The 144,179-nt window shown below is 38.7% G+C and overlaps 3 protein-coding genes across 3 annotated transcripts; 1 reads left to right on the top strand and 2 right to left on the bottom strand.

Annotated features, from left to right (window-relative positions):
• Positions 1 to 37,441: 37,441 nt before the first annotated feature.
• Positions 37,442 to 47,797, top strand: LOC119690456 (pickpocket protein 28). Its single transcript, XM_048623114.1, has 12 exons — positions 37,442 to 37,538; positions 38,116 to 38,265; positions 38,831 to 38,960; positions 40,013 to 40,113; positions 40,234 to 40,360; positions 41,963 to 42,111; positions 42,461 to 42,575; positions 43,663 to 43,802; positions 45,936 to 46,066; positions 46,605 to 46,664; positions 46,908 to 47,091; positions 47,620 to 47,797. The coding sequence occupies exons 1-12, from the start codon at positions 37,510 to 37,512 to the stop codon at positions 47,795 to 47,797; spliced, it is 1,494 nt and encodes a 497-aa protein (XP_048479071.1). The 5' UTR covers positions 37,442 to 37,509.
• A 3,479-nt stretch (positions 47,798 to 51,276) lies between these two features.
• Positions 51,277 to 116,728, bottom strand: LOC105390810 (pickpocket protein 28-like). The gene is made up of 10 exons (XM_048623113.1): positions 116,691 to 116,728; positions 116,336 to 116,482; positions 102,247 to 102,361; positions 84,990 to 85,079; positions 84,581 to 84,720; positions 62,465 to 62,595; positions 58,303 to 58,362; positions 57,873 to 58,056; positions 57,260 to 57,433; positions 51,277 to 52,701 (listed from the first exon to the last, which is right to left on the bottom strand). The coding sequence occupies exons 1-10, from the start codon at positions 116,726 to 116,728 to the stop codon at positions 52,650 to 52,652; spliced, it is 1,131 nt and encodes a 376-aa protein (XP_048479070.1). The 3' UTR covers positions 51,277 to 52,649.
• Positions 116,729 to 125,363: 8,635 nt separating this feature from the next.
• LOC125488975 lies at positions 125,364 to 129,043 on the bottom strand. The gene is made up of 5 exons (XM_048623112.1): positions 129,018 to 129,043; positions 128,402 to 128,531; positions 127,884 to 127,978; positions 127,577 to 127,767; positions 125,364 to 125,602 (listed from the first exon to the last, which is right to left on the bottom strand). Exons 1-5 carry the CDS (start codon positions 129,041 to 129,043, stop codon positions 125,364 to 125,366), a joined length of 681 nt encoding a protein of 226 aa, XP_048479069.1.
• Positions 129,044 to 144,179: the final 15,136 nt, after the last annotated feature.

Here is a 144,179-nt window from a genome sequence, read left to right as displayed (position 1 = left end):
TTGAAAAGCTGCACTTACAGGAAATATAGTTGTAATTTGGTTAGTATAATTATGTATGTATTATACTAGGGTCTGTTTCACAATGTCTGGATAACGGCTACCCGTGGATAACGGCTACCCGTGGGATAAAATACATGCTGTCACTGTCTAAAACATAATTTTAGAGAGTGGCATCACGGTTTATCCATCAAGTAGCCATTATCCTCTGATGATTTTCATGCAAAAATAATATTAAATTACGAGGGGCGCTATAATATGCTTCGAATTTACCTCAAACCTGTCTAAGGTCCGGGTGTCTAGAGGGTCTCCCACGCTACACTTACTTTATCTGCTAGTCGTGTCCACCAGAGAACCAATCTAAGCCAACGGCATCGGTTATTTGCGAGCAATGAAGTTCCAATGACATACTATGGAACGGCAAAGACAACTGCAACTTTTTCATTGCTTGCGGTTGTTTTTTTAACCCTCTTTTCTATAAAATTTTAATACACGCAGGTACAGACCCCAACAAAATCGTTTAAAAGTTCAGAAAAATAGGGGCGAGTACAGTCGATGAAAGAAATTCATTAGCTTGCGCCCACTGGGGCGTGAAGTATTCCCGTTAACATTCGTAAATTGCACCCCACTCCGACGCCCCTCAGACAAGTTTAAAAAAACTAAATGGATTTTCGGTATTCGGCTTTCTTTGTCTTTGAACGTAGGTATTTATCGCCGTGAACATAATAAATCGCTTCGAAGTAAAATAAAGGTGTTTGAAGGCTCTGTTTTTTATATTTTCACGTGTATTCGCGGTTTTAATACAGTGTTTAAATACAGATATTTGTTCTCAGGTCTTGGATGTGCCCGTAAAATGGCAATAGGCCCGCCCCCTATTACATTGGGACTAACATAACACTCTGGCGAAAAGTGGGTGCAGCAATGCACCTCTGCCTACCCCGCAAGGGAGTACATTAGTACAAGGCGTGAGTGCGTGTGTGCGTGTGTGTATTCGCGGTTTTGCTGTATTCAATCAGGAAGAGGGAATACTTAATTCGTTCAAGATTAATTGACAGGATCATCAGAGAACTATCCTCCAGCGCCGAAGATAGGTATAGACTTTTTCGAATGAGCAACAAAAATTTGAGCATCCGCATTCCTAGTCCAATCCCTATTGGTCGTGTAAGTAAGGCTTTCATCAGGCCAGTGGGCTGAAGAGCATCCCACATTATGTGGCCTACGCTTATGAATTTAAGTACCTAAATAAATTTAAGTTTCCAAGAATAGTCTTTAGTCTTGTAACATTTTCAGGTTTTAACTTACTTTCTCACAATTTAATAAGCGTGAGAAGTCTGGATCCATTTAGCTGCGGCCGCCATCTTCTCAATAATGGTAATTTCTGTACTAACCTCAAACGACATTTCACGTTTCTCGGCGGAAAACTATAGAAGAGCTCGCGCGAAACTCGATCTTATTGCTTACACAGTAGGGTCTCGAGAATCCGCAAATGATGATTGGCAGTTATACTTTCTTGCCTCATTCTATATTCACCGACCGAAGCAAATAATTCCCGTCCGTGATCAGAGGGAGCGTTGTCTCGTTATCTTTTTCAATTCGACACAGAAGTCGAAATAAAATTTATTATATCTTTACATTAAAAAGGATCACGAGTCTGAAAGTTGGAAATTTACTTGCCACAGTGGCCTTGTACGGAATAAAAAAATGTTTCTACTGAAAGCGAAAATTATTTTTAAGACAACTCTGTGTCGGTATAACTAAGTTGTGTGTGTGTGTGTTTGTGTGTCGGATTTTATGTTTCCCGCAGCGGCAGTTTCATTTCTCAACCGTAAATGCTGTTTTGTTATGACTTTTTTTTAGTTCACTCTTAGACAGACTTCAGTCTTACACAGTGGCTGACATAGTATCCCTGACTTCAGTTGAATTGTAAAATCTATTACATAACTTACTGATTTATTTTTACGGTAAAAATAATCAGTACTTAATCAACGTAAAATCAATTGAACCACTAATATCGACGTTATATAGGAGGTTGCAAAAAGGGTATACTAAGCCGAAAGGGGGTGACTCAGGGGGTCATCCTTTTAGAGATTTGAAAATTCACGAAAAAAATATTTCCTTTTCCATAGAAACTTGTAGAACAAAAAGTTGTTCAGACTCTTTTTGCAACACCCTGTAAATCGGACATATAATAAAAACCCCTCATTAATTAAATTGCTAACGCAGAAAACTGTAGCATTCTGCAGGATGATCCACGGCATCAGTTCTGCTGTATGGCTGGTCCACGTTTATAAACGATTCTAAGTAATCTTAATTCATTTGAATAAATATGTTAGTTACCAATATCATGGTATAAATTCTAGATTTTGTCGTACTTAAATAGAGAAAAATTATTGAAAAAAAATTGTGTTGTTGTAAAAATAAAAAGTTTGCAGGCAGGTAGTTTTTATTCAAAATAACTCTCTTCAGTTAAAAACCACAATAAACTAATTGCCAATAAAATGTCCTTCCAGCTAAATATCAAAAGTGGACGTACAAGACAAGGTGCCGATAGTTATTTGTTATACATTCGCAAGCGATGAAAACGTTTCATACATAGTGACATAGCAACTTAACTAGTGAATGGAACATTTTCTTTGCTCGCGAGTTAAATAAAATATTTAATAGTTTATGCTTTGCAACCAGACCAGCCCCGAGACTAAGCTGCCCCATCAACTAAATTACAAATTTAATCATGAACAACGTTAATGAAGACAATATAATTTATCTTGAGACATCTTCCTGTTTTCGTCCATTGACTGATTTTATATTTACGACCAACTTTAACTACCGAAGAAAAGTAGGCAGTAAAAGTTGATGCCGGGTTTATATGTGTCAGGATACGGGACTTTTCCGTAGCTTTACTTAATTGAGTGAATGCCGTAAAGGGGTAGACAAAGATACCCTTTTCCATTTTTTTTAATAGTATTTAGTAGTTTTTACGGTGCTTTACTTATCAAGTTATAGCATGTTAAACAATTAAACATATATACCATACTCTAACTTTCAGTTAATTTTAATATTTGTTTCAGTATATAAATAAAAACTATGTAAATTCCTATTTATATAAACATCGGATTACATAATTTACAAATAAATTTTATTCTTCATGGTACTAACACCAAAGAAAATATAAACTTTATAATATTGGAAGGGTAACTCTCCCAAGTCGTAAAACTGAAGAAATATTGTTGGTTCGTTCTTGTTGGGAACATAAGGTACCTACATTTTAGTTCGTGAATATTTAATCTCAATAAGTATACTAACTTCCAGTTTTTATAACTTTTTAAAGGTTTTTTTTATAAGTATTTCACGATGCTCATATGTTACAGAAATAACACATATTCTGAACGAAAATAGGTACCTATAGCCCATTTCAACTTCAAGTTTTTTTTATTCATATCTGTATTAAGAACTAAAACATTTTACAAGTTACTGCGACTTTGAATCTACCAGTATCGCTTTCACTGGAAACGAATATCAAATAGGGCTGGTTTTATTTTAGTTCCCTTTCAGATGCTAAACGCGGTATTGCGGCAGCGTTTGCTCAAAATTATGTAGTTATATTGCACGTTTTTGCTTGTCTCCTAACTTATAGATGAATTTTTGTGTCGTGTACAATTTTTTATCATACTTAATAATATGATGATGATAACTAAGAAAATGATTTATGGTAGAAAACGAATGCTGATTACAGAAGTAAATATCAACAACACATATTGTTATGTTGTAAGGGTGTAGTCATGTTGGCATCACTTTCTATTAGATTTTATATGTCCTTCGGGGTACCTCTTTAAATGATTGTAATTTGATAAGCGTGAGAAGTCTGAAGTGACAAACGTTCATCCCATTAAAATAAAATACTTCAGCTGGAATTTATTTATTCTTTTAATTTTCAGCTGAAAAGAGCGATGCCGAGAGTGGTTATTTCAGTGTTTGCCGGTTTTATTTGCTTACAACGAACACCAATTATGCTTTATTGGATGAGAACTCAGGGGGCTTATTCTGGGAAAGGTGCCTCAGAAAAGGTGCAAATCTTAAGGGAGACGCTTAGCTACACGATCTACAGCTCATAATACACTCACAAGCAATGAAAAAATTCCACTTAAAAAATGCCGAATTCAAATGGGCCCCAATTTTTGAAAACATTGAATTTAAAATTGAACACCAAATTTAGGTTTTTAGTTGGCAATATTCAGCTGCGCTGCTAATTTATGCGATCAGGCGAAAAAGAGTTGCATCGATGCTATTCAGATTGCGCGGCAGTACCAACTCCATCCTGAAGGTAATTGCAGATCGGACTGACGGTCCAATATTGGAGCACTGGGTGCGAATAGTGACGGGAATAGGCTAAGTAAAAATATGTAAATAATGTTTTATAGGATAAGTATTATTAGCTGTAAGTAACTAACATAGAATAAGCAACATTGTTACTAACAAATTATGGCTCTTGTTGGCTGAAATAAATGGATTAATAAATGGAAGAGATCGCTTTTAGCGATAAGACCGCCATTTGTGCATCTCTGTTATTTAAGGTACATTTAAGTTTTTTTATGGTGTGCAAATAAAGATTATTGTATTGTATTGTAAATGTACTTCAATATTGCAGAAGTCGTCATTAAGTAGCTCGTCATTAATTCATACTCCTCTATAGCTACATAGCTGGTGATTTCCAGAATAGTCCCTGCACTCGGCTCTGGGAGGGTTAATTGTGATTTTTATGCTTCATCTGGTCGCCTAATGGGCTTTCTTTGTACACTACTCCACTGCTTTATGAAACTTGGATATTTTATTCATTTATACTACACCACTATAAGAGTATTCAACAAGTGTTCATTTGATAATAATGTTTTATTTATTAATAAATCAAGATACGAGGACGCGTACTGAAAAAAAAAATATACCGACGAATTGAGAACCTTTTTTCGAAGTCGGTTAAAAATAAACTGACATCATTAACATAAAAAACATATTTACTCGAATTTTTCGCACTTTCACGTGCAAAATAAAATATAGTTATTTTATCTATAATATTTGTAAAGCTTACCTCTAATTATTAACACCTTAAGCGGCTAACCTGAACTATGAAGTTAGGTTAGGTTCTTTTTAATCTTAACCTATGCTATACATTTAATAAGGCCGTAGGGTTCTTCAAAAGCAGTTTAGCCGGCAAGGCGTCTATAATAACATGTGTACGGTTCGTTTACCGCGGGAGCCTGCGCAGTGCAGTGTGAAATTGAAATTTTCAGAAATAAAGCGATGGAACCGGATTTTCATTTTCATAGATGTCGTAAATTTTGCTACGCCGGCGTCACGCCTTATTTGGCTGGTAGCTACTTCGCATCGTGAGTGATACCTTTCGTGGGTAATGGGCTATTGGTAGGTATAGACGAAGTGGTTTTTATTTTCTTTTAAGTTTAGTGTAGGTAGGTTTTAAAAACTGTGATCGTGAAAAGGAGTGATATAAATTTCTGTGTAAATAATTGGCATTATTGGAGTAAGCTTTTTTATTTATTTGAGATGAGATTCGAGGCCGAATGATATTATTCCTTTGTTATTATTTTTTACCTACTAACGTTTTTTAATTTATTTATTAAATTGAAAATCTAAAACTATAGTAGTTAAACCATTGGGATTGACGCATCAGAAACATTACCAAGTTATAAATACAATAAGTACCAGTAAATGAAGTGATTCTCCCGAGTCCGGAATGCTATAATTTAGATAAACGCTCTCATCTCCAGACTGGGCCCAAGAGGCTCCTCTATACTGACGAAAAACTTACGAACGAGACCTGTCGTGCAATCGACTCGTTTAATACAACGAGATACAGTCGTGGCTCACGCAGCAGCGAACTGAAACATAGTTTTTCGTCTTATGGAGTGACCCCCCAGCCCTCTACTCTACCCTTTGAAGAGCACTCGACGTCACTAAATCGAAAGTCGTTACTCACACTACACCCGTATATACGTTACTATATTATATTTCTTCTATATCTACCGTATCATACGATTTATCCATCGTTTCTCTGCGTCTCCCCCTTTAGTGCAGCTTTTTTGTCTCTCTCCGCTTTATTTTACTGAACCTTAAGTATTTTTTTTGTTTAAAAGAGGTCCTTACATTGTCTTTTATCATTTAGCAGTGGGGTGATTGTGAGAAATGGATAGAAATACTGTAAAAGAGCGCGTATGTTACGGGATCAATCAACAAACCCAGCATAAGGCCATAACATAGGTATGATTTTGACGAAGCCTTACAAAAACCTAACATTTAATTCATATTTTTAACATAGTAATGCTTTCCCAACGTAACATTAATTGCCGAGCTATCATAGCAGACTCTGAGGCACTCATGCAACTTATTTTGCCTTTTATTTGGTAGGTCAAAAATAATAATTCTAATGTTATTTTTGACTTCCTACCAAGGTATGAAGGCCTACCTATACAAGGTATAGAATATAGGGTATGGTTCATACCTACCTACTCTCTTATCATATCTGATTATGTGCTTATTCTAACAAAGAAACTACATGATTAGATGTATGTGTGATTCAAGACATGTTCCCCAAGTTGGAGGTTACGTGTTCCAAGTAATTAATTAGATAAATATTTGGGCTCTCTGACGAGGTAACTAGGCTAACTAACTTCGTATGTTTTACTTTTTCCTTTATAAGTCTTATCTTTAATAAAATAAGTACAATTATACAATAAATATACACGTACGGTGAAGGAAAACATCATGCGGAAACGAGCAAATCTAGATTCCAGATGTGTGCCCTAAGTGCAGTATACAAAATACAAACGTACTGCGAAAAGTGGGTGGCTCGCTTTTGAATCACCTTTCACTTCCCTTCTGGGATTACAGTCGTGAGCCTATGCATAAATACGAAAAATATAAACGTACCTTAAATTAAATCGGCTGTGCCATTTCAAAGCACAGTAACAGACAAGAAACAAAATTTTCAGCAGAGCCAAAAAACGTTTTTGTCCCTTCATTTCAATGCTTCTGACGAGAAAGGTTTCTATGGCTTTTATAAAGAAGACAAAATTTCCTTATGTTCTACTTTTAATTTATTTATTTATTTATTTATTCTTCATTGCACAATATACAAAAGTAATTATGTACAATTAGGTGGACTTAATGCTAAAAGCATTTTCTACCAGTCAACCTACAGGAGGTACAGGGAGTAAATTGTATGGGAGTGCAAAAAAAAAAAGAACTTATTTAAGACAATTTCAGCGAAGAAAACTAAATATGTACTACTTAAATATAATTCAACTCTCTAGGTCTCATTGGTTCAAAGATACAGGTTCTGAAATATCTGATATTTTTTTCGAAAAAAGTGTTAGTAATAATGTATGCCATTTGTGACTTACTAAAATTAACGGGGAAAAATTGACGTTTGCTGACCATTTCAAAACCTAGTATGAGCCATTGACCATTTTAAAACACAGTAAGTCATTTTCACTTACTATGTTTTAAAATGGTTGGTGGCTCTTACTATGTTTTAAAATGGTTTTCGTGGCATTTTTGATATCGCAGGGTGGAGTAACTAGGTTTTTAATATTTTTATTTTCGTTTCTGAGCGGTTTTTTGATATTCTGACAATGCAGTTTTGTGCGCAACCGCCTAAAATAATGTATAAATCAAAGACCCGTTTTTTTTTAAGTTGGCGCTTACTGTGTTTTGAAATGGCACACCCGAAATACTTCGAGTTCTACTCTTGAAAATAATTTCAGAACGATTCTTAAAATCCGCTTTTTTGCCCTTGCAATATCGGGACTATTCGGGACTTAACACATCACTCTGCCTCAAATTGCAACAAGCGTCCTCACATCGCTTTCAACTCAACATCGGACGAAATGAAGAGAGAGAAATCCTCACACACACGCCCAATCGCCAACGACGCCGGAACGGGTGAAAATTCAAATTTCGTACCGCAAAACAAATGAAAGAAAAACAAAAAACGGCCGAACATAGCCCGCGGGTTTTTACACCGCGGCCCGCCGCCTAAACAGCTTGTTGATTTATGATCGCGGCGCCGTACGGAAAAAACAATCGGTAGAGCCATATTTATTATAAAATTATACTTACCATCTACCAAGACTTTGTAGTATGAGAAAAAAAAATATGATGCATTTTTTACCGTGTAAACTTCATTAAGTATTATGTAGCTGTATACTATTCAATTTCAAATTATTCTGTTAACTATTTATATCAGTTATGGAATGTGTCTATCATAGGTATCATAATATTGAATACCTGTAGGAAGGTACATCACATGAAGGTTTTTCGATAGGTTCCAACAAAGCCAATTCATCAATCATACAAAAAAATACGTGTATATAGTTTATTATTTTATAATCCTTTATTTCAGGCACCAGTGGCCCATATTATAAACTAAACACAATACATTTTAAAATACAAAAATAATAAATAACATAATATTATACTTAATTATATCAAAGAAAACTAACTTAAACTCTAGCACTAGTAACATTTAAAAAGCGTACCATTCGTATAGATAAAATTATGCTTGTGGGAACTATCATATTTCGAAATAAAACAGAGAAACCAAGAAGGTATCATTTAGGAAGGAACCAATAGCTTTATGACAGGAGTGCGACACAAAAATGAAGAAAAAGCACCCAGTAGAAGAATTTAATTAAAACAGCCGTAAAAGCGAACATTTTACAGCTTTTAGCCACAGTTCTGTTGTATTATTATTATTATCATCTGCTTTTTAACTTCAGCGTTATTCAAATCTCTGCATCTATTCGAAAAAATATTTTGTCGATGTATGTTTGTCTGTCATTTCAAATTTTTTGATAGTAGGTAATAACTACCTACCTATTTTCTTTTGTTTCGCGTTTTGGTAATGTATTTTTCAGTTTCCAGTTTAATTAGTTTATTTATTTGTAACTGTACATAATTCACAGCATATTTAGTTATTTTCGATATGCGGAATTGCGGATAATGTAAACTATTACTTTGAATACCATGCAATAACATTAAATAAACAAATATTTTTATGTTTAAAACTACTATTCAGTGTTTTTGTTTCATAGCGAGTTTCTCATGTAACTTTAGTATTATTACAACCTATGCAGACAAAACCGGTGGAGAAGCGTTGAAAAAAGAAAAACAATAAAACATAAGGCGTTAATTTTCCGTGCCTCCACAGACAATAGGCTCGCAAATACGCTTGTTTTGCAAAGATTTACATCTTCCATTCATGTTGGAAACACAATGTCCCACAACATTTTTATTTAAGCATCTTTACCGTCATCGTCGGTAAATTTCCAAACAATTCCAAGTTGGTAGATTAACCTTTACCTTAAGTTTATGTATTTAATGAACTGAGATTTAAAGCTGATTATTTATAATATCTTTATAGACTTTTCTTATTTTAGACCTCGTTTAATTTTACTTCGTTTGTAAGCGTCAATTAAGTATTTTTTATGTCTGCGATCTAGAGCTGATTTTTCAATAGTCAGCTAAGTGTTATCTGATGAATAAAATTGTAGCTATCACTGTCTTATACAAAGACTCAGTCACGACAGTACCTATTCTCTATTCTATTCTATTCTCTGTGGGGGTGTAAGTACCTGCACCTGGCTCGAATGGAACCTTTGTGCATATCCCCAAGGTCTAAACTGCCTTCCTAAGCTTGGACCATTTCCCCACCACGCTGGTCCACTGCGGGTTGGTGGGTTCACATATCTAGATTTGCTAGATCTAGATATGCAGGTTTCCTCACGATGTTTTCCTTCACCGTAAGAGCGATGGTATACATTGTACTTAAGTTAAAAGAACTCATTGGTACATGTCAGCGCCGGGATTGAACCCGCATCTCTGGCGTGAGAAGCGGGCGCTTACCCGACTGAGCTACCACCGCTCTTCACGACAGTACCTATCAGAATTATTCCTCAGATAATTTTTATCCGACTATAAAAAATTAGCCCTTAATTAACAAAAAAAGATAAGCAAATACTTACTGTAAGTCATTAAAAAAAAGTTACAGAATCGTATTGTATCATGCTGTAGAATCACTACCAGAGTCACCAACTTTTGGCGTACAAATTACAGGGTATTATACATCTGGTCATTCGCTCCCGCTATAAATACTCTTTATGAAGCACAACAAAGTTATAAAACCCACACCTCGGCGTATCGGCCGAGGCTCTTCTAAGCCTAGACATTGATTAATGGCCGTAAGCTCGCATTGTTTCCCCACATCAAAATGAAAAGGGACCTTTTCAATATTTTTCTTCATTGTGGTAAATATATTTTTCTCGTGGATGATGGGGTAGGAACAAAGAGTTGAAATATCTTCTGTGTTTTCGTAATAATCATTCAAAGTTTAAGATACCGCTCGAGCGTGTAATTAATAAGTGTATTCTTGTCTGACTGAAAATATAAAATATAAGTATATTATTGACTAACTGAAAATATAAGATTGAATTCATGAGTTCTTCAATCAGTAAAAGACTTAAAAAAATAAGCTCTATGTACTTAAGTGAAACACATTAAGGTCAAATATTCTAACTCTAGAGGTACCCACTCCATTATCACAACTATCAGAATAGTATCAGTCCGAACAATTGAACATCGCGAACTGTGCAGCATCAACTCCAACCTAACATACAGCTTAAAGTTTCACCACTTTACCCTTTCTACTGTATCCCTCAAATATGAACCTTACTTCGTGAAAATAAGGGGTTATAGACTGAAGGGTAAGGTTGTTATTTGATGCAGACGGCAAAATGTAAATGTAGAGATTGTTGCGGCTGGCTGGTGGCAAATGATGGCCAACTAAGACCGAGAATGGGCAACTAGGTGCGACTTAAAAAACGCTGAGTGTAAATTCAGCTGCCGTTTTCAGGTTACTATTTCAGGAGAGCGAGGGCAGCGAAAATACGGTTTATATTTCAATATTAGTTTATGTTATATTCAATTCTGCAACAGGCGGTTTTCATACTGTCATGCATCACGCTGCATATTGCGAGAATGCGTGTCCGAACTTTGCTTATAAGTTTGTATAGAAACACGCACAGACTGTACATGTTTCTATACTATGTTCTATGTGTTGGACTGTGCCACGCATCACACGCATCTACGTTTGTTCCTGCGTTCATACGCAGACGCAACACGCAGCGTGATGTGTGAAAACCAACATTTTCAGTTATTATACAAAGGAAATGTAAAGGATGTTTTAATTTTAATTGTTACTGGTAGCTTAGCCAAAAATGCAGACCTATATGTAATATGAATTATGTATTTCAATTCGGTATTGTCATAGTACGTACATTTAAACACAGTCTAAACAAAATCGCACACAAAACCAGTTTTATTTTGTTTAGAGGCCAGCTGTAAGATTTAAGATTTGAAATATATGTCGACAAGCGACGTCGCAGCGCGGACGTAAAAGTTAAAATAAGTTAAAAATAGCTTTTTCAAGAATTCAGACGTCGCATGAAGCTATTTTAAAACTTGAAGCTTCAAAACTATTTTATGTTTTAAGTAAAACCTTCAGATTTATAAATTACTAGCTTTTTCGACGATCGAATAGTGCAGTGGTATACCGAAGGTCCCGGGTTCAATTCCAGGCCGAGGTAGATATTTGTTTAAGGCTTGATAGATTATACATAATATTACAAAATGGCTAGGTAATATTTTATAATCTATCAACAGTTTATAGTTATTGAAATTAATTCAATACTATCCTATATTAAATAGAATTTGTAAATAATAATTTTTGTTTTATAATAATTACGATGTGACAAAAATTTATCTGTAAAAATTGATGAAATTTTAATATTGACTACAAAATATTATGTAAGTATTAATATGTTCCTCGATTTTAATTGAGTTTCGCTACATTTTAATGAATGAGTCTTCCTGGAAATTTGGTCGTGCACGAACAACAAATTTCCAGGAATAATCATATTCAAAGAAAAATGATTACTTAAATCTTGCTATCCACAAGTCGCCTGCAAAGAAATACTTATACATATTTTATTGAAAGAAAACCGTAATTTCCAAGTGGGTATGGGCCGCCCGCTCGTGGCCTTTGCCTTCTGTTTTCAATTACGAATTTTTAATTTTATATTCCTTTGTACAATCAATTGATTTTTTCTTTTCTTTCTTTTATTTTAAGTATGTATATCAGTAAATTTTGAGAACACAACTTAACTCAATGATTAACTCTTTACCTACTTACTTCAATTAAAATTAAAGTATTTCATGTACTATCTCATAATATATTGTAGTAATAAAGAATAAATAAATGTTTCTTGTATATTTAGTATAATTTAACTGAATCAAACTTTTAATGAGCACATTACAGAAAAACAATCTACTTAGACCTAAATAAAATCCACACATCGTTGACATAGAAATCCATCACATTACCCGTTAGACTTTACCTTTACATTACCTACTTATATTGTAATAAACTAGCTCTTCCTCAGCTTTGGTCTAAGTTATCCAGCAGCCATGACGTCACAGATATTCTGGAGTATATTTCCCTGAGGGCCACACAAGATGCGAGATAGAGACCTTGACCTAGTAACAAGACTAGTCTGTTACAAATGTATGAACTCAATTGCGCTTTACTCGTAACTTATGTAGGTACTCAAGGGACAAAGGGTGTACCGAAGGTAATTTTGAGTAAAATTAGCTGTTTTAGGGGACCAAATATTTCATAATTAAAATAAGTATAATTTAGTGTACCTACTTTAGTTAATTGTATATTAATTTACCAGTGGTCGTGTCAGTTATGCATATAGGTAGTTGCCAATGTAACTTATTTGCTATTTACGTAACGTTACTGCATAGTTTTAAAAATCAAAGCTACACAAACACACACACACACTCACGCCTTGTACTACTGTACTCCCTTGCGGGGTAGGCAAAGGTGCATTGCTGCACCCACTTTTCGCCAGTGTTATGTTTAGTCCCAATGTAATAGGGGGCGAGCCTATTGCCATTTTACGGGCACATCCGAGACCCGAGAACAAATATCTGTGTTTATACAAATATCTGCCACAGCCGGGAATCGAACCCGGGACCTTCGGCTCAGTAGTCAGGGTCACTATAACCACTACGCCATTCGGCCGTCAGCTACATAGAATACATTTCCCTTATCCGTTGAACAATTTGCGGGCGGCTATAAAGTGAACTTTGCAATGACTGTGACTACTGTAAGTTACATTATGACTAAAGTGGGTCAAGCAGTGGAGTATCTGCTGGAACCACGTAAACTGGATAAACGGCCACAGTAACTTGTGTTAATGTAACTTGTGCAGTGAAACACCATACCGCAACACAGATGTATTGAATAATGGATTTTATGCGCGGGTGGTAGAGTGGTTTATAGCATACTCTCTGCGGTCCATCTTCTTCTCATGTATCGCAACTACTTATACTTCAACAAACCTACATATTCAACAAACCTATTGATAGTATTTCTAAAAATTTAGTTGTAAGTTTTCCTACAGGTAATAATAATATGTCGGTAGGTCTACACTCAAACGAAAACCTGGAGAACAAGATATTATATGAAATTGAACAGAGATACAACGAATTTGAACAAAAGCAGCCTGAATACCATCTAGAATTAGCAGAAGAGAACGTACTCACGATCACACACTCTACGAATTCAAGAAGTGTGTTCTCTTGGCAATCCCGCTCTTCAGTGATGATAAGTCATGCAACCCAACGATAAGAACTTAGCCAAGTTCCGCCTCACAAAGACAATAGTTCAGACCTTATCACCAGCAAAGCTTTGTTCCCTTAATTAAGTTTGCAAATTGTTGTTCTTTTCATGGTTTTGTTTTCAGCCTCTCATGCCGTGATTCAGATTGCCGAACAATCTGCGGGTTAAAAGCTCGGATACCCTGAAATTGTACTTTTGGGTCTTTTTCAGCATTTTATCTACGAAGGTACTTAATTGCTAAGTCTTTGCTATTATTGATTGAGTCATAAAAAAAGCTTTTTTCGAACCCGCAACCCGAATAAATTGCAACACAATTTAATCTCAGATTATTTTTTTGGAAACAATTAATGAACATGCTTCTAGCATGCATCTAGGAAGCAGTCTGAAATTAGTCTTAATAATTAATTAACTCCCAGTTTCAGTTTACAGCTTCTGAAATATGGTACTAGTCTGAACCGATGACGTTTTCAGTTCGTTACAGCATTTGGCCGTCGTGGGACGCCCGGCTAGTACACAACTTGGACAAACTTGATCTAGATTTTGAATTAATATAAACTGACCTGGAATTTCTAGGGAATTCACGTTTGCTTTGACTGTGGGGAAAATTGAATGTTTCGACGTTAGTTAATAAATTGAAGTAGGTTTTCAGAAGTATGTCTCTGTAAGTATAATAATATATAATATACATATATTATGTAAAACTATTTGTATACGTAGGTAATAAAACACGCTTACGGCTATAAGTTAGTATTCGACATGCAATTTTACATAGTACCTAATATAAGAAAACAATATTCCCTACAAAATCCGAGAATACACCCTACCTTTATCATTAACAACTAGAGATGTTGCAACAATCTCGAGTGGCTTAAACAATAATATTAAAATAATTATGTAGGTGCCTATGCGAGGGTAAGGAAGATTTAAATCATAATACCTACTTACCTACTTTCTAGAACTTCACTAGATTTGAAAAAGGAATTTTAAATTATTCATGTATTAACCTATGTAGATTCACAAAGCGATACCGTGCCGACGACCACATACCTAAATATTATCCAGCTAATAATTAAAAACTTTATTTAATAGGTACTTTATTGCATTAATACTTAATTATAGCTACACATTCGTACCTACATAAAATCAGTAGTTCCCAACCATCGACTTTTGCCCTTGGCCGATGGCCGTCCCATCTCTAGCGCCAACAGTTTATGAAACCGTAACTTCATTATTCCGAGGACCATGCCAGGTGTGCGGACCCTTATAACCTTTGTGCTAATGACAAATGCTTAACCACTAGATTTATATGGGTTCCGTCCATTATTGCGACTAAGTAGGCACTTTGCTGTTGTTTTACTCTCGTGTAATTAGGTAAGATATGCTGGATTACTGAACGGGCCGCGTGCCCAGAGTGGCTCTACAGATTAAGAGATGGTAAATTTTGTAACTGTAAGCTAGGCGGTAGATTGTGAAGGTTTATGTTTTGTTAAGTTCCGTAAAGAAAATTATAGTAATGTTACTCTTTGGACTTTTAACTTTAGCACTGACACACTAAAGAAGAATAACTCATAAAACTCCATATTTTGTTCGTATTCCTTATCCAACCACGTGCCTGAGGGCGTCCCACGCTACGTAGCAATACCGGTCTAACGCGATGATTGAGCGATCGCCGTGTGACGACGTTGATTAATTACAGCAGAGACAGGAAGCAGAAGAATGATTCTCACCCTCTCTACGATTACTTATTGATATACAATGCAATGGTTATTAAACTACAGGGTGTTGCAAAAAGGGTATACCTACTAAGCTGAAAGCTACATGTGCAGCATGGTATATCTAAGCCCGAAACTGAAATCAGAATTTCAAAATTCGCAAAAAAAAAAATTCATTCCCCATAGTAAAAAGTCACGTGACCAACTAAGTTTCTATGAAAAATGAATATTTTTTTTCGAGAATTTTGAAATTCTGATTTCAGTTTCGGGCTTAGATATACCATGCTGCACATGTAGCTTTCGGCTTAGTATACCCTTTTTGCAACACCCTGTATATTTTGTACGGTATCTCGAGCATCGCTGTTACTTTGCGACCTTTCTAAAATAGTAGAGTAAGTACTTACTAGTTTTGTAATAATATCGAATGTGTCTTTAAGTAGATGTGAAAAATACATACTTAAGAACTTAATTAGAAAATTGTTCCTTCAATGGTCTATTTAATTTACGAGAATTACCTTAACTAGTAAATTGCAATGTTATTTCCATTACAAAAACCTATGTATTTTTCTGACAGAATTATCATTTTACTACCTTGGCTTTCGGGCGATCACTACATAAAATACATATAACATACAATACTAAATGCCTAATTTATTAAAAATAAAAAGCGAACATTTCACTCTTATCCACGGCGTGAATTTTCCCCAGAAACGCAATTCCCCAGTAATTCTAAGACACTAGCATAAACTCTTGTTTCATTTTAAAGTGTTTCTGTTGTATATTCGAGGTGCGCCGTAAATCTATTGAGTGCACTGTGTTGTAGACAGATAATACCAGTGCGCACAAATGCTCTTATATTTCTGCTTTCAAACTCAACCAATAGATTAGCTAAAGCTTTTAGCGACAGATGCCTGTTAAATTGCTAGGTTTAGTAATAGGTTTCGATTAAAATAAAATAGAGAGCAATGTCACTGGAACTTTTTCATTGCCCGTAAGTGTACTTTGTACTGAAATTATTGATGCAAAAAGACGTGTTTCTTTGTTCTTCAATTTCATCAATCTCAGCGTGATGTTTCGGTACGATTTTATTCCATAGCAGGCAAAACCCCATTTCAAAACCACTAACCAACTTCATACACCGAATAAATATTACTTGCAAGCGGCTCCAAACGCCTTAACTTCTAGTTTTCCCGGTAAGGGCGCTTCCTCATCAGGATTCAGTCTGCGTCCGCGTTATTGGCAGCGGAATCTTAAGGGCGCGTCACATTGCACGATATTCAAGACATGTCATTATTGCCTCGCTCGGCGGTGTGTACGCAGCCTAAGGGCCGTTCCTTGCCGGTTATTGTGCGCGGGGCTTTAGTCCACTCTGTAAATTATGAGGTGAAGATACGCTGCGTGGAATATTAACCATGTTGAGATGTTGGCTTGTTTACAGGTACAGTGGGGACCAGTTGTGTGACAGTTTCATCTTCATGATAATTCATACTAGTTGATGGTGTTGCTTGTACTAGTTGATGTTTGTAATCCTAACTTCGCTAATATCGTTTCCGCCAGAAACGGCAATGCTAATTAATTATTATATCTCTTAATGGATTCAATAGTTAAATAACTTTTCCTAGAAGATGCCTGAATTATGCGATTTAATTTTAATTTGATTGTAATTCATGTACTATGGATGGACCTTGTCTGAAAATTTATATTGTATATATATTATTATAATGGCTGGTCGCTAACTGCTTTCTAAATTAATAATTATGCTGCATATCTTTCAAATATTTTTTTAATCTGTTCGAAAAAAAACAGTACCTACAATGTAAAGTGTAGGAATTGATTATGAGGTGCTTTTTGCCATAGTATTGAAATCGGGGATTTTCCTCGGATTTCAAGTTAAATTCAACGTTATTTGCTTTTAAACTTCACAAAACTTTAACAATGCAAGCAAATAGAGTTTTTGTGAAGAAAATCGCACTCGGCACTGAGTTACGCTGTGCTACCAGTGCGTATAAACACGAATGTTTTAGATAAAATATCCTCACTTATAATATTATAAATGCGAAAGTAACTGTGTCTGTCTGTCTGTCTGTCTGTCTGTCTGTCTGTCTGTCTGTTACTCTTTCACGCCAAAACTACTGAACGGATTTGAATGAAATTTGGTATACATACGGTCTAGATCCTGGGAAAGAACATAGGCTACTTTTTATCCCGGAATTCCCACGGGAAAACTTTTTAAGGCGAAGCGAAGCACGCGGGGACAGCTAGTATATAATAAACATTTCAAGTTAGCCAGTAAAATGTACTTACCTGTGTTATACGGACAATTTTTTTTGTTAATGATCGATATTAATGTAAATTTGTGAATTAATAATGTAACAAGTAGGTGTACAACGAAGCTTTCCTTTTTGTGCTCTGCATCCTTAACACTGTAAGTATGTAATGTAGAGTTAAAAAAAGGCTTAAAAATTATTTCACCGACCTTGCAAGCATTTTTTAAAATAGTTACACGTTATTTTACTTACTTCTATGGTAGTTATCTTTCCAACGTCACCAGACTTGCGAGTCTAACGATCGTCGCCCCACAAATCTGTTCTACGTTGTTCTATACAGCGTGTTGCAAAATTGGTATACTAAGCCGAAACCTACATGTGCAGCATGTTATATCTAAGCCCGAAACTGAAATGAGAATTTGGAAATTCGCGAAAAAAAAATTTTTTTTTCCATACTAAAAGTCACGTGACCAACAAAGTTTCTATGGAAAATGAATTTTTTTTTTCGCGAATTTTCAAATTCTGATTTCAGTTTCAGGCTTAGATATAACATGCTGCACATGTAGGTTTCGGCTTAGTATACCCTTTTTGCAACACCCTGTATAAACAGACAAAAGTAGATGAACTCTTTCATCCCAACCTCACCAGTAGAACAAAGTTAAAAAACAAACAAATGCCTAACAACACAACATTGAAGTTCAAACCACGTTCCGTGGTACCACAGCCTGTGCGAAAACAGGCAGGAAAGATTCCAAGTCGATAAGACGAGACGATAGCAGCTGGGGAACTCGCAAACTTCGCCTATGACTATGTGACTTTCTTATTCTCTGACCCAACTACTTTGTAAGAGACGTTCTCTTTAATAATTTATGAACCTTTTATCGCGGACTGAGAATTAGACCTTGAGGGGAGCCGGCATTATGTTCTGCAAGAATGTTCTCTTCTGTGTTTTGTTACTTACCAAAAAAGTAAAGGGTGATATGGTGCTTTGAAAGTCTTGCAGAAACTTAATAAGATGTTTAATGTTTTAAATTGTAGTTTCTAGTCTAGTTTTACTTTTGAATAAAATCACCTGAAAATAGTCCTGATAAGCTGACAGTTTAGCCAATCACACCGCAGCATTTTATACTTAACATAACATTCCCAACTGCGAAGCCGGCAGGAGAATCAAAGGTTCAAAATGGCGGGTCAAGGGTGAAAATCCGACCGCAGACAAAAACTATTAACAGCTCTGTCCTCACTGCAGACTGATAAATAAATACCTACAGGCTCCCAAGACCCACTTTGCGTGCAATTCGTGGCAACTGAACCTTTTACATATTTGAATAAAGTTAACGGCCAACAAGGAATATCTGCATTTTTAATACAGTTCTTTGTTGGAGACGTAATAACATTTGAATCCTGAAGCTTGAATAAACGTTCACATGATGATTGCGTTTTTCCACTTGCAACAATATTACTTCCAACACAATTCGGTGTCTGCCAACCAACGGCCTTACCATAATACAATTACATCCTTGCTGTTTTGCATCCATTGAGCGTCAGCTTGAATGTTTAACGAAGCGTGTAATGCGTGGCGCGTAGTGGATGGCGAAGTGGCAGTTCGGTCGCTCGCCGCTAGATGTCGTGGTGCGCCGATGCGGTGCGGCACAAACTCCCAGATAATGGATATTGCTTTTCTTGGCGAGTTTCAAAGCAGCCTACTTCGGTGCCCCTCTTAATCCGCTTAGGGTACGCTATATTGTACTTTAGTGCAAACATTTCGAACACTGAAATTCTTAGAGCTCCGTAGAAAGTCTTTGGACAAACAGCTTTTCCTAATTGTAAGTAAGTTAAATAGAGAAAGTAGGGTTTGTAGTGAGACTATGTATGTTTGTAGATAACTATCTTGAACCGTTTTGTTTCAGCTTACCAGTCGCTTCGAGCTAATGAAAACTCTGAAAGCTTCAGTTTGTTTAACTTTAAAAGTAACTTTTTTTACTGAAGTTTACATTATATTAAGTGCAAATATATTCTATAGGTAAGCTGTAGTTTGTCGAGCAAAATGAAATAGCTTACAATGACATGATGATCATAACATCATCTCTGCATGAGAGACCTATAATAGGTGTCTCCCAAGGAACACTACAATAATTAAATGGACAAACTAGAATCAAACCTCACATTTGACACATGTTCAAAATGTTTACAATAAGCTGACCCTTTAGCTATTATTCTGAACAACTTTTCATATTTTCGAATATAATATTTACTTCTCTATAGAAATTTTTTTGGTCACGCACGCGTAATTAACTAGCTCGAAAAGTTTTTAAAAGTGCCGCTAGATGGCGCTGCTCGGCGGCGGCGGCGGCGGCGGTAGACCTAGTGCGGGCGCCGACACGCCAATTACCGCCGGCCCTCATCCGCAAAATGTTGTTAATGTCGCACTGATTGCACTCCGCACGCCACTTCATTACTCTCCGCTTCTGGAGAGAGATGCGGGACTTGCGATGTATTTGCACTGAGTACCTATAATTTTATTGTACTGCACAGTAAATTTATAACACCACATTTTGAAAGGTGTAAAAATAAAGTAGTCGGTTCAGTACGATTATTACAGGTTTGATAGATTAACGAAAACTATAAAAGTTTCAGTTTTTTCGCATACAAAGTGACGCCGCTAGCGGAAATTATCATTGAACTTTTGACAGATAATGTATGCAGGTGACAGAAGAAAACCAAAACTTTTTTCGTTTATGTAAATTGCAAATCCCGTACTAGAGTACCAGTTTGTTTTTTTAAATGAATTGGTTACTACTAATGCATAAAAATAATAAACCAACTTTATTAACATAATATAATTTGTGCAACAGCCTTATGGTGAATCAATATTCTACTATACAGAATGCTGCCAGTGTCTATATGTAGAGAAGTATATACTCGGAGTACTTTGGTTCCCAGACAAACGATTAGCTTTTGTATTCTTTATTAAAATAACAATATAAGTTCTTGTTCTCACTGTTAGCGTAATTTAATTCTTGTAATTGCTAATTGCGTTGTTTTATGAAATGTGTAAATTAGACTTACCATAACTGTTTTTCTTTTTGTAATAATTTACTACCATATGCGAAAACTATTAAATGGCTCTTAGATGCATCATATAAATGTAAACTAGTTTAAGATAGCTGTTAGTTTTCCGAATACGATAAAATAAAATAAAATAAAATAAATATTATTTTTTCGATATTTACCTACTTACTTTAAAAATTGTCGATTAATATATATATATAATACACAATCTGTAGTTTTGGTTCTATCAATATTTGTTTATAAGTATTTATGAATATTGTTATGCTCATGGTGATACGAGACATCTACACATTATACACAACTTTCAATAAAAATCTCCAACAAAATCAAACAAATCGACTATAGGGTCATACCACCATAGGTACAGATTTTAACTTTTCACAGTAAATGGCAACTGCCTAGCTACCCAATTTTGGTCTAAGGTAAAAAAAACACTTATCCTTTCATAATAAAAAAATGAGTCAGATGTACGTTTTCCATTCACCATCCCTTTCTTTCTACAAACTCTTTCATCTTTGTCAGTAAATTACACATGATAAAATTCATCAAAAGGGTGGGTTATTCTGCTTCTGAAAGCTGTCACATCCAGTGAAAAGTATTGCCGATGTTGTTTGTAGTCCAAAACTGGAAAAGAAAAATGTTATGTATTTTTTCTGGTTATTATTCATTGGTTGTATGCCTACTTAGGTAGGTACTTAGCTATGAAAGACATAAATTGTATTGTAGATTACTTATTTATTTTTTACAAGATAGATATTTAAAAAAAACTTTACTATGCAGGTTAAATTAAAAAGTTACTTTTATAGCAAACTGTATTTAAACACTTACCTACTTCTATTCTTTGCATTTGATAAGAGAATACTATTAGAATTTTAGGAATTTGTAAGTGAAGAAATTAGTGATCCTCTTTATTTAATTTGAACATTACATCAAATAACACTACTGTACCCAATAGTGCATTACAACTAACATTAACTACAAAATATACACACACACACACACGCACTCACGCCTTGTACTAATGTACTCCCTTGCGGGGTAGGCAGAGGTGCATTGCTGCACCCACTTTTCGCCAGAGTTATGTTAGTCCCAATGTAATAGGGGGCGGGCCTATTGCCATTTTACGGGCACATCCAAGACCCGAGAACAAATATCTGTGTTTAAACAAATATCTGCCCCAGCCGGGAATCGAACCCGGGACCATCGGCTCAGTAGTCAGGGTCACTAACCACTACGCCATTCGGTCGTCGGTATTTTTAACAAGATAGATATTTAAAAAAAACTTTACTATGCAGGTTAAATTAAAAAGTTACTTTTATAGCATACTGTATTTAAACACTTACCTACTTCTATTCTTTACATTTGATAAGATAATACTTTTAGAATTTTAGGAATTTGTAAGTGAATAAATTAGTGATCCTCTTTATTTAATTTGAACATTACATCAAATAACACTACTGTACCCAATAGTGCATTACAACTAACATTAACTACAAAATATACACAAACTATTTACATACATGAGTAAAGCAAGTGCAAAAAAAGTAAAAAAAACGTACGATGACCGACCCGCTCACCCTATGTCCCGTTTAGTCATCAACACACGGCCTCGTGCAATCACTTAACTTAAGGATGGGCTGGAATAAATTGCTTCTTCGCAATAAGCCCGCCTTTGTGTACTTCTTACTTTTTCTGTATTCATGTTTTGTGTACAGGTACAATAAAGTGTCTATAAATAAATCACTGGACACTCATTCCGCCAGGTACTAGTCCATTAAATCAGAAACTTTATTGTGTGCTTAATTAAATACGCACACTCCGCCATTTAGTAGAAACTCTAGAAAGATATATCAGAGCCTCGACACACATATCAGCGTAATCGCAGGTATAGACATTTTGGAACCTAATTTTAAAATTATACGTGGAACAAAATTTACTGATGTGATATTTTAAACAAAAATCAAAATTCCATCTATCAGCTCTCTTATTACCTACTTTAGTTGGTAATATATAATAATTATATACCTAGTTTATTTCATTAAACATTAATCCTATCACTAATGCGTGCGTAATTCAACTGATTTAGCCACTATCTAGGGTTCTCCAGTTACTAAGTCTTGACAAGGGTCTGGTAATTTCATGTGAAACCTAGACTTAGTCTCCATTACAGATTGTGAATATGTAAAAATAACTGTTAACGAGTAGGTACGTACTTAAGTTAACACTTCGTGCAACCCGAGGTTTTGATGAAATATTTAAGTTTGTTATTCAGGTTTTCCATGTTTTCAAAGAGTTTTTTACTTTTATACATATAATGTTTCAGTTTCTTAAAAATACATGTGGCTTTCTTTATACGTTATGTTATTTATAAATAATGAATGGAAAAGAAACTAATTATATCCTAAAATTAATGTAAATGCGGAATTTTATAAATATGAATGATTTTTACATTCTTTGAGCATTCCTCCACTTATTTGGTCTTCATGAAATTTGGTCCGTAGCACCCTAGATTAACATACCATACGTTACTTTATATCCCAAAATTCCCACAAGAAAGCTTAGTAATAAGTAGGTTCAGTTATTTAATAATTAACTTATGCAGCAATATACATATATATATATTAGGGAAGGAAATATTACGAAATAATATTGGAGAGCATACTGCTTACTTCTAGGCCGATCCGCGGGTAGGTCCCGTCCTCACCGAGGCATCCTGACTAATATTATTCGTATTAATTTTAACTTTTGCATGGGTTGACTGGTAGAAAAAGGTTTTATCATTGAAGTCCACCCTACCCTTTTTACACTTATTTATAAAGTGCAATAAATGATTGAAATAAATAAGACAAAACACGTTATAACAACACTCCAAATACCCAACGATATCCTAATCTACCTATGCCTATTTGTAAATGGTGTTTGTTGATGGATTGTAATTTATTGTTGGTAAGTACAGTTTTTTAGACGTTAATGTACAGTAGGAGTAATACAATTGTATTTATGGACTTTAAGATATGTAGGTACTCTTTTAATTCGTAAATTACCACGTAATATTTTGACAAGATATAGGATGTTATGGTTTCAGATTTGCCACAATACGTATAACGAAGGACAATTATTAAAAAGTTCACTGACAAAATGTCAATACCGAAATAACCCCAAATCCTTTGATCCAAATATTTAGGTTTTTGTTGGAAATATTCTGATGCGCTCGTAAATGTGCTTCAACCATGCAGACGGAGTCATTAACCTAGTCTTTTCCGTATAAGAATAATGTGGTGATATTTTCAATGGAACTTTTTCATTGCTCGTGACTCTTGTGAGTGTATGACGTCTGCCCAAAGAGGAAAGGCCCGAAGGAGAAGGTTTTATTAAAATAATAAATCTGACGTCAGCAGCACTCGGCCAGAGACAGACGCGCTCCATTTGTATAAAATACAAATGTTTCTTTACAATTACCTACAAGAGATTTCAGTTAATGCTCCGACATTCAGGCCGTGCTTTTACTCATAAATAGTAAAAATGTAATAGATGGCTTTGTACTTAAGCTTGTTGCTTGGCAAAAAAAATGTCATTATGATTTTTTATGTAGGTATAGTTAAAGTAGTAAATGCAAAGATCTAACTATAAGTAATAAAAAATGTTGTGCGGTATGCATATTGAGTACTATTAAAAATCTAATAATGGATTGTTACATAAGGGAGCTTATTTTGCTCCAATGCCAAAGCATTAAATTCATTAATAACTCGCAGGTATTTACCAACTCAACGCCATAACGTGGTGAACGCTGTAAGTGGCTGAAACTATATTAGCAAAGTCCCAAAGAACTATTAAAGTAAGTTGTTATTAACATCAATCAGTCGTACGACTATTTAGTACGGAACAACTGCTTGATAAAGGCCGTTTATTTCCTAATTAGCGAAGTTTCCGCGCGCCGCCGCACCGGGCGCGGCGCTAGTGTGCTCGTGTGACTCGCTCGAGTGCCTACTTCATAATAATTAACATCGTTAGTGGAAGCCGATGGAGACTGAACACCCTGTAGCTCTGTGTTCAACTTTTAACTATTCCAAATTTGAAGTTCAGTTTTTAATTGCCGAATTCATTTTGAAATGCTCAAGTTGCTTCGTGTCGTAAGTAGAGCAGGCTGATGTTGCAAATACAGGGTTCAAAATTTGTATGAGTTATTCAGAATTCAGTACTTCCTCAGTCACCCCTTTTGGCTTACTATGCCATTTTTGCAACACCCTGCATAGATTCTGGGTTTTCAAAATTACCTACCATAATTATGTATAGTAATCTACACCTGTCTAATTGGTTTTAATTGTAAATATTTGAGTAAATTGTATTATATTAGTGTAATGTAAAATTTGCATGCAAAAGTTACTTTGCAAAACATGTGAAACCAAGCTTGTGTAACATCTTTATACCATGTTTTTTCGCAAATAAAGATTTATCTTATCTTATCCTGATATCCTCAGGAACTTATTACGGTAGATGTGGACGACCGAATGGCGTAGTGGTTAGTGACCCTGACTACTGAGCCGAAGGTCCCGGGTTCGATTCCCGGCTGGGGCTGATATTTGTTTAAACACAGATATTTGTACTCGGGTCTTGGGTGTTGATATTTATATTTAGTATCTATCTATCTATGTATTTGTGTAGATATATCAGCTGTCCGACACCCATAACACAGGTTCTGCCTAGCTTGGGGTCGGATGGCCGTGTGTGAGATGTCCCCACATATTTATTTATTATTTATTTATTTAGATGTAACATTAGAAATGTTACAATTAATAATACCAAATAAACCGAGAACTATAATTACCTCAAGCTGAACTTTACAGAAACTCTAGATAAAATCATGAATTTGATTCAGCGCGAGCAGAATAATTGCTTACAATGCTCTCAATTAGGAACATAATTGGAGAGCCCTCATTAAGCTCTCACTGTTAAAGCGCATTTCACTTGAAATCATTTCATATGTAATCACAGGCCTTGATTAAGGGTTATTTAGACATTTGCGTCCTTTGCCTTGATTTTGAATGGAGCAGAAAACAACTTAGGGCTGTTTTTTCAATAGTCAGATAAGTGCTATCTGGGGAATAAAATTGCCACTATCACTGCCTTAAACAATTTTTGTTTTAGGCAGTTTCAGACACGACAGCATCAGAATTATTCCACAGATAACATTTATCTAGCTATTGAAAAATCAGCCCTTAGTAAATTATAGGTTTTTTAGCTTTAATTAGGCTGCGGTCCCAGTAGACAAACTGCTCTCTCGTTACTAGGACTGAACCATACGTCCTCTCCCAAGTAGCACCAAAACACTCTGTCCACGGTCTTCCTCATGTAGCAAACACCAGCCATATGTCTAGAGTCAGCCGCGTTTTGAATTCAAAATAACTATTTCCTGCTATTTTTCTTTTAAAATCAAGAACTTATCAGCTTTAGACTAGCAGAAATTGGCCGTATAGAATACGTGAATAGGAAATTAGTATATTTTCTAAAAACGAAGACAAACCAACGAAACCACCAAAATATTACTACCTACTCATAAAAATATTTTACTCAACAAACATCTAATTAATCGGCCCTCAATAACAATCCATCCGTGAATGCTGATAAGGGCCGGAATCGCTTGTGGCTTGTCTTACGTAAGAGATGGAAAAAGGATCCTTGTCCAAGCAATTTCATATCTGATCAAAGCAGATTGTAACGTAATAACAGCGTAAATATGAAGGAACAATGGGCCGTAAGTTAGTTTCTTACGGCAGTGAAATTCGCTTGTCATAAAATGCCTCTGCCGATTCTTCTTCGGGATCAAATTCGATAAAGTCGGCAATCAATCGAAGGGGCGTATTTAATACTGTTAAGGTATTTGATTTTTTCCTTTCGAGTATGGTATTCAATCTAATATTTAGACAGTATAAATAACATAATACTATCTCAATCACAAGCTTATAATGCTTTGCACAGAATGATTTAAGAACTTAGCTTACCATTTATGCAACATCCAACACATACCGCAAAATATATTAGGAACGAACGATATATATAACGAATCAAAGTAGTTATTACATATTATTAATAATAAAAGAATAATATGGAAAATAAATTGCAAGTAACTACATCGCCGAGGGCGCGGTGAGCCGCCATTATATCTACAACGAGCTACTTCAAGGCATTTATTACTTTGAATGAAGGAACTTTTACTATCCACGCCACCGCACCACCATAGCATGAGAAAAGGGTGATTAAAATATATTTATGGTGAGAATAGAATTAGTTAGTAATCGAAAACTTCGAAACGATTTGTAGCTACAACGAGCTAAGCCGCGGTTTAAAATGAATTATATCAATAAAAACGTCGGTTGACAGGAAAACGCACCAAGGCTGATTGCTCAATAGCCAGTTAAAGCCCGGAGAAAAATCTGGGGAATAATTTTGATGCTATCGCGTCTAAATTATTTGTACCTATATAATTAGACAGTGACAATAACAAATGACAATAACAATTTTTAAAAAACAAAAATACAGTAACAATTTTATCCGTCAGATAACATTCACAAATTGCATTATACGTAAGCACTGTTTTGGTATGTGAAATCGAAAATGGGATTGGGATTTCGGATTTTTATATCTATGAAATATTAGAAATAAATATCATCTATAATCAGTAGATACAGCATCCAAGAGCAAAATAACCACAAGTTGACTTCGCAACATCCTGTATACCGCGCAGAGTGCGGTGCTAGTACTATAGCTCGTACACTATTGCCATCAGGGGCCATTCCATTCTGCTTTATTTGAGTTTGCGCTGCAGCCAGTAACATATTGGGCCTCGGCTTTTCTCATTTCATTTAGTTGTGTAGAACATTATAACGGAATAGCGTCGCGTTATTGGCGTTGCTTTTATTTGTTACCATGCATTAGCAATGGGGACTCGTTATTTGTTAGTTTTTGCATCTATTTTATTTGATCGTGTATATTACACCTCAGTATTATAAAATACATTTATAAAATTATTGTTTTTTTTGTTATAATGGGGTTATAGTTATATGGCTACGAAATGTATTGACTTTTGAAATAGATATGATTGACAGGCAAAACCACACGTTATGAGAAAAATAAAAAATCATGTAACTGGTAATAAAAATAAAATATTCAACGTGTTTTTAATTTTAAATTAAATTTTGAGACATAGTAGGTAATGTAAAACACAGAATACGTTTATATACAAAAACACATTTGTTATCATCAACTTAAGATAATCTTAGAAAGTAAAGTTATGCTCTTGCGTATTACTACAAACACGTTCCATGTTTAAATTGAGTTTATTACAGAACACATTATTTTACAGTAAGTTGAGGGCGTTAATGTAAAAAAATAAATGCACTTATCGTTTCCTCTGGAGTCAACAAACACACTTCGAGGGCGCGTCGAGCTGACAGTTTACACTAAGTTGGCCACAGCCTGAACTGTAAACTCGTTTAGTGCAAATAGTTTACGTTGAATTGCTCCCAGGACAAGTCCTGTGACTTGCAATTTTATACTACCAACGCGATAAGCGAGGGCTCAACAGTACCCAACCTTGATTCTGAGAAATAATATAACGTTAGTGTTACTTAAATTGTAAATAATGGTCAATATTATGTAATGTTTTTATATAAATATTTAAGGTAGGGGTTTATATACCTAACATAATATATAACAGCATAGTTCTCAAACCTTTAGTTAAAAATAAATATTTAGAGCAATTTTACAATTTTTCAGGTTTCAGTAAACAACTAAACAGTCGAAAGCATCGCAGCTTTGGTATGCTACGAAACTGCTACGCGCTACGATTTGTAGCTACGACGTGCTACGCCGCCGCCGTAGTCCTGAGACATTTTTGGTACAAATGTACAAAACAGGGTGTATTATAATAATGGTAACATCCGATTTCTTGCATACATCGTAGAAATAGATAATATTGAGTTGGTATATTTTCAGTTTTATTGCAATTTATTGTTACATGTGTATCCGGCCATTCAATTCATTTACAGATTGTGATCAGTGAATGGAATGGATGGATTAAAAGTAGTCAAGTAAAGTAGTAAGGTTTTAAATTCCATCCTGGTAACGGAAAACTAGAAACTAGTCATTACAAATGACATACACTAACACACACATAAACATCTGTATTTCTCCCAACTGTGGTCCAGGACAGCGGCGCGGCCACACAATCGCGTTCTGATTCAATGGCGATGGCATTCAGGATACTTTGTGCTGGCGCTGCGGCGGCGGCGGCGGGCGCAGTCAACGGGGCATGGCCACTCGGCTACTCCGGATGTGCGACAGCAAGAAGTCATAGTTAAGGCAATAAACGATTTTTTGAATTTATCGCATGAGTTTAGTTATAATGAAAGTTGATTAAAATTGTTATCCTACTAATATTATAAATGCGAAAGTTCAGAGTATGTGTGTATGTTTGCTACTTCTTCACGTCAAAACGACTGAACCGATTTTAATGAAATTTGGTATGAAGTTAGCTGATACCCTGGATTAAAACATAGGCTACTTTTTATTGTGGAATTCCCACGAGAAAACTTTTTAAGACGAAGCGAAGCTCGCGGGACCAGCTAGTTAAAAATAAATTTCGAGCCGCTCTAGGGTTGTACAGCCATCGACGGCCATGCGGCACCCCATAAACCTACGAGTGCAACAACTACCATTTATAACAGATGCTGTGGCCAATGATGATGATTAAAATTAATGATCATGTACGTACTCACTTCAATGATCATTCTCGATCTTTTTAAGTTTTACAGCTTTTGGTTAGTGATATTGCAGCTCGGTCTATTTCACTCTTGAAAGGTCAACCATCCTACTGTTAATTTTTATTTGATATCCATTATGATTGGATTCATACGAAAAGCTTATAAATAGCAAAATTCAAAGCTAAAACCTAAAAGTAAACACAGAAGCCATGTTCTGAAAAATGTTATTAGCTTGTGCGGCCATACTTCATATTATTATATGTACTTATGCAACCATACCAGTTACTACCTCTAGTGCAACGCGTTTGAGGTGAGATTTGATGTTAAACTTTGCAGTCGCATGTCCATTGAATAGTCTTTCCGTACAGAATTGATTTACGTTTATCGCAGTCACAATGTATCGGAGGCTATATAGCAACTCTGATTGCGTTCATTAAGCATTTTTATATCAGTCATTTCGTGATTTATAGTAATTATTTATTTTCCATTCTCACAACTGTAATACATACGAATATTTGATTCGAACTTACATGGAGGCAATTTATCATAATGTGGCAGGAGATCCAATCGTACGGTCATGTGCAGAGAAACCTGACCCCCCTAGTAACAATGCTTCTGAGAGGGGTCAGATTTCTCTGCCTTCTACTGTACCACAACCCAGGTTGCGGCGTACGTGAATAAAGTCAGCTCCATCAGTAATACACTCACGTGGAAATAAAAAGTGCCAGTGTGATAAGCAACAAGTTAATCCTAAGCTCAAAATGCTATCTTAATGACGTCTGCAATGTTGAAGAATACATTTCAAAGCTCACCATAAAAATGCAAACATAAACAATTTGTTAAACGTTCATATGATTTTTTTTTAAACATTGGCTATAAAATGTTGGCATTTTGTATTGGAACTGTTTCTCTGAGTTCGTGAGTGTATAACTGCACGAAGTACCTACCAGTCATTAACCAACGGAACATTCTCGAAACACCTACGTTCATGAGAACGAGTAACGATGAATGTAACGATAGAATTGTTGACAGACAAACGACGAGCGACACTTGATAGTTGATAGCCTCTTGCTATGCCAAGTGGATTGCCACAAACGACGCAAAACAGATCTTAAAATACGGATGAAGACAGTGAATATACAACGGCATTTGTTACGATGTTGATCGTAAAATGACTCAACTAGACTTGACGTTTGTGTGAGTTTTGTCAACTTTAGCGGCCCTATCATGCCACTTATCATAACTATTGAAAACATTTTATGACCACTGCTTTTTTATTGTGTTCTAGATTGTACCCACATATAATTAATATTACTAGGATATTTGATTATATTATTATGATATTTAAAGATTATTGCATAATAAAATCAAATAAATTGCGAAAACTGGAATCGTTTGAAGAAAACTATTTGGTTGGATATAATTTAAGACATGTTCGGATTGTACAGCTTAACTAACATTTAGGTGAGTGTACAATAAAATTAAGTAAAAAATTTATAAATATAAGCAAATTCAAATTCAATACAAGTAGAACGTTAGTCAGCGCAACTGATTGATTTTTCTTTCCTATATCTTTATTTTATTTCTTCTTTCAACCACACTCTGGTATGTAAAATCCCGGAATGACCCCAGGTCTAATAATGAACCCCAGTGTTGTTCCAAACGGGTGCTGACAATTTAATATTGATTGCCACCACGACAGCGCTTTGTGTATAGTAGTATATTAAAATATGTTTGCTGGATTTACAATTAGGTATAAGCACATTTGGGTTTGAGGGAAACCGCGGAAAGCAGATTGTAGTTAAATCAATTAAGATAACAAACCAACTCGTTTGGTAATTCATTACCAAGGCTACTATACTAAAGTTATTTAAGACAAGTGGCGCCCCCACGAACAGAGAAACACATGCGTCGACCAAGGTGTAGTGAAGTTGAGTGAACTAATCCAATTAGGATGAACTACGAACGAATACGATCGCGGTGGGGGCCATGTTTGTTTTGTACCTTACTGTGTGGATTACGAGCAACAAACTTCACTTGTTTGAATGCCTATTAGCTCGGGTCAAGAAACTCGTTAAGATATTAATAAAGAACCTTTAATAATTAATAAGAAGTCGAGAGTAATCAAATAAGTACAAGTATATATCGTAAATACTTATTCCTATAACAAAATTTGCTGCTTAGCTTGATGACAAATCTGTATATTTTTTACTTGGAGTGAGAGAAACATACTAGCCTCAATGAAACCAATTCAAACTAATTTTATTTACGACTTTCATGTAGTGGCAGCAGCAACGGCATCGGCTTTATAAATCCATAAAGAAAATTGAACTTTGTGCAGTGATAAAGGGTGCCTATCGCTTTGAAGTTGGCAAAGATATAAATCGGCCGGAATCCGTAGGAATCAAAGCAACTGGCAAGATTAGCCCCCCCTCCCCCCCCCCCTGCTTCCGGTTCCGACGGTTAGACGTCAAATTTAGCGAAAAAAAACTTCGAAGGGGGACTTTTGGGATCTGGGGCGCTACGGTAGGTAGTTATACTGTAGTTGCGTGTTTTTAATAGCTTTAAAAGTGAAATGGATTCATCTATAGGGTGACGCAAAAGTTGTATAAAGCTGCGTACACACCGGGCCAACGAACGCCCAACGAACGCCAACGGTTGTCCCAACGATGGATATTTATCATACATAATACAGGGCAGATTGCTCAGATTTTTACTTTCTTACTCAGATCGTCATTCTGTAATTCACGGAGCAAACAAAATTTTACCAATAATAAATTATTTAAGTAAATCCCTAATGTTAATGTAATTAATATAAAAATATTGTTTTTTTTTGTAAATAATCAAAATTACCTACCTATGTAACCTTAGGTAACAGCCTCAGTCAAATATAGCTTCGCTCGGTTGACGAAATTGTTGTTTAATAAGTTTACTGGCCACTTCACAGTTGAAAGCCTTAGTTTGTAGTTTAATTTTGGAACTGGCTCGGTGGTTGTCCGGCGTAGAGCCTGCATCCAACGGCGTGAATAATTCATATGTGTACCTTGGAATAACTCTAGAGGGGACATAATGCCTAAAGTAATACTCTAATGGAGTAGTATTTTTTTGCAGTTATAGAGTTATTTTCAGTGTGTAATGTTCTAAAGACACGCATTATTGAGTGACTTGTTATAATTTCTTTGTAAATTTATTCAAATTTTTCTAATTACAAAGTATATATTTACAACATTGCAGTTCATTGTAAATTATATAAAATAGAATAAAGATGACAACACGTTATTCAATTAAGGGCGGATTCGGCCAACGTCGAGTAACTTTTTACTCACGAGTAAAGTACCAGTTACTCGCGAGTAAGCAGATTTTGCATTCTACCAAACCTGAAACCAAGATAACTAGCTTATCCCAAGAATAAAATGTTATACCGCCAAAATTGACCGTGTAACGAGCTTATCCGAGAGTAATTTTGTAATGGCGGCAGCACATCAGCTGATTAGAAAACCGTCATAATGACATATAAACACATCTGTCAAAACATAAACAAAAGTACGTTAAAAGGCAAAGTCTCAGAATAACAACAGCGAATAAAATATTAAAACATAAACAATTTCATACTTTTATAATCCATTCAAACTAAGTTGGCATATCATTTCTATTGCATGCTTTGAAACGCAACTATTTTTATTTTAGTTGCATTACAGTTTCGTTCCTCGTTCATTCAATTTAATCATGGTATAACTTGGTAGAATGCAAATGTACTTATCCTAGATATTTACTCGCGTATAATTTTAATTCCGGTATAGTTATTCTCGTGTAACGTGATGTTTGGACGAATTCACCCTAAGTAATAATTATTTTTTTATAAATTTATGGTTACACTTACAACTTAAAATATTTTATTGATAGCCTCTTCTATTGATTTGAAAGTGAATATACACGCTGGTAAATATCACAATGTCGAAAACTGAAATGGCCCGAAATACCTGATACCAAAATACGTCATGACCGACATCCAAATAGACGAACATAAAAAACTCACGCTTGTAATAATGAACTCGTTCGCTTGGCTATTTTAGCCACTAGCATATAGTTAGTTCAATGAAGGATCTGTATGTCCTGGAGTAAACATCCACGCTGAGTTACTTCACCCTTTTGGTCCGCTTCAACACACAACCTGCTAAGTACAAACCTGTCTTTATCATAGCTACTATTTAGATATAAGTACAACTATGTATATCTGTCATTGTGATTTGTTGTGTATGTAAGAAAGTGGATCAAATAAACGCTTTATCTATCTATCTATATGTATACAGGGTGTTAAATAAGAGAATATTATACGGAAAGGGGGTGACGTACTATTGTTCTACGATTTTTCTTTCACTAAAAATATGAAACAATATCTTGGTAACATAACATTAATTTTCAATCAATATCTACTGTAATACATAGTAAGCCTGTATTAGCTGTGGCGTAATGCGGCCGATCCATCACTGAAGTCGGGATCTGTGAGGGTTACTCTATCTGTACAATAAACCACTAAATTTAATACAACGAGAGTCGTGGTTAGCGCAGTGTAGCTTTCCAAAACTACACTCGCGAGTAATGAAAAAGATTCAGACACAAAATAATTTAATTTAAAATTTGAACACAATATTTTCATTTTAGTTGGTAATATTCTGTTCTGATAACAATGTCCAATGTCCAATGGCCTTACTAAGCTAGCCATTTCCGATTAGAAGTGTTATGTAACTTTTTCATTGCTTACGAGTGTAAATATTTCGCTAGCTAGAGAGGCCTCCGGGACCGCAGCCGGCTCGACTTGATCATATCGCCTGCATCGAGCTAAACGACAGTTTGATCACACGACGCCGGCGAGCATTAATGCTGTTGTCTCGGGACATATATCTAGATTTAATATATTTGTGTAAGTGGCCCTAAATGTATAAATTTAACTGCTTAGGTGCAATTGCATTTAGTCGCCTGTCAAACATCTGTCAGTTAGCTCGTACAAAATGAATCCACCTTTACTTACGTACTTGATAGTAAATCCATAAATGAATCAGATTTTTTTTTATATCACATTAAATAGATAGGTTGCTTATAGCAACATTTTATCGATTCTGGACAAAAAGTTCATCCCTTTAACAATAACGGAAATGGCTTTTATCTGCGGCATTCGACTTTTGTCAGTTTAATGAGTATGTATTGTCGAAGTTTCGTTTCGAAATGGCCCTTGGAATAAGGAACAGCGACTGTTGGAACTTGGTAATGTGTTTCCAGCTTATCTGCCAGATACATTATCTCGTAATTTTGTGCATATTACTATTGTTTACCAAAACACAAACTGCCCCACTTTATAGGAACTGTATGTACTTGTTAAAATACCACAGAATCTGTAATAATATTTCCTGTAGATTAATTTACTAATTACTAAGTATAGAATAAATGAAAATAGATAGTATACATACGAGTACTTATAAACTCTAACCTTAATGAGAATTTAGATACCTTCCAAGCCTTTGATCGTTGAAATAGCTAACAGTTGTAACATCATATAACATTTATTGTCGCATGTCGTATCCATAACATACACACATAATATAACCCCAATTCCGGTAATAAAATGAGAAGTCGCGTCCGATTGCAGTATTGTCGGCGGAATCAGAGGTTCCTAATCACCCCTGTTGTGGACTGTACGCGTGATTTGAAACCCTGGCCCGTGGGAACGTATTCACTGAATTTAGTAGCATTCTGTACCAAGCCTTTCAGCTGAAAAGGAGGGGTTTTTATACTGTGTACCTCTATTTTTAATAGCGTTTTTGTTTTGTTATAAGTAGAAAATCTTCTATAGCAGTTTGGCAATTTAGTATTTACTTTGTAATGTGAATAAATGGAATAATAATAAGATAATATTTTTACGTTTTTTCTTGAAAATATGAAATTGATTGTCAATATTCTTGGCTGAGGATGCCTCAAAAAAAAATTACTGTTCAATAATCCTATTAAAAATGTTCATCCTCAGCACTGAATCAGTCGGGGAACATAAATGAAAATAATTAGATTGTCTTATTTCCCTAACTAACGGGTCCGGTGATCCTTTCGCTAATCAGCTTAGCCCGGCCGCATGGATTTGTGAAACAGGAAAATTTAAATCTTCTTTCTGTGACAGTCGCCTAATTATGCCAGCTAACGCAATCTGGGCCCAACTAAGTGTAACACACCTGTTTAATTGGGTTGTGTTTGTAAAGACCATTTGGCAAGGTTGGCCCTTGGATCTCTTTTGAAAGAAAAGACCTTGGGTCTTTTTAGCTGACAATAAGCGGTATTTTTCCTCAATGTTGTGTGATCCACGAGGCAAGCTGATGTGTTAATGTGAACGGTATGGAGGGAACAGGATTGTGTGATTTAATATGCCTTTTTAGGGCACATCTGGATTAGGTACAGAGGGTTCACAGTCCCTATATATTTCAGTTCAGAACAAATGAGTTATAAACAATACAGCATGGAATTTTATCACCGAAGCGTCGACGAACGATCCGATGGTGGCTCAATGTATTAAACCGACCTTAAAAATGTTTGTTGACAATTTCAAACTGATTTTAACATAATATAGGTATAATTTAACATAATATAATATGGGCCATAATATATAGGTATAATTTTATAATAATTATTATGTTCTCCATTCGTGACGTACACTAAGGTGGAATTTCACCAAACGCTAAACGTATTTAGTAGTCTGTCAAACGTCTGTCAGTTAGTACAAAATGTATTTAAAATTTGACTTAAATAAAATTTTAAATACATTTAGCGTTTGGTAAAAGTGGCCCTAATGATATCAACAGTCACTGACTTTGGAGTTTGGACATACTGTAATGTGTTTCTATAACAATTAACTATAAATAACATTTTGTATATTGTTTTGAGCCCTATGCAAAATATTGCGTTTCAAAATATTGATATTACACTGACGAGCAATGAAAAGGTTCCACTGATGATTTTGATACAAACAAGTTTACGTGTTTAGTTGATAACATTCCGACGCGCTGTATTAAATATAATTTAATTGCAGACGGCATCATTAGACCTGGTTTCTCATGATTCTGTTAGTTACAGTCTCAATAACGGATTTGCTTAAGCTATTATTTTCCGTTTAGGGGAAAGTGGGGTATTTTGGTGAAATTGACAATGGAAATTTTTCATTGCTCTTGAGTGTATTCTGGAGGTGTTGCAAGTTTGTGGCAATAAATATGGACTTTTAACATTATAAATACGATGCCATGCCAGGTGAGGGTGAGCGCATTTGTCACTTTTTGGGAGAGGGCGTTTTGGCGCTTTTTGGGTGAGGCCCATGTCTAGCAATGTGTGTCGAGCAATGGGCTGTGATTAATAACAACAATACGAAACTTTCAGTTAGTTTCATTTTCTCCATAGTCGGTTATCTAACCGACCAGGCTTGGTTTGTCAATTATACGTCATCTCCATATAAAATTCTTGACAGATGTGTCAAAAGTCAACCACTAATACCTGGTTATGCTCTAACCGACTATGGAGAAATTGGCACTTATCCTTTTAATAGGCTACTCACTTTTTTCATTAGTTTTCACCCTTAAATCAATGGGTCAAAGTTCAAATTAATGTGTTCAAATAAAGTATGTATTTACGGTAGGTAAAGTGAAATATAACCCTACTCCAACTAATTGTAGTAGGATTCATTACTTAGCGACTTTCATATCTAGATCACCATTATTAAATTAACCTCATGTGTAATTTGCGCTAACTGAACTATTACCCTTATTAAATTATATTTTAGTATGTGCATTCGTATTTATAAATGTACCTATGTGTTTTCGTAATACTATCATCATTCCCCTTTTAGCCATAAAGAAAGGTGCATTTGTTTTGTGTTTTTAACAACATTATTGTAAATTTTTTGGAATTAAAATAACATAATGAGAACCGACCAAGTTGGAGCGGCAGAGTAAGTTTAACTTTACATTTTTTTAAATAGGTATTTATGCAAATATGTGCAAGGATGTGTGTGGTATTCAGAGAAGACTTGCAAGCGAGTCACCCGCTTTTCGCTGTACATTTTGTACTCAAGTGATAGGTCGCGAGCCGTATCGCCGTTTCTGAATGAGTACAATGCACTTAGGCACATATCTAGAATCTAGATGTGCACTGTGAAGGTTTCCTCATGATGTTTTTGATTCACCGTAAGAGCAATGGTATACTCATTGGTACATGGCAGCGCTGGGATTCGAACCCGCATCTCTAGCGGGAGAAGCGGGCGCTAACCCGACTGAGCTACCACGGCTCCTACAAAATGTATAATGTTATTTTAAATAGATTGCATTCTTTTATGTCCTTCCTTCTGAGGGAACATAAAAATATTGTTTGAACATTGAAAAACATGACACCACCGATCACTGTTACGATCCTCATAAGAGGTGCGGGCCTACTTAATCATAAATGCAGGCTACATGTGAGCCTAGTTATGATAGTAGTCGTCAAAACTATTCTGTTATGTTAATTTTTACTATGAATTATTTAAATAGATTGCAACAAGTCACTGCTAAATGCCGGACGGGGAGGAAACGGCGCCGGCGAAATGTGAATATTTCTGAAGTGTGTTCTGATTTCTCCCAGAACACTTCTCTCCATGGCCTCAAGTACATCAATGAGAAAGGTCTAAGCATCGTTGAGAGGTAAGTGTGATGGGCCCTTATTTTTACAATTTATTTTAATTGGCGAACCAAATACTTGCGATTAAGTATCTACTTGTGCCATGAAGTTGGATTTTGAATTATACACGTGATATTAATGACTAAAAACGTGTAAAGCTTATCTTGAAAAGTATTTTTAACATAAACTTAAAACCACCGTTCGTAGGTTAAAATCAAACAAACAGCAAGATACAAAATTTTCAGCCACTAATAGACATAGCTAAACTCTAATACAACCTGCCTGTCTAAGGTCATCTACCTAGCGGACTGTAGGGTGACCCACGCTACATCTGCGTGTTTGTGCTCTCCAGGACCAAAAAAAATAAAAATAATATATTGAAGTTCATTGAACCGCTTTCGCTGACGACCCATTGGTGAACCAGACAAAATACATTTTTGATTGTCCCTTTTCTCGGGACGTGAGGGGTTAAAAGCATATCAGAATATGTACTACCAACTAAAAACGTAAAAAAATTGTAAGTATAAAAAGATGCGTAATTTTGTGCTGACTCGTGAGTGTATAAATTTACTTACGATTTATTTGCAGAATATTCTGGTTGGTGACGATCGCGGTGAGCGTGGCGTGCTGCTCGTACCTGATCCGGAACGTGTTCGCCAAGTGGTGGGACAGCCCCGTCATCGTGGCCTTCAACAAGGAGATGGTGCACGTGGGCTCGGTACGTATGTTCACACAGAGGCATTCTGTTAAGAAGGGTACTGACCAACCATGGAAGTAGAAAAAAAGGAATCTCGAAAACTTAAAAATGGAGCACAGCAATGGCGGCGACATGAGAGTGTGTGGGTGCGTAGGTGCGACGTGATTGGCGCGCGGCGGCTGACTGACTTACTTTGAGTGTGAATGTGTGTGTGTCGGGCTCGTCGCAACAATAAAATCGACTTACTTTGGGTGCTTCATTTTTAAGTTTTCGAGATTCCTTCCATCTTTTTTTCTACTTCCATGTGACCAACGTTACGGACTGTAATGTAACATTCCCAGCGAGCATGTTACGCAACGCTGTGTTCTAAAATCTCGCTGGTTTCCCCGCAACACTACGTACTGACTGCACGAATGCTCGCTGTGTAACATGTAACGTTGGTCAGTACCCACCATCATACACTCCGAGCAATGAAAAAGAACAGTGATAATAGCACCAAATGACTCCTCAGCGAAAAATTCTAGCTTAATGACGTCTCCTACAATATTGAATTAGCTAATACTATAATAATTTAAAATTATTATTTTTAAAATTTGGCGCCATTTGGTGTCGGTGTTTTGTTCGTGAGAGTACTATACACTCACGTGAGTGTATTTTTACTATTGTACCGACCCTCCAAGTGACCTATCCAACTGTACTATAAATACGTCCGGGGCACCCGGACAGCGACTGTGGCTCACTTGCGAGTCACCTATGACCACCCCTTCGGGCTTACAGGTGTGAGCTAGGGCTAACTAATCCTAATCCTAACTATATTATTATTATTAATATTATAAATGCGAAAGTAACTGTGTCTGTCTTTCTGTCTATCTGTCTGTCTATCTGTCTGTTACTCTTTCACGCCAGAAAGACTAAACGGATTTGAATGAAATTTGATATATATACGGTCTAGACCCTGGGAAAGAACATAGGCTACTTTTTATCCCGGAATTCCCACGGGAAAACTTTTTAAGGGGAAGTGAAGCGCGCGGAAACAGCTAGTAATATATATATCTATATTATTGTTGTTACAGGTACCATTCCCATCGATAACTATTTGCCCGAACTGGTCAATATTGAAAGAGCAGTATAATTATACTGACGTAGCTATGAAGTTGACTAACCCATACAGTAAGTAAGTACTCGTATCAACAAAACGGTAAATCAATAATTACGGTGAATAACATTACCTATGGGAATATTTAATGATGCGGTAATTTATACGTATTTATTGATGATATTTTCCTGATTTCAGATCAAATATAAGCACAGCAGAAAGAGAAGAATTTGAAGATATATCCATGATATGTGATACAACGTATTTTATGCTAGATTTTAGCGTCCGCAAGGGCAATGCTACTGTGGTTCATAATATTATCAAAGTAAGCTTATAAAACGTCGTTGAAAATATTTCTGTAGAGAGTTGATGGGTGAATGATTCTGATAAATATAAAGTGTTCCTACAACAAACATAAATTGAAAATGAAAAATTTCTTTATTATACAATTGTTACAAATTTTATGATGCACTGCTTCTACATTAGGTTGCCCTGTGTCGTAGAAGACAGGCTCCTCATTAATGTGACAACTATTAAGTAGGGTAACGTAACGTACCTTGGGACGCTTGTACCTCGGGACATTGATTGTATTTTAAAAACCGGCTAAATAAACACATTAAAATTCTACCCTAGGCATAGTATTTTACTCGCTTGGCAAAACTAGTGAGTCTCGTGATCATAACAGCATCGAGGGTGTGGTGAAGACAATATGAAGTTTTTTGGAGTCAAAAGTAGCTTTTGTATAGTTTTTTGTGTTGCTTTATCTCATTGAGGCATGCTCAAAATAAAGTCATGGATGTCACGTATAACTTTTCAGTTATTTAATTTTATGACATGGCAATTATCTGAACGATTCCTAAATTAAAAATAAAGATATTTAAATTTTGTTTAAATATTGCTTTTTTGTACCTTGGGACACGATTAAATTTGTACCTTGGGACACTGTTTCCTATGGCTTTGTACTATGGAAAATGCAAACATCTAAATAACGCCTTATATCTCTGTTCTTATTAGTGCCAGAGTGAAACTAGACAGAAGAAAGATGCAGTTAATCAATAAGAACAGAGATATAAGGCGTTATTTAAAAGTTTGCATTTTCCATAGTACAAAGCTATAGGAAACAGTGTCCCAAGGTACAAACGTGTAACGTACCTTGGGTCAAATCATGCATTTTTACTTTTATCTTAATTTAATAAAAACTGGCCACACTAAAGCTTTAGCACAAATACTAGTGATAATAGATTATATATCCTACCGAATAAAGAAAATTTCACATTAATATCTTAGTTGTACGCTGCGATACCTTCATTCAAAGTTGGGGTAGTCGAAAATGTCCCTAGGTACGTTACGTTACCCTATAACAAAGAGAAGAAAAAAAAACTTGATATGAACTTAAGTTAGTTTACAACTATTCATGCATGTGTAGTGAGTAGTGAGTTAAGTGTGTATGTGTGTGTGTGTGTGTGTTTGTGTGTGTGTGTGTGTGTGTGTGTGTGAGAGAGAGAATGTATGTGTGTGTATATGTGTGTTTGTGTGTGTGGAAAATTGACAACACTTAAGAAGACATCAGCGTAGCGTAGAACATAATTGGGTATTATACCTATCTGAAAGCATGTCCTACTGTGATTGTTCCTTATAAAACAGTTCATCATCACCTAATTAAATTGCACTACTGCTGACAGCAAAAATATTATTTTTCCAAAATAACAGAGCTATGTATGTCTATATACCTATTCCAATAGTTTGCATTTATGACGTAACTATTAACACTTCTAGTCCACCAACCCTCATCGTCCACTAACCCGCACTAGGCCAGCGTGGACTATGCCTAAAACCCTTCCTTTCATTGGAAGGAGACCCGTGCCCCAGCAGTGGAGACGTAATTGGTCGTGATGGAAACAACACTTATTCAAGACATTTTCCGCAGTATTCTCCTAAGCTATGGGGCACAGTATTCGAACAGGAGTCCACCCTGCAAGGCTCCGGGAACTACGGGTTTGAGGAAGTGCTGACTGAAGAAGGCGTCTGCTTCACGTTCAATACACTGTCGCAAGATGAAATATTGAAAAACACAAGGTAGGTCTGTACTTATTTGGAATTATTTTATATTATATTTGGATTGGAATTAATGGAATTATTTTATATTATTTATATTATAATATATATTGAGTTATTATTAATATTATTAAATTTATTGCACAACGTAAATTGGCGAACTTAATGCTAGTAGCATTCTCTATCAAATTCTGATGTTGAAAAAGTTATTGGTAGTGCTTAATAACTGTGCAAAGAATTAAGAGATGGTACAGTTTTTGGAGTGATTCTGGGGCAACTGCAATCAATGCATCGCGTTCTTGGGCGCTTTTATATCTTTTATAAAATAAATATTACAATATTGTTTCATATACCTCTGTCTAAATTTCAGTATACAAACACAGTACAATTACCTGAACTCCACTGAGCACAGCCGCGGCTGGACTATGGAGGAGGGGTACGAGGGGGGGCTGTTCTTCAACGAGACCTACCCACAGCGCGCCGCGGTATGTAGCCTACCATACTGCATTCGTTCATTCATGGCATAAAAGGTAAACAATGTTTGTAGGTATTTTTAATCACAATATTATTGAACAAATAAACTAGTCACCAATTTTGTTATTCGATAAGTAGGTATTTCATTGGTTAGAAATAAATTCTCATAAAAATACACACTAAGATGATTTTCCTTTTGTGCCAAGTTTGAATGAATGCTGTACACAGTAAACTCAAATTCAGATCTACTTTCAATATTAATTCAATTCAATTCAATTCAATTCATTTTATTGCAGATATAAAATCCATAAAAAAGAGTTAGTAACAATGTTAACTTACGCTAATGTTAGTACCTTATGCTAAACACAATAATGATAAATAATAAATAAAAAGTGTAAGTACACAGGTATTAATATCATTGGTATTTTTTTCAACAAGTGGCATTTTGCACCATCCACCCCTACATTAACCTAAGTCACTAACACGTCTTGTTAAACTGAATACAATTACTTAAATACTTTTAAAAAGATAAGTATGCTTTTTATAAACAAACATTATTATAATGTACAGTAATCACAGCTTTAAAATGTTAATCACATTAATTTTAGATACCATAATATCGTTTGTTACAGAAAACGGGAAAATACAACTTAATGATATTTCTACAATCGTCTGTAAAGGATCACGATGAAACATGCAACCCCGTTGGCAGTGGTTTTAAGGTAATAAAATATATTAATATCAATTTCAGTGCTAACCAATTCATACACAGGACCAACAATTTCTATTTTACTGTATCAATATCATTTACAAATTGGTCGAGTTTTGAATTATTTTGGCGTTTACATACAAGATTCGAGGTTTTTGTGGGTCCGTCCGTCAGTTGTGCGTGCTTCGTTTATTTGTATCTATTTGTTATTAATATCAAAGAGCTAAAAGTTTATTATCGATGTAGATAAACGTCACTATATTGCAATTCGCCATAAATACGGTTCTGTGATTGCTGGAACGAAACGAGTTTATCGACGTCGATCACAAACCCGTGACCGGCCGCTACTGCATACCGATGTTCTATCTCTCTTCTCCTTCACTCGATAGATCTTCCTGCACAACCCGGCGGACCTGCCTCACTCGTCCGTTCACTCGTACGCCGCACTGCCCCGCCAGCTGTCCAGCCTGGCGCTCACCTTCCACTCGCTCTCCACGTCCCACAACCTCCGGAAGTACCACCCTGAAGTGTGAGTATTTACATACATCATGGAAATAAACCACGAAAACGGTGTTCGCAGATATTTGATTGTTCATCAGAGCGTCTAGTACGGGCTTGCAATATATGTCAACGTTGATAGAAATCGTAAGCACGCCAAACTATTAGTTTCCAAGTTAATTGGTAGTATGAGTTACATTTTTTTATTATAGTTCATGCGATATAGTTTATGCTACAACTCGATTGTGCGAACTTCACTCTAGATACTTTACCTCTTTCTAGCGCTTGTAAAAAGAAAGGGCAAACACACATGTCATTTTGGCGTCTTGATTTTCGTATATTATATGTCAATGACTCTAACCAAAATATATATATGTCAATCAATGTCAATGACTCTAACAAAAACAAACTGAAATTTGGTTTACAAGCTTTTATTTATAAAAATTATAAAATTAAGAATGATCCTCACAAGTGCATCGCAATTCGAAGTACCTAATTGTAGATTTTATGGAAAGGTAAGTACCTACCTACCTATATACTTATTATGTTTACGATAACTTAAGGTAAAATTGTAGGAATAAATAATATTTTACTAGACCTAATCTATTCGTACTATTTACAGGAATGGGGACCTAAACAAGCCTGCCGATGGACCCCACGGCAGGTTAACTGCCATAAATAAATGTCCGTACATGGTGTAGAATCTCCTACGACCTATTCTGCACATGTGGGGAGCCCAAGACGCTCTGTCGTTGGACGAAGCCCAAGATGCCCTGTCGTCGGAAGAAGCCCAATACTTGTTGCCCCACTGAGACCAAGGCAGAGTCCTAGGACAACCCGTCGACGCGTGATTCGTCCGAGGCAGTCAACGCAGCGACGCTATCGTCCTCTCGTGGGGATTTAGGCCATTTATGTAATGGATAACTATATAAGTAATAAATGATTATTTTTAAACATTTATTTTTCATTTCTAAGGGTGCTTACGTAAAGAATCGGGTTCCCTGTATCTACCCGTACCGGTAACTTGATTAGGTATCGCTCACTGAGAAATTTAAAACCGTGAAATGCTCTAGCGCACTCGCTGAAAGATAAACAGCAGGTTACCGGTACGGGTAGATACAGGTAACCAGTATCTCTATGTAAGCACCCTAATGGTGATATACATTGGTTCAGTGCACGGACGCAGTAAGGCAGATTTCACGACACAGTCGCATTGGACTTGGTTGAAAATAGCGTCCAAGCGGGATCAGTACCAACATAGTACTCTACTGGGTCCAGTCACTGAACCAATATAAACTATCTCTAATAACAAGCACTATTCCTGCCATCATTACTCCGCATTCTTAAGTTTGTGTTAGTTCCTAGTGGTTAATAGGGTTTCCTCTGCCTCTGCAGCCATTCGCCACGCAAAATATGATCGCTGATAGTCACAAATTAAATTCTAACTAGATCCTAACCAACAACAAAAACGCTTCTCACCTACAAATTTTCAGTGAGAGCAACAACTATGAAAGTTTTCGAATTCGTTGAAGCTGACTACCTAAGATCTGTCAAACATGTAACTCGTACTACCAAAAAGCTATAATTTACACGTAAACTTATTTCGTTTTTTAAAACTACGATTTGAAATAACTCATACTACCAATTTTAGTTTATGATAGTTTCCGCTAGAGGCGCTGCTTGTAAATGTATGGAAGAAAACTGAAACTATAAACGTTGTGTCAACTATCAACAACCTATACTAGACGTACTGTGCAGCGATCACAGCATTCGATACTATTTTCGAATCAACACAAACGTAATGGAAAAAACAAATGTCACTTTTGGAACTGACAAATTTGCCTTACATTTTGACAGTGACAGTTAACGATACTGTTCTTTTTCCATATATTTGTGTAGTTTCGGAAATAGTATCCTGTGATCGCTGCACAGATATTTGGCAGAACTAACGGTACAATCTGCAGTGACGCATTCAGACGCTATCAGCTTCCAAGGTCATTGGTCCTTCTGGATGGAGGGTGTACTACGCCACGCCTGCGCCTTCATAATCCTCCTCTAGAGAACTCGTACCCCACTCATTCCTCTCATATTCCACTCACACTGTATCGGCTTATGTCCAGTACACGGTGACTGTTCAATTGATGATGTGTTGTTATGATTGCAGGCGTCAGTGCTACTTCCAAAACGAGCGATTTTTGAGGTACTTCCACATTTACACACAAAACAACTGCATGCTGGAGTGTCGCGCCAACTACACCTTCCACCGCTGCGGGTGTGTGCCGTTCTACCTGCCGTGTACGTTACGCCTAAACACTCACGGGCAATGAAAAAGTTCCACTTACAAAATGTCCACACGGTCCACCACACCAAAAGACCCATTTTTTTAAATTACAATTGATAATTTTGCAATTTGTGCAATAAAGGATTAAATAAATAAATAAATAATTTGATCAAAATATTTACGTTTTTAGTTGTCAATATTCTGATGCGCTGTTAAATGTTCGTCAAGATTGCAGATAGCGTTATTAGCTAGTATTTTCCGTTTAGGAAAAATTTTGGTGCTATTGACACTGGAACTTTCTCCTTGCACGTGAGTGTACGGTCAGGTGCAAAGAAACCTGACCCTCCTCTCATACTAACAATGTTTCTGAGGGGGGTCAGGTTTATCTGCCCCTTACTGTACATTATTCGTTGAGTACTATTTACTTCGAACCATACCTCTAAGTAGGAGGTGTTAAGAATTATCTTACTAGATTATTTTTATGACGAAATGCTTCCAATAAATCGAAAAACAGCGCATATTTTAATGTACTGCTTTGTAATTTATTTTTAGATAAAAACAGCGACAGCATATGTACTGCGTCAGATTCATTTTGCATCACCGAAGCAATACGTAAGTTTTGAAACCCTTTATATTACATATTATAATGTCACATCATTAAAATCGAGCCTACTTCGATCGAACGAATCATCCTTTAACCCTCATTAATACTGATACCTAAGCGATATCGCCATCTCGCGCTGTACCGATATCGAATCAGAATCATCAATTTCCCTTACTGACTCTGAATCGCTACAGCACCAGACAGCGATATCACTGAGGTCTCATTTGAGGCCCCAATTCCATGATTCCCAGAGCACCTGGGAGAGAGAGAGATGCGAGCTAGCCTCGGCCTCGAGAGCGAGGCGTGCCGCTGCCTGCCCGCCTGCAACAGCGTCACCTACGAGGCGGAAATACTCAAGACTGAGTACAACATCAAGAACTACGTTAAAAACTATGACAGACTACACAATGAGTCATTCAGCGAGGAATATGATAGGTGAGTTTATGAAACATACCTCAGAGATTAAGAGAAAATTGAATCGATATTACCAAATAATGTCCATACTGCTATACATACCCTGATATGCCGGATATATATAATGGTTGGTTCACTTGCAAAAAACCTCTGAGGTGCGAGGGCTAAATGTGCTTCTAACAATCAGGAGAGTTTTTTTATGTGTTGAAAGAAGTTGTACTACTAAATAGCAGTTAGATTCTGAGGGAAAACATCGTGACAATACTTACACATCTAGACGTGTGCACCTACCAACCCACAGTCGAAATGGTCTAGGATTTTAAGGCAGTTTAGATCATACGTAGCAGAATAGTTAGAGTCTGGCTCCTGAAAGCGTGTTCTGAAGAAAGCACAGATAATTCAAAAATATCATATATTGTATCACTGTCTATTGAACTTGAATGACGTTTGACAATGACGTCTCGTTAGTTGCACATTTTGACCACCGGAACAGATAAGATTGTGGCACTGTACCTATGTTTAAATAAATATCTTTCCTATCCCCTACAGCTTAGAGTTCTCAGCCATAGAGGTGTACTACAAGCAGGAGCGGTTCCCGTCGATCCGGCGCTCGGAGCTGTTCGGCGTGACGGACGTGGTGGCCAACTGCGGCGGGCTGCTCGGCCTCTTCCTCGGCTTCTCCTTCCTCAGCATCGTGGAGATCGTTTACTTCACCACTTTGAGGTGAGTTTTTAGTTTGAACCGATGGACAGGTAATAGGGAATATGCATGTAATTTTTTAATATTATTGTACGATACAAGCGCTTTATTATAGTAAAATAAATTCAACGCCTAAAAAGTAATTGAAGGTATTTTAAAGAAAGTTATAAATATATAACCGACACGACCACTTTAAACGCTCAAAACTTTGTGTGACGTCATACTCTCGTTTCACGGCTCAGAATAGTGAGTTTTTCTAGTATCGTCGACGCTCAGTTCTATGGGCATAGATTATTTTGAGATTTCATATCCACTCCACACACTCTGTCACATTCACTATAAGAAAATTCGTCACGTTTCAAAGATTTGAATTTACCGCCGTTTCTTTATAATTTTCAAAAATATTTACTTGCTTAACAAATAATTATGATCAAAAATATTGATGGAGGCATAATTTTGAAATAGAATCACATGCATATTCCCTAATTGACGCTCTCTCCGATGCAGATATGCGTGCCTGTTTCCTAAAATCTACCACCCTCTAGGTAGGTATAGTGACAAAAGATAGAGAAAGCAACTTTAGGACGTCTGAAGAATCCCGAGGTCGTCCGGCGGTATTGAAACAACGGTGTCCCAGTTATGAATGAATAATATATTTGATTGACACAGCTTATATACATACGGTAGAAACCTGACTATTCCAAGTATGAATTACACCCTCTGTAGAGGTCTATAGCCCTAAATATGCCATAGATATGTCACTAAATACCTAACACAGACAATAGATATCAATACCAATTAGTTACATGTAAACCTAAAAGAGGTCGTTGCCAGCGCCTCTGATAGCGATTGAACAACGTCATTTATTCATGCGTCGGTTCAAAGGTCTGGACGGCGTCCAACGATTGCTATTCTGTCCCCACTCTATAACCTTTACCCTTCCTTTACCTTAATAATTTCCTTCAGCCTGCTAGACCGATGACCTTCGGCGGATAGCCATTACTAGCAGGGTGACTCCACAGTGTCGTGGTGCACCGTGCAGAACACTATGTCGAGTGTCCAGGGTGCTACGTTAATCCTTTAAGGCATTCGAATGAAGACAAGCGGTATACCTATTTTGTTTTACCTAACCCATATATGCCCAGAGGGTCGCTAACGACCCACTTGAGCTTTTGCATATTTGCACTTAGAATCTGAATCTTAATCATATCCCAAAGTAAAACAACTTCATATAAAAACTAGTTATGGGCATATATGGGCTAAGTATATCATTATAGTTTTTACAGAATGACCATTTCTGTAAACTCTCTAGGTAGGTATTTAACACACATGCTAAGTAAGAAACAAATGTATTGGTGTCACCACTTTCTAATAAGTTTTACCATCGTAGAATGTTATGGTCGGTGAGTTTTGGTCAATAAACTTTACTTATTTATTTTACAGAATCTGCTGCAAGCTTCGAAGAGGGAGACAAAGTATTAAAGAAAATTGATATAACTGTCATTTCAAATTGTTTAGTCTACAATACGTGGGTAATAGGTAATTAATCAACTGTCTTATCTATAAAGGGTGTTATACTTACGTAATTGATTGTTCTTTTTGTTATTTAATAAATGATGATACACTTTTAAAATTGATGATACCCATAATTTATATTAAACATCCTAAACACATCGTTATTCTAATACAAAACGGTGACAAAACGGCAGTGTACCTTGTAGATGTAGATACCTGACTAGCACAGTGTAGGTGTTAGACAAAGGATCCAAAAATCTTCATCATCAATTTAACACTTATCTCGAATCCCACTGAAATAGGTACACGATAAAGGATCTGTTGGTATAATAAATACTTACCTATATAAAGCAACGACATCTTAATCGTAAACTGTCTAATGCATCATTGTTTTACCGACGTATTTATCTCTATAAGAATTATAACATAAAAGCAGTGGAAGATCGGCTATTTATTTCAGTAATTTTATCGGGAATGCGAAGAAACTATTAAGTTACCATCGTGCGGAACCCAATATCTATTCTCTGGCGACCGGAAGATTTTCCTACATAGTAGAGCTTAAAGAGATATGACGAAAAAAACCAAGTAATAAAAGAGAAAAGGGTGAAATATATGAGGCAGTAAAACATCTTGAGTGGCAATATGAGCAGTTTAATTTATATGACGTTTACTTTTTAGCCATTGAATACGGTAAGGGGATCTTTGGATACTCGTAAAGGCTGTAAGTATACGAGAGAGGGATTTTCAGATTCAATGGAATTTATAGAAATACTTAACTGACAACGCACAATAATAACTACCTACGTACTTATTTATTTTAGGAAAGCTTTTATCGGCGGAAACGTTCTTAACAATATACGAGTACATATATATTTATGTGAAATACTTTCTGTGAACATCTGAACATAGGTACCTACCTATTTTTTTTACTTTATTTCGAATATGTAGTGAATATTGAGATATATTATGTTTACAACATACCCCCTGGCCACAGCCAATTGCGGCGCGGCGTGCGGCGCGGCGAGCGGTGAGCGCCGAAAACAAACGCTAGACAACGTACGAAGTATGCCACAGCTAGCCGCGGCGTGAAATGCGGCGCGGCTAGCGGCGCGGGTTGACTGGCGCGGTGCGCGGCGGCGGCGGGCGGCGCGGTGTGCGAGCGAAACAAATGTACTAGAGAGTATCGCGGCGGCCACAGCTCAAAGCGGCGCGCGCGGCGGCATCATGTGGACGGACTAGCCAACGCGCGACCAAAACAAATAATTTTGTTTTTAACGCGCGTTGACCGTTTGTGGCATACCACCGCAATCCGCACCGCCCGCCGCCCCTCACGCCGCACCTCATCCCGCACCGCTGAAAGCTGTGGCCACGGCCTTAGGACTTTAATATATATACTTAAATATTTATTTTAAGACCTGGGGCATGTATCTGAAATGGATTCAACGTATACTTAAAGTGCTTACTTATAATATACCTAGATAATTTTTTTTTTAACCTGATCTACTATTAATAGTTGAACAACCTTTAACTATACCTACGCACTGTCATATTGTCTCTTCAAAAGCCCTTCATTATTTGCAATATTCTAAGAAGCAGTTACGATATATTTAACATGACTCTTAGAATTGCCAATGGGCACAAAATAAACTCTTGAAATCAGGCCTCTCGTTGATATTTAAGGAACTGCAAAGCATGTTGGATACTTATTTAAATGGTGGAAAATCGAGACGCCGTCTACCAGGAGTCCATAAATCAAGAGCGGGCGTGTGAGGCACCCCGTATCTCGTATCTGAAGCAATCTTTGCGCCATCACGGCGTGAGGCGTGGCTGACGTCGGCAGCTTCTAATATCGCTACTGGACTTTTGGAAAGGAAACACTCCTAAGATTTATATTCTCCTAGTAGCTTGCGATGCAGTGAACATTTGTATTGTGTCGTTTTTTTTTGCTTTGTCAGTTGGTTATTAAATAAATAATTTGTTTTCTTGTGAAAAACATTTTTATTCAAATTTAGGTGCGTATACAGAATTATTTTATGAGTAAGTGCCTATGACAAGTCTCTTTCTTTCTTTCTTTCTTTCTTCTATATAAGTAGCCCTTGGAGGAGCAGAATAAAGTTGTTAATTTTACAAACAGTATGTTAAATTAAGCTAAAAAAGCAGTGGCGGTGGAACGAATCAGTTGCTCGAGTTTCATTCGTAAGGTCGTGGGTTCTACACTCACGGGCAAACAAAAAGTTCCATTCAGAAAATCATCAAATTATTCCTAAACGGAAAAAAACTAACTTAATGACGTCTTCTGTAATATTTAACTTCCTTTAATGGTGCATCATATTACCAACTAACAACGTTAATTAACACAAACGTGACACGTTTTAACACCAATAACGCACTTTAAAGCAAATTTATTTGCAAAAAATAACAATACTGGTGCTTTTTGTGCCAGTTGTTAGCTGTTAGACGTCATATTTGTTTTATTTACCACCTGACTGATTTTAAGTCCGCTAACTAGTTGGATATTTTGTGATACAATCAACGTTCGGCCTAGTCATACAATTGATTAGCGTCGTCCAATGAACGCGCTAGTGATTCAACCAAAAAGGAGATTCAACCAGATGCCTGCGACATATACACATCTTCCACTCTGCCGCATTCCTCACAATTAGAAGATTCTGATTTAAGCATTAGGTAGATCTAGAAATTGGCGTATAGGCCATACGCCAATTTCTAGATCTAAATGTCTTTTTTAAATCTAAAAGCCTTTCTCTAACGAGCGCTTATCAAAGTATTCTTTCCATTGAGAGTAACCTGCTGTTCTAATGATTGGGAACATATCAGTAAAGATACGAAGGCAATCAAGAACTTCATCATCCATTGAGGCCTCACCAGCTAATTTATTCACCCCTCCATTACCCTCAAAACCAACGTGAGATGAATGAGAACCCATTGAAATATAATTTATTTGCCCGTACTCTAGCTCTAACTCCAAAATAGCCGCCAAGATACTATACGATGTTCCTCTATAATTCGAGGTACAGCAAGCCAAGACAAGTGTAAAGCACTGTTGAAGTCAGAGACCACAACAATTTTAGTCTTCACAGCGTTTTTTATATATATATGAAACAGCTTGTTCTATTGCTAAAAGTTGCAAGTGTACATAATAAAGCAACGCGCCACAACCCTAAATTAAGCATTTTTGCCTACTTGTGGAACATAAGAAGCAATTCCTTTGCTGTCCCTGGTACGAGAAGCATCTGTTTACATTTTACAGTCAAGTGGTAACCATACTTAGAAAGACATTAACATGCCGTTACACTTATCTTTAAAGATTCCTTTAAGAGAACTTTATAATAGGTATTAATTAGTTTTCATTTCTTTTCCTTCGCCAGCTGTCTTCTTCTACGGATCTGGCAGAATAACCTGAAATATAATAATAAAAATAAATAGTCATTTATTTCAGGTAATGCATAGGTACCCATATTGTCTTAGAAATAATTAAAATTAAAATTTTAAATCTACATCTACAGTCTTAGGTCTTACAATAATAACTAGTATAATGTATAGGGTTACACTAGATATTTGCAAAAGACAGTCATTTGCGATTCGCGTCCTGATGAACAGATATCCAATGCTTGTAAAAAGGATTGGTGATATCTTGCGATACAGCATTCAAGATTACATTTCCGGAGCCGCATGTGGTGTAGTGGGGCGTCTAGTGGTAGTACCTTTCAGGTCTCTACAGCCGGCCCTCCATCCGGAGGGTGTATGCCACACTGGTCCACAGGCGTTCCACAAATCTCTCACCAGTGGCTCCAAGAAGCTGTCGTGCACGCAGCGGCCACACCACGGTAAACCACGTCGGCTCGTGGGCTAAACCTGGTCGAGGGGAGCCTGCACGCTTCGGCGGACAGGCCTGAACGTAGACACCTCCTACGCAGTGCATGAAGACTGATCCGGTGACGAAGGCAAACCACAGCTGATAAGCAACGGTAATTGGCGGAGTCAGCGGGACAGCAAAGGCATGGTGGAAGGCCAGAGGCGACAGCAGAGGTCTACAGCGGCTGTCGGCAGACACTGCATCCAACTCTTCTCCGATCGTAGCGGTCTCCGTTCCATCGGGTACAGAAGAGGGCGGACGAGAGAGTGCACCTGTGGTTGCGCACCCACTTGTGCACTATAATATGATCTGCGTATCGGACTGCTTCTGGATAACGGACTCGGAATCGACAAGACCTGCGGCGATGAGCAAAAGTAGAGAGGTTCGGTTGTGATGCACACCGGGCTTTGTCCGATGCTTGCACGTAGGCGGCTCAGAGAGAGTGGTCGCTTTTGCGCTGATTGAGGTGACAGCGTGAGCTCGGCAGCACTCTGAGTGTCCAAGCAGCCCTATTCAGGGAAGCACTGCTTGCCCCACACGGGGACGGGACTAGAAAAGGTGTCCTAAAAATTGCTCGCCTCAAAACTACAGGGAGGTAGTAACCACGGCTGCCTGAGCATCCCTCCAATCGTGGTCGAAAACGAGCACATTATAACACGACATCAAAAATGACATTTGCTGCATGGAACGTACGCACACTGATTGATCGCGATACCAACATTTGCCCTGAAAGAAAAACCGCTATAGTGGCACGTGAACTTCGTCGCTATAATGTGGATGTAGCCGCAATCAGCGAGACCCACCTGGCCGACGAAGGAGAACTAGTGGAGCACGGTGGCGAGTATACTTTTTACTGGAAGGGGACTCCTGCATCCGAGCCAAGTCGCTCAGGAGTCGGGTTTGCGATCAAAAGCGCTATTGTGAAGAAACTGGTTGAATGTCCAGTGTTTATTTCCGACCGCATTATCACTTTGCGCTTACACTTGGAAAATAATCAGTACCTCAACTTGATAAGCGTTTATGCCCCAACGATGACCAACGATGACGACATTAAGGAGCGTTTCTATAAAGAGCTTGCAGCCACCCTCTCTGGTATTCGACCGGTAGAGAAGATCCTTCTGCTTGGTGACCTGAATGCTAGAGTTGGCCGTGATTATGAAGCTTGGCCGCGTGTTTTGGGTCGGCACGGTATAGGTAACATGAACAGTAATGGCCAAATGTTACTCAGCCTCTGTGCGCAATTTGGCTTGGCTATAACCAATACCTATTTTAGATTACCCATTAAGCACAAGGTCACATGGATGCACCCGAGGTCCAAACACTGGCACCTTATAGACTACGCCATAGTCCGGCAAGTGGATATTTCGCAAGTCCTCGTCACGCGGGTTATGCGAGGGGCCGAATGTTGGACGGATCACAAGCTTGTGGTGACTAAAGTAAAACTGCGACTTCGCCCGCCCGTCAGATCCAACAGAGTCAATTCAGCACGTCTTGACGTAAATAAACTGGCTAGTATGGAAACTCGAAACAGTTATTGTCATGCTTTGAATAACGCAACCTCAACAATTGACACAGATGGTGACTTACAAATGACATGGGACTTACTATGTTCGCAAATAATTGATTCGGCCAAACACATGTTAGGGAAATTACCCCGTATTAACGAAGACTGGTTCGACGAGAACGATCAGTCATTGACCGATGCGATTGCAAAGCACCGAGCCTTGTTGCGACGTCACCGTCGGGGAAGACAATCTCGAGAGACGCTGGAGGAGATAAAGAAAAGCAGTGCTGCGCTTCGTTCTCTTACTCGGGAAGTAAAGGACCAGTGGTGGAAACAGAAAGCCGAGTTCATCAACTGGCTTTCCCAGTCTAACCGGCTAGGGCTGTTTTATGCTGAAGTACGGAAACTAATCGGCAGTGCGCCCCGTGTCAATGTACCACTTCGATCCTTAGACGGGACGCAACGGCTAACATCTAGGGAAGACACTATGAATCGTTGGGCTGAGCATTTTAAATACCTACTAAATGTAGATCGATCAGCTGATCTTGAGCACATTCGAGCACTCCCAAAGTTCCCCGAAAAAACAAATTTGTGTGATCCGCTCACACTTGAAGAAGTTATTACAGCCATAAGACAGCAACCAAACGACAAAGCGGCTGGTGTCGACGACATTGTTGTAGAACTTTTGAAGTATGGAGGAGAAAAGCTGCACAATAACCTGTGGAAATTGTTTTTGCGCATGTGGAACGAAGAACAAGTACCAAGCAACTTTAAAATCTCTCGTATTTGTTCCCTTTACAAAAATAAGGGAGACCGTTCCGACTGCAATTCGTACCGAGGTATATCTCTGCTATGCATCCCTGGAAAAATCTTCGCCAAAGTTCTTTTAAATCGACTGATTCCCTTGTCCGAAACTCTCCTACCAGAGAGCCAATTTGGCTTCAGGCCTGAAAGAGGAACCTGCGAGGCTATATTTACTTTGCGCCAATTGCAAGAGAAAAGTAAAGAGCAACGTCAACCGCTCCATCTGTGCTTTGTGGACCTTGAGAAGGCATTCGACAGCGTACCTCGCGAGGCCTTGTGGTTGATCCTGGAGAAATATGGCTGTCCCGACAAGTTTATTAGGTTAATTCGACTGCTTCACGACAACATGACATGCTGTGTAGCAGCATATGGTGAACAGACTGAGTTTTTCCCCGTTACCTGTGGAGTCAAACAAGGATGTGTCTTAGCTCCCACCCTGTTCGCCCTGTATTTTGCTGTCGTGGTTCGTGAAACCTTGCTAGACACTTCAGAAGGCATCGCTATCCGCTTTCGGACAGACGGAAAGCTATTTAATCTAGCTAGACTTAAGGCCAGCACCAAAGTTTCTTACGACATGATAACGGAGATTATGTATGCGGATGACCTATGTTTTGTGGCTAATTCACCAGGCGGTCTACAACAGCTGATGAGCAAGCTCGACGAGGCGTGCTGCAGATTTGGACTGAAAATAAGTGTTAAGAAAACCGAAGTTATCTCTTTGGACACACCGCCAACGGCCGACTCTGCACTGAATATTCGCCTGGGGGAAACTACTCTTAAGCAAGTAGACAAATTCCGGTACCTGGGGAGTACCTTAACAGCTAAGGGGGACCTAGACGCCGAAATCAACAGCAGGATTGGCGCGGCTTCCGCAGCCTTTGGAAAGCTACAGCTGAAGATGTTCCGCTCACACGACATCCGGAGGTCAACTAAGATCGCTGTGTACATGGCTATAGTCCTCCCAAACCTTCTCTACTCAGCCGAAACGTGGTGCTTGTATCGACGACACATCCGGACACTAGATAGGTTTCACCTCAAGTGTCTCCGAGAGATTTTAAATATAAAATGGTCAGACCGTATTCGAAATACAGAGGTGTTGCGTCGGGCTAAGGTCGGTGGCATCGAAGCGTATCTTATGAGACGACAACTGCGCTGGTGTGGTCATGTCTCCCGCATGTCCGATGACAGGCTCGCGAAACGCGTATTCTATTCGGAGCTCCGTGAAGGCACGCGCAAGCGAGGTGGCCAGTTCCTTCGATACAAGGACGTAATGAAAAGGCACATGAAGAGATGCGGCATAGACCCGAACAGCTGGGAGGAGACTGCAGCTGAACGCCCAAAATGGAGACATCTTGTGCAAGGAAATGTCTTCACTTTTGAGGAGCAGCGGCGAACAGACCTGGACACAAGAAGAGAGGAACTAAAAGCCAGACCACCTGCGGCAATCGTATACAATTACGAAAATGGTTCACTGAAATGTGAAATGTGCGGTCGAACATTTACCGCCAAGATTGGCTACATAAGCCACATCCGGGCACACCAACGAAGCCTAAATCTTCATTAGCAGTCGCCGTAGCCGTATCGGCTTGGAAGACATCATCCGGAGCCGCTCAGCCCCGACCAGAAAGAAGCGATACGTGACCTGAGGACGGCGAAAAAGTCGGGCACCCCCGCCTCCGCGAACATGCTCGACATGATATCAAAATAGTACCTAATTAGGTAAAACGAAAAGAAACTGTATTTTATAGAAATGCTAAAAACGGGCATTTTTACCAAAACGACAAAAAGCTCACCTCAAAGTGGTGAAGTAAACGATCTCCACGATGCTGAGGAAGGAGAAGCCGAGGAAGAGGCCGAGCAGCCCGCCGCAGTTGGCCACCACGTCCGTCACGCCGAACAGCTCCGAGCGCCGGATCGACGGGAACCGCTCCTGCTTGTAGTACACCTCAAAGACTGAGAACTCATCGCTGTAGGGGATAGGAAAGATATTCAAATTCAATAGACAGTGATACAACATATGATTTTTTTGAATTATCTGTGCTTTCTTCAGTACACGCTGTCAGTAGCCAGACTCTAACTATTCTGCGCATATATCCTCGTATGATCTAAACTGGTTAAAACCCCTAGACCATTTCGACTGTGGGTTGGTAGGTGCACACGTCTAGATGTGTAAGTATTGTCACGATGTTTTCCCTCAGAATCTAACTGCTATTTAGTATTAACTTCTTTCAACACATAAAAAAAAAACTCCTGATTATTAGAAGCACATTTAGCCCTCGCACCTCAGAGGTTTCTTGCAAGTGAACCAACCATTATATATATCAGGGTATGTATAGCAGTATGGACATTATTTGGTAATTTCGATTAAATTTTCTCTTAATCTTAAGGTATGTTTCATAAACTCACTTATCATATTCATTGCCGAATGACTCATTGTGTAGCCTGGCATAGTTTTTTAAGGAGTTCTTGATGTTGTACTCAGTCTTGAGTATTTCCGCCTCGTAGGTGACGCTGTTGCAGGCGGGCAGGCAGCGGCACGCCTCGCTCTCGAGGCCGAGGCTAGCTCGCATCTCTCTCTCTCCCAGGTGCTCTGGGAATCATGGACTTGGGAGCTAAGGCTCAAAGACCTCAGTGATATCGCTGTCTTGTGCTGTAGCGATGCTGAGTCAGTAAGGGAAATTGATGATTCTGATTCGATATCGGTACAGCGCGAGGTGACGATATCGCTTAGGTATCAGTATTAATGAGGGTTAAAGGATGATTCGTTCGATCGTAGTAGGTTCGATTATAATGATCTGACATTATAATATGTAATATGAAGTGTTTTAAAACTTACTAATTGCTTCGGTGATGCAAAATAAATCTGACGCAGTACATATGCTGTCGCTGTTTTTATCTATAAATAAATTACAAAACAGTATGTTAAAATATGCGCTGTTTTTCTATTTATTGGAAGCATTTCGTGATAAGAATAATCAAGTAAGGGATATTTCTTAACACCTCCTACTTAGAGGTATGGTTCGAAGTAAAAAGTAGTACTCAACGAATGTACACTCACGAGCAAGGAGAAAGTTCCAGTGACAATAGGACCAAAATTACTGCTAAACGGAAAATACTAGCTATATCGACGGTGGAAAGGCAGAATGTTTTATCCGCCACTTTTGGCGAATATGAGTTATATACACCGTTGGAATCGCCTGATTTTTCTCTTTCGAATGGTGCGGGTCTCGTTTCAATCTGAGCACGTTTTTGGCGCTTAAGACATCGGTGATTTTGGATATCTTAATACTTTTTTCTTGTATTAAGAGACACTTTTTAGTCATTTGTATGTTCAAACATACATGATCAATAATAAAGTTATATAAAACATTTTACCCTTACTAAAACAGTAAAACACTGTGACCTAATTCATTTTGAATGAATGTGAATTTGTATAATTAGTTACTTAAGCGACCTACCTGATTGCGAAATAAAACATAATGGATATAAAACTAAATGCCTTCTTGTCAAATATAACATAAAAGCACTTAATATATTTTACGTAACTGTAATTTAAGCCTCACTGGCACTTAAACCATTTTACCGGTCAGTCTTACTCGCGGCGTTCGGCGGTTAATACAACTTTACCAAAATCTGTTTAATGGTACAATTGACACTTAAGCGGTTTTTTGCGATTTGTAAATAATTGATATAAGTGATATAAAACAATTCAAAAGAATCGGAATGAAGCGGTTTATGCTGTTTAAGCTGTTATATTATTATTATATCCTGAAGGATATTGCGTGAAAACGCCGATATATAAATAGGACAGGTTGGAAAGGTGTCGCTTCAGTACCCCGCCGGGACGTTCATTCGGGAGGACGTGCGTCTATGCGACAGTTGGCGCCGCGTGCGCAGCGTAATTACGTAGGTACTAACTCAGATTCGTTCGCCAGTATAAAACTATAAATATTTTTTTATTATATCACCAGATAACTGCATTAAATTATTATTATATATTACGGTTCTAAATAATAGTGTTGCTATAATTAATATTTATTGAGTTATTAATAAAAATATGCACTTGGATCCTTTCTCCTAAATTGCTGTTTCTATGCAAGTAGGGAATTTTAACGTTTCTCTAAAAGGATCCAACAACATATTTATTTTTTTATAAAAAAAAAATTCTATGACGATATGGTTCTTAATGTAAAATATTTTTAATGTATTAACGTGACATTACTTTTTATACAAAATAAAAATTATATATCAAAAATAAACTTATTCTTAAATAATTTACCTATATCGAAATCTAGTCAGAAACAGGATTTCTTATCTATATAAAAATCTTACCGAAAATGTGTTCCCAAGCGCAAAACTCTGGATCAACTTAACCGATTTTGATAATTGTTAGGTAATTATACGAAATAGAAGACCACGTTTTAAGTGAGTGACCACGAGTACCACGACCTGTTTGTATCCCATAATTTTCAAAATAAAGTATTTTAACGAAAAGCAATTCTTATAGGAAAAAGTTGGAGATGAATTAAATTAACTTTTACTCTAACTTCACTTCATCATCCTCCATCCCTGAAGACTGCAATATATGGTATATTGCATCTATCCCGCTTTTTATGCCTCCGTAGGAAATCCATCGTTCCCTGGTACTTTGCCATTCTTCAGCGATCGTATGGTCCGTATCAATTCGTCTTATTTGAGGGTTGGATATTTAAATTTCTGTCAAGGTGCAGGATAGTCATAAATCTCATCATTAATCATCATCACGACCCATTACGTCCCCACTGCTGGGGCACGGGTCTCCTTCCAATGAAGGAATGGTTTAGGCCTAGTCTACTACGCTGGCCTAGCGCGGGTTGGTGGGCCCCAACACAAGCAATCTTGTGCACGTTTTCAAGCCGCCCGAAGGCCTCTGACTAGCCTTAGCGACCTGCCGATTTTATTAATCATATTGATTACGATTATGCATCAAGATACAAGATGCTCCTGGTATATTTGCATCTGCATCCAACTCCTCAGGTGGTGGTTAGGATCATTAAAAACTTCGGCAATGTGGCCATACCATCTTAAAAGTCAATCTTCCTTAGTAACAAGCAGATATCCTGGGTTTTGTTGCAATGTTCTTCAAGATGCTTTGTATAGATCCTTCATGTTTCCTATGGCAGCCGATGGTTGTGGTCTCATTTCTGGACATAGAGTCACCCCTAGCAGCGTTTGTCCTTTTATAAACGTTAATTCTTACTTGATGGTTGATCATATCCCATGTTTCTTTAGACATACCATTTATTCTTTAAGTGTTCCTTGTACCTTATTATTTCTTCGCAAATTTTTAAAAACACGTCTTTGATGCCAGACCTTTGATCTTTGAATGAGACCTCGTCCAGACTTAGTAGATCATATTTGTTGTCGATCTGGTTACTAAGTTATCTTCTAACTTGTGGGTCTTGCAGCTTATTTACACGACACCTTTGGCAGATCTTGTGGCCTGCTCCTAAACTCCCATCTTCAAGCAGATTTTTCTATCGACTTAGTGGTGATCACTATTGACATCAGCAACCCTCTTATTCCTAACATCCAGAAGTGTCTCCATTTTGGACTAATCGTCGGTCGATTTGGTTCTCGGTCCGGCTGTCGGGTGAGACCTAACTCACATTGTGATAGTCCTTTGGGGTTACCACCACTAAACATTAGCCATTAACAATCCTAAAGCATCGTCGCTTGCTTATCAAATCTAGCGTATCGTGTATGAATCTGACAGATAGTTTAAAGTGAGCGACGCTGCTTATGAATTGATAATTGCTAATGTGTCTTGCCCACACTAACATAGGTGCCGATACATGGACGCTGACCTAGGAAACTGTGCACCGAATCAGAGTTGCACAGAGAACTATGGAGCGATCCATGTTAAAAGCATTTTGCTTACAGACCGTATTCCCAGCGTGGTAATTTGCCAAAAGACAAAAGTCTTCGACGTCGGTATGCAGGTCACTGAACTGAAATGGGAGTCAGCAGGACACTTGGCTCGAAGGCAGGACGGAAGGTTGACAAAGGCGGTGACAGAATGGTGGCATAGAGACTGATGAATAAGTAAAACTGATCACTTGGATCTCAATCTCAAAGTGATTTCGCGGTGAACAATATGTTAATAAAGTTTATAATAATATAATGCTTCGAGAAAAGGATGGTACAGCCGTGCCGCTTCTTTGCTCGACTTAGTGGGGGACGACTGCCGTGCCTCCAGATATTATGAAATTTTTGTTTTCAATCTAGCTCACCCTTCTTACCTTTTATACCTTCCCTGGTCTTCCACAAATGTTTCTAGACTAAAATCGGTTTAACCGTTCTCGAGTTCTGAGGTCTAATTATAAGTTCATTTATTCTTTAAGTCATTCATCTTAGATATAAATTGCCTTAGTTTGGCGGTTAATTTATTCTTATGGAATGTTTAAAGTACTTAACATAAATTATTATAAAACATTATGCTGGTGTGATGGTTAAATCTCCTTGGTCTTTAAATTGTTTTTACTTGTATTTTATTACAATGTTAATGTCATTTAAGCCAATTTTACCTGACTGAGATTTCAGATGCCTATGTCTTATGTCCCTTATTACAGTAAATAGAATATGTACATTCATTTTATATACAGAATCACATAGAAAACTTATTCAATTTTACGTATTTTAATTTTCAAAGCCATAGCTAGAATAATTACAGAGATATGATTTTTTTTCGAAAATTTCAAACTTTAAATCGCTCTGGTGAACATTTTAAGTCATGGCGCTTCAAACATTCTGCCTTTCCACCGTCGATATAATAACGCTATCTGCAATCTTGACGAACATTTAACAGCGCATCAGAATATTGACAACTGAAAACGTAAATCAAATTATAAATTGTAATTTAAAAAAAATGGTTCCTTTGGTGTGGACCTGTGAACCGTGAGGACATTTTGTAAGTGGAACTTTTTCATTGCCCGTGAGTGTATTTAGGCGTAACGTACACGGCAGGTAGAACGGCACACACTGGCAGCGGTGGAAGGTGTAGTTGGCGCGACACTCCAGCATGCAGTTGTTTTGTGTGTAAATGTGGAAGTACCTCAAAAATCGCTCGTTTTGAAAGTAGCACTGTCGCCTGCAAACATAACAACACATTATCAACTGAACAGTCACCGTCTACTGGACATAAGTGGAATATGAGAGGAATTAGTGGGGTACGAGTTCTCTAGAGGAGGATTATGAAGGGGCAGGCGTCGCGTAGTACGCCCTCCATCCAGAAGGACCAATGACCTTGGAAGCTGATAGCGTCTGAATGCGTCACTGCAGATTGTACCGTAAGTTCTGCCAAATATCTGTGCAGCGATCACAGGATTCGATACCATTTTCGAAACTACACAAATATATGGAAAAAGAACAGTATCGTTAACTGTCACTGTCAAAATGTAAGGCAAATTTGTCAGTTATAAAAGTGACATTTGTTTTTCACATTATGTTTGTGTTGATTCGAAAATAGTATCGAATCCTGTGATCGCTGCACTGATGAACAATCAAATATCTGCGAACACCGTTTTCGTGTTTTGTTTCCATAATGATATGAAATGAAATGAAATCGTTTATTTTTTCGACGTAGAATATTAGAATTACTTGTCAAAAGTCATAATCTACCACATAGAACAACGCGGACTCGGGTGTATAGGTGTACACTCGGGAAGCGTCATAGCGATCTTTCTTGATACAAAAAAGTCTGCCAATTTTTGCGGGGGGAAATTTTACCGTTTACCATGATTATGTCCCATTTGACATGTCATTATGAGTTTTAATTCCCAGCAATAAATGTTATGTGAAGAGACATTGAATTATGGACACAGTGTCGTCATTCTTTCTTGCCATGGATGTAACAATTATCGATAAGTGTTATCGATGAATTCGAAAACATGGGTTGGAAATACTAATTATAAATTATGAATTAAACGAAGCATTTATTTATATAACTATGTATTAATTATATTATACTTACTATCATCACGACCCATTTCGTCCCCACTTTTTTAGGCCTAGTTCACCACGCTGGCCTAGTACGGGTTGGTGGAACCCAACACAAGCAAGCTTGTGCTGAGAGAGTTGTCGGGTAAGTGGGCAATCCGACTGTCAGATGTTTTCAAGCCGCCCAAAGGCCTCTGACTAGGCTTAACGACTGCTGCCGTAGAAGCAACTGGGACTCACGGCTTAACGTGCCGTCCGTAGCACGGAAGCGACCAGAAAAGAACCACTTGAAATCGGTCACCCATCCAATGGCTAACCGTGTTTATAAACACCTTTGTTATTATGAACCAAATATTTATATGTATTATTAACTACTCTATGTTAAATATTATAGTTTATTATGAATGTTAAAATTTAATGTAGATTTTATATCTTTATTATGTAAGCCAATACATACAAATTTGTTACTTTCTATTACTTACTTAGGATAATATTACCTAGATTAAGATTAAACTTGCTATGCCCTACAGGGCACTATGTTAAGAACCATTATGTACGGTGGCCTGCGCCTAAAAGTATACAGGCGGAGTTTTTAAAATAGCGATCTCAAGCTCACATGCAGCTCAAGCACATCCACATAATCACCACTGCTACACACATCACACACAACACATCCCCGGATTTATAACAGATGTAGCTGGTCCCTTCATCATCAGGGATCGCTATTTTAAAAACTCCGCCTGTATACTTTTAGGCGCAGGCCACCGTACATAATTTTAAGATCAGTGTAAAACTTACATAGTTGCAATAAACATATTACTATTACTATAACCGTGCCAGTTGTTGCTTAACCTCAGAGATTAATTACGATCACTGAAGCCTGCTCGACTACAGACGCTTTGTAACTATATGAAAGAAATATTTTGCAAAATAAAATAAATTATGAGATCCTTTGACCTATGCACTATGACCTTTTTTGTCTATAAATACATAGGTAATATGTACTTACTGGTACATCACTATTGCATTTTTTTGACATTAGTTGCTAGGCAACTGCTTATAACAATAAACCATGACCAAATCTGTGATTAAATCCGGAATCCGGATATTCTATGAATTGAAGCTGTCGTTTTAGTATGTAAACAAATCGCACATGACAATCCGAACCGTCATATCTTGCAAAATCGCAATTTTTTTAATTACATTTTTGCATTCTACAGATCATTCTCTACAATCTGGTAAAACAGTCATATCTGTAGCTCATTTCTGGGCCGAGATATGGCACTATACGACTATCTTGCCTGTTGTGAGGCACACGCATTGTCGATGGACAAACAGTCATATTTTAGTTTAATACGCTGACCATGTCTGAAGCGCGGGCTCCGGTCGTTTTATCTTAAGTTAAGACAAGTGTAGTTACGAAATACGCAAAATGTGATGAATCAAAACGTATTATAATGTAAATAATACTATTTTGCTTGTTTCGCACGTAGAAATTTTATTGTATTATTAATTTCTAGATAATAATATCTTGCCTGTTTTATTATTGAATTTTTACTAATTTGAATGTTGTATGTTTTTATGTGACGGTTTAGCTATAGGATTCGTCAAGATAATACTGTTTGTCCAGTTAAATCAATAATTTTTCTATCTATGTCATAAGAGAAATAATACGGTTTGTACGGTTTTTAATGTAATTATTCATGGAATATTTGAGTTGTAGTAAGATCATGAAGCTACATAAACGTGCTGCTAAACTAGTTTTGACGGCAATCCCTCCGAACAAAAAGCTTGGAACCTGAAGGGTATTGCAGCTAAGGAACCTAAGACTCCAGACAAAGAATTTGACGATGATTTGGTTGACCCTACTTACGTATAAACCCGTCGAAGAAATAGTGACTCTGTCCAAGTTCTCCGAATCTTCCAGAGCAACAACAGCAACATTGCGAGCACGCCCATAGCAGTTCTGAAGTCTGATGTTTGCTTTAAATGTTTGGCCCACTGGCATTTCAGCTTGAGGTAGATTTTAAAAGCTTGGTTAAGATCTCTTACGAATTACCTTATTTCTGATGTAGTTCGTCAGAGAAACGCCGAGCATAGCTGTTTTTATTGCTCGATAAGCGACTTTAATCCGTTGGGGAGTCCAACAGTCACAGCCGTTTCTGAACCAGACGTCAGCACTGACAGGGTGCACTGATTGAAGACCTTTGAGTTCAGACTTTAAAAACGGCCTCAAGGTGAATGTGTGACGAAGTTTACCGTATGCAGGTCAACTTATAGTATGCTTGTCTTCTGCCTAGTTTAATAGTCTGCTCAAGTTAGACAAATTCCTGAGCAACTTTGATCTTTGGCTTCCCATGCAACTACCACCGGATTTGGTTTAATGTAAGCATTCAATTAAATAAGACTTATTTCTTAAATACATATTTTTTTTTTATTTTTTTTTAAGATTTTATTATCACTCCACAGACTTTATGTCCGTGCCTTTTTGAGAGATCAATATATTGTGAGAGTTTGGTTGTTTTTTGTCTTCATCTTTTAACTACTCACTACTCAATGTGGAAGCTTATAATATATATATTTTATCTTTTATATATATATACCTATATATTATTAATAATTTTTTTATTTTTTTTTGCACTCCTGGAGGAAAATCTACACAGACACCTGGGAAGGGGACCCAGGTAGTGTCGGCCTTTAACCGACTAAAAACCCCCAGTTGTGCATTTCTTGTTTTTTTTTTTTTTTTTTTTTTTTCTTTGTTTCACACAGTCACACTTACAATTATAATGGCAACAAACATTTGAAGGGTAGGGCCAGTGTCAGCTGTCTTCAGAGAACTTAACAGACGCCTGTCAGTGGCCACACACTCCTTTTGTCATCGCTGTTGTTTTGCTTGGTGTTAATGTGTGACAGTGTTCTTAAAACTATCTTAATTTTATTGGTTAGTTCTTATACAGATAATATTAATTCATGATATACTATACAATACCTACATATCAAAACTATACAATACATGCTATATACTATACATAACAAAACTATAAAATACATGCAATACGGTTTGGCCGTCAATATAAAATTAAAATCAAAATTCTCCTATTCCGCTCCATTTTGCGTTGCCAAAAGCCTTGATTGCTGGGCAACGACCTCTTTGTCCCGATTTTTTATTGCCATCTGTAGGTTGTACTCGAGGATCCGTTTCTTCGGTGCTGTTATTGCCGTTTTAGCGAGGTTGCCGATAGCGTCCTCGGTGTCATCCGCATAGTAGGTGCAGGCGGAGGTGTGCCTCGACAGCGCCACTACTGCGTGAGGTATGCTATCGTGCAACTTTATTTTATCTTTTGTTTTTATGATAATGACGGATTCGTACGTCAATCCCTGTGCTTCGTGTATGGTTAAGACGCGTGATCCCGTTCCTTCTCCAAACCCTTGGCTGGTCAGGGTCTCTTTTTCTTCCTGTGTATGCGTCAGGAATAGAGTGTTGGTTTGGGATTTTGGAATTGCTGCGTCTGTAAACCTTTTCAGCTGCAGGGATTGGATACGCGTTGTGGCTGCGTATATGCCTGAGTATACTTCTCTTAGGGCGTATGCAACGTCCATGGGGTTTCTGTATGAGCACAACAGCTCCTGGGTGATGTTTGCTACCAGTGTTGGGCGACTGTACCTTAGTTCGAATAGGTTCTCTCTGTCTATGTACGGTAGCTGGTTGATGTCTCCGATTAGAGCAATATCACTGGCACGGGACATCATCAGGGCCTCGTCAATTATCAGGCGTTGGCATCCGACATGTTCTCTAAAGCCGTTTACTAGGACTGATGCCATCGTACGTACCCTAGTTCTAACCATGTCCCGGATCCTATGCGCTAGCCTGTTTCGTATATCGACGGCCGCCTCAGTTGTCGTGGTGATAATGGTGTCTTTGCTCACATCGAAGTTATTTACCACCCAGGTTGTCTTCCCACATCCAGGTACCCCGTTCACCCAAGCGATGGTGGGCATCGTCCAGCTATTCCAGGTAGCGTTAATGGTTTCCGCTTTTGCTAGGATTTTGTCCTCTAGCATAATCCTGGTACACTGAGCTACGACCACCATTTGGTTGTTGTGTGGGAGAGTGAGTTTCGGGATGTTGCGTTCCCAGGGCACGAATCCGCATTCCTCGCTATAAGCCGCCATATACGCTCCAGTCATTTTGCCTCTGAGGACTTGGCAACTACTGTTATCGTATATGCAGGCTTCGGCCTCCTCGAGTAAAACTTTTAGCCGGCTTTCGTTCTCTTGCCTGTAGGTCTGCATGATCGTTTTGCAGGACAAGAGATTTACCTGCTTTGTGGCGGTTGTAATTGCCATAAATTCGATGGCGGCATTCTCTAGATGGTCGTTTGAGGTGGTAGCTGTTTTCAGCTTCGGTGGGACCACCTGGCCCATATCCGCTCGAGTAATTTTCCTCTGGGCAAGCCTTTTTCCAGTTTTAGGTTCTCTGGAGATTTGGCGCCTCTCGGGTGTCCTCTGTGGTTTTCCTATAAGGCTTGAGGCAGCTGCTTTAAAAGCCTGGAGGAACCCTTGGACACGCCCTTGCGATGTTAAATTGTGCATCCTCCTTTCCATGTTCCGTTGTTCTGAAGCGGCGACAGCCCCAGCGGTCATCCTCTCCTGTAGGCGTTCAGATCCGGTGACCAAGTATTCGGCTTGTTGGTGGCAGTTGTCAATGCCCCTCGCAAGTATATGACCTTTGAGAAAGCTTAGATCTTCAGATCTTCGCCTCTGTCCTCGTACACCACTATTTCATGATGTTTTGAGGCTTTTAGGCAACCCAGCTGGTCAACAATTTCGCCTTTCCTATACTCGATCACCATTGCGTCTACGCTTATTATCCTGGGGACGTTACTGTCTAGCGCTATCTCTCCAAGCTTACTGAGCCATGAGCATGCCTGAACGAACGGGGTGTCGTCGGCCCACTCGAATAGTGCGATGGTCTTGTTACGCCATCGCACTAGTCTGCAGGGCTGATTTCCCACTAGGGTTACTGGCAATGCGTCGTAGGCTTTACGCTTCATGGTAGCCTTCGATGTGCTCCCATTTAGGAGAGAGGCTAGGCCGGGTGATATGGCCACGCTCTTTCGCGCCCCTGAGATACAGAAGCTGATGCCGAGTCTTTCACTGCTTCCGTCCATGAACAGAGCCACGCTTCGGAGTCTTAGTCTAGCTTCTCCTTTTTCTCCACAATCCAACAGCTGATGTGTTGCTGTTTCTTTAGGAGTTGCTTGTGGTGGTGCTGTGATGGTTGTGACTGAGGCTTGATATACTGGTATTGATTGATTATTTGATGATAACGGATTGTAACCCATGGGCAGTTTACTGCCTCTGGATTCTCCCATCACGATCTTATATTTGCTTCGTACAAGTTAAGAATTCCCAAAATGAAACCTAAAATAATATTTCAGCGTAACTTTGCGAGTATGGACCATGAAAAACTGGCTATCGATGCTGCTAGCACCGACTGGACACAAATAGAGCGTATCGACAATATCGATGATAAGGTCGAGTGCTTTAATAGCCTCGTCACCGACCTTCTTGATCGTCATGCGCCTCTCCATCCAGTCCGCATGAAGCGGCCCCCAGCCCCTTGGCTGACAGCTGCGATACGCAAACAGCAGGCATACCGTGACGCACTGCGCCGCAAACATAAGAAGGATCCATCGGAGGCCAACTGGAACAATTTCAAATTCGCGCGAAATCGCTGCAATCAGATGATCCGTAATGCAAAGCGCCGCCACATCCACTCGTCTGTTGAAAACTGTTCAGCCAAAAACCTTTGGCGGTTTCTTCACTCTCTGGGATTTGGAAGGTGTAGGAAGGACCTGCCACTGTCTGTTGACAAGGACGGGCTCAACCAACACTTCTCATCTCCTCCCCATATCCTGGATCCTCTCACTAAAGCACTCACTATCACCAACATTCAAGCCTTGCCAATCGTAGCATCTACTCCTTCCTATTTCACACCGGTTACTGAGTCAGATATTAAAAAGATTATCCTCTCTATCCCTAGCAAAGCAGTTGGCAGTGACGGCATTGGTCGTGACATGCTGCTTCCGATTCTCTCTTCTATCCTCTCTTCTATTACTTCCATCATAAATTTTTCTTTATCCTCAGGCACGTTTCCCCTCCTCTGGAAATTAGCCTTCATGGTCCCTGTCCCAAAAATATCTGTGCCTGTGGAATTTAAACACTACCGGCCTATATCAATTCTCCCGTTTCTTTCTAAGGTACTGGAACGTGTAGTCTTGCGACAGTTCTCGTGCTTTCTCTCTTCTAACAATCTCTTAAACCCCCTTCAATCGGGATTTCGTCCATCCCACAGTACTTGCTCTGCTCTAATAAAAATTACTGATGACCTTCGCAAGGCTGTGGACGATAGCCAATTAACTCTCCTAACACTTCTTGATTTCAGCAACGCTTTCAACTGTGTGGATCATGATATCCTCCTGTCCATACTCCGCTCTCTTAATATATCTGGCTCTGTAGCCGAGTGGTTTTCTTCTTATCTGAGTGGTCGCCGACAACGCATCCGGGCCGATGATATTGAATCAGACTGGTGTGATGTCACAGCCGGCGTGCCCCAAGGTGGTGTCCTTTCCCCTATCCTTTTTTCAGTATTTATCAATACCCTTGTCACTGTCCTTAAGTCCACCTCCTACCACCTGTACGCTGACGATCTTCAGCTTTACGTTTCCTGTGGTCCCGGTGAAGTTTTAGAGGCTATTGACAGGATGACTGCTGATCTCGAGGCTGTCAAAACATGGACAGCAGCTTACGGTCTCCTAGTTAATCCCACTAAAACCCAAGTTATGTTTGTTGGCAGCAGGTATCACTTGGCTAGATTGCGAAACGGCCCACTACCACCAGTAACATTTGATGGAGTTTCCTTGAGTTACTGTAACAATGTTAAAAACCTGGGTCTTCACATTCAGAATAACCTGTCATGGGAATTGCAAGTTTCAGAAGTTAGTCGCAAGATCTATGCTTCGATGCATGGACTAAAACGACTGCAGAATTTCTTGCCGTACTCGACCAAAGTTACGCTAGTCAACTCCTTGTTGCTCCCTATTATTGACTACGCAGATGTGTGCTACCCTGATCTCACCGAAGAGCTACTTGATAAACTCGACCGTCTACTCAACTTATGCATTCGCTATATTTTTGGCCTGCGTAAGTATGATCACGTCTCCACATTTCGGAATCAACTCAAGTGGCTCAATATCCGTCATCGAAGGAATGCTCATATTGTTTCCCTAGTCTATGGTATAGTGTATGATCCTAATGCCCCTTCTTACTTAACAGAACGCTTCTCATTCTTCGACTCTACTGACCGTCCTCAACGGTCAAGTAGAAATTTGATCTTTCGAACCCCAGAGCATAATGCGGCAGGGTATTCGGATTCTTTCACCGTGTCAGCGGTTCGCTTGTGGAACCAGTTACCATTGCATATAAGGCAATCGCAGTCCATTGAAACTTTTAAGTCTAAGGTTCGTCTGCACTACCTCCAGAAACAGAACAATCAGCTTAACTGATATAATACACATGTTTTGTTGTAAGTAGTATGTAAGTGTGACGATGATATTATTATATATATATAAAATATTATTTTAGTTAAGTATAGTATGTATTAGGTTTATGTATTGTATATGTATGTAACTTATAGGTATATATTTATTATACATGTATTATATACAAGTAAGTGTATTCTAGTGTTTGTAGGTATTTTTACAAAATTATCTTTCCTCTCAGTCTTTCGCACTACCTATAACTTTCTCCACAACACCCAAGGTTAGCTGGAAGAGAATGCTGTTAGCATTAAGTTCGCCTATGTACATAATTTTATTATTGTGCAATAAAGTATTTAATAATAATTGCGGGTCGGGGCGGGGTATGGTGCTGTTTCTCCTGGCTGCTACTCTGAAGACACGATCTGAATAAGATAGAAAATGAGGTCTATGCTTGGTGTCTGCCAGAATATCTTTTAATTCTGACTCCACCAAATTCCTGTCTATCAATGTCTCCAGATCTTGTCTTGCAGCAAGGAAACGGGGGCAGTCGAGAATTACATGCCAGACCGATTCAATGATGTTGGGGTCGCATTCACATTCTGGGCTTTCTTTGAGTTTAAATCTGTACAAATACTCTCCCATCCCCCCATGTCCAGTCAGCATTTGTACGTGAGCAGGGGTCAGTTTGGCACTTCGCGTAATCCGGTAAGCTTGGTTGACATCCGGTAAGAATTTACGCGTGACTGCTCCTGTACTGGATGTCGCATATCGGTCTTGCCATTTCCGGACCGATTCCTCTCTGATCTTTTTCCTGACATAGGACAGGGGGACTTTGTCATAGTCGTGGGAGGTGCTTTGTAGAGCTGCCGTTTTGGCGAGCTCATTGGCTCTTTCGTTCCCGGCAGTTCCAATGTGTGCCCTCAGCCAGAACATTTTTATCTCCCTGCCCTCGCACACGACCCTCGCAATGTTTTCCTTTATGCTTCTTGCCAGGGGGTGGCTCAGTTTCGGATTTCGGAGCAGATCGAGTGATGATCTCGAGTCGCTCAAGATGTTCACTTTGTTATCCGTACTAGAGCTCACCAGTCTTGTTGCCCTGTGAAGGGCATAAAGTTCCGATTGGAAGACCGTGCACGACGGGTGGAGACCAAAAGTCTCGGACAGTTTTTCTTTTCCATCCTCCCACCAACTTAGGGCGGCGCCGACTTTTCCCTCTATCTTGCTTCCATCCGTGAAGATTTGGGAACCGGTATGCAACGGGTTGGTGTTTTCAAAGAACTCGTAGTTGGTAGAGGTAAGTGTGGACGGATGTGGTAAGTCCAGGTACCCTACTTTCCGTTCGAGCTCTTTGCCTGGCGGGAGGTAGTCGGTTGACAAAAGTTTTTTGGATTTGTACAGATTTGCTGCCTCCTGTATTCTGAGATCGAGAGGCAGCAATCCCGATAGTGCCAGTGCAGATGTGAGCGACACTGTTCGGTAGGCTTTGCATATTTTCTGCGCGAAACCTCTTTGCAGCGAGAACAGTTGTTTTTTGTTCATTTCCAGTTCAACGGCTTCCGACCAGACGCTTGCGGCGTATGTCATGATGGGCTCCACTACTGCGATGTATATTGTCCTCACAATTTCACCGTTAAGTCCCCAGGTTACTTTCGCCGCTCGCGCTAGCTGTTTGTAAATATCCGCTGCCTTTTTACACTGAGCGGTAATATGAGCTTTAAAAGTTAACCTGCGGTCTATGATGAGGCCCAGCAGTTTTATTTCCTCTACGAGATTAATTTTTGTGCCAGCCATGGATAGTTGGGGTAGATCGTACTTCATCTTCTTTGTTAGTAGCATCGCGTTGGTCTTATGCGGTGCGAAGTTGAGTTTGTTCCGAGTTCCCCATTCCACTATTCCATTTAGTACTTTGTTCGCTGACTCCTCTAGGGTGTTTACTGCTTGACCTGTGAAGACAAGGGCCACATCATCTGCGAAAGCTTGGCAATACACTCCCTCAGCCTCTAGTTTGTGTAGCAGTGAGTCGAGTATGATGTTCCAGAACGTCGGTCCTCCTATGGAGCCTTGGACACATCCTTTAGTGGTTCCCTTCTCACATGCTGCACGAGCGTAAATTGACCTTGATTTTTCGGTCACTGAGATAAGAGCATACCATCTCGTACAGATTTCGTGGGCACCTTTTCTTTGTCAGTTGATGTTTTAAAGCGGGCCACCATGCGTTGTCGAAAGCACCCTCTATGTCCAGGGAGATGAGAATGACGATGTTTTTACTGTTTATTCCCTCTCTTAGGTGTTCTACGAGGTCATAGAGGGCGTCCTCGGTTCCTCTCTGAGGCATGAAGCCGTACTGTTTTATGTTAAGCGTCGGGAAGATATGCCACTGGAGGCGACTGACCATTAGTTTTTCAACAATTTTTCCGAGAACTGAGAGTAACCCTATTGGTCTGTAGGATTTTGGGTGTGTATAGTCCTCTTTGCCAGCTTTCCGCAAGATAACCACGTGGGCCGTTTTCCATTGGGATGGGAAATGTTTAAACGATAAGCACTTATTGGCTATCGCCATGAACACCTCCCTATCGCACTGAATGGCTGCGCCACAGATATCGGCAGTGAAGCCATCGGATCCGGGGGCTTTTTTTGCGTTCATTGCTTGTAGCACGAGGTCTATTTCTGCGGCAGTAAATGGTGGATCGTCATCTTTAAGATCCTGAGGTATGTTCTTTGTTTTTTCTCTCAGTTCCGCATGGAATAGTTGGTCGGTGCTTACGGAGTCATCTGGGTAGAATGTCTTGGCTAGGAGTTCCGCCGACTCTTGGGGGGATAACGTGTTGCCCGCAGGGTCTCTTAGAAGCATGTCTTCCTGCTTGCCGGAGGTTTTCTTTATGACCCTGTAGATTTTGTCCCACATGCTTTCTTTTTCCTGAGTCGTACAGAACTCCTTCCAACTTTGTGTTTGGGCTTTCTCGGCTTGCTCGGAGTACTCTACTTTAGCTTTTTGATACTCTTCTATGACGTGAGGCATTCTGGAAGCAGCAGCATTCCTTATTCTCCTTTTTTTCCTCAGAACATCTTTTTTTAGATCTTCAAGCGACTTTGACCACCATGGGGGCTTGAGTTCCCCGTTCCATTTTCCTGCGGTTGGGATGGTTTTTTCGCAGGCTGCATGGATGGCTTCAGTATACGCTGAGATCATCTTTTCAAGATCTTCTGGGTTATCACACTCTTTAACAGAGGAAATTGTAATGTTTTTCTCAACTAGGAGCAGTTTCAGTTTTGACGCAAATTTCGACCAGTTCGCCTTTCTGGTGTTATAGATACGCGTTGTGATTGGCTTGAGATGTTCTAGTGCCTTTCCCGTGCGCATTGCGAAAGTGATAGCATTGTGGTCTGAAGTTATGAGATTTGCGTCGACTTTCCACTCCTCGATCTTACCCAGAAGGGACGTACTGCAGGCGGTAACATCTACCCTGCTTTTGCAGATTTTTCCATTTCTGTAGGTTTCGAAGGTTGGTGTGTCTCCTGTGTTGAGAATATGGAGGTCCATTTCTGTTAGGAATGAGCTGTATGCCGCTCCTCTGTCATTTTCCGAGACGCTACCCCACCAGTGACTCCATGCATTAACGTCGCCTGCTACAATAAGGTTCCGCGTGTTCAATTTGCCACAGAATGTCTTTGTCCTCTGAATATACGGATCTATTTCCTGATCCCCCTCAAAGTAGACTGATACCAGGCCCAGTTTTGTGCCCCCCCCCCGATCACCATGGCTGCTGCCTCGGTTTCCGTGACCAACTGTGGGTCGTGGATTACCTCCAGCTGGTCACCGAAGACGATGATGGCTGCCTTTACTGGTTTTTGTCGGTTAAGGGTACACTGGATAAGGCGTGTTCCTGGTTGTTGTTTCATATAGCCATGTTTACCCACGTAAGGTTCTTGAACAAGGGCTATTGAAACATTCGTCGCCTTCGCCACCTGGTATAGTTCCGTGGTTGCCAGTTTGGACCTGTGAAGATTTGCCTGGATCATTTTTAAATTGTTGTTGTATTGGTCCGAACTTTGGGGGGATGATTTATGCATCTGTGTGGAGCCTTTAGCAGTAAGAGATTCGCGACCGTGCTATAGCATCCCATTTTGTTCTTTCGGGACACTCACTACTGAACGCGTTGTGCGACAGGTCGTTCCTCTCCCCATTGGCTGACGCTGAGCAGTTTTTGCACGTGGGCGGGAGTCTGTCCAGTCGCACCTGACATTTCTCCCATGTGTGTTTACCTCCACAATGGCTGCAGAGGTCCTCTGTTTCCCTACAGATCGCCTTTGTATGGCCGAAACCGAGACATTTTGTGCATTGCACGAGAGGGGATTGGTCTTTTTTTTTTTTTTTTTTTTTTCCCTGGCAACCCTACGAACCGGGTGTCAAAAAAACCAGCTGATTTAATTTATTTTAATATTACTAAATTTAATGTCTAATTACGTTTAAAACTACTGTTAACTTAAAGAATATAGTGTTATACAGCTGTGCAAATGAAGACAAGCCTTCAAACCCTGAAATAAAACACTTACGGGACTCGGATATTTGAAGCAGCGGCACCTGTCAAAGTTCGAATTTGCCAACGGATATCTATCAGGGGAGTATTGTTAAAATTACATATTTTTACTAGTATTACTCATTTAAAATCATAATCACTAAATTATTTAATCATTATTCATTAGTTTGCTGCAGACGTGAAATGTTTTTCACACTTCCTTAACCCACTTTTAGACTTTGTCATTTTCAAACTCTGTTGTTTTCATTTCTAATTTTCAAACTTTCTATTAGCTTTTGTATCCCTTATTCCCTATTATTACTATACCATAGTCTCCACCTACTTAATTGCTATTTGTATTAGTACTTCATTGAATAATGATCAAGTGATTGTTTTTTTTTGGCTTAAAGTTTACATAATTCTAAGTCAATAATACCACTGAATACCTATTCATTTAAGTAACATATTATGCATATTACTCCCTCCCCACCCATAGTTTGTGTTCATGACTACATTGTATATGATAACTAACAAATAAGTTACCTTTTGATCATTTTTACATAGACTTACAATATATCAAGTTTTGATTGGTTTGATTAAGTTATACCTAAAGAGGGTTATTTTGTATATATCTTGGATAAACATCCTCTCAATTCTACCTATCAACATACTAACGGGTAACCCCGGGTGGTTTCAGACATGTCGAGGATGACGACCCGGAAGGTGCAGAGCCGTGACCTGGAGATCCAGCTGAGGACAGCTTTGGAGGATCTCAAGGCATCTCGTGACCTCTCAAGCCAACTGATGGCAGAGCGGGAGGACAATGAAAAGGAATTTGATTCCCTTTTAAAAAAGAACTCAGACTTAAAGAATGACATAGCTGAAATGGACATCCAATACCAAGACTTGCAAGGCAAATGTGATGAGCTACAGATTGTACTTAGATCATACAAAGAGTGTCAGGATTTACCTGAAGCTGCCTTGTCTAAGATCTATAGCCTAGAGCAGCAATTGGCTGAAGCACACGCAGAGATCCAGCAAATAAATGAAGCACATGCAAGCGAGGAAACAGATAAGACAATGGCATTGTACGATGAATTAGTCACCCTACACCCCACCCCTATGCCAACAATAGACCTCACAACTCCAAGAAAATCAACCAATATCACAGGTGCAAACAGGCTTAAAAAATATATTAAAATAAAGAAATATATCAGGAAGTCTGAGCGAGCATTGAAAAAGCATAAGACGCACCTTCCATTGACAAAGGATAGAGTGAGACTTCAACTACTGGTGAATAAATATGAACAAGAGATGTCAGACTACAACCAGAAGCTCGCAGACAACAACCAGGAGTGCGAGTTCAACATTGCCATGCTACAGTCTAGGCTGGCCACACTGAAGTCTGCCCTAGAACAGAGAACTCTGGAATACGAAAACCAGCTGCTGGTGCTGAGTAGTGTGGGCTTAGTTCGGGTTGAGATGCTGCCGGAGAAGTCTTCACCTGCTGAAGCCACCACCGCATCTCCGGAGGCCACCACCACCACCTCGGAGGCCACAAACAGCATCCCGCTGGCCACCACTGGACTCTCGGGGACCACCACCATCCTCCCGAGGGCCACCACCACCTCGGAGGCCAAAAACAGCATCCCGCTGGCCACCACTGGACTCTCGGGGACCACCACCATCCTCCCGAGGGCCACCACCACCTCGGAGGCCACAAACAGCATCCCGTTGGCCACCACTGGACTCTCGGGGATCACCACCAGACTCTCAGGGACCACCACCATCCTCCCGAGGGCCACCACCATCCTCCCGAGGGCCACCACCAGCCTCCCGACGGCCACGCCATCCTCAAGGGTCATCCAGAGTAAATCGGCTACAGCAGATGTTTTTCCGACCTCCAATAATAAATTACATAGGATACCCACCTATGCTCAGGCAGCTAGTAGAATAGTAGGTAATAAGCAGTTACCTAAGATGTCACCCACTTACTTGACAAGGCTTACTACTGATACAAGTAGTAGCAGTTCAGCCAAGGATTACAGCACAGTTGTATACTCCGATAGGCTTGGCAAGGATTTCGGGCACATGTTGGGTAATCATGTAACTGGAAATGTTGTTAATCATTGTTACCCAGAACTTTCATTCGCACAAATAGTACAACTGATTTCAGAGAGGTCGTACACCGAAAAAACTACTATATTAATTATGGTGGGAAATAGTTTAGGTGTGTCAAATTCTGATATAAATAGAAGTTTTGCTATATTAGAAAGCATTCCTGCAAAACATATATTTGTTTGTGCATTTCCTTATTCTTGCACACTGCCTGACAAATACAATTATATGACATGTAGCCTAAATAAAAATATGTACAATGCGTGTTATAAATCTGACTGTATCAATTTCTTTGATACTAATTTGTATGTAGATAATTTTAAGTTGACCTGGGACAGTTTATTTCTGTCCTTAAATCAGAAACGACGTTTAGCTACAGAAGTAGCTCCTCTTATTAACTCAGTTATAAGCATTATAACGAAGAAAACTTGTGTCCCTATTGACACCGTCAGTAGTAATACTGAAAATAGTACAGTAGATTTAAATTAGATTTTCAGACAACGGGAGAGCATCATAGCGTTGATATAAAGATTGATTCAGTTCACTGCTCTCTCGGCTCAAAACTATCGAAGGACAAGACATTTAAGAATGAATTTAAATTGGTACATCAGAATATTCAGAGTATTTCTTCTAAATTGTTAGAAATAGAACTATTTTCGGAAAAATTTAACATTGATTGTTTATGTATCACAGAACATTGGTTAGACGAGAATAAAATGATGTTCCAATTAAAAAATTACAAACTTATAAGCTGTTTTAACAGAAATATCAACGAGCATGGTGGGTCACTTATATTTCTTAAAGAAAATTGTAAATGTAAAGAACGAAAGGATATAGTTGCTCTTTCTGTTAAACACCATATAGAAATTTCATGTGCAGAGCTTAATAAGTATATAATAGTATGTACCTACAGGCCACCTACTGGTGATTTTATTACCTTTGAGACTGTCATGGAGGATGTTCTAAGGTTAGCTTCCAATAGTAAAAAGGAAGTAATAGTGTGTGGTGACTTTAATGTTGACCTATTAGGTGACTCTCCTAATAGGTCGAAATTGTTGTTACTTTTTAAATCATTTAATCTTTTTAATGTTTTTCTGGAACCAACTAGAATTACACCCACGTCAGCCACTTGTCTAGATAACATATTCTGTAACTGTGAGTTTAAAGACAGTAGTGTGATTAATTGTCTGAGGTCAGACCACAGTGGGCAGACCATTACCTTAGTAAACACTGACAAGACAAATAAAACTAAGGTGAGATGCAGACCGATTACTACAAAGAAAATTGACAATTACTTGCAGAAACTAGACGAAAAACTTCCGAATGTTAAATTAGATTGTAATTCTAATGAGATGTATAGTAACTTGTTTAAGATAATAGCTGATGAGTTTGAGAGTAATTTTGAAACGAAGGAAGTTTTGATTGACAATAAAATTAAATTTTGTGACTGGGCTACAGAGGGTATTCGCAAAAGCAGGGCGACATTATATGATCTGTATGAGATGAAAACATTCATACTCCGACCTGACTTTCAATCTTATGTGAAGAAATATAGCAAGATGTATAAATGTGTCTGTCACTGTGCGAAGACAATTTTTATTAATAACAAGATTAAAGACTCTGCTAACAAATCTAAGGCCGTTTGGACTATTATTAATAACGAAACGGGGAAGAATCGAACACGCGAGACAAATTTATCTTTGAAGGTAGGCAATGACATTATAACATCGAATGATGCGGTGGCGAGGGTCTTTGAAGAGTTTTTTTACGAACATTCCTTTAGAGACTACGTGTAACCTGGATTCTTCGGCTGCAGCAGCTGAAACCCTGACGAAGGAGAACGCACCTTCAACCGATAAGGAATTTAAATTCAGATATATTAATACATTAACTATTATAAAAACATTTAAGTCATTAAATATGAAGAAAACTGAAGACTTGTGGGGAATGTCAGTTAAATTTGTTCTTTCTATTATTAATAAAATCGCCCCAATTTTGGCTAACATCTTTAATAAATGTATCGCTGAAGGTGTGTTCCCAGATCTTATGAAATTTAGTAAAATTATACCTCTGTTCAAAAGTGGGGATATGGAGGACCCTGCAAATTTCAGGCCTGTCTCGGTTTTTCCAGTTTTGAGTAAAATATTTGAGAGGGTCATACTCAGTCAGATGCTTTTGCATTTCAATGATGCTCGATTGTTTCATAGCCAGCAGTATGGTTTTACAAAAGGCAAATCAACAGCCGATGCCGGTACTGCGTTGATTAAGCACATATTTGACGCCTGGGAAGACCATCACGATGCTATTGGAGTCTTCTGTGATCTGTCGAAGGCGTTTGATTGTGTAGACCATCAGACTTTAATTTCGAAACTTAGATACTATGGAATAGGAGGAAAGGCTTTAGATTTGATATCTTCATATTTAGACAAGAGACAACAAAGGGTCGATATTAACAATACTAAATCACAGGGGGCTCATGTAAAAATAGGCGTCCCTCAAGGATCTATTCTAGGACCATTTTTATTCCTCATTTATATTAATGACTTGCCTTTTATGGTTGAAAAATTGACTAATATAGTTTTATTTGCTGACGATACTTCTTTGCTTTTTAAAGTTAAAAGAAGAGAAAATAATTTTAATGAAATTGATTCAATTCTATCTGACATACACGATTGGTTTACCGTTAATAATCTTCTATTGAATTCTAAGAAAACGAAATGTATTAAATTTACACTGCCGAATGTTAGACAATGCGATACTAACATTATTCTAGATGGGAATAAATTGGACCTAGTTAATGATACTGTCTTTCTTGGGATGACTATAGATTCAAAGTTACAGTGGGGACCTCACATTGAAAAATTGTCTGGAAGGTTGAGCTCCGCAGCTTTTGCTGTACGGAAAATTAGACAGCTGACCGACGTTGAAACCGCCAGATTAGTTTACTTTAGTTATTTCCACAGCTTATTATCGTATGGCATTTTGCTTTGGGGTAGAGCAGCTGATATTGAAACTATATTTGTATTACAGAAAAGAGCCATCCGCTCTATATACAAACTTGGTTCCAGGGATTCATTGAGAGAACTATTTAAAGAAATTAACATCCTTACAGTTCCATGTCAGTTCATTTTTTCCAATTTAATGTATGTACGAAAGAATATTTCAACTTTTGATACAATTGGCAGTAATCATGACATTAATACTAGGAACAAGCATAAGCTGGCTTTTCCAGCGATGCGTCTGGCGAAAGTTAATAAATCGTTTTTAGGGTACTGTATTAGATTTTATAATAAGCTTCCAGCAGAAGTTGCTCAAATGCCAGAGAATAAGTTTAAGTGTTACATTAAAGAGAAACTCAGTAAAAAAGCTTATTATAAAATTGATGATTACTTAGAGGACGTTAATGCATGGCTGTGATAAGTAGTTAGCTCTGCTCATATTATTATAATAATAATTATTAAGCTTATATGTATTGTATACCAACTAGTTTTAAGTCTTTTTTTGAAAAGATGGCTCAGGAGTTTCTTGCCTCCGTTCTTCTCCTTAGACAGAAAGAGCCCCCCCTTATCCGAACGGAGAGTAATTTGTAAAAATTGACGTTCATCAGAAAATTTTATATTTGTACGATGAATAAAAAAATTTGAGTTTGAGTTGAGTTTGAGTTTGGTCTGCCACAGGTCTCCTTTGAAGACCTATGTAGACTTTCCCTGCCTCTATAAGCCTTTTGTGGGCGAGCGGGGAAACTTCCAGGACCGGGTGGCATTCATGGGTGTTGCGTGCCTTTTTCCTGTATCGCACCTTCATAGTGCATTCTTTGAGGTCTTGGCCTTGGAGCAGTTGCTTATTCTGCGCCAGGAGGTGCTCCACAATCTCTGCGTCAGTGTGGACCTTGAGGACATCTTTTATTATAATTAGAGGATTCCCTGCCTTTGCCACCTGTACCCTTAGGCCTTTGTCCATTTGGACCCTTTTGTGGATGAGGTTCAGATCCTCGCTTGTTCCACAGCTTAGGACCACTTTTTGGTTTTTGGCCTTTCTAATTCTGTCCACCTTGGCTCCCGTTTTCTTGGTGTCCAGTGCGACCGCTATCCGGTCAATTAAATTGTCCCCGGTCTGGTTTTGATCACTGGACGATATTATGAGAGTGTGGTTTGGTCTTGGTGGTGGAGGGGGTAGTGCGGCGACTTTAGCGTAGGTCTTTTTGGCCCTTTTTTCACCCTCCGCAAGGCACATTTCAGCCTCGAGGCTGAGGGATGGTGGTGGTATCCTCAGCTTCTCTTCTCTCAAATTAAATACATATTACAGTGCACTTCTGTTCAGTTTTGGCGATATTAAATCCCTCTGTTGAACTACTCTTTGCAATTCAGTCTTGATTTGTGGTCCTAGACAAGCACACAGTCGATGCTATGCCAGTAGCGGCGTTTTACAGATACCTCAACACATCGATATAGCGACATTCAATTCGACATCTCTGCAAGGTTTCCAGAAGTATCCACATCTCTATGAAATATCCAAAGCTTTTGGTCAACCAAGGCCACCAAGTTTAATTGTAATAATTGGTCTTCTGTATAATCTGCCTGAGGTTGGAAATAGTGCTTGACCGACGGTACGTCCTGACCGTACCATCTGAATGTCAGCGCTTACCGTCGCGTCGTCGTGTTGGTCACGCGGTCGGTCGCTCCGTCAGTGAAGCGCTGAACACGTCCCTAAAAACTTATAGCTCGTCGGCGACCGACGACGTACGCTGACCGACGAGCCCGACCGACGGCTGCACCGACGAGTCACACGAAATCACGCGCATACCGTCAGCGTAGCTGCACTCATAGACTTGCATAGATATAGCTACGTCAAGCGACGGTCAGCGCTGACCATCGGTCGAGCACTATTTCTAGCCTTACTGTTTGATGATCTATGGTGATAAAGAATTTTCGAAATCTAGCCTGTTCTGGGGGCTGGAACTCGGCAAACTAATTAGTGAAACGGTTCTAAATGATCCTTGAGAACGTACATTAATCTCACTTATATAGCTTCGGTCTATAAGTAGTTCCTTAGAACGGTTTTTATTTAAAGTTCCTTAGAACGGTTACCATTGTTGAAAAAATACCACGACACTCTCATACGATGCCTCCGGTGTTATACCAGTACAAGCAACCGACTTGCACTACTTCTTGAGCTGTCCGAGGCTTCGAGACTAGTAATACCTCCAGGTTTCAGAAGCTATGAGGTAATGCTGTCTGCACCAGGATTATTTTTGATTTATAGCTGCTCAAGGGCTATTCAAATCTTGTCCTCAGTTTTCAACTTCGTCTGGTGGTTCTCCCATGCTTCTTCTTCTTCATCAATTCCGCTACTCCTCCGAGGAGTCTGGGGCTGACACCAGGCGCTTCCATCCTTCTCTGCGTGGGCCAGCAAGTTGGGCTCTGGCCACGTCTTCCCTTTCTCTTGGGCCTCGCTGAATATGGACCGCTTCCAGGTATGAGCTGGTCGACCGGGTCGCCTTGAACCGCCCTGGGGTTTCCATTGGAGGGCCACTTTCGGGATATGATCATCAGGTCTTCTCAGTGTGTGGCCCAGCCATCGCCATTTTCGCTCTTGGACGTCTATGTCTATAGGCTTTTGGTTTGTAACCTTCCATAGCTCGATATTGGTGATGGTGTTCGGCCAGTGTCTTCGTATGATACTTCGTAGACAGTTGTTGACGATCTCCCATGCTGCTGAACGAATACTTTCACCCGCGATTTAGCTCTATAGCTGCTTCTATAACTAGTGTATTGTAGCAACGAAGGTCTTTTCGTATCAGCTTCTTTATACGCTTGGTGAGAGCCTGTTATTCTGACGAAATGTTACTCACAATTTGCTCTCATAGTTTGTAATGATCTATTATGGAAAGCAATAAATAATAAAATTGTTTTTGTATCATTCTTCGCCACGGCTTAAGAAACTATGCACTCTATTAAGTTCCTAATAATTTCATTGAAAGAGTACATTGTATTTAGATAATCAAAGGTTTAAATGCTGTTTTTTTTTGTAATTATTCTAAAAATATCAAATATTGTTCTAAAAGTGAGATTTCTCGGTTTTAATATTCGTGTTTAATCAATAAAAGGACCGATTTCCAATAGAAAAAAATATATCAAACGCTTTGTATTATTTAATTTTCCCTAAAAGTAGATAAACCGTATGTATTATCTCGACATATGACAAATTACCAACAAGTATTTAAGCAAAAAAACGGGCTATACAGTCATAAATATGAAAATCGAAAATTTTGACAGGCAAGACTGTATTATCTTCGGACCGCCTCAGAAAAACACTTGTAGATATAAAATGAAATGACTTAGGCTCAATTGAACAATATGTTTTTATTGCCAAAGAGTTAATCTACCAATCACAAAAGAAATATATTTATTTTATTTATTATTCTTTAAATTATGAGACACCAAACTTTCAAAACGCGATATCTCGAAACTACGTTTTTCAAGATATGACGGTTCGGATTGTCATGTGCGAAATCATTTTTCTATGAATCGAACGCTTTGCCAACTAGATTGAGTCTAGTGAAAATTGAGACTGCAACTAGTTTTTATAAATCGGTGGGCCTTTCTGGCCTACCACCCCGCCAGAGGGGAACGTCTGCCTATTTCGTCTCCAGACCATTCATACTCAATGATCCACCACCATTTCACAAAGGCTGCGAAAGAAACTCCTCGAGCATCTTTTCAACTTTTTCCTTATATCTAATACATTTTTTTACTTATTTCTAGTACAATCTTACTTAAGTATATGTATTTCATTTTTCCAACAGCCTTAGCTGAGGTGGACAAGCCCACGCGTTTTTGTCATTCAAATAATCTACTATAATAAGCTTTATATTTACATAATGTTGCTTTTACAAAATTCTTAATTATTATTTATATTAATAATAATCTGTATTATTATGTATGTAAATACTCACACTTCAGGGTGGTACTTCCGGAGGTTGTGCGAGGTTGTGGTCGAGTGGAAGGTGAGCGCCAGGCTGGACAGCTGGCCAGGCAGCGCGGCGTACGAGTAGGCTGATGAGTGAGGCAGGTCCGCCGGATGGTGCAGGAAGATCTATCGAGTGAAGGAGAAGAGACAAAGAAAAACAGTTATTAGATGCTATGCAAGTAGCTCTTCCATCATAAGTAGATATAATCAAAGCACATTTAACTGAAGAAAGTACCTTCAAAAACCACTTGTTTCTTGAGGGTGTTTACAAATGGAAAACTCTTAATTGAATGTCTTGTGAGGAGGCGAAAATATTAAATAATTGATGATATCGATACAGTAAAGCAGAAATAAGTTGGTTTAGCACTGAAATTTATAATTAGAATGTGTATTACCTTAAAGCCACTACCATAGGGGTTGCACATTTCATCGTGATCGGTTAAAAACGATTGCATAGCTATCATTAAGTTGTATTTTCCCGTTTTCTGTAACAAAACGATGAAGTTTCTAATCCAACATTTATGAACTTAAGTAATTAAAATTTTATGAACATAGCTGTAAATGTACATTAAGTACTTACTTGGAGGTATACGGTATACAGCACATTTTTTTCAGAATTATTGTAATATTATACTCACGGGTAATGAAAAGGTTCCACTGAGATAAACACCAAATTACTCCTAATCGGAAAAAGCTAGCTTTATGAAGCTTTCTTCATCATTGAAGTACATTTAACAGAGCATCAGGATAATAACAACTAAAAACAGTCATATTTTGTTCAAATTATTAATGAAATGTTTGAAAAAATTGGGGTCGTTTGCCTTTTTGTGAGTGGAACTATTTCATTGCCCGTTAGCGTATTTCAAAAGTTAAGGGGGGGGGGACGCTCTATTTTTAACTTACATTCGGCTGTAAAAATGTACTGTCCAACATAAAATATTTAGAAGATTTATTTTGAGGATCATAAAATTCTGATGTTAGGTACTCTATCTGCTGATTAATACACATCAGTAGACAGAGAATACAAGTTATTATTATCTAAAAATTGCAGTAGCTCAGCCTGACTATTTTTTTTTTTGATTTACATTACCGCACCATCAAAGAACACCCTAAAGATGAGAGGGTACATGATTATAACTATGTCCATATAAGAAAAATAGCAGGTCAAAAAAGGGTGCAATAATTGAAGAAAGTTGCTGTGCAACGATCATTGTGTGTTCATGTTTCAGAACTGTATTGCTAAAATATGCTGTTGATGACGATAACGTCAAATTTTTGTAATTAATTTTGAGGTTTGTTGTTTTTATGTGGCTTCAGACAAATATATCCCTCCAAAAACATTAAATGTAAAAAATGCCAAGTCTCTCGATGCAGTCTTTCCATAGTAAAAAGTCACGTGACCAACAAGTTTCTATGGAAAATGTTTTTTTTTTTGCGAATTTTCAAATTCTGATTTCAGTTTCGGGCTTAGATATACCATGCTGCACATGTAGGTTTCGGCTTAGTCTACCAATTTTGCAACACCCTGTATACCGTTGAGGAGTTCCCCTGACTGCCTTCCGTTTCCATCATCAGATCAGCTCAAGGTCACCATCATATTTTTTGTTATAAGAACTATATTTACGTTCTTAATTTCATTAGAATCAGTTAATATGTGTCCAAAATGGAAATTCATACCCTGTTTTTACCCCTTTACTCACCCCCAAGGCGTTTGATAGGTATCTGAAATGTAAGGACACAGGTATCGGAAATTGTTTCCGGTCTGTAAGAAAGTTTGATAAAAACTTCAACAGTCTGGGTACAAAGCCCATCTGACCAAGTTTCAGTAACATTACATCATCATCAGTAACAAAGGGAACCCCTATATTCAAATCTGGAGTTAGAAATAATGTTGAAGATTATCGGCAGGTATGAGATTTCAACGCACAGATTGGTGAGAAGCAACAAGGGGAACAATCAATTTTTGGTAACTACTCTCACGGGCAACGAAGCAAACATGGTCAAAGGCTGGTAGAGTTTGCACTTGAAAAGAATTTATTTTTCATAAATAGCATGTTCAAAATCAAACCGCATCAGAAATGGACATGGAAATCACCAGATGGATTATACAAAAATGAAATTGACTACATACTAACTAACCGCCCAAAACGCACACACCATTTTAATATTATACACAATTTGAATTTTGCAACAGATCACCGAATGATAAGGTGTGAATTAAAGCTAAATGAAAAAAGAAACAGAACATTTATCAAGAAAACAAATACCATGTCAAGAGACCTACCAAACTTGACTGGAACAAGTAGCAAATATTGGGAAGAAAAATTTATAGAGTCCGTCACCAAATCGCAAGACATACAGGAACAATACGAAAACTTTGAATTAGTGATGAAAGAACTGATAGAGCAAATTCCAAAACAGAGAAATAAAGAGAAGCAACCACTTAATACCTACACTCTACAACTTCTAAACGACAGCAAAAAATTATACCAAGAAAAGGGATCTAAGGAAATTAGACAGCAAATTACAACAATTAGTAAGGAAATAAACAGACACATATCAAAACACCAAAAGAATGAGAGACAAAGATTATTCGAAACATATATAGAGAAAACTGGAGCCATAAAAAAAGCATTTAAAGAGTTAAGATGTAAGAGTGAATGGACAGCAAATGTGAAAAACAAAAAAGGTAAAAAGCTCTACAAAAGACCGGATATAATAAACGAGGCCACCAACTTCTACGAAAACCTCTACACATCAAATGACTCATCAGAACTACCTATATATTCGCCTTGTGACTCTACCCTACCCGGATGTATACTAAAAGCTGAAATCGAATGTGCAATAAACTCACAAAAAAACGACAAAGCACCGGGGGAAGACCACGTTACTAACGAACTGCTGAAATCATTGTCAGTGAACAAAATACTGGCAAGTTATTTGGTGATAATAGGGCGTAAACTAAAACCCGTGTATGCACTTGAGGAGATTTATTGTAGAAGAAGAAAAGGAAACGGATACAGATTAACCATAGACACAAAACATATGTTTAGAAACTTTATGTTCTTAACATACTCCTAACACAGAAAAAAAACAATTGTCTACTAACTTGATTCACATAACTTCATAGTATAGATAACTATAACAGTGGACTGTATGAATTTATAGGTTTTAAACATTTTTATAATAATAAATGTATGTGCTACAAGTTACAACTGAATTATGTACTGTACAGTTAATAGTTTCCTTATTGTTGTATTAATTAAAATAAGTTTACTTTTATGAATAAACTTTTAAACAATGTCTCTGCCTTTGCTTATCTAATTTTTATAACTTAACATGAGTTGTTACATATTTAAAGTTGCACTTTATAAATACAAAATAAATCATGAAATACATAAGCTTAAAGTTGAGTTGTTATCACTAAACATGAATTTTTACATATTTAAAGTACCTACTTACATATTAGTAACTTTATTCTTATTATTTTATAAAAGTAAGTTAGACAGAGTATAACAAACTTAAGACACTTATCTAATATTCTATTGGCAAAATACATATTTTTGATATAGAGGTAGTATGACACCTACCATTAGCTTTCCTAACTTCTAATGCTCGCACGTTGCCATCTTTACCAGGAAAAATTTTAGTGACTCTGGCCATAGGCCACACCATGGGAGCTGTATCTAACTCTTTTAAGATAACAAGAGACCCTACTTTTACATTTGGTAAAGTATCTTTCCACTTAGGACGATTTTGTAACATATTTAAATACTGTTTCGACCAATACTTCCAAAATCTTTGTTGCAAGGCAGTACATTTATGCCAAAACTTAATTTGGTTATCAGGTGTGTTCGTGAGATCTTGATCAGGTATACAAGTTAAAGGTGCTCCGGTTAAGAAATGACAAGGAGTCAAAAAAGAAAGATCTTCGACATCGGACGACATTGGAGTTATTGGTCGTGAATTCAAAATTCCTTCTATTTGTACCAATAATGTATACAATTGTTCGTAAGTAAATACTTGAGAACCTAATTCAAATTCAAATTCAAATGGTTTAATCGACGTAAAATTTTACAATTATTTGTCGATAGTCATCTACCACCATTTCACAAAGGCCCCGTCATTGAGAAGGAAAGAAATGGCGAAAGAAACTCCTCGAGCATCTTTTCAACTTTTTCCTTATAATCTATTACAATTTTTACTTATATCTAGTACCTACAATTTTACTTAAGTACCTATATCCATTTCATTTTTTCAATAGCCTTAGCTGAGGTGGACAAGACCACGCGTTTTTGTCGTTTAAGGTGATGTTTCACACTTTTTACAGCAGCCTCCCAAAGACCAGCAAACACTGGGGAATAACTAGGAATAAAATGGAAATTGATCCCTAACTTAGCAGTTTGAGCTTGTACCTGAGACTGGTGTATTGTTGAATTATTTAATTTATAGAGTTCAGTTAATTTTGTCTTAGCCGACTTAAACGTACCGGCATTATCACAGTACACTTCGCTGGGACAATTCCTTCTAGAAGAAAAACGCTTAAATGATGCCAAAAAGGTGTCAGTCGTGAGGTCCGAAACCAATTCTAAATGAACAGCTTTTGTCACAAAACACACATAAACAGCGATGTAGCCTTTAGTCGTGATTACGCTTCTAACCCGAGACTGTTTAATCATTATAGGTCCTGCAAAATCTATCCCTACCTTCTCAAAAGGCCTGCTAGCATGAAGCCTGTCAGCCGGTAGTGACCCCATTAATTGCTGTCACTCCTTTAAACCGAAAACATGTTACACATCTATGAATATACCTTTTTACTATTCTTATGCCATTTATTATCCAATAACGCATATTTAAAGAAGATAATACATGTTTTTGGCCTGCATGAAGCAACTTTTTATGTTCATTTTCAACTATTAGTTGAACGATTTTTGAATTTTTTGGTAAAATTATTTGATGTTTTTGGCTATAAGGTAATGCAGAGTTTTGTAATCTTCCACCTACCCTTAAAATACCTCTTATATCAAGAAACGGGTTCAGTCCTTTTAATTCAGATGAGACTGATCTATTTGCCCGTAATGCAGCAATATCATCTTTGAAATAAATTTCTTGTTCATTTTTTATCAATAACAGCAAAGCATTATTTCTTTCTGCATAAGTTATAAAATTATTTGTAATTTTATGAGAGCCTAGCTTTATATTTTCACAAAATCTTATTACATAAGCCAGAACTTCTATGACCTTATTAATATTAGAGTATTTCTCTAACAAATTAAAAAATATCGTACCCTGTTTTTGTGATGCTACACAAACCGCTTCACGACACTTTGGATTCTTAATTTTTACCTCAGGTAAATCGTTCTTAAGGACATCAGAACCACAATCGTCAAAACTGTAATTAGTATTGTATACACATGCTGGGCCTGAAAACCATAGCTCATGGTTTTGGAGTTCACTAGGCTTGACTCCCCTACTTAAACAATCAGCCGGGTTCTGATCTGTCCTTATGTATGACCACTGACAGTCGTTTGTATACTGTTGAATTAATTTTACTCGATTGGCTATATAAGCATTTAACCTTGTTGGATCAGTTTTCAGCCAGGCCAATACTACTTGTGAATCGCTAACTAAATGCACATTTTGGATTGTAATTTTATTACTAAAGGTAAAGGTATTATATACTCTCTTTATTACCTTAGACATAAGTAATGCTGCATTCAATTCTAAGCGTGGTATTGACAACTTACTATCTTTTGGTGCAATTCTCGACTTAGAGCAAAGAAGAGACATGCTTACTTTACCATGTTTATCCACTACTCTTAAATAGATAGCACATCCATAGGCAATGGCTGATGAATCTGAGAAACCGATTAAATGTACTTGTTCTTGGTCATCTGTGCATACAATTCTTTTGACTTTGATTGGTGGCATATTAATTAAATCATCATAAAATTGTAGCCATTCTTTTTTTAAAAGTGGTGGTGGAACAGAATCCCAGCCCACACTTGATTGCCACAGTTTTTGTATAATGACTTTGGCCTGAACGAAAACTGGACCAGCTATGCCCAATGGATCATAAAACTGACTAATGAAACTTAAAATCTGTCTCTTTGTCTGAGGGACTAGAATATCTCCTTCAATATCTAACTTTAAACCTAAGGTTTTAATATCATGTTTTAACTCTTTCTCCCCAAAAATCTGCTGTTCCATAGGTATATCAGCTAAGATATCTTTATCGTTACTAGACCATTTATGCAATTCAAAACTCCCTTTTGAAAGTAACTGAATCAATTGAGCTTTTGTTTTGTTTCTATCCTTATCATTGTCTGTATATAAAATATCATCAACAAATGTTGAATTTAAAAGAACAGAAGTAGCTTTTGGATACTGCTCTTTAAATCGGTGTGCCAGTTCATTTAAGCATCTTGTCGCGAGATATGGACTATTCTTTAGACCATATGTGAGAGTCTTCAATTGAAGGCAGCGAATAGGTTCATCTGGACTGTCCCGCCAGAGGATATTTTGCAGAGATCTTTGCTCTTTGTCCAGAAGCACATTGCGGAACATACGTCTAATATCGCAGACAAAGAAGTACTTATTAACTCTGAATGACAACAGAATGTCAAATAATTCTGGTTGAACTACAGGTCCATTTAATAAAATATCATTTAATGAAATCTTATTGCTTCCTTTCATAGCCAGTTCTTAATTTGGTGGTTATAGCCTCCTCTCTAATCACCGGGTTATGCGGTAGAAAAAAAACGGCATCTTTTGTTAGATCATAGTCAGATAAGATATATCAACATAAGAAGCATGACCTAGGTCAATGTACTCATGAATAAATTTCTGGTATTCTTGAAATAATTCATGATTATTTTGAAACCTTTTTTCAAGATTTAAAAACCTTTTCAGTGCTAGACCAAGTGAATCTCCTAATACATTGTTCACATCATAAATTGGTACCTTGAGGGGCATTGACACTTCAAACCGGTTATCATTTAACTTAATGGTTTCCTCAAAATATTTTTCACAATATAGTTGCTCAGACGTATGTTCTGCAAATATTTCAGGCACAGATTCAGTTTTCCAAAAGCCACTTACTGTTTTACCAATGTCAGTTTCACATTCTTGGCAAAATAATGAAACAGCAGTTCCTTGTTGAGTTGAGCTCGGGAGACTACCTCCTACTACATATCCAAAGTGTGTGTGTATGAAGCAGGGTTGTGTAGCATCACGTTGTTGGAGCTTCTCAGGCTGCGGCAGAAGCACCTGGAAAAAGATATCGGCAGCAAGTAAAATATCTATCTGGCTATTTGTGTGAAAGGAGTCATCGGCCAGCCTTATTCCACTTGGTATTTTTATACCGTTGATGTCAAAAGACTTTTATGGCAGGTTTGTGGTGATATTATCCACCACTAAACAGTTTGTTTGTACTTTGTAGGGGTAAGCACATAAATATATATCCAAGTTGACAGAATGACTTACATCCTTTTCAGTGTTCGCTATTCCGACATGAGTTGTTTCCCTATTGTTTGTGCTAATTTTGTAGTGATAAAGGAAGATTGGCTACCAGAGTCCAATAAAGCCTTGACAATGATCTCTTTGCCGTTTTTGCAAACTAACTTTACCTTAGCGGTGGGCAACAAAACTTGTGATTTGTTGTTCATGCCGGACATGAGTGAGACATTGTTTGTTTCCTTTAGGGTATCTTGATCACTAAGTTGGTGCAGTAGGGAATTATGGCCTTGTTTACAGTTTTGGCACTTGAAATGAAACTTACATCTGCCCTTGTATGAGTTCAGACATATTTTGCAAAGACTATTTCTATTTACAAACTTGAGTCTTTCATCTATAGTGGCCAGCATAAAGGCTGGGCATGCAAAAACTTTATGTTTTAACTTACCACAGTACAGGCATTTTGCTTCCTTCACAACCACGTTGGACACCTGAAGTTTCCTCGGCATAGAAACACTTTGTGTTTCTCTTTTACCTTCCATGCTCTCGAGGGCAAAGGCACGTTGCTCTAGAAATGTTAGAAATTCGCTCAATGTAGGCTTTGCATTGTTATTATGTTGCAAATAATAAGCTTTACTACTCTCAGAGTCAATTTTCCTAATAAGCAAGCAAACCATCACATTATCCCACTGATCAACGGCCTTTAATGCAGCAATGTTCTGCTTAACTTGTGAGATTAGCTGTCTTAAACTGGAGGCATTAGAATAGCCCTCCATGCCGGCCAAATCAAATAAGCAGAAGATGTGCTCATAAATAATCCTGCATGTGTTATCATAACGATTTTTTAGAATTGTTAGTGCTTCTACATAGCTTGTGCCTACCACTGGTAAGTTTTTAATGAAATCGTAAGGTTCACCCTTAAGGTAGCTGCGCAGATAAAATAGTTTTTGTACATCATCAGTCGTTGTGTCATTGTGGATAAGAGCTGTGAACATTTCAATGAAAGGACGATATTCTAGGTAATTCCCATCGAAGGGTTTTATTTGAACATCAGGTAGCTTTACCTTAGAACTTGTGATGTTTGTCCTAACTTGTCCGTCCCCTACACGGTTCCTATCAGAAATTGCACAACGAATTAATTCGATGCAATGGAAGAAACACTCCTCGGTTTCTGTTGGGTCTTCGTCATCCCCAATTACTGAGTTTAATTGTTCGTACTCACCGAAACAAGTTCTTATTCTTTCCTCCATTAAAGATAGCATTTGTGATGAACATTCCTTGATGTAATCTGGCGTTAATTTATTTTTCATCCTTGTGAGGGTTCCCTTGCATGTCCCCCTCTTGTGAATGTTTACCTTTTCCATTGTGATATGCTATTAAAAAACAAATACACGCAAAATAAAGTAAAATGAAAAGCAACAATACACCAGCCTAAGTCACAAGTTTACAAAGCCTAACAACACTTACGTTTATGTTGTTACTTGTTAACTTAATTTATAATACTTGTTAGTTTATGTTACAATTGTAAGCAAGTAATAGGTATTAGTAACTTTTCTTTCTCAATAGCAGAAATTATTACAAATTCGGAAACAATATGGCGAGTGAACAAATTGATTTCTTAATTTTAGCGTAAACCCGTAAGCGTATGAGCGTCAGTGTGAAGTTAGTTGTAGACCATAGACGTCGTAGACAATAGACACTGCGCTGTGATTGGTTAGCAAACGCCCGACAGTAGCGCCAAGTTTGCACCAAAATTGCAACTAGCGGTGATGATAGGAACTTCCTCCATGGTTTTGACTCGTCGTAGATGATGTGAAGTTAGCGCCTTTTCTGCTAACGTGGCGCCCTCTGCTGACAATCGTGTAGCAACCTCCTTAGGCGGGAAATTGAAATGATGTCTTGTTTGGAAAGACGTCAATGGCAAGATGGCGCCACAATGAAACGCAAACGCAATTTGTTTTGCAGCAATATTTTCACAATCACTTGTACGTATAGACGTATAGACGAATATTGATGCACAGAGCAATATTAGGTTCGATTGCACTGTACACTTTGCTCCTTACAATGCACCCAAATAATAATTATATTATAGTAGGTGCTTATGACTCCGTCACACACGCGGCACTCGCAGTTTACATTTGCAACAATAAAAATTCTTGAAGAATGACTTTTACACCACACTTTTTTTTTGAAATTTTTGCGTTGTTATTATCACTTTAACCGGTGATGGACCATGAACAAAATACTGGCAAGTTATTTGGTGATAATAGGGCGTAAACTAAAACCCGTGTATGCACTTGAGGAGATTTATTGTAGAAGAAGAAAAGGAAACGGATACAGATTAACCATAGACACAAAACATACGTTTAGAAACTTTATGTTCTTAACAGTCAGAAACATTGCAAGGTCCACTTCAATTATTGTTTAATAACATCCTTCAATCGGGAAAAACACCTAAGCAGTGGTCAAAATCTACAATTATACTGATCCACAAAACAGGCGATCGAAGTGACTTGGACAAGTATCGGCCTATAAGCATCATGTCAAACATATATAAAATATTTTCAAAAATACTACTGAATAGAGTGACAAAAATTTTGGACGAAAACCAGCCGCGCGAGCAAGCCGGTTTCCGCAAAAATTTCTCCACAATGGATCACATTCATGTTGTATCACAAATAATAGAGAAAACAAACGAATACAATAGAACTCTATACATGTGTTTCATCGATTTCACTAAAGCCTTTGACTCACTGAACTATAGGGAAATCTGGCAATCTCTAAGGCAACAAGGTGTTGAAGAAAGATACATAGCATACTTTATAACATATACAGCAATAATTCAGCAAAAGTTAAACTAGAGAGAGAAGGTAGAGAGTTCCCAATTAGGAAAGGAGTCCGTCAAGGCGACCCGATATCACCAAAAATATTCTCAGCGGTATTGGAGTCTATTTTTCGTAACTTGAAATGGGATAAAAGAGGAATAAAAATTGATGGCGAATACTTGAGTCACCTACGCTTTGCAGACGACATTGTCGTTTTCTCGGAAAATCCACAAGACATCCAACAGATGCTGAACGATTTGGCAAGAAATAGTAAAAAGGTAGGTCTGTCTCTAAACCCGACTAAAGCCAAAATAATGACTAATGGCAGTAGAGAAGATGTTATAGTGGAAGGCAGAAATATAGAGTTCGTGGATGAATACATCTATCTGGGGCAGCGGGTATCTTTCAAAAACCGAACTGAAAATGAAATTAAGAGACGCATAGCCATTGCATGGAGTAAGTACTGGAGTTTCAAAGAAATCATGAAAAACAAACAGATAAACATTAAAACAAAAAAGAAATTATACGAAACTGCTATTATGCCAAGTTTAATGTATGGATGTCAGAGCTGGTCCTTAAGGAAAGAAGACGAGGATAGACTGGCAATATGTCAAAGAAAAATGGAAAGAAGTATGTTGAATATCAAACTACAAGACAGAATAAAGAACATTGATATAAGAAGAAAAACAAAGATCTGCGACATACTAAGTAGAATTAAGAAATTGAAATGGCAATGGGCGGGACATATCTGCCGAATGGAAAACTCCAGATGGACAAAGCGTGTCACCGAATGGATACCACGAGAAGGCAAAAGAAGCAAAGGACGCCAAAGAAAGAGGTGGGCAGACATTTTCCTACAAACATGTGGACCGAACTGGATGACCAAAGCTAGAGACAGAAGCTTGTGGAGATCATTCGGGGAGGCCTACGCCGTGGAGGCGACTACTACACAAGAATGTTTTTAAATAAAATCAAACATTAATTATAATTAGGTATAATAAATTCAAAATTAATCTATTTATATGAAATCAATCAATTATTTAGATGTTTTTATTTAGAATTTTATTAATATTATGAACGCTTATATTTAAATTTGATTTCATTTAATTAAAGTATTTGAAGGCCTTATATATGATCAACTTTACGTATTCTTAAAGCCGATTCTAAGCCCAAGTCAGCACGGCTTTGTGAATGGTATGTCAACGAATTCAAATCTTTTAGTTTATACAGCATTTCTTTGTAAATCTTTTAATGTGAACAAACAAGTGGACTCTATATATACAGACTTTGCTAAGGCATTCGACCGGGTCAATCACTCAGTACTGTTATCAAAAGCATACCACCTAGGAATTCACGGAAATCTACACCGATGGATAACTTCTTACCTAATGAATAGAACTCAGTTGGTTTGTTTGAATGGATTTGACTCAGTTCCGTTTATAGCAGAATCTGGCGTTCCTCAGGGTTCCAATTTAGGACCACTGCTTTTTTTGTTATTTATAAACGATCTGCTCTATAGGTTTGACAGCAACTGCTTAGCATATGCAGATGACGTGAAGATATACCGTCCTATAAACGACATAGATGATTGTGAAATTCTCCAAAAAGATATTAATACTATACTGAGATGGTGTGTGGTTAATGATATGAAATTAAACAATGAAAAATGCCTAATCATTACCTTCACAAAGGCTAGGAATCCAATCAATATACATATGAACTTCAAAATATAGATATAAAACGGGTAAATGTGGTAAAGGATTTGGGCGTTCTGTTCGATGCTGGATTGTCTTTCAGAGCACACTATGACTACATGTGTTCGAAAGCAAATAGAATGTTATCTTTTATACTACGTCTTTCAAAACCATTTAAAAGAACAGAGTCACTTATAATATTATATAATTCTATAGTAAGGACAATTCTGGAATACTGCTGTTCTGTTTGGTTTCCGATTTATCAGGTCCATATAGACCGGATCGAATCCATTCAGCGAAGATTTATGAGAGCACTAGTATCAAGACTTGGTCTAAGGCGTAACATACCAAACTACTGTGATCGATTGCAAAGGTTTAATATGTTGAGTCTCGAGAAGCGTAGATGTGTATCAGATTTAACAACATTATTCAAAGTTGCCAATGGATCATTCGGAGCTCAATTACTAGAATTAATACAATTTAAGGTTCCTGCTAGATCAGTACGATTCCCTAAGCTGTTTCATGTGCCACCTGTTAATAATAATGTATCATACAATAATCCTATAAATAGAATGTGCAATACATATAACGGAATATGCGCCAATGTAGATATTTTTAATACTTCCATAACATGTTTTAAGAATGATTTAATTAAGTTGTTATGAAATGTTTTTAAAATTTTAGCATGTACTTAATTGAATTAATTCATTAATTTATAATTATAATTATGTTATAACATAAATAATGCATGAATAGTTATATTTTTAGCTTAATTAAGTTAAGTTTTATTTAAGCTAGTGTTAATGTAAATGTTGTGTGTAATTATCATTCGGGCAATAGATTTAAAATGTTTTTATAGTGCTGAATTTTATGTAATATGGTAATGTATTGGCTGTTATTACACCTTTTTCAATAAAATAAAATAAAATAAATACCTAAAATCATCCACCATTTTTGCAACACCCAGTCAGTATAGCAACTACTTCGTTTTTAGGCTTGAATGATTCGTATTGATTAGTAGAACGGCGCGGTGTCGGCGCTGGCGGCGCGCGGGTCGAGCGCGGGCGGCTCCGGCAGGAACACGGACCGGAAGTTCTCGGCGAAGGCGGATGCGGCTGCCGGACCACTGTACTCGGTAACCCCACGGGTTACCTTTTGTTCTAATCCTCCACGACTACGCAGGGAATTAACGTAGTTCCAAAACTGGGAAGGTTCCTTCCACAAATTATGCGATATATTCTGGCACGTGATGTTGAGGTCACGTGCTTGGCTGAGGCGAGGAACGCATGGCTGGATGTTACTGGCCGGAGCCAAAGTCTCCCGATTGTGCCCGGCTCGCAGAGGCTCTGGGACGAGCCGCTCTGTACACAGGTCCAAAAAAACCTTACAGACTCGGCACAAAACCCTGCAGAGCGAGCCCGTCTCATGGCAGCTGCGGAGCCGGAGTTAGGGACCCACCTTGACAGGTCGACTTTCTCGTTGGCAATCAGCCTGAGACTTGGCGCCAAAATAAATGAGCCACACCGCTGTCGTTGCGGCGGTGGCGTCGATGAGCTGGGCCACCACGGCCTAGCGTGTCAGTGCAGCGCAGGCCGGCTGTCGCGTCACGCCGCCCTGAATGACGTCATCCGCCGAGCTCTTGCCAGTGCTGGCGTCCCGGCCGTACTGGAGCCCACAGGAATAGCGCGCGACGACGGCAAGAGGCCGGACGGAATGACGCTCATTCCTTGGAAGAATGGGCGGCCGCTGGTATGGGATGCCATATGCGTTGACACTTTGGCACAGTCACACCTACCAGCGACCGCGACCAAGGCAGGTGCGGCGGCAGCGACGGCTGAGGCGGCTAAAAGGCGCAAGTATGCAGCCCTAGGACAAGGCTACATGTTTGTGCCTTTCGGCGTAGAGACGCTGGGTCCGTGGGGGCCGGATGCAAAACGTATATACAAGGAAATTGCGACACGGCTCATCGACGCCTCCGGCGACCAAAGGGCTGGCACATACCTAGGACAAAGGATAAGCCTCGCCATTCAGCGGGGCAATGCGGCCAGCCAGCCTCTTGGGAACCTTGCCAAACGACGGCGGTGACCTAGAAAATATTTTTTATCTATTAAGGTAGGTAGTTAGGTAGTTTTATAATATTTTAATATTTATAGGTACTATTTTAGTTTAAGTTTATTAGTCGTAGATCACATTTTATTCTGTTTTGTAGTTTTAAATCAACATTTAGTAACTTTATCAATAGTTTTCTTTATATTATTATTACAGTGCCTTGGCAATGAGCACAAGATGAAACAAAATAAAAAAACCGGCCAAGTGCGAGTCGGGCTCGCGCACAAAGGGTTCCGTAGCAGCAAATATAATAAACTTATTATGTCAATTTATACACCTATCTCAAAAACTATAAGAGATACTTTGATCAAACCAAAAATCGTTGAAAGAGTTAATTAGCATGCATCACCTCTATTTTTTTTAGAATTTTATACCCCGTAGTTATAAAAATAGAGGGGGGGGGACATACTTTTTACGACTTTGAGAGCTGATATCTCAAAAACCGTTCACTTTAAGAAAAATGTTTTTTAGAAAACTTTATATCATTTTAAAAGACCTTTCCATTGATACCCCACACGGGTATGTACATCGAAAAAAAAAATTCATCCCTCAGTTACATGTATGGGGGGCCCCACCCCCAATTCTTTTTTTTACTATTTAGTGTCATATTTTTGTAGCGGTTCATACAACACATATTCCCATCAAATTTCATCACTGTAGTACTTATAGTTTCCGAGTAAATCGGCTGTGACAGACGGACAGACGGACAGACGGACATGACGAAACTATAAGGGTTCCGTTTTTGCCATTTTGGCTACGGAACCCTAAAAAACGGCATTTTAGGTTACTCAAACCGTATTTATTCGTAAACATTAGTATTCTTAATTACTGTATTAGAGCATGACGTGTAGTCGGTAAGTCGGTAGTGGCCATCATGATAAACATAACAAATAAATACTTAATCTAACCACAGATCTCGTCAGTAACATTTGCACATTATTCCAGGCTTGCTGCCTGCAGCCTTGCAGCTTTTAGTTTGTGCTCATTGCCAAGTCACTATAATTATAATAGAAAGAAAACTATTGATAAAATTACTAAATGTTGATTTATAACTATAAAATAATTTGAATAGGACTTGGCTTCTATGAAGCGTCCGTAGTCGAGCGGGCCTCAGTGATTGTAACTGATCGCTGAGGTTAAGCAACAACTGACACGGTCAGCCATTGGATGGGTGACCAATTTCAAGTGGTGCTTTTCTGGACGCTTCCGTGCTTCGGACGGCACGTTAAGCCGTGGGTCCCGGTTGCTGCTTCGGCAGCAGTCGTTAAGCCTAGTCAGAGGCCTTCGGGCGGCTTGAAAACATCTGACAGTCGGGTTGCCCACTTACCCGACAACTCTCTCACCACAAGCTTGCTTGTGTTGGGGTCCACCAACCCGCACTTGGCCAGCGTGGTGGACTAGGTCTAAACCCTTCCTTCATTGGAAGGAGACCCGTGCCCCAGCAGTGGGGACGTAATGGGTCGTGATGGGTATGATGGGTTGGCTTCTATGAGATCTCATAACTTTCTACGATGGAAAGACTGCATCGAGAGACTTGGCATTTTTTTACATTTAATGTTTTTGGTGGGATCTCATTTATTTTTTGTAAGTGTTGAAGGTAGGTACTACTTAGACTGCGCTCTGTAACGAAACCGTACCGCGATGTAGAATGAATTATAAATTATGAACTTTATGTATTAGATAATTTGTATTAATTATGGCCTATGTTAGCTGATGATGATGATGATGATGATAGTATATGTATTACATTTATTATACTATATATATGTATATATTATATATTTATATTTTATATATAATATATAATATTATAATATAATATATATAGTATAATAAATGTAATTATGTAAATGTATATATATTATATATCCTAACTAATATTATAAATGCGAAAGTAACTGTGTCTGTCTGTCTGTCTGTCTGTCTGTCTGTCTGTCTGTCTGTCTGTCTGTCTGTCTGTTACTCTTTCACGCCAAAACTACTGAACGGATTTGAATGATTTGAATTTGGTATACATACGGTCTAGACCCTGGGAAAGAACATAGGCTACTTTTTATCCCGGAATTCCCACGGGAAAACTTTTTAAGGCGAAGCGAAGCGCGCGGGAACAGCTAGTTATTTATATGTATAAAAAAGTTAAAGTCTAATAAAATATCTGGAGGGTCAGCACAACCGACAATAGTGCATGAATGTTTTTTTTTTTATCGATATCAATATTTTTATTTATCATTAGTTCGCACAGCTCATCAATCAGAACAACTTTTGTCTACTAGTTTTGGAAATTAGCGAAAATAAAATTCGGATCTCCATACAAAAATTACCAGTGACTTTTATTATACCTACTTAAATAATATTTAATTGTTTAATAATCATTATAAAAATGTTGTTTGCAGATGTAAACAGTGGGTTAAGATGACCGGTAAGGAGGATCTGGTTTATGTGCCTATTGAATAGCTACATCGACTTAAACGAATTTGTGGCAATCATTTTCTACCACAACATTTTAAGAACACAATTAAAAAAAATAAAAATTCCATGTGTGGGACTTACTGCAGAGACTTTATTTTATAATAAATAAATTATATTTTTCCACTTTTATTTTATTTCAACATTATATCATAGCACTTACGTCAACGGAAAATCTCGAGTTTATTTTATGGATTATATTTTTGTGTTCAAATCTTCTTCTTATCGTGTCGACGACAAACCAACAAAGTCGCTAAATAATACATGCCCAGAACTGGGCCACTGATACTGCACCGCTGGTAGCGGTCATGAGCTCTTCCCGCATACAGGTGTAGGGACACGCGGGGCATGAAGTAAGATGCACCATAGTTTGTGGCGCTTCACACAAGCAGTTCAGATTTTGTGCATCCGTTAATCCCCACCTAGCCATATTATCCTTACTACGACTGACCTGTTTTCGAAGTCGGTTTAAAGACTTCCAGGTCTCCCAAGGCAATTTATGTCCAGGTGGGAGGTTCCCTGACAGCTGCACAAATGGGGTTGGAAGGGACACTTAGAAGAAGAAGAAGACACTTCTGTACCTTGTCAAACTGATGAACTGTCAATATTTCAAGGAATGGATAGGCGGTTTCAGATTGACAAGGTACAAAGGTGTATAGCTACTTATGCAGCTGACCGAACATAACATAACGTTGAACCGAGACTTAACGTTGGTGTCAATGTGTAACACTGAAATCTTATTGTGTAAAACTGAAATTAAAGTAATACATACACTCGCACTTTTTTTTTTACTAGGTATCGATAAAAAATATCCATAAGAAGCACATCACTATTTCAGCGGGGCTATGTTGGCAGTTTCGTACGTCATAATTTTTGTTTTGTTGGTACCCTGTGTTAGTACGCGTGTATAAAAAAAATACAAGTATTTTTTTCTTTTTTTTTCCCTTGTACTCCCGTCTCTTAAAACGTAGTGTTCTTTTCTCTATGGCCAACGGTTGTGATATTTATTGTCTGATATGTGTAGGTGAATCCTGTTTATATGCAATAAAGAGTATCATCTTATCTTAAATTAAGTAAATTTGAGTTTACTGTAGGCTACATACCGCGCCGCGCAGCGGGTAGGTCTCGTTGAAGAGCCGCCCCCCCTCGTACCCCTCCTCCATGGTCCAGCCGCAGCTGTGCTGAGTGGAGGTCAGGTACTCGTACTCCGTTTGTACACTGAAATTTAGTAAAATGTATATAAAATGATAACAGTAATAACATTGTAATATATAAAAGAAATTAAAGCGGACAGGACTTAACTGCAGAACTGCTATCAACGGCAACGTGAAACGTTGATTGCAGTGGTCATCACTTCGTTATTATCTAGACACGCGGTAGCGTGTCAAGCCAAGTTCGAGAAACAGAACTGGCGAGCCGCACCATGTGTAATATTACACGAACCATTTCGAGCCACTTTTGACCCCCTCATAAATAAAAAAACTATTTAATTTAAACGGATGAAATTTGGCACATATATTGAGACTTACGAGATACATATGTGTTCTAAATTTCATGAGCGTATCTCAAACGGTTATTTAGATATGAATGTCCAAAACACCTAATTTTTTACATTGACTGACTCACTCACTCACGTCAAATCTATTATGATACATTAGTCTATCTATGGTACGTACGGTCAGCTGCTGCATAAGTTGTTATACACTTCTATACCTTGTCAAACTGAGAATTGATCGATTTGATCCGATTCGATCCGATTTGATTTGATTTGATCCGATTCGATCCGATTTGATTTGATTTGATCCGATTCGATCCGATTTCATCCGATCCCTTCCGCTCCCATCCGATACGATCCGTACCCATCCGATACGATCAGACCCGATTTGATCCGATTTCATCCGATTTGATCTTATTTGATCCGATTTGATTATATCCCATCCGATACGTTCCGCACTCATCCGATTTGATCCGATCCCATCCGCTTCCATCCGATACGAACCGTACCCATCCGATCCGATCCGATTTAATCCGATCCGATTTGATCCGATCCGATATGATTCGTACCTACCTATCCGATCCATTCTATTTACAGCTATCTTAGACTAGTTAACATTTTTATATTATGCATCTCAAAGCCATTTCATAGTTTTCGCATATTATCATAGTAGCTAGGTATATAGTACAGTCAGCTGCATAAGTTGTTATACACTTCTGTACCTTGTTAAACTGAGGAACCGTCAATGCTTTAGACCTGGTTTCTCATGATTCTGTTAGTTACAGTCTCAATAACGGATTTGCTGACGACGCGTTTAAGGATTATTACCCTTGTTAACTGGATGAGTCCCACGACGAAAATCTAACAGACCATTCATAAATCCAGCATTATGTGTATCATTCACTCATTTCCCTCACACTTCACTCAATATTCTGTCACATTCATTGAAATTTGTTGTCTATGTCTCTGTACCAAACTTTTTGGTTTTGAGGTTGCCATGGTTACTATTTCTACCGAGGTTGTTTTTTGACATCCGTCATTGAAAATAATATTATTACGCCATGCCCTTTGAAAAACAATACAACGAACAAGATGGAGTGTCAGTGCAAAAGAAACTTCTCGGGAAATAACATATCAATTTCTAAGTAAGGACTTATTTTAAAATATTTTGTTAGAAGATTTTTCACTTAATTCAATAGTTCTCATTAAGTCATTAGGTTTAACTTCTTGAATCTACCTCTGTGGTCTAGTGGTAGAAGCTCGATTCGATTTCCAGGTAGGGCCATCAATTTGTGTTTCTATATTGCGGTTAGGACATCAAATTTAAACTTTTATCTCGGCTTGACATTATATAAAACCCAGACAGTATTTCGCCTCATTTTTTATGTCACACAACATCTAGTTCGTATATTGTTTATCAAAGGCTCTGTTCATTTTTCCATCTTGAATCTTGACAGAATGAGTGACAAGTAAACAACCCGTTGCCTGGTTACCGGTCTTAACCAAGTCTTAGCGGAACCCCACAGCAGCAATCAAGTTTATCACCCGATCAAGGGAGTTAACCCCGTGATTTAGCATGGTGGGACACTCACTAACCTTAACGGTCCAAAATGTAACCAAACCGAGGTATTTTTAACCTAACCGAATGGTGTGAAATTAGGCCTTAGACCTGGTTTCTCATGATTCTGTTAGTTACAGTCTCAATAACGGATTTGCTGACGACGCGTTTAAGGATTATTACCCTTGTTAACTGGATGAGTCCCACGACGAAAATCTAACAGACCATTCATAAATCCAGCATTATGTGTATCATTAACTCATTGCCCTCACACTTCGCTCAATATTCTGTCATATTCATTGAAATTTGTTGTCTATGTCTCTGTGATTTCAAACAACCTCAAACAACCAAACTTTTTGGTTTTGAGGTTGCCATGGTTACTATTTCTACCGAGGTTGTTTTTTGACATCCGTCATTGAAAATAATATTATTACGCCATGCCCTTTGAAAAACAATACAACGAACAAGATGGAGTGTCAGTGCAAAAGAAACTTCTCGGGAAATAACATATCAATTTCTAAGTAAGGTCTTATTTTAAAATATTTTGTTAGAAGATTTTTCACTTAATTCAATAGTTCTCATTAAGTCATTAGGTTTAACTTCTTGAATCTACCTGTGTGGTCTAGTGGTAGAAGCTCAGCTTCATCACCCAGGGATCCCGGGTTCGATTTCCAGGTAGGGCCAACAATTTGTGTTTCTATATTGCGGTTCCAAGTTAGGTTAGGACATTAAATTTAAACTTTTATCTCGGTTTGACATTATATAAAACCCAGACAGTATTTCGCTTAATTTTTTATGTCACACAACATCTAGTTCGTATATTGTTTATCAAAGGCTCTGTTCATTTTTCCATCTTGAATCTTGACAGAATGAGTGACAAGTAAACAACCCGTTGCCTGGTTACCGGTCTTAACCAAGTCTTAGCGGAACCCCACAGCAGCAATCAAGTTTATCACCCGATCAAGGGAGTTAACCCCGTGATTTAGCATGGTGGGACACTCACTAACCTTAACGGTCCAACATGTAACCAAACCGAGGTATTTTTAACCTAACCGAATGGTGTGAAATTAGGCCTTAATGTATGGATAGGCGGTTTGTTAATTGAGAAGGTTCAAAAGTGTATAGCTACTTATGCAGCTGACTGTACTATTGTATACATAATTTATCATAATATGCGAAAACTATGAAATGGCTTTGATTGAACTTGGCACCCATATAGATCTCACTTCTTTTGTCGTTGTAATCAACAACCATGGCATTTATAATAATATTGAACTTGGCTCTCATAGCACATTTATGTTTTTGATTGGATATCTAACTACAGGGTGGGCCAGTGAAAAGTTTAAATTTAAAAAATTCACAGAAAAAAAACTAAGTATAATAAATATTAAAAAAAAAAAAAATTAATATAACGTCAGAAGTCGATATTTTTTTTTTAAATAATAATATGACCACCGTCGCGACTTCGGCATTCTTCCAAACGAGAATGGAAATTTTGTTGCATAGAGACCTCGGTATTGCCATAGGAAGTGTTACGAGTGTTTCTGTCCCCTAAACCATAGGAATTTGAGGTTACAATATTCGATAACGTGGTTCCAGCAAGACGAGACCACTTGTTACACGTCAAATGAGTCCATGCCGGTAGTTCAAGAATTTTTCCCGGAAAAGCTGATTTCACGGAGAGGCGATATCCTGGCCACCCAGGAGCTCTGACCTGTCCCAGTAGTTTTTTTTCTATGGAGATACCTGAAGCACCGTGTGTACATTCATAAACCAAGGACACTGCGTGAATTAAAAGCAAAGATTAGGGAAGAGATGGTGGCAATACCAACAATATGCAAAAGAGTTTTGTCAAATTTCCATTCTCGTTTGGAAGAATGCCGAAGTCGCGACGGTGGTCAAATGAACACTATTATTATTTCAAAAAACAATCCCGACTTCTGACGTTATATTAAGTTATAGTATAGTTCTGACGTTATATTCAGTCGCGCGCGCGCATCGCAAGTGACGGGCGTACCTGCGTCGCTTTGTGATAATGGCGTCTAATGTAATTAAATGCACGGGTTGTAATCTGGTTATATGTGAAGTTTTAGCTTATGTGATTGATAAACTCGACGTGATGGACGAGGACAGTCTAAGTCGAATATTATGTAACGGCGTTTAAGCCAGAAGATATAACTAGTGCCAAGAAGCTGTAATGGGATTCAATTCCTGTTGAAAAGCGAATCAAGTTCAAGACACGTAAAGGCGACAAGAAAACACAATGTGATATTGACATATTCATGCTATTAAAACAAGCCATTCCAGGGAGTCTACCTATTTTTGTGGCCCGGGATCTCAAAAAGCTGCCACCAATTACTTTTGATCATGTGGACGTAACACGTCTCCTTAAAGATATTTTGGTGTTAAAAACGAACTTAAGTCAATTCAGGAGAGCTATGTCACAGTGGACTCGTTTAGCACCCTAAAAAAAGAAGTAGAAGGGTTGAAATCTACTCAAAATTACCCATTCTGTAATATTAACACAAGAAGAGGTACTTATTTACGAGGGGACTGTGAGTTTGATAGTGGGCCGATGGGATTACAGAATATTTCTCAATGTAGCCCTAGAAATAACGGTAATTCTCCTAATAATAACAACGAAGTTCCGAATTCACCATGTTTAAATACCTACAGGTCCATCGAATTTGCAAATATGATTCATACTAACGGACAAAACGGCGTAAATAACCCTCTTGCGACTTCAATACCACGAATGTCGGGTCAGCTGATCAGCGCGGCCAATGACCGCGCAGATGTTGCCGCATCCACTGGCGATGTCGGACCGAGCGGTGATGCGCGTTCAAACTCACCTTTATCACACAATACCGGTGCGCTCACAAAAACACCAATGTTACCTACAACGACGACGGTTGACAATGTGCACGCAGAACAGCAAATGTGCGCGGAGCCGGTAAGGCGATCGTCTATGGCAGAGATAGTGAAGGCACCGGGGCAATGGAATCATGCAAAATGTGATGAAGAATGGAAGTTAGTTGAACGTAAAAGATTAAAAAACAGAATAGTAGGGAAAAGTAGAATAGCAGCTAATATACAAAATGGGAACTTTAAAGCTGCTGTAATAAAAATTCCACTCTTTATCTACAACTAGCTGTTCCCGCGCGCTTCGCTTCGCATTAAAAAGTTTTCCCGTGGGAATTCCGGGATAAAAAGTAGCCTATGTTCTTTCCCAGGGTCTAGACCTTACGTATACCAAATTTCATTCAAATCCGTTCAGTGGTTTTGGCGTGAAAGAGTAACAGACAGACAGACAGACACAGTTACTTTCGCATTTATAATATTAGTTAGGATGTGGACAAATCTACCACTGAGAGTGACATAAGCAAGCATATATATAGCAAGTCGCAGATTAATGTCCCACTGCAAAAACTAGCAATGAAAAATGACCGTGGATACGATGCCTACAAAATTACAGTACCTAAACATAAACTGGACCTCTTCCTGGATGAAAGTTTCTGGCCGGAAGGGGTACGTTTTCGGCGGTTTTTGGATTTTTCAAAGTCACGTTTGAAAACCAATGATAGTATTAATAATAAAAATAGCAATGCGTAGTACAAACAGTGGTACATTCCTAAGTTTTAATTGTAAAGGTCTCTCCCGATCAAGGAACCTGTGTCAGTCGGCGGATATCATCGCACTCCAGGAGACCTGGCTGCTGCAGCATGACATACCGCTACTGGGAACCATAGATGTGGACTTCGCGTATGCCAGCAACACAGCTGTGGACCTGTCAGCGGGCGTGCTGCGGGGGCGCCCCTACGGAGGCGTGGCGCTTCTGTGGCGGAAGAGCTTGTTCCCGTGCGTCTCTTTAATACAGTGCAAAAGTGTCTTATAGGTATTAGAGTGTCTATGAGTGAGAGATCGATGATAATATTCTCAGTGTACATGCCTACCGACGAGCGTGACAACATAACCGAGCTAATAGATTGCTTAGGAGAAATTAGTGCGATTATTGACAGTGAGGATGTGGATCTGGTGTACCTGTTGGGTGACTATAATGCGCACCCTGACATGCCCTTTTATAATGAACTTAAGACTTTTTGTAGCGAGCAACAACTTAGTGTAGTGGATATCGAGCTATTGCCGGCGGACTCATACACATATGTGAGTGACAGTCATGGGTGCAGGCGTTGGCTTGATCACTGTGTCACTTCATCAGCCGCTAAACTAACTGTTTCTAGTGCTAAGATACATTATGGTGTGTTTTGGTCCGACCACTTACCCATAGAAATTGTTTGTAATTTAGATAATAATGTGCCAAAAAAATGTGTTGTCGATAATAATAAGAAATCTACTAATTTATTAAAGAATGTTGTATGGGGAGAAAAGGAACAATCCCAAATAAATAAATATCATAAAATATGTCACAGTAAACTGAAATATATTGATTTTCAGTCACAGGTTGGAACAAACATGTACACATGGCGCATAAGAGTGCAAGACTTTGTTTTCAGGAATGGTCTTTTCATGGCAAGCCAAGGTCTAGCCGATTGTATGAAGCTATGTGCTCCTCAAGAAAAGAGTTTAAGTCTAAACTAAAATTTTGTTTGAATAATAAAGACCAAATTAAGATGGACATCATCGCCGCGCATCACAAATCAAAGAACTTTGCTCAATTCTGGAAGTCAACTAAGAAGTTGAGTCCTAAAGTGAGTCTTCCAGTGAGTGTGGTTGGTGTAAGTGGATCCTGTGACATAGCCAATCTTTTTAGTAGGCATTTTAGAGTAGAGCCACTTCTTCAAAATAAGACGGTCGAGCCGGTTTGCCATGGTCATTAAACAAATGACCAGAGGGAAGTCACCCGGACATGATGGACTCAGCATCGAGCATCTGCAGTACGCAGGTGTTCACCTTCCCAGGGTCTTGTCAATGTTTTACACGTTCCGTATTCGGCATAACTACCTACCAGCCGACATCATGAAAACGGTGATGGTACCGCTAATCAAAAATAAAACAGGTGATGCCTCTGACAAGTCTAATTACAGGCCCATCTCGTTAGCAACCGTGTTAGCAAAGGTGCTGGACAGCGTGCTTAACAAATACCTAAGTCAACATGTGTCTCTGCATGACGCACAGTTCGGATTTCGACAAGGGTTATCCACTGAATCCGCTGTGTTGTGTCTAAAGCACACTGTTCGGTACTATACTGACAGAAACACACCTATCTTTGCATGATTTTTGGACTTGTCAAAGGCATTCGATCTGGTGTCGTACAATGTTTTATGGGAGAAAATGCGTACCACTACAACTGTGCCGACTGCAATTAGTAATTTGTTAAAGTACTGGTATGGCAACCAAGTCAACTGTGTTCGCTGGGACGGTGAGTACTCTGATCATTATAAATTGAAGTGCGGGGTGAGACAGGGGGGGTTAACCTCGCCGACACTCTTTAATTTGTATATTAACGGGTTAATAGAGGAGCTCAGCAGTGCAGGAGTTGGCTGTTCCATAGATGGGTGTTTTGTGAACAATATAAATTATGCCGACGACATGGTGCTGCTGAGCCCCTCACTCAATGCGCTAAATTTGTTATTAAAACTTTGTGAAAAGTATGCTGCGGTCCATGGTCTCCAGTATAATGTGAAAAAAAATAGATTTTGGTTTTCAAATCTGGCGCAAAAACCTACTCAATGCCACCTATAAAACTATGCGGAGGCCCGCTCCAAAATGTCACTAAAATTAAATACTTGGGTCACTGGATCACGGACAACCTAGCCGATGACGTCGACATGGAAAGGGAGCGCAGAGCACTGTCGGTAAGATGTAACATGTTGTCTCGCAGGTATGCAAGGTGTTCAAGGGACGTGAAAATCTCGCTCTTCAAGGCATACTGTCAAACACTGTACACCTACAACCTGTGGAGTAACTATACCAAAAAATCGTACAGTGCTCTGCGAGTCCAATACAACAACGCCTTTAGGGGTTTGTTGGGGCTGCCCTGGCGTTGTAGTAAAAAAAAAGTAAAAGTAAAAAATGTTTATTTGCACATAAAACACATAATAAGTAAAATTTAAATCTTATTTTACAAAACAAAAAGAATCTTGCGCACATCTTACATTTAAAATCACAAAATGAACAGGGGCCCCCGAACTAGGCTTTGCCCGTATCTCGGGGTACCATTAAAAATCAAAATCTTATTGAAAGTAACATCAGTAATATAAAATAAAATGTAATTATTCTAAAAAAAATAATATTTAATCAGTCTTTTGACTGTAACACATTATAAAAATAGAACAGAAAAAATAATAAATTATTGTAATGGACTAACTTCAAATTGCACATCTTATTCTATAATAACCTCAGTAGAGGCATAATCTAATTTAAGTAAGGACTCTTTTAACTTAATTTTAGCTTCAGAAACAGAAAGGTGTATCCCATCAAAAACAATACTTGTCAAAAAAACCAAGTCTCGTAACTCAGTTGTTCTACGGTAAAAAGTTGTGAGATCCATGTAATACCAAGTCTTATCCACGCACGCATCTCAATCTTAAAAATATTTAATGTTTTATATAAATATATTGACTCGGCCATCACATGGAAACACGTGTTAATTAAATTATTTAGTGCGATGACCAAGTCAATATATTTATATAAAACATTAAAGATTTTTAAGATTGAGATGCGTGCGTGGATAAGACTTGGTATTACATGGATCTCACAACTTTTTACCGTAGAACAACTGAGTTACGAGACTTGGTTTTTTTGACAAGTATTGTTTTTGATGGGATCTCATTTCTTTTTGTATTTTGTAGACAGTTCTACTTTTTTTTCTTTTCGGTACCTTCTAGGTACGTAGGTGCGTTAACTTAGTTTGGTAGGTACCTACCTACATAAATCGCAAACTTGAGGTAAGAATCAAGAATCTTTATTTTTGTGCACGTAATATACGTAATGATTAAATGTACGTAATGAATAAACGTAATTTTGATACTTCGTGTTGCATCAAATTTCCCTAATTAAATTTCAACCTTAGTTTCCAAGACACAAAGTTCATTGTACCTACATTAATAAAATTTGGCTATAAGTGGTAGCACTGGTAGCCTGATGTATTTTGTCCGTAGGTAGGTAATCCATCCTTTGCGGATTTAATTTGCATGACGGGAATTTTTTTCTCTATTTGTGCAGGGGCACTGCCGTGCGCCTATATTTACTTGGTGGGGGCACTGTCGTGCCCCCAGATATGTGATTATGAAATTATTTAAGCAGTTATGTACCTATCTAGAAAACTGAACCAAAATTTAAAAAAAAATCCTCGAGTTGGGGGGCACTACCGTGCCCCCAAATATTTTAGTTTTTCCTTGGTTCATACACCAAACACTACTTATATTTCAAATTTGAAGCTTCTAGGTCTGCTAGAAGTGCCTTAGAATTTTTATGATCGGTGAGTGAGTCAGTGACAAAATTAAGAAAATTTTACCCGTTATAATTTTTAAACTACTGTTTCAAATTTAATGAAATTTTAAATATACCGTGTCTTTACAATGCCTGCATGGTTATTGAAAATTCAGTCTTCTAGTTTTATCCACAACGAAGTTACAGGGGGTCGAAAATGGCCTGAATTGCTTCGAGAAAAGGATGGTACGGCCGTGCCGCTTTTTTGCTCGACTTGGTGGGGGCACTGCCGTGCCCCCAGATTAGATTAGAGTATTGAAGGATATTGTTATAAACGTGTGCTCTTATATATTATTGTCCGAAACGTTGACCGAAAGAAGTATTAATGAAAGTAGTAGGAATTTTAAAGACACGTTTTTTAAGTAAGAAGTCATATAAATCAGAGTTTATTAGTTTTTTATGAGTAGAGATAGAGAGGCATAACCGAAGGATAAACAGTTGACGAACATTAAGTAATTTGGCATCGTTATAAAGAGTTTGAGTCGGGTATCGAAAAGGTTTTCTTAACATAACTTTTAAAACACATCTTTGTGCTCTTTCGGCGTGAAGAAGAGTTGTTTTAGCTGCACTTTCCCAAACTGGGATGCAGTATGAGATGATTGATTGTGTAATAGCAATAGCAGTATATACTTTAGTCAAAAGCGAAGTTTCGGAAGAATTGCGCAGTTTTTTTAAGGATACTTGCAGTTTTTCTGATTCGTTTAGATAAGCTGAGAATGTGTTCTTTGAAGTTTAAGTTTTGGTCTATAATTACTCCAAGATACCTTATTGAGCTTACACTTAGGATAGAATTACAATCACAGTCTTTATTGGCGGTTTGCAGGTATATATTTTAAGGAAATTGGGTATACTTGGTTTTGACGCTGCAGTTTTATGGAAGCATATAATAATAATAATAATAATAATAATAAGCATATATATTTAGATTTTTTGTGGTTTAATGTGAGTAATTTTTTAGATAGCCATTCATTGATAGTAACCATGCCCTTTTCAGTATTTTCATAAGTCTTATTCCAATCACTACCTTTAAAGATAATAGCTGTGTCGTCAGCGTAACATAAAATTTCGGCATTTATTTGGAGATCATGTATGTCATTCATGTGTAAGGAAGATAAGAAAGAGTGAAGGTCCAAGAATGCTACCCTGCGATACGCCGTACATAACGGGAAGCGTGTCACTTTTGTGCGATCCGATTTTAACCAGCTGTTTACGGCCGGATAGGTAGCTATTGAACCAGTCTAGCGCAATGCCTCTGATACCAAATTGCTGTAGCTTGCTTAAGAGGATTTTGGAAGAAACAGTATCAAAGGCCTTGGCCAGATCGAGGAATACTCCTCTACAGCCATTTCCACTATCCAAGTATTGGGACACCAGATCTGATAGAAGTACTACAGCATCTTCTGTAGATTTATAATGTCTGAAACCAAATTGGCGGGGAGATAAAAGATTCCGAGATTCTATGAATTTTACTAAACGATTAATTGACTATGCGTTCGAGAATTTTTGAAAGTATGCTGAGAAGAGAGATCGGTCTATAGTTTTCAGGGCAACTTCTTGGTCCGTCTTTATGAATTGGAGTTATAGAAGAAGTTTTCCATGCTTCTGGAAAGCAACCATTAGTAATGCTAAGGTTAAAAATGTGAGCTAGAGGTTCAGCAATGATGTTTTTTGTATTTTTTAGCAGTAGTGGTGTTATCCCGTCTAATCCAGGAGCACTCTCTATTTTTAAGCTATTTATTATGGTAATTATTTCATTTGGATCAGTAGGTTCTAGGAAAAGCGAGGTGGACGATTCTTTACTTTTTGTGTTTAGAGCTAGTTCATGTTCCGTAAAGTTATTTTTCTTAAGAATATTGTTAGCCAGATTGTGGCCTACTGAAGCAAAGTATTTATTGGTGATATTTAAAGATTCTATAGGGTTATTATTTATGGTAGTGAGTTTGGTTGCATTGTTACTTTTTGTTTTATTACATATTTTCTTTATTTTATTCCAGAGCATTTTACTATTCTTCATATTACTTTGAAGTTCGCTTTTATCATATGCTGTCTTTACTTTTCGTATTAATTTTTTATAAAAGTTTCTATATCGCGTATAACTTAATTTTAATATTTCATTTTGTGGATCTGATTTAAGTTTCATGTGTAATTTGTCCCTATTTCTAGTACATCGAAACAATCCTGGGGTCATCCAGGGTTCTATAACGAGTTTAGACTTACTTAGTTTTATTGTTTAGAATAGCATTATTTAAGATGGAGAGAAAAATGTTTGCTGCAGCGTCAGTTTCAGATTGCTCTGTGACTACTGACCAGTCAGTCTTTGAAAGTTCTTCAGCAACTGAATTGTGATCTATAACTTGACGAAATCTGGTAGGAATATTTTTTGGTGATTTTGCTACTAAACCGGCTATGACAATTTTGTGGTCAGTGATGTCGGAATCGCATACTATACCAACGGAAGGTAAGTCAGATTTAATAGAAATATGATCCAGGCAAGCATTAGACCGCGTTGGCTTAGTTATAGCTTGATCAAAACTGTGTTTGGTATAGAGACACAAATATTCTTCAGAATCGGGAGACAGTAAATCAATGTTTACATCACCAATGACTATTAAACATTGTTTATCCTTGAACGATGAAAGTTTTTCATCCAATGATGATAGAAAATTACAAGTGTTCCTAAACGAAGGTGACCTATAAATGCCAAGGATGGTGGCGACTTTTGGTATATCGATAACAAGACAACATGAATCATCAAAAGTGGGTTCGGATACGGCGGCGTTCCACGCGTGTAGTGCCTCGGGAATGTTCGCTGCGTCGAACACTGACGGCTTCCAGGCCGTGATACGCAAGCGAGTGGCTTCCCTGTGGGGGAGGGTCAAGGGCAGCACCAACACACTCCTGAGGGTGATAGTAGAAAAGGTGGACAGCCCAATGCTAAAACACTGGACTTCCCTGCACGTAACCCCAAATATTAATTTTCGATTATATTAATTTTAAATTCTAAAACACTGGACATCCCTGCACGTAACCCCAAATATTCATTTTCAATTATATTATTATACATTTTATTGCTATGATTTGACTTATTGTTTATTGATTTGACTTATTGTTTGATTATTGAATTTGATTATATTAATCGATAATTTACTAACATAGATTAAGGACACATTGTTACTAACACATTTTTATGGATTTTGTATGATCTGAAATAAATGAATTTATTATTATTATTAAAAAATATATTATTTTTACTATTTCTTATAGTTTTTTTTTTCTGTGAATTTTTTAAATTTAAACTTTTCGCTGGCCCACCCTGTATAATAAATATATGAGGACATCTCACACACGGCCATCCGACTCCAAGCTAGGCAGAACCTGTGTTATGGGTGTCGGACAGCTGATATATCTACACAAATACATAGATAGATAGATACTAAATATAAATATCAACACCCAAGACCCGAGTACAAATATTTGTCTTTAAACAAATATCTGCCCCAGCCGGGACCCGGGACACACTACACCACTCAGCCGTCTTTATTATTTATTATTATTATATGTTTTCTTATATTTTCACTCCTTTTGGAGGTTTAATCCCTATCTCACGGGCGTAAGCCAAGTGAGGAGAGCCTAATTTTGGGATGAAATGACGGATGTTGTGAGGAATTTTTTGGTGATGCGGCATGTGTTTAATATGGTGGCTTTTTGTAAGGTGTAAATGATAGATTTTGGGACGTTAATGGTTTCCAGGCTATTTTTAGGATTTTTGGGATGATTCCAGTCGATGATAAAACTATAGGGACGATGTGAATTGTTTGGGCGCGCCACTGGGTTTAAATTTCTATTGCCAGGTCTTGGTATTTTGATAACTTTTCTGTGAGTGTAGATTGGATGTTGTGGGTATTTGGAATAGCTATGTCGATGATGTAGGCTGTCATGTTTGATTTATCTAGAATCATTATTATTATTATTATTATACCAACTGAACAATTATTCTACACTCACGGGCAATGAAAAGGTTCCACTCATAAATTCATAGAGAAAATAACACTACTAAAATGCCAACCCCAAACGAACCCAATATTTTCAAACATTTAAGTAATAAAAAAATAAAAAACAACAATAAAAAAAAAATAACAATATTATTACCCTTTCTAGTTGGTAATATCCTGATGCTCTGTTAAATGTAAGTACATCAATGTTGCAGAATGCGTCATTAAGCTAGCCTTTTCCGTTTAGGAATAATTGGGCGCTGTTCTCAGTGGAACCTTTACATTGCCCGTGAGTCAATGATTTCTAAGGCCCGGGTCTCCTATTACGCGCCGTAGGTCCCGTCCAGCGTCACGCCGTAGGCCGCGTCACGATGCTCACTACATCTACGCGCCAACGTCGGCGTGTGAGGGAGACCGCATCAGTACATTTCTATAGTGAGCATCGTGACGCGGCCTACGGCGTGACGCCGGACGCGACCTACGGCGTAAATAGGAGACCAAGGCCTGAAGGAAGGATACGCCCGTCAGAACGTTTTGTCAAAAGAAAATGGCACCCGCGCTGGCCCTAAATTCATACAAATTATGACAGATTTATGAGGTTTTAGGGCCAACGCGAGGGTGTCATTTTCTAGAGCGGTTGGGCCTGTCCTTACGCTAGTAATATATAAGTCAATGCCGTGAGTGTAAATACGTACCTTGCTTTTTTCAATATTTCATCTTGCGACAATGTATTGTACGTGTAGCACAAGCCCTCTTCAGTTAACACAATCTCAAAAGAATAGTCATGGTCGGGCGGCTCAGCGCCCTGCAGATCCGGCGTGTCGTCTAGCCAGGCTAACTGCCTTATCGTAGGAGAATACTGTGAAAAATATCTTTAAATAAGTGTTGCAAAAAAAAATCAAGCTGGATGACGACTCCCTGCGCGTGGCGGTTGCGTTGCGTCTGGGTTGCAACGTTTGTCGTCCTCATCGTTGTATTCGCGGCACACAGGTGGATGCTAGAGGCCGGCATAGATGACATTGTGTCCGTAGTGCGGGTAGGCTTTCTCACCATTGCTCTATTAACGATATTGTTAAGACAGCACTCATAGCCGCGAACATCCGCGAGTGTTTTGGAGTCACAGGGTCTTAATAGAACAGATGGTAAGCGCCCTGATGGTCTCACAATGATTCCTTGGGAGAGGGGCCACTGCCTGCTTTGGGACGCGACGTGCGTCTGCACGTTCGCTCCGTCCCACGTGACTTCCACTTCACGGACTCCTGGCGCAGCTGTAGAAGAGGCGGCGAGGTTAAAGTGCCTAAAGTATGGTCCTCTTTCGAGCAGCTACATTTTTGCCCCCATTGCTCTGGATACCACGGGTGTGTGGGGAGTACAAGGCGAGGCATTTGTAAAGGAAATAGGGCGACGCTTGAGGAACCGTCGCCTTGACTTTCGCTCTGGGGCATATCTCATGCAGAGGATCACCTTGGCGGTTCAGCGCTGAAACGCTGCAAGCGTCTTGGGAATCTGCGCCAACGCTGGCGATCACGCTCATACGTTGGCGCTTTGCTCAGTGCTGTTGCAACACGCAACGAGTGCGGTCGTCGAGCGAGAATGGATTTCTCATCCTCAAAATCATCACCTTTATGAAAAAATTAAAAAGTTACAGATTTTATTGAACTTAGCAACAAGCACATTCAATAATATGGGACGCAACTCGAAAGGAACATAAAAATAAAAATGTATTAGCTGATGGGTTCCCCTCATCTCGCCTAATCTTTATTGCCCTAAACTCGTTTCGCATAACTCGTAAGGTCTAAACTTTTTTGGTAGAATCATCACTTCGCCAAGACTTATGGCATAAGACTCGTTTCGTCTAAAACTCTTTTGGCACAAACTTGAAACACCTAAGTCTCGTTTGCTCAAATTGTTCGTATTGGTATAATCTTGTTTCTCTTAATATTATCTTAGTAAATAATATAATAAGTATGTTGTAAATGTACAAATTGTGGTATTTTTCTCCTATATCCCGAAAATCACGATATTGAATGATCAAAATATTGAAAGTGAATGACCATTATAATGATTACAAACGCCATTAAACCCCATGGGATCGAAACCTAAAGGTAGGTGCGACGACGAGCAAAGCGAGGAGGAGCGTGTTAGGTGCACATTATCGTCAAAAGCAAAGCGGAGCGTTTCCCACATAGCGGCATCAATACAAGGCACCAGTTTGCGCTATGTAGGGAGACGCTCCATCAAAGTTAATGCCAAACGAATATTATTACTTTGTATAACCTATGCCATAGCATTATTAGGCTATTTAAGATATGGCCATACCATTATTAGGCTAAACAAGATTATGCGAAATAACTTTTTACTAAAAGAGATTTATGCCATACGATTTTCGGCGAAACGAGACTTTGACCAAACGTTACTATGCAATATGAGATTAGGCAAATAAATCTTAGGCCAAAAAAGGTAGAACCATTAGCTGATGGCGCAGCATTCAACAGAATATGGGCATGATCTTCTCAATTGAAGATTTAAAAAAGCGGGAATCATTAATGAGCACTTATTTATCGCCTCAGAGCAGTTAAGATTTATGTATCAGATCTTCACGTTGGCCCTGCCGGGACAGAACTAGTTTATTAGCCAACGTATGTATGCAGTCCAATGTTGGTACGAGCGTTGGGACCAACGTTTGGAGCCGGCCTTATAAGAATAGTAGCTAGATCTAATTAACTTCTAACTGATTGTGTAACGAAAATTATTATTTATAATTTAATTACAATGTATTTTTGGAAGATTCTCTATTTGTTTTTAAATAAAGTTATTCCTCGAAATTGTTCATAAAATTTTCCTTGTTTACAATATTGATAATATTGAGTTATTTAACAGATTCTTCTTTCTAAATAACCTGTGTGATTTTATCATCATCATCAGCCAATAATCATCCACTGCTGGACATAAGCCTCTCCCAAGGAGCGCCACAACACTCGGTCCTCGGCCTTCCTCCAACCACAACCGGCTACCCGCTTAAGGTCGTCAGTCCAGGGGGCAGAAGTGCGTCCCACACTGCGTTTGCCTGATCGTAGTCTCTACTCGAGAACTCGTCTACCCCATTGCTTCTCAGTTCTTCGGCAGATATGTGGTTTACTTGTCTAAGGCTATCTGCCTTCTAAGCAGCCAACTGCCACTTCAGCTTTCATATTTTGACAGCTACGTCGGTAACCTTAGTCCTCTGACGGATAACCTCATTTCTGATACGATCCATCAGAGAAACCTCATAGCTCTCTCCATAGCACGCTGAGCGACTTTAAATCGGTGGACCAGTCCTACCGTCAGTGTCCACGTCTCAGCACCATACGTCATCACTGGCAGGACGCACTGGTTGAAGGTCTATTGTCTTCAGGCTCTGAGGGATGGCCGAGGATAATATGTGACGAAGTATCCCAAATGCAACCCAGCCCAGTTGGATGCGCCTTGCAGCCTCCTTGTCGAAGTTGCTTCTGCCAAGCCGAATAGTCTGCCCGAGATAGACATATTCTTGCACAACTTCGATTGTTGCCTCACCAACGGCGACCGGCTCCGGTTTGATGTGAGCGTTGTACATGACTTTCGTCTTGTCCAAGTTCATACCGAGGCCTACACGTCGGGAAGCAGCATTTAGGCCACTTAGCATCCAGCTGAGTTCCTGCAGAGATTCTGCCATAATAACGATGTCGTCCGCGAAGCGGAGGTGTGACATGTACTCGCCATTTATACATATGCCATGTCCTTTCCAGTCCAACGTCTTAAAGACATCTTACAATGCATTGGTGAACAGTTTCGGAGATATCACATCCCCCTGTCTCACTCCACGTTGCAGTTGGATAGGTCTTGTCTTGTGGTCCTGTACTTGGACAGTCATAGTAGCGGCATTGTACAGACATCTCAACACCTCGATATAGCGCCAATCGATTTGGCATCTCTGCAAGGATTCCAAAACTGCCCAGGTCTCGATGGAGTCGAAGGCTTTTTCATAGTCCACAAAGGCTAGACACAGAGGCTGATTATACTCTTCGGTCTTCTCTATAATCTGCCTTACTGTGTGGATTTGGTCTATTGTACTAAAGCCTTTTCCAAACCCAGCCTGCTCTGGGGGCTGAAACTCGTCTAACTTTTGGGCAAGACGGTTCGTAATAACCCTTGAGTACAGCTTGTATACATGACTTAAAAGCGAGATCGGTCTATAGTTCTTCAGAAGGGTTTTGTCACCCTTCTTAAAGAACAATACCACGACGCTCTCAAACCATGCCTCCGGTGTAATGCCAATGTGAAGAACCGAATTGAAGAGCCTCTGGAGCTGCTCGAGGATTGCAATACCTCCAGCTTTCAGAAGCTCTGTAGTAATTCCGTCTTCACCCGGAGCCTTGTTGTTTTTAAGCTGCTCAAGGGCTATCCTAATCTCGCCTATGTCTACGTCAGTGTAGTGACGTATTAGTGGCGCTCGGGAATCGGTGAGCTGAGCCACAGACTTCTGCGCGTGTGAAGCATAAAGTTGTCCGTAAAAACCTTCGATTTCGGCAAGAACCTCCGGCTTAGAGGCAACGATATTACCTATACTATCTTCAGAACTCAACTTCGTCAAGTGGCTTCTCCCAAGTTGCTGAACGAAGACTTTTGACCCCCGATTTTGCTCAATTGCTGCTTCTATGGCGCGTGTGTTGGAGCGACGGAGATCGCTTCTTTATACGCTTGTTGGGTACCCGTAGTTCTGACTAAGTGTCACCTGTCGACGGAAATTCGCGTCTCTGCCTCATAAGCTCGAGTGTCTCGCTTGAAAGTTTAGACTCCTTGCTTTTGCTTCTCATGCTAAAATGTCTGTGGCCCACCTCACGAAGAGCTTTCACTATTTGATTGTATCCGCGTCAATATTCGTAGTGGTTTCCAGCGATTCGAATCGGCTCTGTAGTTCTCTCTGGAAGCTGGTGTTGCCAGCTCTAATTTGGTGCAGTGTGGGACGAATGGTCGACTTCACCAGACGTCTCCTCTCCAGCTTGAAGTTAATATTCAGAGTACCTCGGAGAAGTCGGTGATCATTCCCAGTTTTAAACCTATTGATCACTGAGACATCTCTGAATATGTGCCGCTTGTCAGTCATAATGAAGTCGATTTCGTTTTTCGTCCTACCATCGGGGCTTGCCCATGTCCACTTCCTCTGGGGCTGTTTCTCAAAGAAAGAATTTGATAACATTAAAAGGCCAAGATGTTCACGGATTTATCTATTTATTATAATATTTATTAATTACAAGTTTACAAGTAATGGTGAATACAAAGTAAGTACAAAACGATCACAGAGTATGTATATCCACAGATAATGAAGTTGACAGTTCATAGTATTATTCTGTGTTGGCTGCGTTCACCTCAACACCCTCTCCTGAACGCAGACCCATTGTGCTGAGGTGCCGGTCATGCTTGAGTCTTTGTAGGCCCTTCGTGAGTGCATCTGCAACCATGTCCTCTGAGCATTGATATTTGAGGCTTATTTGTTTAGCTTCAATTTTCTCCCTTATGAAGTGGTATCGCACGTCTATATGCTTGCTGCGTGCGTGGTATACGTCATGACCTGCAATACTAAGAGCACTTTGATTATCACAGTACACATCAAATGAATCATTGGATAGAGAAGGCCAAAAATCCTCCTGCAACTGCTTAAGCCACATAGCCTCTTGAATAGCTGAAGATAGGGCCATATATTCGGCTTCTGTACTTGATAATGCAACTGTGGGTTGCCTTTTAGAACTCCAGCTTATTGCTGCACCCTGAAATAGAAATATATATCCTGTGCAGGATCTTCTATCATCAGTGTTGCTGGCCCAGTCTGCATCGCAATATCCAACAATATTACCAGCGTCACATTTGAAGACAAGTTGTAAGTCCTTTGTTCCTTTCAGATACCTGAAGACTCTTTTCAAAGCTGCCCAATGCTGAGCTGTTGGTTGGTTATTAAATTTACTTAAAGTGTTTACTATATATGTTATGTCAGGACGTGTTCCTTGTGACAGATACAGTAAGCAGCCAATTGCCTCTTGATAGGGAATATTCCTTAAAATTTCCTCTTCGCTTTCAGCTTTCTTCAAGTTGACACTAGGGTCACATGGTGTTGATACTGCATTACAATCTGACATAACAAATCTTTCAAGTATTTTCTCTATATAAATTGTCTGACTGACATGAATTTCATCACCACATTGCTTGATTTTGTATCCCATACATTGTTTCACTTCACCCATGTCTTTCATCAGAAATTTTTTTTTTAGTTTCAACTTGACCACTGATGCGGTTTCTTCATCATTAAAGAAATACATTAGGTCGTCGACATATACAGTGATGAACAGGATATTCTTATCATTTACTATTCTGTAGTAAATACACGGATCTACCTTGGACCGTGTCAGACCAATCTGGAGGAGTGCTTTATTGAGCTTCTTGTTCCACTGCCTGCTAGCTTGCTTAAGGCCATACAGAGATTTGTTCAGCTTACACACCATATGTCCTTCTTCGTAGTTGGGTGGCTGACACATGAATATTTCCTCTTCTACATCTCCCTGTAAGAAGGCTGTTACAGTGTCCATTTGATGTATTCGCAAATTGTATTTAGCAGCCACTCCAAGTAAATATCTTACTGAGCTATATCGGACAACAGGAGCGTAAACTTCATGATAGTCGACTCCTTTGGTCTGTCTGAATCCTTTTATCACCAGTCTTGCTTTGTATCGTTGAATGTTACCATTTTCATCCCTTTTTGTCTTGAAAACCCACTTGCAGGGGATTACTTTTTTACCTTCAGGTAGTTCTACTAAGTTCCAAGTATTGTTTTGTAACAGAGCTTGATATTCTTCATTCATAGCATTTAGCCACTCATTTTTCTTATCGCTATTGAGAGCCTCCTCATGACATAGTGGATCGCTGTCAAGATAGCTCATGGTGGACTCACTGTTCATGCATATGTATGATCTGGGCTGGTAGAACTCGTTTCTCCTGCTAGGTCTTTGTTTGTTTTCAGGGCTGGTGTCTACATCACTTCCACTGGGAACATAAGTCTCATCATTTGGATCAGAGTTTGTATCTTCCTCGTGAGTACTTTCATACAATAATTCAGAGTGTGTGCTTGAAGTGGTTTCATTACAACTTTCATTTTCATTATTTTCAGGTGCTGTTTCAGTCTGTGACAAAGGTAGGTATATGTTCATGTTTTCTCTTGATTTATCTTCTAACTGTGTTCTATTTTCAACAACTTCTTGTACTTTTACTTCCGATTCTAATGTATTTTTCTTTTCTTTTTCAGGTGCTGATGAAGACTTTTCATTCACCGTGTTATTTTCAGAAGCAAATGACTGCACTGTGTTTCTCTTTGCTGTGCCTTCCAAGAATATTACATCTCTACTCATGTATACTCGTCTGCTCTGAGGGTCTATAAATCTGTAGCCCTTAGTACAAGCACTGTACCCGACAAATATTAATTTATGTGACTTGGCATCTAATTTTCTTCTTTGTTCTTTTGGTATGTGCACCATAGCTTCACATCCAAAAACTCTCAGGTGACTTAGATCCGGCGCTGTTCCAGTCCACATCTCTTCTGGAGTGATGAAGGAGAGAGCTCGTGTTGGGGAGCGGTTGACAATATATGCAGCTGTGCCCACCGCTTCAGCCCAATAGCCCATCTGTAACATGGCATTAAATAACATACATTTAGCACGTTCTATCAAAGTTCTATTCATTCTTTCACTGAGTCCATTTTGTTCTGGAGTATATGGATTGCTTGTTTGGTGTAGAATACCACAATTCTTTAAATAATTACTGAAATGTTGGTTGATATATTCCTTGCCATTGTCACTTCTTAATGTTTTAATTTTACAGTTCAGTTCATTTTCTACTCTGTTTTTGTACTCTTTAAATTTCTCAAATACTTCTGATTTAGACTTTATAAAGTAAACAAATACTTTTCTGGAGTAATCGTCTATGAAAGTCACAAAATACCTTGCTCCTCCAATTGAAGTTTGTTGCATCGGACCACATACATCTGTATGGATGAGCTCTAGCAATGATGTTGCACGGGAGCTCGCTCTTTGGCTATCACTGGGGAAAGGTAGCCTTGATTGTTTCCCTTCAATACATGAAATGCAGACAGAACTTTCTTTCTCTTCAGACAGTTTTACACCAGTAGCACAGTTTGTTATTTTATTTAAGTCTGTAAAATTCAGATGGCCCATTCTCAAGTGCCATAAATAGGTATTATTATTATCTGTTGTTGCTGCCATAGCATGAGCTGTTTTTGTATGTAGAATGTAAGTATCATTTATCTGACTAGCCATTGCTACTTTTTCTCCATTTTTATTGAATATCTGACAGCCATGCTCATCAAACTGCACCTTACATCCACTCTTTATTATCTTGCTGATTGATAACAGGTTTGCTTTTAAATCAGGAACATATAGGACATTGCTCACCTGAATCATACTGGTACTGCCATTTATGGAAGGTACACATATTTCAACCTTGCCACAGCTTTCAACATGCAGCATCTTGTCATCAGCAATGCGGACATGCCGCACTGGTGGGACTGTCTCGTCTTGCAACCACTCCCGGTGCATCGTCATGTGCATGGCGGCGCCTGAGTCGAGATACCACTTTGCAGAGTCATTGGATGTTAAGGCTGAAAATGCAGCAACAAAACCATTACTTTTATTATTATCATGATTATCTTTCTTGTTTTTAAACCAGCAATTCTTTCCTAAGTGCCCATACTTGTTACAGTTGAAGCATCGGGGGCCCTTAGACTTAGACTGTTGTTGATGGCTATTTCTGAACAATTTTTTAGACGAGTTTGTGTAAAAAGCTGAAGTGGCACTACTATCCTTTACTTCTTGAAGTAATTTAGTTTTAATTAAGTCTGCACTTATCTTTACACCGGAACTCTCCAATCCCATGATCATTGGCTTATATTCATCTGATAAGCCTGCAAGCATCAATGTGCCCAACCACTCATCATCAACGTGAAATTTTATGTTTCTTAGTTTGTGGGCTGCTGACATGATCTTGCTTATATAATCTTCAACACCGTTACTTGTTTCCAGACTTGTATTAATTAAATCTCTGAGTAAATTTACTTTTCTTGATAGACCAGAATCCTCGAAGGCCTTTTTTAAATTTTCCCATACCTGCTTCGCGGTCGTGGCTTCTTCTATGTGGATATATAAAGACGGATCCACCAGCAGAATGATCTTAGTTTTGGCTTTTGAGTCCTTCTTCGCATCTTTAACAATGTCAGCCTCAATACATTCCAACAATTCTTCATGTTCCAAAAAAGTTTTCACACTAAAACTCCATGTGGCATAGTTATCCCGGCCTTTTAGCCTTTCGATGCCATTGTGGGCATTAGAACTCATCATGAAGCTGAAATTTAGAAGCTGAAAAATGAAAACCGGCGAAAAAAATCCTTTACGGTGGCCACGCGAGTTTCACTTTTAGGTTATTTTTTCAAAATATTGTTAATTTATTTATTTTTACTGAAAATAACACTAGGTACGGCTGGGCCCATAACCTGATAACATTAAAAGGCCAAGATGTTCACGGATTTATCTATTTATTATAATATTTATTAATTACAAGTTTACAAGTAATGGTGAATACAAAGTAAGTACAAAACGATCACAGAGTATGTATATCCACAGATAATGAAGTTGACAGTTCATAGTATTATTCTGTGTTGGCTGCGTTCACCTCAACAGAATTCATCAAGTACAGCCCCTCCCTTTCGAGGAAGTCAACAAGCATTTGCCCTCTCTGGTTTCTGCTACCAAAGCCATGAGGTCCTACCCTCGATTCGTCGCATTCTTGTACTCCCACTTTGGCGTTGAAGTCCCCCATCACAACGGTGTATTGGGTCTTAGCAGTACACTTGATAGCTCTTGAGATATCTTCGTATACTGTTTCGACTTTTGTGTCAGAGTATGCCGAGGTTGGTGCATATACCTGTACGACCTTCAAGGAATACCTCTCGGTTAGTTTTAGTACTAGGTACGCTACCCGATTCGACACACTGCTGATCTCCACTACGTTGTTGACAAGGGTCTTGTTGACGAGGAATCCTACGCCACCTTGGGACAGTTGGTCGCCCTCGCGATGGTAGAGCATGTGGCCGGACTCCAGGGTCATCGTGTCCTCGCCTTCTCTACGGACTTCTGATAGCCCTAAGATGTCCCATTTTATTTTGCTAAGCTCTACCTCGAGTTCTACCATCTTCTCGTCCTCTCTCAGTGTCCGTGCGTTGTATGTCGCCAGTTGTAGTCGTTGATGGCAGCCATTCGTAACCCGGGGATTCTTTGCACCCCCTGCCCTACCGTTACCTAGACCGCTGCCGTAGTCAGGAATAGTAGGGCTGCCGGGAACTGGGGGCCGGGGCTTTGGGTGTGACTCCATGGAGGATTTTGCCATAATCACCACGCTTGGCAATGCGGGTTGCTGATCGCAGGGCTACACTTTTCGTACCGGTGACGCTTCTGCCCATCGCCGGCCTATGGGATTTAGTGTAGCTGTTTTTGGATGGTTATACCGCCATCATCCGGTCGCCAGAGCCTCGTCTGTTATTTAGCAGGGTGCACCACGGGCAGGTGAGGTTGGCAATTGGTTCATTCGGATGTTTAGAACCCTTACACCCCAGAAAGTCAAACGGTAGGAAAATAATATTATTTACGGGTTATGTGGAATTTAATACTGCAAATTCGACAAAGAAGGCCAGATTTGTTGAAAAAACATCTAGAAAGATTTTGAATGAATTTTTGGGCAAAAACTCAACAAATACCATCGAGCATCCACCATATTAACCAGGTATCACGGCTCTAGCTTATTTTTTCCAAAACTCAAATTACCACTTCGAGGCACTGTTTTCAATCGATAGAAGACAAAATCGGAAAATGTAAGGATGTACAGTGAGTACGAAACACAACTCTGGAAACAGCGCATAAAAAAATTGTGATGATTGGATAATTCTTTGGCATATATGTATCGATTCTAAAAGAGCATACTTTGAAGGTAATAAAATAAATTTGGATCAATAACAAACATTTTGTGTTTTTTTGATCCAGTCTCGATACTTTTTATACAGAGTAGTACAACGTGTGGTTTTTCGAACCCGACAAACTTTAAGGGTGTATTCTACGAGTGATTTCATCGAGAAAACACCCCCATATGTGGGGTCAAATCTCAATATTCTAGAAATGGCGACGAAGTTTTAGATACTTAGTTTTCATAAAAAATCATACATATCTCGAGATTCAAACGCCTTACGGATTACGGACATGAAATAAAATTATTTTATCCGAAAAAAGTCATATCTATCCAATAAAAATATGAACAACTGCTAAAAATTTACATAAAATAAGTAAAGGCCCCCATTCACGGGCGTACCAATCCGGCGGATTTGTCGCTGGCGCAAGGCTCAATAAAGTTGACAATCGACTGGAGTGCAACTCGGGGCTCGTGTAGTGTGTGGGCGATGACGGATTTTTCCACGGAATGGTACGGCTCGGGGCTCGGGTGCGGTGCGTCACGTGAATGGGCTGCTTTACAAGCACCTAAACTAATTTTTTTGACAAAAAAAAAACAGCAAAAATGGACATTTCCTTGAATAACTTTGAAAATAGCCCTCTTTGGGATAGTATTTTATGTATTTATTAAAAAGTATTTGATATAAGCTAAACAATGATACCAAAACCGTATCTGCACGTCGAGGCAGTCAAGAATTATTGTTTTATTGTCGAAAAAACTAGTTTAGGTGCTTGTAACTTATTTTATGTAACTTTTTAGCAGTTGTGCATATTTTTATTGGACGGAGATGATTTTTTGCGGATAAAATCATTTTATTTCATGTCCTTAAAGAGTTTATGTATGTGGTATATTACTATACCTACCATCGCGATGTTTTTTTTTGTTGTTGTGCCAAAACTGTCTTAACAAAAATAAATTATAGCTTACTTTCCTAATATTCTGAACAACAGTAGCATTGCCCTCGCGTTCGCTAAAGTCAAAAGGAAAGAACCTTTCATCACATATCATGGATATATCTTCAAATTCCTCTCTTTTTGTTGTGCTCATATTTGATCTGAAATCAGCAACATATCATCAATGTATACGTATAAAATGCCGCATCAATATTCCCATTGATAATGGTATTCAAAGTAATTAATTATTTACCTTCTTGCTGATACGAGTACTTACTTTGTGTTAGACAATTTTATAGCTACGTCAGTGTAGTTATATTCCTCTTTCAATATTGACCAGTTCGGGCAAATAGTTATCGATGGAAATGGTACCTGTAACAACAAAAATATATACATACTTACAGGGTATTGCAAAGAGGGAGTAACTCAGGGGGTAATTATGAACCCCTTCTGTTCTACGAGTTTAGAAATTTCTAGAAATAAAAACCCGTTCTCCATAGTAAAAAGTCACGTGACCAACAAAAGTTTCTATAATCATCATCAGCCTTCTATTGCCGACTGTTGGGTATAGGCCACCTTATTTGTGCGCCAATTATTGCGGTCTTGTGCCGCTCTGGTCTACTGCTTCATGGTCCATCGCAAAGTTTATGTAAAAAGTATTTTTTTTACTGAAATAAATTAAAAACAATGTACCAATGAGTTCATTGAATTTAAGTACCTACAATGTATACCATCGAAGCTCACGCCAACATCTAGAACATAATATCAGAATGTCTCTATGTAAACAATACGTACCGAGCCCACGTGCACCATCTCCTTGTTGAAGGCCACGATGACGGGGCTGTCCCACCACTTGGCGAACACGTTCCGGATCAGGTACGAGCAGCACGCCACGCTCACCGCGATCGTCACCAACCAGAATATCCTGCAAATATTATATACTGTGTTCAAAAATGTCCGTAAGTATTATACTTACCCTCAAATTCATAGACCGTATTGAAAAAAAAAAAAACACTCACGCCTTGTACTAATGTACTCCCTTGCGGGGTAGGCAGAGGTGCATTGCTGCACCCACTTTTCGCCAGTGTTGTTATTAACGACGCGCCTTATTTTGAGGCACAGTTTAAGAAGAAAATAATTATGGGCCCCTTGCACCAACAAATTAAATCTAGATTTAGTATCAAATGTCGATTTAAGAAACGTCAATCCATATAAAAATTGACACTAGATCGAGATTTAACACTAAATCTAGATTTAATATGTTGGTGCAAGGGGCCCTAAGTCACATACATACTTGTCAAATTTTGCTTATGAACAATAAAACGCCTTTAGATTTATAGCTGTATATTAATTCCCTAAATCCTCGATAAAGCTATCAGCAGCCTCAGTAAAATTGGTCCTTCGATCCAACGAAGTAAGAGGAGCCAAGGGAAACATAATGTACACTCGGTCGAAGGCGAAGAGTGAAAGCAGGCTACAGAATTTGGAGTCGACGTCACAAGATGACCCTCGACGTCGACACAGCCCGCAAGCCGTAAGCGAACAATCTAACTCGTCAAGAGCAAGCAGAAGGTCAGTGATCTCAGTAGAGGCGCGCCGAAAACGACTGGAAACCGAAGTCGCGGAGGAAAAGGCGCGCCTAATCCTGGCCATGGAGCAAGCCGCCCTCGAACAGGCCAAACTCGAACTCGACGCTATGCATCGGGCCAAGATCGACCAAGCCAAACTCGACCTCGTGCAGGCGCAGCTCGACCGACAGATGGCTGAAGTTGAACAGGAGGCCACCCGCTCGCGTGCCGGGACCAGCGTATCAACAGCAGCGGTGAGAACGGAAGACTGGGTGTCGCAGCAACAGGCAACTCGTCGCGCCAGCGCGGCACATGATGAGCGGCACTTAGACCACACTATCCACCACGCAGAGATACACCACCGTCCCGACATGCCCGAGGACCCTGCTACACGAGATTACGACCAACATATGAAACGAGCAGCTAACCAAGACCTGGCCATGGTAAAGTTAGCCGACGCCATTCACGAACTCGCTCTTAACAACAGGAAGCAAGACTCTACTACAACAGATAGACTGATGAGTCGCATCATGACTTCTAAAGAGCTCCCGTTGTTCAAAGGTGACCCCATGGAGTGGATAAATTTCAGAAATTCATACGAAGAGTCCAGCAAGCTCTGCAAACTGTCGAACGCAGAGAACGTATGTCGTCTACGAAAATGCCTTATAGGTGAAGCGAAAGAATGCGTTGCCGCACTGTTGATGGGAAATGTATCGGCTGAAAGCATCTTGGAAACATTGTACAACCCGCGCAAAGTTTCTAGACACCTGGCCCAAAAATCTACCCCTCTCCCCTTTCCCCGCACGAGGCCCCGCTCTCGTCCTTTTGTAGCGTTAGCATAAGAATTATCAGACGATTACCTAACAATAAATATTTTTTATCGCATACTTTTTGTTACTACTTTAACAAGTAGGTATCAACTTGAATACTTATACAGGGTGTTGCAAAAAGGGTATACTAAGCCGAAACCAGCATGTGCAGCATGTTATATCTAAGCCCAAAACTGAAATCAGAACTTTATAATTTTTTTTTATTCATTTTCCATAGAAACTTAGTTGGTCAAGTGACTTTTTCTTCTTCTTCTTCTTAGCCGTTTTCAACCTGAAAGGTGTAGGCCTCCTTCAGTCTATGCCACTCATCTCGATCTTGGGCTATCTCTATCCATTTGCTACCAGATGTTTTCCTTATATCGTCGGTCCATCGCATTTGTGGACGACCACGAGGGCGTGTCTCACCATACGGTCTCCATTCCAGCAGCGTTTTGCACCACGAGCCATGTTTTCTGGCGACGTGACCAGCCCATTGCCACTTCAGGTTCGCTACACGTTTGATGACGTCAGTGACTTTGCTTTGTTCTCTGAGCCATTCATTTCTCTTTCGGTCTCTCAGTGTCACTCCTACCATCTTGCGTTCAATTGCTCTTTGTGCCACTCTGAGCTTGGAGAGAATATCTTTTGTAAAAACCCAGGTTTCGGCCCCGTATGTAAGCACAGGTAGGATACACTGGTCATGTATACGAGCTTTCTGCTCAGCCGTGATGTTCATCTTTAGAGCGAATTCAATTTTGGAGTAGGCTGCCCACGCTAGTCTTATGCGCCGATCAATTTCATTGGTCTGGTTTTTCTTTCCCATGACGACTTCTTGACCAAGATAAACGTACTTCTCTACCCTTTCTATGACGGTTTGGTTTATTCTGATGTCCATGGTGTTGTTGGGACAGTTCGTCATGACTTTGGTTTTGTCCAAGTTCATCTCAAGCCCAAACCGCCCTGAAGCATCGCTAAGTTCTTGTATCATGGTCTCAAGGTCATGTGGGTTGTCCGAGAACAAGACAATGTCGTCAGCGAATCTTAGGTTATTCAGCCTGTTTCCTGCTATGTTAAGACCCCGATTTTCCCACTTTAACAACTTAAAGATATCCTCAAGCACCAGTGTAAACAACTTCGGAGAGATCGTGTCACCTTGCCTTACTCCTCTCTATCCTTACTGGATTCGTTTCTGGTGGCAGGTTTACCTTTAAGCTTGCGTTGTGGTAGATATTTTCTATGAGTTGCGTATAGCGGTGGTCAATTCTGGCATTTTGCAGAGACTGAATGACTGCCCAAGACTCCACACTATCAAAGGCTTTCTTATAATCTATGAATGCCATCCATAAGGGTATCTGATATTCTGTAACCTTCTCGATTATTACTCTCATAGATAGTAGGTGGTCCATGGTGCTAAATCCGCTTCTGAAGCCGGCCTGTTCGACTGGTTGGTAAAAGTCCAGCTTTTTTGTCAGACGATTGGTAATAATTTTTGTCAGTAGTTTGTAGAGCTGGGATAACAAACTGATGGGTCGGTAATTGTTAAGGTCTGATTTGTTTCCTTTTTTGAATAACAGGATGACAGTGGCACTTTCCCATTTTTCAGGTATTCGGCCTAGATTCGGACTTTTTATTATGGAGAATATTTTTTTTTTCGCGAATTTTGAAATTCCAATTTCAGATTCGGGCTTAGACATAATATGCTGCACATACTGGTTTCGGCTTAGTATAATACCCTTTTTGCAACACCCTCTGTATAAACAAATATTTATACATTTTATTACAATATAACAAAAGTCAGGTAAGTAAGTATGTTTTTAGATAACCAGAATAATTTGAAATATCGGGGCGCTACATGTATATATTATTATGTTTACGTTCTCGCAACAATTTTCTTTATAAAATTAGTTCATTAAAACTGCGCAGTATGGCGAGGTTCATTATTTTTGTAGCCGAGCTTAGTTATAAAAATACTGATAGCAAAGAGGATATTTTATGTAATGTCGATATTACTTTTTTTGCACTCAGTACTAAAGACAAATGTCATTTAACCCAGGTGTCTAGTTATCTCGCCCGCCTTATACGTTTTGGTCGACCAGAGATAATGATACAGAGAATCGTAAGTCAACTCAGAAAACTCCCGTCACTGTCACTGTCATATCACACCGACATTGTTTCCTTTTCCATCAAAATAAGGAATTGTGTAGTCGCTACAAAGACCATAATGCAAGAAGACTATCTAAGAAGTCCCGAACTGACAACAGCTGTCTTATCCAAACTGCCATGCGTTTTTCTTACCCGATGGGCCGACTATGCCGATGTAAACAAGACAAGATGTCAAAACATAGACGAGAAGATAGCCACTAAAGTTGGATTACGAGGCCGCACCGAGTCATTGAGAGTGAAGGGAGCTTGGGACAGCACTGAACTGATGTGTGAGACACAAATATTGGACTTCGAGATATCTAACGGAGATGCGGACCGATACAAGGTAGTAGCTCGCACTATGAAAGATATCGAGCCCCCAAGCCAATATACAGAATATGGACGCTACGATCACCTGTCGAATATTGAAAATGAGTTGTGCTCAAGACCCATGAAGCCGTCAATGATAATCGGGCAAGATAACTACCACATTCTTATGCCATTAGAAATTATTGAAGGTAGCCCTAACGCCACTTGCACCGTTCTTGGATGGTCTGTCCACGGTAAAGCGAATAGCAAACAGCGACCACACGGAATAACTGAAGCTCGCACAATGTACCTGTCACACCACGATAGCGAAAGGGAACGCGGCCTATCGGAATTAAACGATCTCATAAGGCATTCATTCACACTTGATGGTCTAGGTGTCGGTGGCAGCGTCAAGCCTCGACAGTGTTCAGATGATGTCCGTGCGCTGGAGATATTAGAAAAGACGTCGATACAGGTGGGAGATCATTGGGAAGTCGGTATACCGTGGGAAGACAACGAGGTGAAGATTAATAACTCGTACCCCACGGCGATTACTCGGCTGCGAAGCGTGGAGAAGAAGATGCGCATGAACCTGGATTTCCAAGAACTGTATAGAAAGAGAATACAACATCTGTTTGACAAATGGCCAGACGATAAGTTCATGAAAACTCCAGCGACAGATGACGATGTTGAGCTCAAGAGAGCCGCCGTAACTGCGACTATAGTAAATTCTATGGCGAAAGCTAGCAACCCTGATCCGAAGCGCTTCTCATCGTGGACAAGATTTCTACGTGTAACTGCGGCGGTACTAGTATCTATAGACAAGATGAGAGGAAAAGTCGTGACAATTGATGCCACCACGATAGAAAAAGCTGAAACATTAATAGGTACTAAGACAAGCACGACCTAGTGGGAGCAACACATGGAGAGGCGGCCAGCACAGAGAGCGAGAACCGGGCAAGCACGGGGCCTGCACATGATGTAACAACCGTAGGTCCCGCGCGCCTGCCGGCTGAGCCCGGCACTGATCGGGGCCCGCACCTGAGGATACAACCGTGGGTCCCGCGCTGCCGCCGGGTGAAGCTGGCACTGATGTCCCGGTTCAGCAGCTCGCCGCCGCCGCCGCCGCCGCCCACACACCCCAGGGGGGAAGCATATTAACGACGCGCCTTATTTTGAGGCACAGTTTAAGAAGAAAATAATTATGTCACATACATACTTGTCAAATTTTGCTTATGAACAATAAAACGCCTTTAGATTTATAGCTGTATATTAATTCCCTAAATCCTCGATAAAGCTATCAGCAGCCTCAGTAAAAGTTGTGTTAGTCCCAATGTAATAGGGGGCGGGCCTTTTGCCATTTTACGGGCACATCCAAGACCCGAGAACAAATATCTGTGTTTAAACAAATATCTGCCCCAGCCGGGAATCGAACCCGGGACCTTCGGCTCAGTAGTAAGGGTCACTAACCACTACGCCATTCTAGACCGTATTGTTTATTTACAAAAAGTTTAAAATTCACTTCGAAACATACGAGTTTTACGTCAGCCGAAAAGTTGAAATTCGTATATCACAACGTCAATTTTAAGCCTATTTTACATTGTCAAAAAGCTCTATAAATTTGGGGGTTAATAAATAAATATTTATAAGCTATATTTGGTTTGGTTTGGTAAAGAGAACTAAATTGTAAATATCACAAGCCTCGATGCCACTAAACCGCACACACAATCGGCAAACAAAGGCAAAGGGAAAATAGTTCCCACCTTATTTTGAACTCTAGTACCTTGAGTTACCGGCAAAAACCAATGGAAAAAAATGTAATGCCATGCCTTATTAGAGGTTAAAGTTATCTGACGAAAAATTCTGAAGCTGTCGCCCGAATGTTTGTTTAACATAGTGACGGCAAAAAAATTATTCCTCAGGTACTTAACATTAAAATTTATCTGAATGTTGAAAAATCAGCCCTCATCAATCTTAAATAAATTAATCGTAATTTATATAAATATCTCTCAGAGCCTGAAGACGAAGATTTAAAGTCGCTCAGCGTCCTATAGAGAGAACTATGCTGGGGGTTTCTCTGATGGATCGAATCAGAAATGATCCGTCTGAGGACTAAGGTTGTCAAAATATGCAAGCTGAAGTGGCAGTGCGCTGGTCATATCTTCCGAAGAACCGATAACCGTTGGGGTAGACGAGTTCTCGAGTTGAGACCAAGAACAGCCAAACGCAGCGTAGGACGCCTCCTGCCCACTGGACCGACGACCTTAGGCGGGTAGCCGGTAGTGGCTGCATGAGACAGGCTGAGAACCGAGTGGTGTGGCGCTCCTTGGGAGAGGTCTATATCCAGCAGTGGATAATTTTGGCTGATGATGAAGATAATATAAATATATATAGGTACTTGACGAAATGAATTGTAGGAATTTTATTGATTTTTGTTCAATTTTATTGTAATTTAATGTCAGCAAAAATATATATCTATATAATTCTAAAAAATGCATGAATAATTATAAAGTGAATTTAATTTAATAATGTCAATTGCATGTTAAAAATTTCTATTGAATAAAGGCTTTATTATTATTATTATTATTATTATTATTATTATTATTATTACTTGACGACCGAATGGCGTAGTGGTTAGTGACCCTGACTACAGAGCCGATGGTCCCGGGTTCGATTCCCGGCTGGGGCAGATATTTGTTTAAACACAGACATTTGTTCTCGGGTCTTGGATGTGCCCGTTAAATGGCAATAGGCCCGCCCCCTATTACATTGGGACTAACATAACACTCAGGCGAAAAGTGGGTGCAGCAATGCACCTCTGCCTACCCCGCAAGGGAGTACATTAGTACAAGGCGTGAGTGCGTGTGTATGTGTTTTTTTTTATATAGGTACTTACTTTTCCAGTTTGCTTTTCTCGTTGACGTACTTGAGGCCGTGCAGCGTGGTGTTGGCGGAGAAGTCCTCGCACAGCTCGCTCAGCAACATCCGCCGCCGCGCGCGCGCCTCCGACCGTTTAGAAGCCCTTTCTGTTTCACAGCTCGGCTCTGGTAATTTTATGCCATTTCTGAAATGATATATCATATACGTACATCGGCGATATAGACGAACGATCTAGTCAAGTCCGCGGGGAAGCACTGGATGCGGGCCGCCTTCGATCAGACGAGGTGGGAATCATTGGGGGAGGCCTATGTTCAGCAGTCACAGTGGACGTGATATGGCTGAGATGGTGACGTTTTACAAATGTCGTGTACACCTATAATGGGCTTTTACAACGAAATAATACTTAATAATGCCCTTCATTTAATGTTAATTGTTTAAACTTTACTGTTGGTGTTCCTATTTTAATAAATAAATGATGACGATTTAGTGGACGGGAAAGCTAATAAAGTTTAGACATAAATCTTGATTTACAAGCCATATTTTTATAAAGCAGCTTTTTTCCATCTATATACGAGTAATAATATGTATATTATAATTACTTAAGAACATTTTAAACACCAGGATGAATTAAACCAAAACACTTATAAGTAGGGTTACTTACTCTATATCATGGGCCATGTTGATGAAAAAGATTTATTTTTTATTTCTGCCGGTTCTCACCACCACTAACCTCGTACAACCTCACAGCCAGAATGAAGTCAATACCACGTTACAGAGCTGTTATATAGTTTTGGTTAAGGTCTTATAAGGGTAAATTAGGTTAATAGTCTTCAGTATCCACCTAAGTTATTATACCTAGCTGGAAAATAATTAGTATAATGTCGTATGACTAGGTGTGATCTTTATTATTACATCCCTGAAGTGAACATAAGAGCCAGGTCACGAAACGGAGCACACATTTAGACCGAAATTTATGGTAATGTTAATAGCTCGTTACCAAATTAAATACTAAACCTACCTAATTTACTGCTTCTGTTGTGTAGGGGTTGAGGCTTCGCTTCAAGTCCCAGAAGTCAAACTGTCTAAGGTCGCCGGCAAGCGGGTAGGAGGGCGTCCCACGCTGCGTTTGTCTGTTCGTGGTCTACCCGAATACTCGTCTACCCCAACGGTTATCGGTTCTTTGGCAGATATGATCAGCAAACTGCCACTTGTGTTTGCATATTTTGAAAGCTACGTCGGTAACTTTAGTCAGTCTTTAGTCAGTTTTCTGATACGATCTATCAGAGAAACCTCAAATATAGCTCTCTCCATAGCACGCTGAGCAACTTTAAATCGGTGGACCAGTCCTACCGTCAGTGTCCACGTCTCTGCACCATATCATCACTGGCAGGACGCACTGGTTGAAGGCCTATTGTCTTCAGGCTCTGAGGGATGGCCGAGGATAATATGTGACGAAGTATCCCAAATGCAATTCCTCACCAACGATCACCGGCTCCGGTTTTATGTGAGCATTGTACAATGTACACGACTTTTGTCTTGTCCAAGTACATACCGAGGTCTATACGTCGGAAAGCAGCATTTAGGCCACTTAGTATCCAGCTGAGTCTCTGTCTGAGTCTCCTGCAGAGATTCTGCCACAATAACGATGTTGTCCGCGAAGCGAAGGTGTGACCAGTTCAACGTACTTGAGACTTCCTCCAATTCTCTTTAATAATGGCCGATCTGTATTCATTACGCCCGACTGAATCATACAATTTGATTTATAAATTAAACGTCATCTTCATATAAAATTCATGACAGATGTGTCAAAAGTTAACCACTACTCCCTGGTTATGCTCTAACCGAGAATGGAGAAATTGGCACTTAGTCTGCAATACGTAATAATTAAGTAATCAAGTGTCTTATTATCTATAAAGGGTTATGAACGTAAGTTATTTATTGTTCTTTAATGTTATTTAATAAAGAACAACTTTTAAAATTAGGGACTATAATAACAATGATTTAAATAAAATGTACCTATCTACGTCTAATTACCTAAACTTAAAAAAAAACCTTTAAGATTGATGAAATTTGTATTTAATATTCTAAACATAATAATATATTATTATTCTAGTGAAAACTTCAGTGTAGGTACAGATAGGTACAATACATACAATTTAAATAAAAAACCAAAAAAATACTCATTAACTAACTTGATATGAATGGTAAAAGGACCCAACTAATATTTTTTTAAAGATTGTGCAAGTGCGATGATGAGATTGCGGATTGTCAGTTCGCTTTAGGTGAGGGCTCGGAACCAGAGAGGCATTGTTTGCGTTGAATGTTCTTGTCCAATAATGTAGGGAAATGCAGAAAGACGAAATTGGAGAGAGTCACCAAGTACAAATATCTGGGCACATGGGTAAATGAAAAATGGGAATCTGATCAAGAGATCCGAGCCCGAATCGAAATTGCCCATGGGTAATTCAATAAAATGAGAAAGGTTTTTGTGCAATCGTGACCTCAACATCAACCTCCGAAGAAGAATGCTACATATGGCCAGTGGCTATATATACGGCTGTGAAGCCTGGACGCTTAAAAAAATAAGCAACGTGTAAGAAGCTGGAAGCATGTGGTGCTACCGGAGAATGCTGAGAATAAGTTGGGTCCATAGGTGCACGAATGTTGAGGTCCTGAGGCGCGCCAGGTGTTCCCGAAACCTTTTGACCACTATCAAAAAGTAGAAATCTGGTTATCTTGGACATTTATTTAGACACGATAGATACCGACTTCTTCCGATTATCATGATGGGCAAATCGTGGCTCCGGAACATTAGGGAATGTAACTCCAGTGTTGAAGACATATTTCACTTGGTAAGAGAAGGAAATGAGTATGCGGAGCTGAATGCCAACCTCCAATAGTGGAGAGGCACTTGAAGAAGAAGAATAAAGATTGGAAGCAACTCATGATAAAAGATATACTCAGCAGTAAGATAGCATAATACTCGACTTCCAACATCTCTGCACGCATGGGTTGATTCATGTCTCTTTTGAAATAAGAAATAATTCCACTGCCTGCTTATTAATGTCAACTGCCAGACCGACACAATAGGGAATATGCATGTATTTTTTAATTTCTTATACGATATTTTTACACCGCTTTATTATAGTAAAAAAAATTCAACGCCAAAAAAAGTAATTTAAGGTATTTTAACGAAAGTTAAAAGTTTACAACCATCATGACCGCTATAAACGTCCGTCATTTCTACGCGCAGGGTGTGACGTCACATTTTCGTTTCAGGGCTCAGAATAATGGGTCTCGCCAGTCACGCTGATGCTTAGTTCTATGGGCATAGATTATTCTGAGATTGACATATCGTCAAATTTTACGTCACATATGCTCTAAAAAAATTCGTCATTTAAAGTTACCGTTTTTTTTTTTATTTTCAACAATTATTTACTCGCTCAAAAATGAATTATAATCAAAAATATTAATGGAGGCATAATTCTGAAATAACAAAGTTTATTAAAAATAATAACTGACCTTTATTTGAATCACATGCATATTCCCTATTAAACCTTCTATAGTTTCGTGTCAATTAATGTAAATTATAATTTAAGAATTTAGAAACAACTTGCTATTCCTGAGAGCTTCGCTTCGCTTTAAAAAGGGTCCCCGTGAGAATACTGGGATAAAAACTAGCCTATGTGTCAGGGTGTCAGCTAACTCCATAAGTACTTACCAAATTTCGTCAAATTAGTTAACCCGTTTTGACGTGAGGATGTAAAATACATACACATATGCATATGCATACAGACATACATACACACACACATACTCATAAACTTTCGCATTTATAATATTAGTTGGATAAAAACAATAACTTACCTCGTAGATGTATACCTAATTACCTATCTAATAACCGTAGCGTTAGTCGTTTAATTGAACGTTTGCACGCGACATTGAAAATATAGAACTGTCAGGATCCAGAAATACTCAACATCAACTAGCTATCTCGAATCCCACTGAAATACACATTGAATCATAATACTTGCATAATGTTCCCTAAACTTTCTAAAGCATCATTGTCTCACTGACCAATTTATTCATCTCTATATATAAGAATTATTACATAAAATCAGTGGAACATGGGCTATTTATGTCAGTAATTTTATCGGGAACGCAAAAAAACGATTAAGTTACCAACGAACGGGACCTAATATATCTATTCTTTAGCGGCCGGAAGATTTACCTAAATAGTAGAGTTTAAAGAGAGAAAAGGGTGAAATACACGATATTTCGCACATGGACCGACAAAAAAAACGGTGATACACGAGGTTATGGGAAGTATTTTCTTCTTTGAGACCTATAAACAAAACCCTAATTTTCATCTTATATCAGTCATAAGTTTTTATTATTTTATTTATCAGGGCAAAACAAACTTTTTTTTAATTTTGTACTGTATGTTTAATCCAATTGCATAAAACTTTACTAACTAAGCTAACAAAAAGAAATTCGCTATTTTACTTTGTCCGTAAAAAAATATATATTTTACCTATTAAATGTAATTTTTTGCGACTTATTTCACACCGTCTTATTTAATACGTACGTCTGAAACGTTCTTAATAATATCATCATCACGACCCATCACGTCCCCACTGCTGGGGAACGGGCCACCTTCCAATGAAGGAAGGGTTTAGGCCTAGTCCACCGCGCTGGCCTAGTGCGGGTTGGTGGACCCCAACATCAAGCAAGCTTTTGCTGAGAGAGTTGACGGGTAAGTGGGCAACCCGACTGTCAGATGTTTTCAAGCTGCCCGAAGGCCTCTGACTAGGCTTAACGACTGCTGCCGAAGCAGCAACCGAGACCCACGGCTTAACGTGCCGTCCGAAGCACGGAAGCGTCCAGAAAAGAACCACTTGAAATCGGTCACACATCCAAGTGCCGACCGTGCCAGTTGTTGCTTTACCTTAGTGATCAGTAACGATCACTGAGGCCCGCTTGACTACGGACGCTTCAATAATATACGAGTACCTATTTATTTGAAATACTTTCAATCATCGAAAACATCTCACAGTCGAGTTGTCCACTTACCCGACAACTCTCTCAGAAGGGCTAGTACGGGGCGCATTTAAGACATGACAAAAGTTTTGCATCGCTGTCACCCATATCGCGCAGCCTCAAGAGTGAGCGCAACGGAGAACTTCTGTCACGTCTTATTATAATGTGGCAAGTTACTTGGCGACCCTCCTTGCGGGGTGAAAGAAGTGGCGGGGGCGAGGTAGCACGACATGCTACACACGTAGAAAAGTGTGCCCGGATTAATCTCGCGATAGCTTGTAACTATTTCTGACGTAAGTAAAATTTTATTCTATGAGTGTTCCCGTAAATGTCATATTTAGCTTAAAATTTATAGTTTGACAGCATTAAAATTTGGATGTTTACCTTCAGAATATCTACCAATTTGAATTTATTTATGTAAAAGTGTTTTATTTTATAAATCAATTTCCATGTCACTTTCATGTTCACTCTCTGTTTGAACTTGTTCATCGTCGTCGTCATCCTCATCTTCATCATCGTTTTCGTTAACTTCAATTATAAATCTAAGACAAAAACCAAAAAACATTATACCTACTTTGAAGTATAATGTACTAGAGTACGCCAGTCATATTAGTTCAGTGTACACCTATAATATTTTATGTTTAATTTACATTAAATTATAAATAAACAATAACATACCTGTCCAATACATCGTCAAATACTCTATCAGATTTATAATATTCGTCTTAATTTTTTATGACATGGTCGTCACAATTTCTCCACTTTTCAGGCGAATAATTAGAGAAAAGCAACTCAAAGTCTTTTATCTCTTTATCTAAGTTAGAGTCAATCGACGTTCTTCCGAGCTCGCCTTTCACGTACCGCCACACAAGTTCAATAGGATTTAATTCCGGGTGGTATGGGGGTAGGCGAAGCACGATATGACCATTTTCTTTCAAAATTTCATCAATTTTGTAATTTTTCTCTGTGTTTTGCTCATTAATTACTTTCATTAAATCACATAAATTTTGGTTGCTTTCCTAGTTACAAGAACTGACAACTGACGCACTGTCATATGGACTCTTCGTCTTTGTTGTTTACTTTTTCGTATCTGACTGCGCAGTACCAACCTTTAGCCGCGTAGCATGACTGATCCGGTACGCTGTTCTACAAGAAGCCCCTATATTGAGACATTATACGATTTGTTGTTTTTAACGTTATTTTGTTGACGAATTATAGATACCTAATAATAATATAATGATAATATTAAAAAGGCCTCAACACTCATTCCAAGACTAATGGTCTCAGGATCAATGATCTCATGTGGGTCGCACACAAATTATGACAGACTATATAAGACATGTGGCCGCCTCGGCTGCGCGGCCGAGACTGCCGTAACAATGACATGCAGTGCACGCGTTGCCCTTCCCGCTACCCTCCCGCTACCCGCTGTCGTCTTGGGTACCTCGTCCCCTCCGCGTCTTTCACCCCGCAAGGAGGGTCGCCAAGCAACTTGCCAATCTATAGCGCCCCGTGCTACAGGACCAGCACAAGCTTGCTCGCGGGTCCACCTACCCGCACTAGGCCAGCGTGGTGAACTAGGCCTAAAACCCTTCCTTCATTAGAAGGAGACCCGTGCCCCAGCAGTGTGGACGTGATTTAAATTGCACCTTTTAATTCCAATATTCTAAGAAGCAGTTAGGTACTTACGGTGCGATACTATAAGAATTTCCAATCGGCAGTATCGACACAAAAGAAATTCTTGAAATCCATTTCTCGTTGATATAAGGAACCGCAAAGCATGTTGGATACTTATTTGAATGGTGGAGAATCGAGTTGCCGTCAACCAGGAGTCCATAAATCAAAAGCCGGCGTGTGTGTGAGGCACCCCGTATTTCGTATCTGAAGCAATCTTTGCGCCCTCACGGCACGGCGGCGTGGGGCGTGGCTGACGTCGTCGGCAGCTCCTAATATCGCTACTGGACTTTGGAAAGGAAACTCTCCTAAGATTTATATTCTCCTAGTAGCTTGCGATGCAGTGACCATTTGTATTGTGTCGTATTGTTGTTTGCTTTGTCAGTTGGTATTAAATAAATAATTAGTTTACTTGTGAAAAACTTTTTATTCAGTGAGTTAAATTAATTAGCATAAAAGTTAGGTGCTTAAACAGAATTATTCTATAAGCAAGTAGGTACCTATTACAAGTTATTCTATTTGTTATCTTATTTATTTATTTTAGAGGACAATGCAAGTAGCCCTCGCAGGAGCAGAATAAAGTTATTTTACAAACAATATATTAAATTAAGCTAAAAGAGCAGTGGCGGTGTAACGAATTGTAATCGTATATAATTGTAACGATGACCCAACTGCCTTCAAAATATATATATATGGGAATTCACAAGTCAGCGCTGACTTGCCGCTACTTTAGTACTTTACTGACTTGAAATCAATATACACGGGTTTTTTTCAGGTCAGCACAGACTTGTCTCGATTTCGGCGCCAGTTACTGACTCTGTCTAAATCAGCCTTTATCTTCTAGATTTCATGCCAAAGAGAGTTTCATGAGTCGCAGAGATATCACAATATCTGTTCCAGAATGTACGCTTCTCCCGAACCAGGGACTGCTAAGAGGACTGCTGAATGGTTTTTTACGTAACTCCTTTCTCAAATGAGCGCTTATCAAAGTATTTTTTTCCATTAAGAGTAACCTGCTGTTCTAATGATAGGGAACATATCAGTAAAGATAGGAAGGCAATCGAGAACTTCACCATCCATTGAGGCCTCACCAGCTAATTTATTCACCACTTCATTGCATTCAACACCAACGTGAGATGGGACCTATTGAAATGTAATATATTTGCCCATACTTTCTAACTCCAAAAGAGCTGCCAAGGTACTATAAGCTATCGTTGTTCCTCGATAATTCGAGGTACAGTGAGCCAAGTGTTGTAAAGCACTTTTGGCGTCAGAGACCACAACAATTTTAGTCTCCACAGTGTTTTTTATAATATAGTTATGAAACAGCTTGTTCTATTAACAGGTAAATATTATCGGTGTCCCCTACACTAGGTAAAACCCGTATCCTGGGGACAGTAGGCAGATTAGACAGAAAGTGTTCAAAGATTCTCGGCAAGTGGCAATACATACAGCCATACAACTGAAATTTAGTGGCTTTAACATTATCAAAGACTAAAAATTATATATTTTTAGTTATAGTTTCTTCTTTTTTTAATTTGGTAAGCCATATTTTTAATTGAAGTTTGGCTTCTTTTATAGTTGCATCTTTAACTTTGCAGACTTTCGTTGCTATGTTGTAAATGTGTGGTCGGTGAAACTCAGGGAATCTTTGTGCAAAGCATGTATTTGTGGCATGAACGGGAATTGTATCACGGTGAGTCTGTTAAGATGTACGAAATATGAACAATTGTCTGACGGTTAGAAGGTGGCATTCAGTATATACTTGAGAGGTGGGATATCTTTTGGTCTTGTTCTTCATAACTTTAAGAATTGATCGCTGTGCTCTTTCTAAAGCCAACATGTACGTTTTGGATGAACCACCCCAGCAGGTGATGCAATAGCCTAGAACAGTTTGACAAAGTGCTATTTAATAAGTATAACAAGTTTTCATTACTTTTCTTGCTTCAGCTGTTTTCTTCTACGAATCTGGCAGAATAACCTGAAATATCAAAATAGTACATAATTCGGTAAAATGAAAAGAAACTGAATTTTATAGAAATTGAAAAAATCATAACTTCCGTTTGAAAACATTTTTCCCCAAAACCGCCATGTTTCACGCCCTCTTCATGCTAATTCCAATTTTTAGAACCAACTTCCGAAATACCCAGT

Source organism: Plutella xylostella, chromosome 9, assembly GCF_932276165.1.
Source record: "Plutella xylostella chromosome 9, ilPluXylo3.1, whole genome shotgun sequence".
In the NCBI taxonomy this organism is placed as follows: domain Eukaryota; kingdom Metazoa; phylum Arthropoda; class Insecta; order Lepidoptera; family Plutellidae; genus Plutella; species Plutella xylostella.
The sequence above is the reverse complement of the archived record's forward strand: the minus strand, read 5'-3'. Positions and strand labels throughout refer to the sequence as shown.

Bases quoted from the DNA above. Each gene is read 5' to 3' on its own strand.
- LOC105390810 (XM_048623113.1), bottom strand. From the start codon at position 116,728: ATGAGTGCTGTCTTAACAATATCGTTAATAGAGCAATG. The intron at 102,362-116,335 runs GTACGTATTTAC...ACTAAATTTCAG, and splicing joins GAAATATTGAAAAAAGCAAG to TGTACAAACGGAGTACGAGT. The intron at 84,721-84,989 runs GTAATACACATT...TTCACTCGATAG, and splicing joins CCTATGGTAGTGGCTTTAAG to ATCTTCCTGCACCATCCGGC.
- LOC119690456 (XM_048623114.1), top strand. From the start codon at position 37,510: ATGAGAACCGACCAAGTTGGAGCGGCAGA. The intron at 42,576-43,662 runs GTATGTAGCCTA...TTCACTCGATAG, and splicing joins CCTACCCACAGCGCGCCGCG to ATCTTCCTGCACAACCCGGC. The intron at 43,803-45,935 runs GTGAGTATTTAC...TTATGATTGCAG, and splicing joins CGGAAGTACCACCCTGAAGT to GCGTCAGTGCTACTTCCAAA.
- LOC125488975 (XM_048623112.1), bottom strand. From the start codon at position 129,043: ATGTTTCCCTTGGCTCCTCTTACTTC. The intron at 128,532-129,017 runs GTTGGATCGAAG...TAATATTTGCAG, and splicing joins CCCTTGGCTCCTCTTACTTC to GATATTCTGGTTGGTGACGA. The intron at 127,979-128,401 runs GTACGTATTGTT...TTGTTGTTACAG, and splicing joins AGATGGTGCACGTGGGCTCG to GTACCATTTCCATCGATAAC.